At 49.4% G+C, this 141,186-nt stretch overlaps 6 protein-coding genes across 9 annotated transcripts; 4 read left to right on the top strand and 2 right to left on the bottom strand.

Moving 5' to 3' along the window:
* On the top strand, window positions 24,983-32,972 carry UXT (ubiquitously expressed prefoldin like chaperone). Its single transcript, XM_003135055.5, has 7 exons — window positions 24,983-25,090; window positions 25,271-25,377; window positions 26,327-26,408; window positions 26,546-26,613; window positions 26,887-26,994; window positions 32,600-32,663; window positions 32,877-32,972. The coding sequence occupies exons 2-7, from the start codon at window positions 25,280-25,282 to the stop codon at window positions 32,925-32,927; spliced, it is 471 nt and encodes a 156-aa protein (XP_003135103.1). The 5' UTR covers window positions 24,983-25,090; window positions 25,271-25,279; the 3' UTR covers window positions 32,928-32,972.
* ELK1 (ELK1, ETS transcription factor) lies at window positions 34,150-51,134 on the top strand. Its single transcript, XM_013990888.2, has 6 exons — window positions 34,150-34,348; window positions 42,294-42,544; window positions 46,717-47,169; window positions 48,271-48,738; window positions 49,402-49,503; window positions 49,599-51,134. Exons 2-6 carry the CDS (start codon window positions 42,335-42,337, stop codon window positions 49,695-49,697), a joined length of 1,332 nt encoding a protein of 443 aa, XP_013846342.1. The 5' UTR covers window positions 34,150-34,348; window positions 42,294-42,334; the 3' UTR covers window positions 49,698-51,134.
* On the top strand, window positions 56,235-63,360 carry CFP (complement factor properdin). Of its 2 annotated transcripts, XM_003135053.4 has the most exons (9): window positions 56,235-56,561; window positions 56,661-56,811; window positions 58,627-58,802; window positions 59,492-59,662; window positions 59,801-59,992; window positions 60,192-60,365; window positions 60,616-60,810; window positions 60,973-61,084; window positions 62,882-63,360. In XM_003135053.4, the coding sequence occupies exons 1-9, from the start codon at window positions 56,492-56,494 to the stop codon at window positions 63,030-63,032; spliced, it is 1,392 nt and encodes a 463-aa protein (XP_003135101.1). In that variant the 5' UTR covers window positions 56,235-56,491; the 3' UTR covers window positions 63,033-63,360. The 2 variants fall into 2 exon arrangements, with proteins under 2 accessions (XP_003135101.1, XP_013846341.1); XM_013990887.2 differs by lacking the exons at window positions 56,235-56,561; window positions 56,661-56,811 and adding an exon at window positions 58,093-58,439.
* SYN1 (synapsin I) lies at window positions 66,860-118,869 on the top strand. Of its 2 annotated transcripts, none has more exons than XM_005657788.1 (13): window positions 66,860-67,407; window positions 80,188-80,245; window positions 80,349-80,440; window positions 82,612-82,768; window positions 82,940-83,029; window positions 110,786-110,848; window positions 112,738-112,880; window positions 112,972-113,046; window positions 113,145-113,247; window positions 114,809-114,955; window positions 115,308-115,395; window positions 115,501-116,110; window positions 117,811-118,869. In XM_005657788.1, exons 1-13 carry the CDS (start codon window positions 67,031-67,033, stop codon window positions 117,836-117,838), a joined length of 2,031 nt encoding a protein of 676 aa, XP_005657845.1. In that variant the 5' UTR covers window positions 66,860-67,030; the 3' UTR covers window positions 117,839-118,869.
* On the bottom strand, window positions 102,825-105,863 carry TIMP1 (TIMP metallopeptidase inhibitor 1; the record flags this gene model as incomplete). Its single annotated transcript, NM_213857.1, is given in 5 exon segments — window positions 102,825-103,086; window positions 103,718-103,842; window positions 104,081-104,207; window positions 104,393-104,472; window positions 105,742-105,863. Coding segments are annotated over 5 exon segments (624 nt in total). The 3' UTR covers window positions 102,825-102,915.
* Window positions 118,864-130,912, bottom strand: ARAF (A-Raf proto-oncogene, serine/threonine kinase). Of its 2 annotated transcripts, none has more exons than XM_005657798.3 (16): window positions 129,739-130,637; window positions 129,409-129,563; window positions 129,153-129,256; window positions 127,840-127,942; window positions 127,595-127,749; window positions 127,379-127,477; window positions 125,383-125,524; window positions 125,248-125,275; window positions 125,002-125,147; window positions 124,704-124,906; window positions 121,941-122,117; window positions 121,791-121,837; window positions 121,147-121,265; window positions 120,779-120,910; window positions 119,738-119,872; window positions 118,864-119,445 (listed from the first exon to the last, which is right to left on the bottom strand). In XM_005657798.3, the coding sequence occupies exons 2-16, from the start codon at window positions 129,502-129,504 to the stop codon at window positions 119,311-119,313; spliced, it is 1,821 nt and encodes a 606-aa protein (XP_005657855.1). In that variant the 5' UTR covers window positions 129,505-129,563; window positions 129,739-130,637; the 3' UTR covers window positions 118,864-119,310.

The raw sequence follows: 141,186 nt of genomic DNA, 5'->3' as shown, positions 1-141,186 counted from the left end.
ATGGGAAAAGAATCTAAAAAGGAATGGCTATGTGTACATGTATAACTAAATCGGTTTGCTATACAGGAGAAATTAACACAACATTGTAAATCAACTATACGTCAATAAAATTATTTTAAAAGATGTTGCCTCTATCACTACTGAATCAGCTTTCTTTTTTTTTTTTTTTTTTTTTTTCTTTTAGAGCCGCACCTGTGGCATATGGAAGTTCCCAGGCTAGGGGTCAAATAGGAGCTGCAGTTGAGGCGTATGCTACAGGCACAGCAACACCAGATCCAAGCTGCATCTGCAACCTATGCCACAGCTTGCAGCAATGCTGGGTGCTTAACCCACTGAGCAAGGCTAGGGCTCCAACCCACATCCTCACAGAGACTTTGTTGGATCCTTAACCTGCTGAGCTACAATGGGCACTCCCATTTTGATTTTTAAATGCATTCTTTTCTTTAATGGTTAAAACAGATGTACAATGTACATTTGATAGGCCACAAAACAGGCTAAAATAGTTAGCATCAGTTTAAGTTGAATCATGTATAAGACAGAATGACTTTCTCATACCTCAAAATCCGAAAATTTCTTCCATCACTTGCACTCATAACATTTCTCCCTAATATGTATTATCCTAAGCTCTCAGGCTGAAGTCTTTTCTACATTGATTATACTCATAAGATTTTTCTCCAGTGCAGTCTTCCTGTGACTCCTAAGGGATGTAGAATAACACGAGGCATTTTCAGGCTAACTTTCACAGATTTCCTCCTCATTATATATTGTCTCCACCTTTTTTTTTTTTTTTTTTTTTTTTTTTGTCTTTTCTAGGGCCGCTCCCATGGCATATGGAGGTTCCCAGGCTAAGGGTCTAATCGGAGCTATAGCCACCGGCCTACACCACAACCACAGCAACTTGGGATCCGAGCCACGTCTGCGACCTACACCACAGCTCACATCAACACCGGATTCTTAACCCACTGAGCAAGGGCAGGGACCGAACCCACAACCTCATGGTTCCTAGTCGGGTTCATAAACCACTGTGCCACGACGGGAACTCCATGTCTCTGCTTTTTAAGGTAAGAGTTTGTGATGGAGGCTTTCCACAATGATTTCACTCATAGCATATGCTCTATTGTGAATTCTCTATATGCCTTAATGGATATGCTTACATGGAAGAGCTTTCCACGTAAAATGCATCCAAAGGGTTTCTCTCTAGTGTGAAGTTTTCACATGTTTCCTAAGAGAAGGGAGATCACTGAAGACTTTCCCAAAGTCATTGTATTCATAGATCTTCACCCTGGTGTGTATTCTCTGTACTAAGGTTACCCCTCTGTTGAAAATTTCAAAAGAAATATTACATTCATTGGGTTTCTCTCCAGAATAGACTCGCTCCTGCTGATGAAGAGATGAGTCTATGACTGAAGAAATTCTTCTATTCATTACCTTCATTGGAATTCTCCTCCTCTTATGTTTACAGTAGACATCACATATTTGTAATGATTTCCTGTACATGTATATGCTTCCTACCTTAAGGTGTTGTTTTTGGGGGCCGCACATGGTGTGATGACAGAATCAGCTTTTTTTTTTTTTTTTTTTTTTTTTGCTTTTTAGGGCTGCACCTGCAGCATATGGACGTTCCCAGGCTAGGGGTCCAATTGGAGCTATAGCTGCCGGCCTATGCCACAGCCATGCCAGATCCAAGCCGCATCAGCAACCTACACCACAGTTCGCGGCAATGCCAAATCTTTCACCCACTGAATGCAGTTCATTAGCCGTGGAGCCACGAAGGAAACTCCAAGGTGTTTTGTTTTTCCCTCAAGTTGAAAGGGTGACTATTCTGCAATAAGGTTCTATTGTGCTCATTATTTTCATAGGGAGATTATCTGATATTTAAGACTGGATTATTTTATAAACACTCAATATCTGGGTCAAATTAATGGAAATATGTATTATGAACTCATAGTGGCAAAACCATGTCTTGAGCTAAGTTAAAAATATCCACAGGATCATTCCTGAGACACTGGTTTCTTCTGAGTGAATTCCACTTGCCTAAACGACTTTGCCAGTTCTTAGATGGTGTATTAGTCTCCTGTTGCCTCTTCAACAAGTTACTACAAACTTTGTGTCTTAAAACAACACAAATATTATATCTCACAGTTCTGGAGATCAGAGCCTAAGTCAGATTTACTGGGTTAATGTCAAGGTGTTGGCAGAGCTGGTTCTTTCTGAAAGCTGTGAGGGAAGAATCTGTTTCCTTACTTTTTTTCAGCTTGTAGTGGTTGCCTGTATTCCTTGAGTCTGGGCCCTTTCTCCAGCTTCAAAACCTGATTCTGGAGTTCCCATCGTGGCACAGTGGAAACGAATCCGACTAGGAACCGTGAGGTTGCAGGTTCAATCCCTGGCCTTGCTTAGTGGGCTAAGGATCCGGCATTGCCATGAGCTGTTGTGTAGGTTGCAGATATAGCTCAGATCCTGCGTTGCTGTTGCTGTGGCTATGGTATAGGCCAGCAGCTGTAGCTCCAACTGGACCCTCTAGCCTGGGAACTTCCATATGCTGCAGGTGCAGCCCTAAAAAGCAAAAAAAAAAAAAAAAAAAGCCTGATTCTGTCATCACACCACCTTCTCTTCTGTAGTCAAATCTCCCTCAGCTTCCCTTGTGTAACGACACTTGTGATTACATTTAGGGCCCACCTAGATAACCCAGCATGGTCACTCCATCTCAAGACCCTTAACTTAACCACATCTGCAAAGTCTTTGCCATATAAGGAAACATTCAACTTGATCCCCTTGCCATACAGTTGGAAAATTAAATTAAATTAAAAAATTTTTTTAAAAAAAGAAACATTCACAGGCTTCAGGGATTAGAATGTCAATATTTTGGGGGGCTATTATTTAGCCTACCTCACACTTGGCTTTTCTTTTCTTTTCTTTTTTTTTTTTTGGCCATCCTGTCATATATGGAGTTCCTGGGCCAGGAATCAGATCCAAGCCACAGTTGCAGCAATGCTGGATCCTTAAGCCACTGTGCCAGGCCAGCGATTGAACCTGCGTCCTGGTGCTGCAGAGACACTGCCGATCCTGTTGCACCAGAGTAGGCTTTTCTAATTAAGGGTCTTTCCAATATTCTCTTAATGTTAAGGACAAAGTATCACCCCATGTGACCCTTAACATAACAGCTCAGGTCATTGCACGGCTGTGACCCCAAATATGTCGTGCTGAAAGGTTCAAACTCCCAATCTGAAACAAACTTGACAAATATTTAAAATGTGAAGGAGTTCCTATTGTGGCGCAGTGGAAACGAATCCGACTAGTATCCATGAGGATGCAGATTCAATCCCTGGCCTCAGTCGGTGGGTTAAGGATCCAGCGTTGCTGTGAGCTCAGACAGCTGTAGGTGTGTAGGTTGCAGACTCGGCTCAGATCCTGCTTTGCTGTGGCTGTGGCTGTGGCCGGCAGCTGTAGCTCTGATTCAACCCCTAGCCTGGGAACTTCCATATGCCACTGGTGTGGCCCTAAAAAGCAAAAAAAAAAAAAAAAAATGTGGAGAAAGAAATGCCAGAATAAAGGTCCAAAAAGGCAATACAGGAGGGTCAAGAGGTACAACCTTTCAGTCATAAAATAAATAAGTCATGAGGATGCAATGTACAAAAAACCCAGTACAACCAATACAGATTTCTTCTGAATTCAAAATGCAGACCCATAATTGGAAAAGAACACAATTATGAGCAAAGACAGACTTCGCGAACCTTGGCTGTATAAACATGTTGGCAATTACAGGGATAAGGTGTATATGTTTTAGGTAATTTACTGACAATGATTCTATGACAATTGAGACTGTTGTTGACAAAAACAAGTTATGATCAGAAATCCCCAGTGGGGAGAAATTAAGAGCCTGCATTAAAATGTTAACTTTAAAGACGATAAATAGGTCTTTCTCTGGGATTTGTATTCTGAGTTTGGATGGTTAATGTCCTAGTCACGGGAAAGAGTACATGATGTGGGATAATTGCACAACCCATCAATTATCAGAAAATAAGACCTCCCATGAAACAGCTGCCAACATTTTCACCCTCACGGGTTGTAAAGATAGGCAAGTGTGACTACAAGAGTAGGAAATGAGCACACTCAAGTTCTCATCAACCAAAAGTCTTTCCCAAAGTTCCCATTGTGGCTCAGTGGGTTGAGAACCCAACGAGTATCTGTGGTGATGTTGGTTTGATCCCTGGCTTCACTCAGGGGGTTAAGGATCTGGCATTGCCACAAGCTGCAGCGTAGGTCACAGATGAATCTCGGATCCAGTATTGCTGTGGCTGTGGCGTATATTCAACTCCTAGCCCAGGAACTTCCATATGCCACAGGTGTAGCCCTAAAAAGAAAAAAGAAAAGACTTTTAAAAGGATCCCAAACTCAAATACCCAAATACCCATACTGTGACTACATATTCTGAGCATCTCTGACCTGAAACTCATGCCCAAGCTTAGACGTATTTAAAGAACCCCAAGCCTTTTAACCAAGGAGGAAACAAAACTTCAGTGAAAAATACAGGTCTTCATTTTCATCAGGAAGTCATCAGATAATGAGCCCCACAATGGCAAGGGATCATGTTTGTCTCATGACCCAGTGTACCTCCAGTCCCCAGCCCACCTGCAGGGGCAGAATAGAAATATTTGCCTCATGAATGACTTAAGCAAAAGAATGATGCCATTTGCACATCTCATCACCATATTGCTATAGTTCTTCAGTGTCACATCTATAAGTTCCAACAGACCTCACTCCTCAGGAAAAGTCCATAGCCATGTACCTGAAGACTGCTGATCCCAGTATAATCACACAGATTCTGTATCAGTGAGACACCATCTCCTTTAATGTTCATAGAAGGATAAATGAGGTGACAGCCCTGTGGTATGGAAATCATATTCATAGGAAATTTAGATGGGTCTTCCACCCTAAGGTTCTGTGTCCACCCTCACTCCCAAGGCAACCTACCATGTCCAGTATCCTAACTCTCATAGCACCTCTAACACAGGCTTTAGCTTATGTTTCCAACACTAGGGTTCTTCCAGACTGATCTCTCTCTTTCTCCAACACTGAGCACAGTCCCAAGAACAAGAGAAGCGTAAGCAAAACACTCAACAACTGAAAAATGATTTCCCCTGTGAGAACATGAAGCTCTTTATCTCCTTGTGCGGTGTCCACCATGGCACTCAGCAGAATGTGATGCCCAGGGGAGGGCAGTCAGCGTGGGTGAGAAGTTGAATGGGGGAATTTCTGTGTAATCCCTCCCTACCCACAAGCAGCCCAGAGACCTGACATAACATGATCAGGAATCCAGGCAGTGTTTGCGGCAGTCTGTTTTAGGAAACTCCTAGCCAAGCATAGAAGAAATGTCTACTTAGTATCTACTTTTTGGAAAAGGATCCAATTCCTACTCACCTGTGACAAATTTGTCATCAATCCAGAATCCATTATTTCCGCCCCTTGTGTCTCTTTCAGGAGACAGGCAGGCTACTGAGACAGAGGAGCCAAGGAAATACAGGCTTCTCACATTTCATGGTCACCAGCCTGGATGCTTCCACATACACCAATTTTGAGCTCCTCTTCCTCCCTCTCTCTACACATTCACACACTGCTGTCATAAGAATTCAGGGCAGCCAGGTCTCACCCAGCATCAGAAAAGAGGACTCCAGGGAGTTCCTGTCATGGCTCAGTGGTAACGAATCCAACTAGGATCCATGAGGATACGGGTTCGATCCCTGGACTCGCTCAGTGGGTTAAGGATCCGGCATTGCTGTGAGCTATGGTGTATGTCACAGAGGTGGCTCAGATCCCACACTGCTGTGGCTGTAGCATAGGCCAGCAGCTGTAGCAGCTCTGATTCAACCCCTAGCCTAGCCCGGTAACTTCCATATGAAAAGAAAAGAAAAGAAAAAGAAAAAGAAAAGAGGACTCCAGGAGTTCCCTGGTGGCTCAGTGGGTTAAGGATCTGGTGGTGTTGCTGCTGTGGCGCAAGTTCCATCCCTGGTGCAAGAACATCTGCATGCCATGGGCTTTGCCAAAAGAAAAGAAAAGAGCACTCCGATCAGGGGCAGGGGGAGGGGGAACCTTGATGAAGATGGTCAAAAGGTACAAACTTCCAACTGTATGATAAATCCTAGAGAAGAAATGCACAACATTATTAATATAATTAACACCGCTGTACATACATATGAAAGTTGTTAAGAGGGTAAATCCTGAGTTATCACAAGGAAAACTTTTTTTTCTTTTTCTTTTATTTTGTATCTATAGAGATGATATTCACTAACTTGTGGTAATCAATGGCAGCTATATTTTTTTGCATCCATCTCTACAGTAATGGAAATAAAAGCAAAAGTAAACAAACAAGACTTAATTCACCCTAAAAGCACTTTTATATCAAAGGAATCCATAAACAAAAGAAAAGGACAAGCCATAGAACGGGAGAAAATACTTACAAATGATGAGACTGACAAGGGATTCATTTCCAGAATATACACACAGCTCATACTGCTCAATATCAAAAAACAAATGACACAATCAAAAAATGGGCAGGAGACCTAAATAGACATTTCTCCAAAGAAGACATACTGATGGCCAACAGGCATGTGAGAAAATGCTCAACATTGCTAATTATTACATAAATGCAAATCAAAACTACAATGAGATATTATCTCACAGAAATGCCATCACCAAAAAGTTTACAAATAACAAATGCTGGGAGGGCATGGAGAAAAGGGAACTATCCTACACTGTTGATGGGAATGTAAATTGGTGCAGCCACTATAGAAAACAGTATGGAGTTTCCTTAAAAAACCAAAAATAGAGTTGCCATATGATCCAGCGATCCCACTCCTGGGCGTATATCTGGAAAAGACAAAAACTCTAATTCAGAAAGATCCATACAGGGAATTCCCATTGTGGCTCAGTGGAAACAAACCTGACTAGTATCCATGAGGACACGGGTTCAATCCCTCACCTCGCTCAGTGGGTCAAGGATCTGGTGTTGCTGTGAGCTGTGGTGTAGATCGCCGTTGTGGCTTGGATCCCACATTGCTGTGGCTGAAGCTCTTATTCAACCCCTAGCCAGAGAACTTCCACTTGCCACACCTGCAGCCCTAAAAAAAAAAAAAAATGCAGGGAGTTCTCTGATGGGCTAGTGGTTAGGAATTTGGCATTGTCATTGCTGTGGCTCAGGTTCAATTCCTGGCCCAGGGACTTCCATATGCCATGGGCACAGCCAAAAAACAAAAACTAAAGATACCTGCACCCCAATGTTCATAGCAGCACTGTTCATGATAGTCAAGACATGAACAAAACCTAAATGTCAACAACAAATGAATGGATAAAGAAGATGTGGTACACATATACAATGGAATATTAAACAGTCATAAAAAAGAATGATATGTTATTTGCAGCAACATGGATGGACATAGAGATTATCATACTTAGTGAAGTAAGGCAGAAAGAGAAAGACAAATATCATACTATATCACTTATATATGGAATCTAAAAAATGATACAAATGAACTTTTTACAAAACAGAAAGAGATTCATACATAGCTAACAGACTTGCAGTTGCCAAGGGGGAGATGGGTGGGGGAGGAATGGAATGGGAGTTTGGGGTTAGCAGATGGATAAACAACAATTTACTGTATAGCACAGGGAACTATAATCAGTATTTTATAATAACCTGTAATAGAAAAGGATCTGGAAATATATATATATATATATATATATATATATATATATATATATATATATATATAACTGAATCACCTTGCTGTACCTGAAACTAACACAACTTTGTAAATCAACTACACTTCAATAAAAGCAAATAGGATTCTGGGACTTGCTGCCCAAGAGGAAGATACTAACAGTTCCAGCTTGAGATTACAGCTGGCCAGGTCAACTTCATTCCCCCTTGACCCAGTGGAATCTGAAGTCCTATTTCATCACCAATCATCAATCAATAGTAATGCGACCTAAATCATTACCTATTTCATGGTGGTCCAGGCTACACATGGTAAAGCCTTTTAAAATGTGAAGTGCTCTACTATAGTCACATTAAATTTTAAATGACATTTACTGAGGACTTACTCTGTACTGGAGATCGTCCTGAGACCTTTACCCGCCTGTGTCCCTTTAACTCATAATTCTGCCAAGTACATGTTATTCATCCCAGTTAGTAGCTGAGGTAATTTAAGCACAGAGATGATGATTAACCTAAGACAGCCAGGGTTATTAACACACCCGGTGGGAAAGTGGTTGAGTTAGGATTTGAATGTAGGTCTGTCTGTCTGTCTCCAAAGGTTAAACTCTTCTGATCACTACATGTCTATAAAAAGAAATAAAGTTTTGGAATTATTGGGAATGTTGTGATTCCTTAACAGACCTAGGAGATGGCCATACAATGAGTAAATTCATTGGCAGCATGACCTGGGAACGTGTTAGAAATGAAGAAGTTTGAGCCCCAACTCAGACCTTCTGAATAAATATGAGCATTATCCTGGACCAGGTCACATGGTAGAATTGGAGAAGCGTTAGGCTAGAGCTCGGCTGGGCACGGTAAAGCACTGGCAAATAAAATGATCCATTCCATTCTGATATCCTGGAGCGCCTCCTGCTGGCAAAACATTTGTGTTTCAGGCCACCACTGCCTGCAACCAGGTTCTTACCTTGACTTGCTCATTTATTAAATCCATCCAGCTCTTTATTTAGAACTTGTTGCCTTGAGGCACTGAGGATTCATCAGGGAACAATCACAAACTGCAGCACATATGGGGGACTTACATTCTACTGCTGGAATGCAGAAATTAAACGAAGAATAAATAACATATTGGGTGGCATTAAGTTCAGCTGGAAAAACAAAGCAAGCTGAGGGAGTATGAGGTGCCAAAGACATGCACACGCCAAGAGTATTTGTATGGAGAGGCAAGACTGGTTTTGAGGCAGATAAGATAAATAAATCATTATCTTTCTGAGGAGAAAGATGAATAACTATTTCATGCAGCACTAGAAATTGAGAACTAGCTTGCTCAAAAAAAAAAGTCACTAAATGATCTATCTATAAAACAGAAACAGATCATGGACATGGAGGACAGACTGATATTTGCCAAGGTATGGTGGGGGGGGGGAGTGGGATGGATTGTGAGTCTGGGGTTAGTAGACGCAAACTATAGCATTTGCAATAGATAAGCAATGAGATCCTGCTGTATAGCACAGGGAACTATATTCAATCACTTGTGATGGAACAGGATGGAGGATACTGTGAGAAAAAGAATGTATCTATATATAACTGGGTCACTGCTGTACAGCAGAAACTGACAGGACATTGTAAATCAACCATAATTTAAAAAATAAAAAAATAAAGCAAAGTCTTAGAAAGGACTAGAATGTTATGATTTTGCAAAATTTCAGGAGAGTTTTTTTGTCTTTTTGCCTTTTTAGGGCTGCACCTGTGGCATATGGATGTTCCCAGGGTAGGGGTCCAATGGGAGCTACAGCCACCGGCCTATGCCAGAGCCACAGCCACGGGGGATCCGAGCCGCATTTGCATCCTACACCACAGCTTATGGCAATGCCAGATCCTTAACCCACTGAGTGAGGCCAGGGATCGAACCCATGTCCTCGTGGAGGCTAGTTGGGTTTGTTAACCACTGAGCCATGATGGGAACTCCTAAGGAGAGATTTCTGATGTTGTTCTACTTCAACTTACCTTAACCAGGAGGTGCTAGTGTCAAATAGCTCTTGGGCCTCTTCGCCTGCAGAGGGCAAAACTTAGGTCTCCTCCCAAGATGGAAAGAGGCGGGGCAATGAGGGTTCTAAAGAGAACTCATGTCAAAAATATGTTCTACTATCATGCCTCCCATACCCATACTCCAGTCTAATCAAGAGAAAAACATTAGACACATCCAAATTGGGGGACATTCTCCAGGATACCTGGTCAATACTCCTCAAGACTGTTGAGGTCATGAAAAACATGGAGGGAGTGAGAAACTGTCATAGACTAGAGGAGATTGGGGAAACACGACAACTTAATGCAATGGAAGATGCCTGGATTGGATTCTAGAGGAGAAAAAGGACATTAATAGACATGACTGGGGAAATTTAAAAAAAAAAGTTTGGAGTTTTACTTTATAGCACCGTATCACTGTTGGTTTCTCTGTTTTGTTTTGTCTTTTTAAGGCCCCACCTGTGGGATATGGAGGTTCCCAGGCTAGGGGTCAAATTGGAGCTGCAGCTCCCGGCCTACACCACAGCCACAGCAACGCAGGATCCAAGCTGCGTCTGCAACCCACACCACAGTTCATGGCAACACCAGATCCTTAACCCACTGAGCAAGGCCAGGGATCAAACCTACGTCCTCATGGATGCTAGTCAGATTCGTTACCACTGAGCCACGAAGGGGAACTCTCGTTTCTCTGTTTTTGACAAATAAATCATAAAAATGTAAAATCTTGATAATGGGGAAAATTGGGTGAGGGGGATACAGAAATTCTTCATACTATCTTTGCAGCTATTCTATAGATCGAAATTTATACCAAATTAAAATTAAAAAAAAAACACCTTAGCTCAAAGATTGGCCAAGGTTGATTTAAGATGTAGTCATTATACTGTTTTCTCCATTTCAATGTATGTTTGAAAATATCCATAATAGGAGTTCCTGTTGCGGCTCAGAGGAAATGAATCTGACTAGCATCCATGAGGACGCAGGTTCGATCCCCCGGCTCCCTTGGTGGGTTAAGGATGTGGTGTTGCCATGAGCTGTGGTGTAGGTCACAGATGCACCTCAGATCCCAAGCTGCTGTGGCTGTGGTGTAGGCCAGCAGCTACAGCTCAGATTTGACCCCTAGCTTGGGAATCTCCACATGCTGCAGGTGTGGCCCTAAAAAGACCAAAAAAAAAGAATAAGAAAATATCCATAATACGAATATTTTTGCTAGCTTTCCAATGTTTTTAAAAACTTTTATTGGAGTAGAACTGACTTACAAATTTGCGTTAATTTCAAGTATACAACAAAGTAAATCAGTTACACATATACATATATCCATTACTTTTCAGATTCTTTTCTCATATAAGTTACCACATAGTACTAAGTAAATTTCCCTGTGCTATACAGTAGGTTCCCATTACCCATCTATTTTATATACAATAGTGTGTACATATCAACACCAAACCCATAATTTATCCCTCCCCCAACGGTTCCCCTTTAGTAAACATAAGTTTGGTCTTTGAGTCTGTTTCTATTTTCTAAATTCTATTGTATCATTTCTACTAGATTCTACATATTAGTGATCTCATATGACATCTTTTTGTGTGTGTGTTTTAGGGCTGCTCCCATGGCATATGGAGGTCCCCAGGCTAGGGGTCGAATTGGAGCTGTAGCTGCCAGCCTACCCCACAGCCACAGAAACGCAGGATCGGAGCCGAGTCTGTGACCTACACCACAGCTCACGGCAACGCCAGATCCTTAACCCACTGAGCGAGGCCAGGGATGGAACCCACCACCTCGTGGTTCCTAGTCAGATTCATTTCCACTGAGCCACAATGGGAACTCCTCTTATGACATCTTAAAGAAATAAAGAGCTCATTCAGATTCTTTGAAGTATATCATAAACAGGTAGCAAAACTAATGAAGAAAAAAAGGAGAGAAAGGGCATCCCAAAAGTAGAATGAAAAGGGAGAAACAAAGACAACAGTTACTTTAAAAGACATACGGAATATGGCAAACAATTACACATTAATTCAAAGCCTAGTTGATATGACCTGAATCTGCATATCAATCTTAGCATCACTAAAGGTGGGATGACAGACACTGACAGTCAACAGGAATATAGGGCAATAGAAAGTACACACCACCACCTGTGAAGCATGACCAAAAAAATTGATCCTAGGAGTTCCTTGGTGATCCAGTGGGTTAAGGATCTGGCTTTGTCACTGCTGTGGCTCGGGCTGCTGCTGAGGCATGGGTTTAATCCCTGGCGCAGGAACTTTTGCCTGCTGCAGGTACAGCCAAAAAAAAAAAAAAAAAAAAAAAAAAAACAAAAACAAAAACTAAACTAAGTCTAATCCAGCATCTAGATCTAGCTCATATTTACAAGAACTACTACCACAAACGGGAGAATAATTAAAAGACATTATGATGAAAAAAGTCAGCTGAATCCAGGTTGTGGAACATTGTACGAGGCACATGATCAAAATTCTCCAATTCAATTTCATTAAAAAAGTGAGAGGACTGTTATGACTTGAGACATAACAGCCAAATACAAGGTAGGAAACTTCTTCTCTACCCCTGCCTCCTTCCCCCTGAATTATTTTGAAGCAAATCCCCGACATCCTATTACTTCTTAAATATTTTATTTTATTTTATTTTATTTTATTTTAGTCTTTTTAGGGCCACACCCGCAGCATATGGAGGTTCCCAGGCCAGGGGTCGAATCAGAGCTGTAGCCGCCGGCCTATATCACAGACACAGCAACGCCAGATCTGAGTTGCATCTGCGACCTACACCACAGCTCACGGCAACACGGGATCCTTAACCCATTGAGCGAGGCCAGGGATTGAACCCTCGTCCCATGGATACTAGTCAGGTTCATTAACCACTGAGCCACGACGGGAACTCCCTCTTCTTAAATATTTTAAATGTTACTTCCCCAAATAAGAACACCTTTGAAAATAATTACTGTAATAGCATTACCCCGTCTTAAAATTGAACAATTCCAGATTAACAGCAAGTGCCCAGTGTTCAAATTTCCCCAGTTGGCTCATACGTTTTAAACATGAATTGTTTGAATCAGAATGCAAATAAGGCTCACAGAGTATCACTGGTTGATGTATTTCTTAAATTTCTTAATCTATATGTCCCCCATTCACCTCCTTTGTCCCTCCTTTATTTATTTTTTGAAACTAGTTTTGAAGAAGTTCCAAATGAATGTCTTTCGAATGAATTTCCAAATGCACTCCAGGGTGTTAATTTACATGTTCCTCTTTTCCCTGTATTTCTGGCAAATTAGTTGCTAGATCTAAAGTCATATCTTAGATATATCATGAGTTCCGTTCTGGACCACGACAATAAAGGGAATATTGCCACAAAGCAAGTCACCTGAAATTTTTGGTTTCCCAGAGCATCTAAAAGTTATGTTGGGGAGTTCCCATTGTGGCTCAGTGGTAACGAATCTGACTAGTATCCATAAGGATAAGGGTTCGATCCCTGGCCTCGCTCAGTGGGTTAAGGATCTGGTGTTTCTGTGAACTGTGGTGCAGGTCGAAGACGAGGCTCAGATCTGGCGTTGCAGTGGCTGTGGCATAGGCTGGCAGCTGCAGCTCGGATTCAACCCCTAGTCCGGGAACTTCCCTATGCTGTGGGTGTGGCCTTAAAAAGACAAAAAGAGAAAGTTATGTTGACACTATACTGTTAAGTAGTAAACATGTAACAGTATCATCTTAAAATGCACATATCTTGGAGTTCCTGTCTTGGCACAGCAGACATGAATCTGACTAGGAACCATGAGGTTGCAGGTTTGATCCCTGGCCTTGCTCAGTGGGTTAAGGATCTGGCGTTGCTGAGAGACGTGGTGTAGGTTGAAGACGTGGCTTGGATCTAGCATTGCTGTGGCTCTGGTGTAGGCTGCCGGCTACAGCTCTGATTCGACCCCTAGCCTGGGAACCTCCACATGCCGTGGGTGCAGCCCTAAAAAAGACAAAATAAATAAATAAATAATTAATTAAAATGCACATATCTTAATTTTAAAAGACTTGACTGCTAAAAATGCTAATCATCCGAGCCTTCAGCAAGTCACAGTCATAACACTGATGATCACTCGTCACAGATCACCGTGACACGTATAATAATAACGAAAAAGTGTGAAATATTGCAAGAATTACCAAAATGTGACATAGAGACACAAAGTGAGCAGATGCTGATGGAAAAAATGGTGTCAATAGGCTTGCTCAATACAGCTGCCATAGACTTTCAATTTGTAAAACAAAACAAAACAAAATCACTCTATCTACGAGACGCAAATAAAGCAAAGTGCAATGGGGAGTTCCTGTCGTGGCGCGGCGGTTAACGAATCCGACTAGGAACCATGAGGTTGCGGGTTCGGTCCCTGCGCTTGCTCAGTGGGTTAACGATCCGGCGTTGCCGTGAGCTGTGGTGTAGGTTGCAGACGCGGCTCGGATCTCGCGTTGCTGTGGCTCTGGCGTAGGCCGGAGACTACAGCTCCGATTGGACCCCTAGCCTGGGAACCTCCATATGCTTCAGGAGCGGCCCAAGAAATAGCAAAAAGACAAAAAAAAAAAAAAAAAAAAAAAAAGCAAAGTGCAATGAAGTGAAGTATGTCTATATTGACACCTGATTCGATTTTTTGACAAAATTGGCATTATCTGTTCTTTTTTATGGCTGAGTAATATTCCCTTGTATATAGGCATATCTTCCTAATCCATTCATCTGTTGATGGACATTTAGGTTGTTTCCATGTCTTGGCTATTTTAATATAAAAAATTTTAATGAAGACAAAATGCATTTCTAGCAAAATAAAGGCTAAGAGAATTCTTTGCTGGGTGGTCTGGCATACAAGATATTGTAAAAGAAGTTTCAGAATTTTATTTTTAAACTTCATTATTTTGAGGCTCTGTTGCTGTGTACACACAGGGCCCAGATTATAACTTTCCAGTGAATTGTTCATATTCGGTTGTATAATGTACTTTAATTAGACCCAGCCATCATTGAGATATTTAGGTTGTTTCTAATATTTTGCTAATATACACAATGCTGCCATGCATGTTCTGGTCATACGTCAATACATAATGGTGCTAATATGTAGGATAAATTCTTAGAAATTTCTGGGTCAGAGATTCCCTGGAATTTCTGGGTCAGAGTTAGGAATTCTGGAATTCCAGAATCCCCTGGAATTTCTGGGTCAGAGTTAGGTGTACTTTAAACTTGTAAAAAATAGCCTAGATGAAAAAGTTCTGCAGATGGACGGTGGGGATGGATGCACAACTATGTGAACATACTTAAAGATGGTTAAAATGGGAGTTTCCTTCATGGCTCAGTGGTTAATGAACCTGACTAGGATCCATGAGGATGCGTGTTTGATCCCTGGCCTCGATCAGTGGGTCAAGGATCCGGTATTTCCGTGAGCTGTGGTGTAGGTCACAGATGCGGCTCGGATCCCGTGTTGCCATGGCTGTGGCATAGGCCGTTGGCTGTAGCGCCTATTCCACCCCTAGTCTGGGAACTTCCATATGCCACAGGTGCAGCCCTAAAAAGCCAAAAAAAAAATGGTTAAAATGTTTAGTAGATGCAAACTATTGCATTTGGGGTGGATAGGCAATGAGATCCTGCTGTGATGCACAGGGAACTATATCTAGTCACTTGTGATGGAACATAATGTGAGAAAAAGAATGTGTGTGTGTGTGTGTGTGTATGACTTGGTCATTTTGCTGTGTAGTAGAAATTGACAGAACATTGTAAATCAACTATAATAAAAACATTTAACAGTTAAAATGGTAGGTTTTATCTTATGTTTATCTTACCACAATAAACAAAATAAAACATTACAATTTTTAAAAAACATGCCCATGTCTACTTCCCAAACAGCATGTAACACTATTGGCTTCCCCACATACCTGTCAATTGCATCCAACATGGTAATGAGCCTGTCAAACTCCTCTTCAAGAAAGGACTCATTGCCCAGCTTCAAGACGTGTGGTTACTTGAGAAGTCTCCAGGTGTTGGCTCTCCTGGGGTTCACCTCACCTTTAGCACCAAGGTCCCACTCTCTCCAGCCAATGACTGAGCAATGGGGTGGTTCGAAGTGCGAGGTGGGTCTCTACTAACAGGCCATCTTTGCTCTGGAGCTCCTCATTGGGCTAGCTGTGACTTTATCAGGCTGGCAGCATGGTCTGCCAGATCCCAATCCTGCCCAATCCTACGTCCCCCACGTTTTCTTTCATGGGTGTTACTGCCCCATAAATCTTCACTTGTGGAGTTCCCGCCATGGCTCAGCAGTAACGAACCCAACTAGCATCCCTGAGGATGCAGGTTCGATCCCTGGCCTTGCGCAGTGGGTTGGGGATCCGGCATTGTCAGGAGCTGTAGCGTAGGTCGAAGATGAGGCTTGGATCCCGAGTTGCTGTGGCTGTGGTAAAGGCTGGGAGCTGAAGCTCCAATTGGACCTTTATCCTGGGAGCTTCCATATGCCACGGGTGAGGCCCTTAAAACGCAAAACAAACGAACAAACTCCAAAAACACTTCACTTCTAACTCTCTCTCGGTATCTGCTGCCCTGAGAACTTTAGCTGTGACACCAACAGCATAGAGCTGACCCTTGAAGAATGCAGGGATGTGGGGTGTTGATTCCCCATAAGAATCCATGTATGACTTTTGACTCCCTCAAAACTTAGCTACTATTGACCAGAAGCCTTTGTGATCATGCAAATAGTCGATTAACATATTCTGTATGTTATATGCATTATATACTGTAGCCTTACAAGAAAGGAAGCGAAAAAGAAAGTGTTATTAATAAAATCACAAGGAAAATGCATTTACAGTACAGTACTGAATTTATTGATATAAGTTTAAGGCATCTGTTTATAAGCTGAATCATCTGTTAGTATGATACAAATATTGTCTTACGTGATACAAAACACTGTAGATATTATCCATATTACTGACACGAGACATCAAAAACGAAAAGACAACATGAAAAAAGAAATTCATATTTAGTTATAAGGATTCATGCTTCGTTCAGGAAGAAGCAGCATTATGATCGCTTCATGGTAGCCTAGTGTAATCCATAAGATTGTTTCGCAGTAGTCTACACCATATACTAATAAATGAATCATTATAAAATTTTTACCACACATGGGAGCTCCCGTGATGGCACATCGGAAATGAATCCTACTAGGATTCATGAGGCGGCAGGTTCCATCTCTGGCCTCGCTCAGTGGGTTAAGGATCTGGCGTTGCTATGAGCTGTGGTGGAGGTCGAAGATGAGGCTCAGATCCAGCATTGCTGTGGCTGTGGTGTAGACTGGCAGCTGTAGCTCCGATTGGACCCCTAGCCTGGGAACCGCCATGCGCCGCAGAGGCAGCCCTAAAAAAAAAAAAAAAAAAAAAAAAAAAAAAAAGTAAAATCTTTACCACATACATATTAAAGTTATATTCATAATACAGTATTGGAAGTGTTGTTGCTTTTCAAAAAACCACTCACCTGGTGATGGTAAGTGATGCTGATGGGCTGATGCTCAGTTTCTCCAACTATGGAGAGGCGGGGCAGACTGTAGCGTAATGTTCTTTGAAAGCAGTTATAAAACAGTAAGAAAACGAACACCATGAATTTGTATCAATATCGCTCCTTATTCCTATGTAATGATAGACTAGTAGTTATATCTATATGCCACATTCGTGACATACTTTTTTCTTAACATTTTCAAGGTGTCTAGGCTACGTATTTCGTCTGCCAGTTTTTTCAAAGTATCTCTCATCTCCAAAATTTCTTCTAATATATGTATTGGGCCCATGAAGTTCAAACCCCTGTTGTTCAAGGGTCAACTGTATTACAAACTTTTCTGGTCTGTTCTAGCCTGATAGATGAAAAACAGAATTTTGTATCTTTATTTTGCATTATGCATCCTGTTATGATGCAGGATGAACACATTTTCATGTATGTAAAAGTGATTTGTATACCTATAAATTGCCTCTGTCTAGTTTCTTTCAAATTATTGGCCTTTTGGAGTTCCGTCATGGCTCAGAGGTTAACAAACCCGACTAGCATCCATGAGGTTGTGGGTTTAATCCCTGGCCTCGCTCAGTGGGTTAGGGATCCAGCATTGCTGTGAGCTGTGGTGTAGGCTGGTGGCTACAGCCCCGATCAGACCCCTAGCCCAGTAACTCCTATATGCTGCGGGTGCAGCCCTAAAAAGAAAAAAGACAAAAGACAATAAATAAATAAACAAACAAATAAATACATACCTACATTACTGGCCTTTTTATTGATTTGTAAGAGCTTTATATATTAAGCAAACTAGCCATTGATTGTGTCTGCTGCCAATTTTTCTTTGCAATTTGTCTTTTGGCTTTAAGCCTTTTTATGTTAATGATGCATACATTAATTTTATGTACACAACATATCAATATATTCTCTCGTGACTTGAGAATTTTATGTCATGATTAGAAAGGACTTCACAGTGGAGTTCCCTGGTGGCCTAGTGATTAGAACTTGGCACTTCCAACATTGGGGCCCAGGTTCGATCCCTGGTCTGGGAACTAAGATGCCACATCAAGACATGCTGCAGCCCTCCTTCCCCCCAAAAAAGACTTCATTCTAAAAGAATAGTAAAAAAAGATTCTTCCATTTTTTTCTTCTAGCACAGTCCTAGTTTTATTAAATTTTACATTTAAATTTTTAATCCATCTGGAATTCATTTTAGTGTAGGAAGTGAAGGAGAGTTCTAATTTTATAGCTTCCTGCTGAGTGCCATGAAATATTTCCTTCCGGAGTTCCAGTCGTGGCTCAGCAGAAACGAATCTGACTAGCACCCATAAGTACGCAGGTTCAATCCCTGGCCTTGCTCAGTGGGTTAAGGATCCCAAGTTGCTGTGGCTGTGGTTTAGGCTGGCAGCTGCAGCTCCAATTCACCCCCTCGCCTGGGAACCTACATATGCCATGGATATGGCCCTAAAAAAGACACACACACAGAAAAAAATTTTAAATAAAGAAAATTGGAGTTCCCATCATGGCGCAGCAAAAAAAAAATCCGACTGGGAACCATGAGGTTGCAGGTTCGATCCCTGGCCTCGCTCAGTGGCTTAAGGATCTGGCTTTGCCGTGAGCTGCGGTGTAGGTTGCAGACGCAACTCCGATCTGGCATTGCTGTGGCTCTGGCATAGGCCGGCGGCTACAGCTCCGATTCCACCCCTAGCTGGGAACCTCTATGTGCCGCAGGTGCGGCCCTCAAAAGACAAAAAAGACAAAAAAAAAAAAAAGAAAAGAAAAAAGAAATATGTCCTTCTCCTGGTTAACTGGTATGCTTTTCCCTCATGGACCATACACATCACATAATTGATGAAAGAAATTTTCACATATTGAGGTGCGGGGAAGTCATTCTGGCTTACCCATGAGTTAACTTGAATTTTGCGCTAACTAAAACAGCCTCTGGGTGGCCTATGGAACATACATTGTACATCTGCTTTAAGTATTAAAGACAAGGGCACAGTGACCGGAGGTAAACAATGTCCACATTGAAGATAAAGATTACATGTCTCCCTTCCTGAGACACCTGTCCTGGTGCTCTTTCAATGATAAAATTCACTTTCCAGATGCCAAGGCCATACTGACTCGCTGGGTACCATGCTGATCTGCTGTATTTTTTTTTTAACCTTGAAGGACTGTACCTCTGATTGGTTTACTTGTGTGATGCTCTTTGCTCTGACAAGATATAAAAACTGGGCTGAACACCCTGCTTCTCAAAGCAGCTCCTCAGAACTACCGGAGATTGTCTCCTGGGCTATAGTCCGCAGGTTGGCCCAAATAAAACTTTTTCCATTCCTATGAGAGACTGATTATTTTCGTCGACATAAGGGACTCGATTTCCCCTTTCCTATGGCTGTAGGAAGAGCAGAGGAAAATGCACAGCGGAACACGGATGCGGCTTTCATACCTCCATCGCAATCTTCTCTGATATTAATCTTTCACTTGCTTTATATTTTCTGTGGTCCAACCTTACTTGTCTCCTTAATGGGATGTCTTTTCTTTTTTTTTTTTTTTTTTATGGGATGTCTTTTCTATCAGGTTCCAAATATCCAGTGGAAAATAAAGCAGGCAGTGAATGAACGAATGAGCTATAACTCCTCTGGCCCTCAGTCATGTCTTGTACTTCTTGGGTAAAGGCAAAAGCAGAAGTCAGAGTTGGGGGAGGTTAGGGGGTTGAATGGAAGGAAGAGGAAACAGAAGTGGAGATACGAGAGCCTCCTGTTTCAGAAACCTGAAAACGCCCACCCATAAGCTAGGTAAGCGGTCTCAGCGGAAGCCAGGGCAGCTCATGTGCTTATAGCCCCAACCAATATACTGGTGACTGACATACTTGTGTAGGGCTGGGGTTAGCAAACATTTTCTATAAAGGGCCATATGGTCTCTTTGGCAGCTACTCGATTCTGTCATCGTAGTGATGACAAATGGAAATTATAATGGAGGGAGTTCCCGTCGTGCCTCAGTGGTTAACGAACCCGACTAGGAACCATGGGGTTGCGGGTTCGATCCCTGGCCTTGCTCAATGGGTTAAGGATCTGGCGTTGCCGTGAGCTGTGGTGTAGGTCGCAGACTCAGCTCGGATCTGGCGTGGCTGGGGCTGTGGTGTAGGCTGGCGGCTACAGCTCTGATTGGACCCCTAGCCTGTGGAACCTCCATATGCCGCGGGTGCGGCCCCAGAAAAGACAAAAGTCAAAAAAAATTATAATGGAGTCATCATAGTTCAGGCATACAAAAATGGAGTCGGGCAGTTATTGAGAATCTGGTCTCAGACACCTCCTTGCACCACTGAGAACGTGAATTTCCTCTGAACGGTATCAAACTCAAGGACACCAGCAGCCCTTTCCAAAACAATACCTGATACCTGCTGCTAGTTGCAACCTTGGGGTTTCAAAGTCCTCCCTTGGCAACTATTTTGAACCTCAACCAATGCTTGCTTAACAAGCACCCTTTGGAGTTCCTGTTGTGGCTCAGCGGAAACAAACCTGACTAGTATCCATGAGGATGCAGGTTCAATCCCTAGCCTCACTCAGTGGGTTAAGGATCCAGCATTGCTGTGAGCTGTGGTGCAGGTCGCAGATGCGACTCAGATCCCATGATGTTGTGGCTGTGGTGTAGGCTGGCAGCTGCAGCTCCAACTCGACCCCTAGCCTGGGAACTTCCATATGCTGCAGGGGTGGCCATAAAAAATGCAAAAAGAAGAAGAAGAAGAAGAAGAAAAAAAAAACACCTTTACTTCTTGGCAGCTCTAATCTTAATTCTTGGCAATTTATGTAACTATGTGGTGGGTTTTGTTTTGGGGGTTGTTGGTTTTTTTTGTTTGTTTTTTTGCTTTCATAAAAGCTCCCTCATTTTGTAGTCCTGCAGAACACAATTCGAGTGCTTCTTGCAACTGTGTCTCCCAGACTACTCTTAACAAACCCCAAATAAATGTCTCGTTATTTCAACCAGGCCTCCGTTCTTAGAATTCTCAGTTAACACAGTCTGCGAGCAGCCACAGACAGGAAAGCATCGACAGAAATAATCAATAAACAATCTACAATAGGAATAGGAAGAGAAAAGAGTAAAACTGAGCCAAACTGAGGACTCTTGCTGGAAGACAGCCTCCTAGATAACCGAGGAACTGCTCCAGAGAAGCAGGGTTTTCAGCCCAGTTTTCTATCTCATCAGAACAAAGACCATCAAACAAATCAGGGATATATTCCTTCAAGGTTTAACAGATCAGCATGCACACAGCAAGTCAGCATGGCCTCGATGCCTGGAAATCAGGTCTTATCATCGAAAGAGTACCAGATTGGCAACCCAGGAAGCGAGGCATTTAATCTTTATCTTTAACATGGACAGTCTTTATTTCATCAATGCGCCCTTTAATGACTAAAGCGGATCTGGGAGTTCCTGCTGTGGCTCAGCAAGTTAAGAACCTGACTAGTACCCATAAAGATGTGGGTTCAATCCTTGGTCTCGCTCAGTGGGTTAAGTCACAGATGCAGCTTGGATCCTGTGTTGCTATGGCCGTGGAGGAGGCCGGCAGCTGCAGCTGTGATTTGACCCCTAGCCTGGGAATTTCCACATGCCACAGGCACAGCCCTAAAAAGAAAAGAAAAGAAATTAAAGTGTATGTAAGATCTATGTTTAACAAGCCACAAACAGGCTGTTTTAGTCAGCATAAAACTCCAGTAAACTCATGGATAAGCCAAAATGGCTTCCCCATACCTCAATATATGAACATTTCTTTCATTAAAGTAAATGAGTGAGGGAGTTCCCGTCGTGGCTCAGTGGTTAACGAATCCGACTAGGAACCATGAGGTTGCGGGTTTGATCCCTGGGCCTTGCTCAGTGGGTTAAGGATCCAGCGTTGCCCTGAGCTGTGGTGTGGGTCGCAGACGCGGTTTGGATCCTGCATTGCTGTGGCTCTAGCGTAGCCCGGTGGCTACAGCTCCGATTCGACCCCTAGCCTGGGAACCTCCATATGCTGCAGGAGCAGCCCAAGAAATGGCAAAAAGACAAAAAATAATAATAATAATAATAAAGTAAATGAATGAGTGTGGCTATGTTTAAAACTTTATTATGGGACAGTGAAATTTGAATTTCATATAATTTCCACATGTCACAAAATAGTCTTTTTACTTTTTTCAAACCTTTAAAAATATAAATAGGGAGTTCTGTTGTGGCTCAGTGGTTAACAAATCCGACCAGGAACCATGAGGTTGCGGGTTCGATCCCTGGCCTTGCTCAGTGGGTTGGGGATCCAGTGTTGCCGTGAGCTGGGGTGTAGGTTGCAGACGTAACTCGGATCCAGCATTGCTGTGGCTCTGGTGTAGGCCGGTGGCTACAGCTCCGATTTGACCCCTAGCCTGGGAACCTCCACATGCCGTGGGATCGGTCCTAGAAATGGCAAAAGCTTGCAGGCAATAGGGAAACAACAAGGGCCAGCAAACTGGGGGCCACAGTGTGCTGACCCCAATGTAACACTTGGATGAGGAAGTTTGTTATTGGGAGTAAGTGTACAATTGTCACTTGACACTTGCTTTACAATGCAGTGACCTCCCTTAGATCAATAAACTACAGTTCCAGAAATTTTTTCACAAGAACATAATCATGATTGCACCCAAAATTTTGAAAGCAAAGACTGCTCTCTTATCCTGGATAATGAAAGAAAAGAAAAAAAAAAAAAAAAAGAACACGCCCAAACATTCAGAAACAGAGGAGTGGCTCAAAAAATCTGAGGCCATCTATGGAGTTCCCTGATGGCTCAGCAGGTTAAGGATCTGGCACTGTCACTACTGTGGCACAGGTTCGATCCCTGGCCTGGGAACTTCTGCCTACCACAGACGCAGTCAAAAAAACGAACAAAAAAAAAAATCTGAGGCCATCCAAAAGATGGCATGCTATGCAGCCATGTCAACAATTATTGTTTGGTATGAAAGGAGAGAAAGCAAATGTGGTCAAATATTAACATTTTTGGTGAATCTAAGTGAGGGGTGTAGGGGTTTCAGTGCCCACTTTTCTGTAGGTTTGAAATGTAAAAATAAAGTCAGAAACATGTTCAAAAAGAAAAAAATGGTTTTGTGAAACGTAAGTTAATAGACTTGAATGAACCCATCTCCACCTTATCAGAACTCCCTGCTAATAAATATTAACACCCCCTTTCTTACAGGAAAATGGTATATATTAACTCCATGATATTTGTCTACTACCTAGTGTCTGTTTCAATCATACTAAATGTAATTGCAACCATATGTAACATAATAAGGTTTACCAAAAAAAATTTTTTTAACTCACAATGTTTCCTTTATAAACATCTTGTTCTAAGGACAAAGAAAAGCTTGACTTGCTCAGGTTTTGAACATTTGGAACAAAACTTGCTTCTAGACAGTAAATCCACAAATTATCTGGGAAGAGTTCCCTGATTTGGAGGGGGCACTCTAGGCCGTGCAGGTGGGAATGACATTTGGGGGATTCAGCACCTGGGTTCTCCTTCAGGCTCAGGCCTGGACTTACCGGGTTAGATGCTATTATTCGAACATCTAACATGGGAAATAAATCTATCCAGTAATTTGAGCATGTAAAAATTAATAAAAGCCTACACATTTAAATAAAAACACACGAACTATTTCTAACTACAAGATTACCTATCTCAGGGAAGTCCCCTCGTGGCACAGCGGAAACGAATTGGACTAGGAACCATGAGATTGCAGGTTTGATCCCTGGCCTCACTCAGTGGGTTAAGGATCAGGCATTGCTCTGAGCTGTGGTGTAGGTTGCATTCGCGGCTCCGACCTGGCATTGCTGTGGCTCTGGAGTGGGCCGGCAGCAACAGCTCTAATTGGACCCCTAGGCTGGGAACCTCTATATGCTGCGGATGCGGCCCTAAAAAAGGAAAAAAACCCCAAATATTACCTATCTCTGGCGGAGGGCTTCGACCCTCCATTTGACGTCACTATTAAATGATGTGCTTAGACGTAATGCGTTGTCAATCTTTGCTTGAACCCTAGGATTCAAGCCACAGAATTGCGGGCCACAGAGCTGGAGTCGTCAAAGGTGTACTTTAGAAAAATTTGTGTCCGTTTAAAAACTTTTTTTTCTTTCTTTCTTTTTTTTTTTTTTGGGCCGCACCTGCAGCATATGGAAGTTCCCAGGCTAGGGGTCCAATCTAAGCTGCAGCTGTCGGCCTACACCACAGCCACAGCAATGCCAGATCCAAGCCGCGTCTGCGACCTACACCATAGCCAGAGCAATGCGGGATCCTTAACCCACCGAGCGAGGCCAGCAATCAACCCGCATCCTCATGGATACCAGTCGGGTTCCTAACGCGCTGAGCCACAAGAAGAACTCCTAAAAACTTTTTTTAATGTTCACACTCATTCCCATTACTGGGAGCCAAACGCAAACTTCCCGTGTGAAAGTCCAAATCGAGGGGGATACAGGGATGTATTTTCCTTTTCACAGACCAGATCCGCAATCGATTCTTGCCGGTCTGCTTCCAAAGCTCTGACTTAAATACTAAACGCTTTACTCGGTCTCTCTCTACCTCCACCTGTGCGTCCCGCTTCCTCCAGAAACCGCCAAATCCCATTAAACCCTACCCCTACCAACCACGTACGGTCCCCATAGGCTCCTCGTGCCGTCCGGGTTCCCACGCTCTGCAGCCTTCAGTAATCTCTTCGGATTCTGTAAAGCCCCGCCCTTCTCCTCTCCCCAGTGTAGTCTTCCGCTCGCGACTGCCCCACCCCACCTGGTTGTTTGGTTGGCCAGCGCCCTCGTCGGACGTCATTTACCCGCGCCACCCGGAAGCCGCGGTTCTTACCAGCCGCTCCTTTTGCCGGCGGCTCTCAGGTAACAGCCGCGTTTGGGTGTCCCTGGGTGACGGAGACCCTGAATTGGGAGGGGGAGAAAGCTCACCCCCCCCCAGCACGAGCCGGACGATCCTACTCCCACCGTTGAGAGGGTGCAATTGTACTGTGCTGGAGGCCAAACTGAGTGGTCAACGTGCTCTTCCCCCTCCCCATTCCTCAGGAGCCCATCATGGCGACGCCCCCTAAACGGCGGGCAGTGGAAGCCACGGCGGAGAAAGTGCTGCGCTACGAGGCTTTCATCTCTGACGTGCTGCAGCGGGACCTGCAGTGAGTGACAGAACAGGGGGGCGGGGTGCTTGCCGCGGTCCACGTGGTGAGCGGGGCGTTCGAAGTAAGGGCCTAGCCTTCTGATTGGTGGGCCAGGCATTCGGAGCCCGGCCCCGCGCGCCTTTCGAGCGGGAAGGAGGGGCGATGTCCGGGGTGCGACGGGGGTGGAGACCGGGCGGTCTTAGCGGAGAGTGTGCTGGCGCATGCGCGGCCTCTGAAGGCGCTTAAGGATTGAGAGCGAGAGTTCTGAAGCCAGAGTTTCCAGGTTGGAATCCTGGCTTGGCCATTTCGCTTTCCATGTGAATACGTTGTACCTCGCTTTGACTTTCTGTGCCTCAGTTTCCTCATCTGTGAAATGGGGAAATAAACAGAACCTTCGTCATGCAATGGTTTTGAGTTTTCAATGTGTTCAGTTCTAAAGGATTTAACTTGGATACTAGAGGGTCAGTGAGTATGAAAAATTACTGGTATTATTAATCTGAGCAGGAAGTACAGTGTTCAGGTCTAGGATTATGAGCATCCTAAAAGGGATGGAGGATATTTCTAGAGTAAGAATGGGAGAGTGTGATTGGAGGAAGGCATTTGGGAGTGTAATAATAATACTAATAAATAATAGCTAACACATTTATAAAGCTTCCTGTTTGGCAGACACTGTTCTAAATGCTTTATAGTAAACATTCATTTAATCTTCCTAATGACTCTATGAGGTAATATTTGTCATCCCTGTTTTATTAGACAGGGAAATTGAGACCCAAAGAGGTTACTCACTTGCCAAAGTCACCCAGCTAGTAAAAAGGAAAGCCTGCATTCAAACCAAAGCAGTCTGACCCAGAGTCCTAAACTGCTTCTTTAGGGCATGGTGACAGGAGAGTGTCAGAGAGTCATGATATGAGGTATTTCAAGAGGGACAGGCCTCCTCTTGGTCACCATTTTACTCTTGTCCCATCAGAAAGGTGCTGGACCATCGTGACAAGGTATATGAACAGCTGGCCAAATACCTTCAGCTGAGAAATGTCATTGAGCGACTCCAGGTAAAGATGCCAGGGTTAGGTATACCTTCTTTATGTGGGCAAAGGAGGGGGAAGAGAGGAGAGACCCCAGACCAAAACTCGTCACCTGACCTAAAAGTTGACCACTGACCCCTACCTCTTTTTCCCTGGCCCCACAGGAGACTAATCACTCGGAGTTATATATGCAGGTGGATTTGGGCTGTAACTTCTTCGTTGACACAGTGGTGTGAGTGTCTACCCACCCCCTCTGAGCCCACAGGGTTCAGTTTCCCCTTTCCTTCATTCAGCAAATATTTTTTGAGTATTTGCTACAGACCAGACACTAGGTGCTGGAGATGTGACAGTGAATAATATAGGAGAAAATCCCTGCCCTCCTAGAGCTTCAAATTTGGGGAAGGTGGGGGGATGGGAATTTTTTTTTTTAGATCTTAAATAAACCATGTGGTATGCTGAACAGCGATAAGGACTTCCCCCCTTCCTCTAACTACTGTTTCCTCAGCCCAGACACTTCACGGATCTACGTGGCCCTTGGATATGGTTTCTTCCTGGAGTTGACACTGGCAGAAGCTCTCAAGTTCATTGATCGTAAGAGCAATCTCCTCACTGAGTAAGTCCATTGCATGAGGATAGTGTCTAAAAGCACCACCATTTGCCAGGCTCTTCTGCCCCCTTTCCCCATGGCTGCCTGGGATGATACTTAGGGACCCATCTCCCCTCCCCCTCAGGGCTAGGGCTGAGGACAGTGGGGGATGCAAAGCTTAGCCCCAAGCATAGCACACAATAAGCACTCAATACATGGTCTCTGTATTGTTCACTCCCACAAAAAGTCACTGGGTGTCTGCTGTAGGCCAGGCTCTGTGCTTGGTGGTGGGGAGGCAGCAGTGAACAAGACAGAAGGGTTCCTTGAAAGCTTATAGTCTGGAAGGACTATAACTGTTGCACAACAGCACAGTTTCGACCAGATCCTGGAGGTCTCAGCCCATAGATCAGTAACAATAAAACAGGTCACCTCTGACTTCACCTCCTGCTAATTTTCCTGCTTGTTCACTGTGCTCTCACCACACTAACCTTCACAGGCGTCCTTAAACACCCTCAGAATGACCCCACCTCAGGGCGATTGCAGTGGCTGTTCTCTGCCTACAGCGCTCTTTCCCCAGCTACCCACATGGCTTCCTCATTCAATTTAAGTCTTGCTTAAATGTCACTTCCTCTACTAGGCTTTCTGTAACCCTACTTTAAAATCGCAACCCCTTGGCACTCCCGATTCCCCTCCCTTGTTCTTTTTCTTTTTCTCCCCGAGCACTCATGACCTCTTAATGTTTGCCATGTAATTTACTTTTTTATAAGGTCCATTGCCTCCTCCCATTAGGTTATAAGCTTTGCAAAGGGAGAGATTTTCGCTATACCCCCTATCACTAGAATAAACATGGCATATAGTAGGCACTCTATGTTTGTTGAATGAATTTAAAAGCGAATGTTGGAAATAGACTGCAGTGGGGACTGAAGCAGAACTCTGTTGGCGGTGATGGGGAGGTAACGTGGGGGTCAAGGATGGGCTCCGGTTGAGTTGCGGGTTCTGTGCGAGGAAGGGGAGTGTGGATGAGAGGTTTGAAAGGTGGCTAGGGAAGGCCTCCCAGAGAAACTGACATGTGAGTGAACAAGCCATAGGGCTATCTGGGGAAGAGCATTCCTGGCCAGGTGACCAGTGTGCCTGCCATCCTTGGCAGAGGAACTGCCAAGACTGGTGAGCATTCACTCGCTCAGAGTGAGAGGCTGCTGAGCAATATGCTTAGACTGATAACATCTCACAGGTGTGAATACTACTGCTCTAAAAGTCCTTCCCAGTTACATTTCTCTCTATTCCTACATTCATTTCTTCCAGAGTTGCCTCCCTTAGGTTTCAGTGAGTCTTCTTTTTTCAAACCCCTTCAGGGTTTCAGTGTTCATAGACTTAAGTGAGCCTCAGACCTGCTGAGACATCGAAATCTTAGTGATAAGATGAGTTGGTGAATCATTTGGTCGAGGGCCCTGCCTTCATGGGCCAGTGCAATTAAGAACTGGTGCCCATTTAGACCAAGTCCATCATGGCCTGTGGAAGATTCGAAGCCAGGGATCGAACCCATGCCACAGCAGCAGCCTGAGCCACAGAAGTGACAATGCCAGGTCCTTAACTCGCTGTGCCACAGGGGAACTCCTCAAGTCCTTTTTTTTTTTTTTAATTGCTTTTTTCTTCTTTTCTTTTTATGGCCACACGTGAGGCATATGGAAGTTCCCAGGCTACGGGTCAAATCAGAGCTGCAGCTGCTGGCCTGCGCCACAGCCACAGCAATGCTGGATCCAAGTTGCACCTGCAACCTACGCTGCAGCTTGTGGCAAAGCTGGATCCTTAACCCACGGAGCAAGGCCAGGGATCGAACCTGCATCCTCATGAAGACTCCATCAAGTTCTTAACCCACTCAGCCACAGTGGGAACTCCCTCAGGTCCATTTTTATAACAAAGCTTTCCTTGTTATGTCACAGGATTCCTGAGCCTTTCGAATAGATTTTAATTCTATGCTACTTGATGTCTTTCCCCTGAATGAGGTATTTGTCATTGCCTGCCCCCTTGTCCGGTCTTTTTAATTTGTTGACCTGATCTGTTAGTGTGATGAGAAATGTGAACCTCTTACTACTTTATCATAATTAGTAGGACTCCCTAGAAATTGAATCTCTCTAGGAGATAAAGATTTGGGTCTGTAGTTTGCTCTCTTCTTTAAAATAACTTGGTTATTTGGGGACACACTTTAAACCACCTTTCTTTCAGATTACTTTATGTAATGCAAACAGCCTCTCAGTTCTTCTTGTTCTTAGCGTATTTGTGTGTCTGGGGAATGGGAGGATCGGGTCTCTGTGTGTATTCTTTCTGATTACACAGAAAGGAGTACACATCCACACCCATAAACAGATACGACTATATGACTGTTAACACTGCCTTGCATATTAAATCAGTAGCAATAAATTAAACCTATCCCTTTTGTGTGATGAATGGCATTTGGTGAACTTTACATGTTTCTCTCTTTTTAAAGTGTTGAACCCGTAGCCTTTCATAGACTGAGCTTGTACCAATAACTTAATTTTGTTCTCTTTTAATGTTCAAATGATCCCTTAAAAGCTGATCACATTCATTCCTCTGTTCTTGGAGCATTATCCAGATATTTTTGAAAGCATCCTCGGGGTTTGCTTCGTGGCTCAGTGGAAACGAATCTGACTATTACCCATGAGGTTGCAGGTTCGATCCCTGGCCTCGCTCAGTGGGTTAAGGATCTGGTGTTGCCGTAAGCTGTGGTGTAGGTCACAGATGCGGCTCAGATCTGGCATTGCTATGGTTGTGGTGTAGGCTGGCAGCTACAACTCCGATTCAACCCCTAGCCCGGGAACCTCCATATGCCACATGTGTGGCCCTAAAAAGGCCAAAAAAAAAAAAAAAAAAAAGAAAAGAAAAAAAAAGAAAGCATCCTTGCTGTCTGGCAACAACAGCCTGCTCCATTTATTTTCTTCTGAGGACTTCAGGTTCCTGTGAGTGAAGTGGTCATTCACTTATTCATTCAACATACATTGGGTCCCTACTATATGCCACATATTGTTCTGGTTCCTGAGGATACATGCTAGGAACAAAGCACACCAAATCTCTCCCCTTACACAGCTTACATTCTAGTCAGGGGAGACAGACCATAAACAAATCAGTAAAGGCAGTAGTATGTCACAGGTTGATGGTGCTGCAGAGAACAGCACAGATTGGAGATTGGACACATTGCCTGATGGGACAGTGCAGTTTTTTGTGGGTTTTTTTGCCTTTTTTTTTTTTTTAGGGCCACACCCGAGGTATATGGAAGTTCCAAGGCTGGGGTCAAATCAAAACTATAGCTGCCGGCCTATGCCACAGCGACAGCCACGCCAGATCCGAGCCAAGTCTGCAACCTACACCACAGCTCACAGCAATGCCGGATCCTTAACCCACTGAGCGAGGCCAGGGATTGAACCTGCATCCCCATGGATCCTAGTTGGGTTCGTCAACTGCTGAGCCACAAAGGGAACTCCCAGTTGCAGTTTTAAACAGAATGCCTGATTGGATATGGGATGTGAGGAAAAAAAAAAGCGGAGTCTAGGTTTGGAGCTGAGCAGCTAGGAGAATGGAATTGCCGTTTTCTGAGATGGAGAAGACAGTGAAAGAGCGGAATTGGAGGGCAAGATCAGGAGTTCAGTCTAGGACCTAGTAAGTGTAAGATGCTTATTAAACAATGAAGTAGATTTTCTGAAGATGTAATTAAAACTCCCAAGGCTGGAGTTCGGGGGAGAGGGCTGGACTGAAAATATAAATTTGGGGAGTTCCCTGGCGGCCTGGTATTTAAGGACCTGGTGTTGTCACCACTGTGGCTCGGGTTGCCACTGTGGCACAGGTTCTATCCCTGGCCGGGGAACCTCTGCATGCCCCCACCCCAGCCAAAGAAGAAAATACAAATTTGGGAGATAGTGGAGTTCCTGCTGTGGTGCAGCAGGATCGGCCACATCTCTGCAGCACCAGGCTGCAGGTTCGATACCCAGCCCGGCACAGCGGGTTAAAGGATCCAGTGTTGCTGCAGCTGCAGCATAGATAGCAGCTGTGGCTTGGATCTGATGCCTAACCCAGAACTCCATATGCTGCGGGGGAGCCAAAATAGAAAAACTGGGGGGAGATAGTGATACATAAATGAGTTTACACTCTTTTTTTTTTTTCCAATTTAACATCCTATGTCGTTGCCTTCTACTTTTCTTAACAGTATTTAGTTTCCCCAAAACTGACTCTTACGTTGACAGGATAACTCGGCACAATAGAATCCACCTTCCTTATCAGGATATCAAGACCGTGCATGATCTAGCCCTTGCCTACCTCTTGGATCTTGTGCCACTTTCCTTCCACCATTCACTTACTTTCTAACACTGGCCTCCTGATTGCTCCTCTAGAAGCTCTTTCCGGCCTCTCGGACTTCTTGTGAAAGACTGTCCTGTTTAACTCTTACTCATTCTTCAGAAAGGCCTTCTTTTATCCTTTGCATCACTTAGGCTTCTTTTGGGTGAGCCTGGTCGCAGTTGGCTTAGATGTCAGGAGGTAGGAATGGGCTGGTTGGCGTAGCTCAACAGCCCAGAGCCAGAGTGGTCCCGCTTTCCAGTTGCTTTAAGCCTTGGTGTCTTCCTTGAGTCCTCTCTCTCTTGCATCCAACATCCTCCTTTGGTAAATCCTATTGACTCTACCTTCAAAGAAGTATCCCAGCTCCAATCATTTCTCATCCCCTCAACCGCTGCCACTGCGGTCCGAGTCTGCATCTCTCACCTGGACGATTCCGACAGCCTCTGCAGTGGCCTTCCTCTTCCACACCAGCTGTCCTTATCCCCAGTCGGTTCTCCACACAGCAGCCAGATGGATCCTCTGAAACCCTAGTCATTTGACCTCCCTTCTCTGATCACAATACTCCCCTTGCTCCCATCCCACTTAGAGTCAAAGCCAGAGTCCTCACCATGGCCTGGTAGATTTTACACGAACTATCTCCCCCACTTACCTCCGTGACCTCGCCTCCTCTACCTCCCCACTTCACTTTTTCTTCTCCAGCCACACTGGCCTCTTCGCTGGGCCTCAGACATGCCAGGTACGCGCCCACCTCAGAGCCTTTGCACTCTCCACCCCTTGTGCCTGGAACACACATCCTCCATATGTCCACATGACTCGCTTCTTTGTTTTAAGTCTCTACTCAAACGCTTCTCAGTGAGGCCATCCCTAAGCACCCTAATTCGAATTCCAGCCCCCACTCCTGTACTCCCATATCCTCTCTCATTTAATTTTTTTTTCATTATAATTTTAACCATCTGACATACTCCATATTTTACTCCATCATCTGTCCCCCTTAATGAGAATCTGAGCTCCAAGAGGCCGAGATTTTCGTTTGCTATGTCTGCTGCTATCTCCCCAGTACCTAAAACAACCTGGCATAGAGTAGGCATTCAGTAAAGGTCTTGGAATCAGTGTAGTGCAGATGGCGGCCAGGCATGTCTGCCTAGGAGCAGGCCAGGTAGTAGGGGTCCCACCACCTGCCGTGTGGAAGTCATCCAGGACTTAGGCGGTTCTTGAAGCGGTGAGGGCACATCATCCTCACGGATCCTAAGTGGGGCCCACCTCGCCCTTTCTCGTTTCTTTTCTCCAGGCTCAGCGACAGCCTCACCAAGGACTCCATGAATATCAAGGCCCATATCCACATGTTGCTAGAGGTGAGAGCAGCTCACCCCACTCCCAGACTCTATCTCCAAATATTTAGGGTGGTGTCCTGAGGAAGGGAGAGAGCCAGAGATGGGAAGGGCCATCTTTCCCTCCAAATGAGTCAGACAGGAACCAGGCTGGCTCTGAGGGAAGGGAGTTCCAAGCAAGCCTGAGGTGGGGCCTGGACCCAGTCTCCGTTCAATCTCTTCTGTTCTCTTTTTCAGGGGCTTAGAGAACTACAAGGTCTGCAGAATTTCCCCGAGCCTCGCCACTGACTTCTTCCTACCTCCCTTGACATTAAAGAGCCTGAATGTCTTTGAGTCACGTGGCCCTTCTTTCCCCCATTAACTTCTGCTGTTGGCTAAAGTGCCGTTTCTAAAGCACAATGTTACTGGGAGGCGCAGAGATCCAGTCTGTGTAGAATCTTTAAAGCACCACTGAAGTGCCGCCTCCAGCCTGTTTCCTGGCAGAATGTGCCACCTGACTTTCCGCTCTGCCCTCTCTACCATCGCCTTGGCAACCTGGGCCCCCACCTGACCCTTCTTTCTATTTCCTTTCCTGTGCACTACTGCTTGAATTAACCATAGAGAACGGGCCGATTCAGGGTGGCGGTTTGTTCCCTAAGGCAATCAACCTTTCACTCCTGGCCCTAAAGTTTACCCTTCTCCCACACTCCAATCGTTCCTCAGGTAACTTAAATTACACCCACGCCCGTCTAGGCCCAACCTTGGCCTTGTCCCAGCTTCTAAATAGTTACAGCTCCAGCAATGGGCGCAGGGCCGATCTCGCCCGCCCTCCCTGGTCCGGTCCTCATTCTAGGCTGAATCCAGCTTCCGCCAATCGATACAGAGCCAGGTTCCACCCCTTTATTACTGGCTGCAGCTCGACCCTGCCCTTGTAGGCATTTCGTTTCCACCACTCAACACTCCTTCGCACGTCTGGCAGCTGTCCTGCCCTCCTTCCTCTGCTTCGTTCTAAATTCGTCTTTTCTAGCCAATCGCCACAGAGTTAGCCTGCCCGCCTCCGCAGATCCCTGGTCAGACCTCCTCCCAGCGGGGCTGCTAGCCTGTGTACTTCTATACAAGTCCTGCTTCCGCTGGGCTGCGTGGAGTTCGGCACCGCCCATTGGTGTTTTGGCAGCTGTCTAGGCGTCCATCGCCCGCCAATCAGCAGGAAGCAGAGCCTAACCACTTCTATCCTCGGAGGCTGGCCGTCTTCCATCAATCTCATATAGGCCAATCACTGCGAGGCAGGCACCCCCGGAACCTTGTCAATCGCCCACGGCCTAGCAGTCTCTCCTGAGCCAATCAGCGGTGAGCGTCGGCGGGGCCGAGCACGCCCCCTCGGAACCCAGGAGGCCGGCTGCGTTCCGTCAGTTCCCCTAGGGCCAATCCCAGCAAGGCCCTATGGGGCAGGGTCCGCCTCCCCAACCCTGGAAGCCGCGCGGTCGATCCGTGGCGCTTTGACCAATCAGCGAGCGGCTGAAAGCTCAGCTCCTCCTTTACGGGCCCACGTGAGCGGTGGGGAAACGCAGGGGCGGCTTCTAGGTGCTGCCGCCGCCGCCGCTGCCGCCGCCGCCGCCGCCGCCACCGCCGCCGCCACCGCCGCCTCGGATCCCGGGCCTGGGGGGCGGTGGGGCCGCGCATGGAGCCCCCGCCCCCCGGAGCTGCCAACACCACCGCAGCGCTACGCACAGGTGAGCCCGGGGCCTGGAGGGTTGAGGGCCCGGTCCCTGACCCCACGTATCCTTCCCGCCCCCGCGCCGGGGGATGTGGCTTGGCCCATGGCCTTCTGGTGTTCGGCTCCTCACTGCCACCGCCACGGCTGGTGGACCTGCCTGTGGCATCGTCCCGTCCCTTCGCCCCTTGTAGTGGATCTGACCGTGGCCTAATCCCCCCTTCCTGTTTTAAAATGGATCGGTCTTAGTGCTTGTATTTCTCCCCACCCCCCCTTACAGTAGACTCGTCCGTGGTCTTGCCCCCCAACCCCGGCTTGGAGGGTGCCGTTCTCTGGCAGCGTCTAACTCTTTGACAGTAGGTCCGTCTGAGTGTTTGTATTTCTCAGGTCCTCAAGTTTCAGCGGCCCCCGTCTGTGGCCTTGTTTTTCCCATCCCTACTCTTCCTTGTGAGTCACTCCGTGGCGTTGTACCCCCCCCCTTAACAGGGAGTTAACCTGTGAATTTGTATTCCTGCCTCCAGTCCCCCAGTGCATCAATCCATGGCTTTAACACACACACACACACACACACACACACACACCATTTTTACAGTGGATCAGTCTACATGCTTGTATTCATGTCCCCCTGCATATCAGCCCATCACCCTATCCTCCCTTTTTTGTAGACTGTCACTCCAGTGCCTGGGCTTCTCCCTTGCTTTGAATAGTGGGTTAGTTTAGACCTTTATATCTCCCCATTTCAGTAGCCCAGTCCCTGGCCTTGTCCCCTTCTCCTTATAATCAGTCTGTGTGATGGTTTTTCTCTCTTCCATTATCGTGCAGGAATCAGTGTGTTTCTCTGCTCTCCTTGCCCCTAGTAAATAAGATGAGCCTTTACACACACACATACACACACACACACACCCACCCACCCACCCCTTTGCAGTGGATCTGTTTATTGGACTTCCTGCCACCCATGTGCTTGCCTTTACACCCGTTGGGTACACCCTCGTGTGAGTCCAGTGCTATGCAGTCCCTCCAGGAGGGTTGGCCCTTGGGGTGGGTCAGTCTGTGGCCTTCCCTGCCACTCTCCCTCCTTCTTAGTAGTGGATCAGCCTGTGTGCTTGTTGAACCGAGGTCTTTTTTTACTCTAGAACACACCCCCCTCTTACACACTGTTAACCATTAAAACATCCCGCCTCACTCCAGGAAATGAATACATTAGCAGTAGCGATAATGCCTATAGACGCTACTGGTTATTGACCTCCTACTGGGTACCAGGCTGAATGCTTAATGTTAGCTCATTTCATCCACCCCCTGAGATAGGGACCGAGGAACGTTTGGCACAGGGAGGTTTAATTCCTTACTCAAAGGTGATGCCATAGGTACCAGGTTAGGTTGCCCCTCAGAGCATTTTTGAGACTTTCCTCTCACTCTTCATCCTACCCCCGCCCCCCCCCCAAGGCCTCTCTCCTTAAAAGCTAAATCACTCCCATCTCCAAGCCTTTTGTTTTTGCTGTGCCCTTGGCTTGCCGAGCTGTCTCCACCCCACACCTTGTCTCAAAACCCATCCACCCCCAATCCTAGCAGCTACACGACCTTAAATGGTTTAACCACGGTCTGTCCTCACTTGTTCCCTCATTTGTAAAATGGGGGACTCGGAGCTAGAACCCCCTCCAGCATAGAGCATGCCTGCCAGTAAGCTCTCTGGCCTTACCTCCTACCCACCCACACAGCCCCCCCCCATTCCGTTCCAGTCACACTGACCTCCTCACTCATCCTCACACATGCCAGGTGAGATCCAGCCTTTGCGTTGGCTATTTTTTTTCTGCCAGGAACACTCTATCCCCGTCTCTGCGTGGTTCTTTTCAGGGCTTTGTTCAAATGTCAGCCCGTCCCTGACTGTCTGAACCTGCACATCGAGCAGAACCCAGGCCCCGTCTCTGCCAGACACGCTGTAGAGTTTCCCACTTTATCACATTTATTGTCTTTGCCCATTAAAATGGGAGTCTCCCTGAGGGAGTGTTTTTTTATCTGCAGATTTACCCCCAAGTCTCCAGCACCCAGAAATATGCCTACTATGTAGCAGGTACTCACTAAGATGTTATGGCACACATGCACGAGGAAAAGAATATCATTTCAGACAAATCCGGGTGGGGGGAGGGAGCAGATGAAGATGAAAAGGGCATAAGGGACCTAGTTAAGTTCATTCGGCCAACACTGACTGAGCATGTACTGAGTACCAGGGACCCTTCTAGGCGCCGGGGATATGGGAGGGAACAGACTAGGCAGAAATTCGTGCCTTTGGGGAGCAGACGTTTGCTCAGAGTGGGGGCGACAGACTATATAAATAAAGAAGTCAGATTAGATAGTCTGTTAGACAAGGGAAGTAGGGAAAGTCAGAGTGGCGTCTCGCGATGATCGAAATCTTAGGCACAGGGCAGGCCTCACTTCGAAGGTGACTCTTGAATTAAGGCTCCAAGGAGTTGAGGAAGGGAGCCTTAATGTCTAGGGGAAGAGTGTACTGGGTGGAAGGAACAGCCAGTGCAAAGGCCCTGAGGTAGGATTGTGCCTGGCGAGTTCAAGGGCCATGAAGGAGGCCAGTGTGGCTGGAGCAGAGTGGAGGGAGAGAGGGGAGCCAAGGTCAGAAAGATGTGGGGGCGGGGGGGGGCATCAGATGGTGAGGCCAGGCTGACACCCAAGGTTGAGGGGCGGAGTTGGCGGAGAGAGAAGGGTGTCACAACCCGCAAGGGTAACACTCGTTGAGGGTCTCCCGTGGCCCAGAGGTACCTTTCCTAAGACCTCTACGTACAGTCCCCAGCCATTGAGCCCTCCCCAGAGCCTTTGAGAGGAGGTGTATCTTGATGTTTTTCATTGAGAGTGCCACAGCCCCCGTGTTACAGATACAGAAACAGACCTAGAGAGGTTGAGTCACTTGCTTGAGGTCACACAGCTAGAACAGCACCGAGGAGCATGAGGCCGGAGACCCCGGGTGGATCTGCAAGGGCGGACAGGTTGTTGGGCACACGCGGGGATCACACCGAGGAAGAGGTCGTTCTTCCTGGGAGATACCGGCAATTGCCGGTGTGTGTAATAAGGGGCAGGAAGCGGGCAGGGCACCCCTGGCAGGGAGAACAGCACCGCCACGTCCTCCCGAGATGGGAACCAGGTGAGCTCAGGGTGCCCGTGAGGTAGCAGGCCAAGCTTGGGCCCCCCCTCAGAGCCATCGTGCTGGCCGTTCCCTCTGCTCGCCGCGCCCTTCTCGCGGATGTCAGCCTGGCTTGCCACCTCGCCTCCTCCAGGTCTCCAGCTCAAATGTCACTTCCTCAGGGAAGCCCTCCCCGCTCACCCTCTGGGATCTCGCCCTTCTGTGTTCCTCGATGGAGAGCTGGCGGAGTAAGGTGCCTAGGGCCAAACCGCCTGGGTTTGACCCACCCCGGCCTCTGCTAACTTCCCGCTGTGCACCCTCGAGCACGTTTCTTCACTTCTCTGTGCCTCCATTGGCCTCCTCTGGGAAACGGAAGGGTAATAATAATGCCCGCCCCGCAGTGTTGGTTTGGGGATTGAGTGCATTAAGTGACAGCCGTGGTCTGCAGGACACAGTAAGGGCCGGATGACTGGTCCCTATTTGTTTAACTGGTAGGATTATGCATAGCATGCACGTAGGTGAGTCACAGGCCTCGGAGACGGACCACCTCCAAAAGTGACCTCCCCATCTCCTTTCAACACCTGCTTTCCCGCAGCCCCCCCGCCCCCCCCGCCCTGCCATCCTATCGGTCTTCAGATTTTCTCCAGAACTCGGCCACTTCTCCCCAGCTCTGCTGCTACCACCACCATCTCTGATGGGGACTCTTGAGCCCCTCCGGACGGTCTTCCTCACGGCAGCCAGAGGGACCCTATTAGAATCCAAGTCGCAGCCTGTCATCACCTCTGTATTCACAGCCCTCTACTGACTCCCTTCTCCCTCCGAGTCAAAGCCAAAAGCCCTTTCAGGGTCCGAAAAAGCCTCAACTCAGGCTGCCTTCCCCCCCCCCCGCCACCCTCCCACCCACCGCCCCCCGTTGCCCCCTCAAGTCTCCCTCATCTCCTACCACTTTCCCCTCGTGGCCTTCCCTCCAGCCATGCCCCGGCCTCGGGGCCTTTCACCCTGCCTGTCCCCTCTGCCTGGGTGGCTACTCCCTGGGGTCGTCCCCCACCCGACCCCGTCACCTCCCTTAGGTCTTTGGTCAGATAGCACCTCCTCAGGGACGACCCTTTCAAAAATAACAACCCCTTCCCTGCTTCATTTTTTGCCCCCAGCACCCTTGTCACCGTCGGACACGTTCTAGTTTATCGTGTTTCTTGTCTGTTTCCCCCCCCCACCCCCAGAGCATAAATTCCGCCAGAGCAGGGATCTTAGTTTTCTTCACTGCCGTAACCCCAGCACCTGGCCCGCAGCAGGCACCCCATAAACGCGGGCTCAACGAACGAAATAAAGAGCAGGAGACACGTGTGACAAGAGCTCTTATTAGGGGGTCAACACACACGGGCGATGTGACAATAAAACCCAAAAACCCCCATCTGCCCCCAGAGGCTTGAAGCCAGCCAGCCATCTGATTTCACCTTGACGGGGTAGCTGCTGTTGCAGCTGAAAGCGGAGCTGGTAGAATTGCCTGTCGTCGCCACCAGGAGTCACACTGGCCTCCGTGTGCCTCTGACACACACAGGCCTTCCACAGAAACCCAGCAAGGGTCTCTGACAACACACTCTAATCCGGACCCTCCGAGTGGCCTCGTGACTTAAAAGAATGGCCTAAAAATTGCATCTGCTGAAGGCACTTTCAAAACAGCTCTGGCCTTGAGAGGATCAGACCGTATCTCAGGGCAGCTTGAGGAATCAAGCTGTCAATCAAATAACAGAGGGAGGGTCTTTGAAACTTTGCAAACTTCGGAAGGTCTCATTCTCACTTAACCCAGCCACCCCAGCCAGGGGAACGACCCGTCAACGGAGAAAGCTCATTCCGTAAGGCGCAGGCAGCCGTGTCCATTTCGAGTTTGCACTCGGCAAGGAGTGTAGATACAGAGCAGGGTTGGGGGGCAGGGGGAGGTCCTTCCTCTCCACGGGACCTGCCGAGGGCCCAGTCCCTGTGAGGGGCAGTTGAGTCTCGCGGTTGAGGAGCTTCGCCACCTGGACCTTGACTGGCTGGGTCCGAATCCTGGCTCTGCCATTTGGAGCTGTGTGGTCCGTGTCATTTAGACCTTTTGTGCCTCAGCATCCTCCTCTGTAAGTTAGAGATAATAAGACTACCTGTTGCCCAGAGCCGTGATGAGGGGAGGCATGAATCGATAGCTACAAAAACAGCAGGGCAGGTCGGCATGCCCTTATCTAAAACCCTTGGGGCCAGACGTGTTTCACAATGTTGCATTTTTCCGATTTTCCCGAGAGGTAACAAGGTAGATAGACACCATGTTACATAATGGGCTCTGTCATCAGCCACGGTTGAGATTTCTGCAGCATGAGGGATGAACAGCCGCAGCCGCAGCCGGTGGGGATCGATAAAGACCAGGCAGGGCTTAATTTTGTTTCAGATCAGGTTTGCGAGCAGTGGCTAAGAAATTACGGGAGTTCCCATGGTGGCGCAGTGGGTTAAGCATCCGACTGCAGCGGCTCAGATTTGCTGCCGAGCTATGGGTGTGATCCCCGGCCCGGCGCAGTGGGTTAAAGGATCCAGAGTTGCCACGGCTGCGGTTCAGATTCAGTCCCTGGTCCAGGAACTTCTGTATGCCATGGGTGCGGCCGTAAAATTAAAAAAAAAAAAAGAAAGAAATCATGAACAGATGAGAAACTAATATTTTATAAGAGCTCATCATACCTCAGGCATAATATAATCAGTACCATAACCCTCTGAACTAGCTGGTATTATTCTCTCCCTATTTTACGGATGAGAAAGTTGAGGTACAAAGAGGTTGAAGAATATGCCCAAGGTCACACGTCTAGTAAGTAGCAGAAGCAGAATTCCAGCCCTGGGCATCTAGCTCTAGAGCCTGGGTGATTGACCAGTGGGAGGCCATACTGCCTCTGATTGGTAACACTGCCTGGCACGTATTTAGTGTTCAATAAATGTTAATCATTGCTGGAGTTCCTCTCGTGGCCCAGTGGTTAACAAACCCTACTAGGATCCATGAGGATGAGCGTTTGATCCCTGGCCTCGCTCAGTGGGTTAAGGATCTGGTGTTGCCGTGAGCTGTGGTGTAGGTCACAGACGCAGCTCGGATCCCGTATAGCTGTGGCTCTGGTGTAGGCCGGCAGCTGTAGCTCCGGTTCAACCCCTAGCCTGGGAACTTCCATATGCCGCGGGTATGGCCTTAAAAAGACACAGACACAAAATCATTGCTGTCCCCCAGAAGGAGAACACAGCGAGTTCCCTGGTGGTCTAGTGGTAAGGGGCTTGGTGCTTTCACCGCTGCAGCCTCGGTTCAGTCTCATTTCCCAGGTCTGGGAAGTGAGAGCTCACATGAAGTGACTGCATGCCATAGCAAAAAGAAAAAAGAGAGAGAGAGGCAGACAGACAGAAGAGAGCAGACATTCAGATTCAGAGATTTTCACAAAGGCAGGTCCCCTTGGGGCTGAGACTTGAGCAGTAAGGCAGACTTCCAGGAAGAGGAAGGGGAACCCAGCATGGAGTGAACAACCTTACCAAGGAGCCGGCAGAAGGAACCGCCTGGAAAACTTGATATTTAATGTGGTAGAAGATGCACATGAAAATGTTCAGGTGACGGGCATTATACCAGTTTTCAATTCAGGCTGTAACAAATCATGGCAGACTTTTAACTGCTTAAACCAACACATCATGCTCTTGGGGTTCCGGAGGTCAGATAGCCAGCACAGGTCTCACCAGGCTGAAATCCAGGTGTCGGCCGGGCTGCATTCCTTTCTAGAAGCTCCAGGGGATGATCCGTTTCCTGCTTATGTAGGTGGCTGACAGAATTCAATTCCCTGAGGTTGTATGATTTGTATAAAATAAATAAGCAGAGTTCCCACTGTAGCTCAATGGGTTAAGGACCTGATGTAGTATCCTCGACGATGTGGGTTCAATCCCTGGCCTCGTTCAGTGGGTTAAGGATCCACCGTTGCCATGAGCTGTGGTGTAGGTTGCAGATAGGGCTCAGATCCCACATTGCTGTGGCTGTGGTGTAGGCTGGCAGCTGCAGCTCCAGTTTAATCCCTAGCCCAGGAACTTCCATGTGCCATGGGTGCAGCCCTAGAAAGAAAAAAAAATTACTAAAGAAAATGATAATAAGGAAGTTCCCATTGTGGTGCAGCAGAAACAAATCCGACTAGGAACAGTCAGGTTGTGGGATCGATCCCTGGCCCCGCTCAGCAGGTTAAGGATCCGGCCTTGCTGTGGCTGTGGTGTAGGCCGGCAGCAACAGCTCCGATTAGACCCTAGCCTGGGAACCTCCATGTGCCGCGGTTGCGGCCCTTAACAAAGGACAAAAAGACAATAAAAATAAAATAAAACAACAAGAATATATTATACCGAAAAAAAAAAAAGGGTTCATGTGATTAGATTGCACTCAGCCAGATAGCCTCCCTAGGTTAAGGTCCATAACCTGAAATTCAGCTACAAAGATCCTTTTGCCGTGTCATAGAACATACAGCCACATACAGGTTCCAGAAATGAGGATGTGGGCATCTTTGGGTGGTGGGCGTTATTCTGCCTCTCGCAGTCTGCCCCCCGCCCCAACCCCGGCCCCCAGAGGTTCACCTTTGTCCCCTATGCAGAACACATCCCCCACAGCCTCGTCCCATTACAGGGCTCATCCAAAACCAGGCCGAGGAGCTTTAGTCTGAGGGCCTTCGGGGAATGATGCCGGGGCTGGGGGACAGAGGTGGAGGCAAGAGAAGACTCCTCCTCCTGCTGCTGATTCCCCCCCCCCGCCCCCGCCACCTCCTTCCTGTGCCCTCACCCTCTCAGCTCTCCACTGCCGCCGTCTGCCTTCCAGGTACCCCTGGGATGGCGTGAGCGCCCGCCCCCGCCCCCGCGATGGACCCTTCTGTGACGCTGTGGCAGTTTCTGCTGCAGCTGCTGAGAGAGCAAGGCAACGGCCACATCATCTCCTGGACCTCACGGGATGGCGGTGAGTTCAAGCTGGTGGATGCCGAGGAGGTGGCCCGGCTGTGGGGGCTGCGCAAGAATAAGACCAACATGAATTATGACAAGCTCAGCCGGGCCTTGCGGTACTACTATGACAAGGTAAGGTGTCTGAGACCAGGGCTGGGAACCACCCCACCCCCAACATTTATATATTTCGTCGTCTTGTCTTAAGTGATAATAGCTCTAACTTTGAAAACAGTGTTAAAATGTACCATTTAGGAGTTCTCATCGTGGCTCGGCGGAAACGAATCTGACTAGCATCCCTGAGGACACAGGTTCAAACCCTGGCCTCTCTCAGTGGGTTAAGGATCCGGCATTGTGGTGAGCTGTGGTGTAGGTGGCAGATGCGGCTCAGATCTGGCATGGCTGTGGCTGTGGTGTAGGCTGGCAGCTACAGCTCCCATTCGACCCCTAGCCTGGGAACCTCCATGTGCCTCGGGTGCGGCCCTAAAAAAAAAAAATGTACCATTTCTTACCCCATCCTCCAGTATTCTCAGACCCATGTTGGGACCCCAACCACTTATCTCAGTTATTTTACTTTCGCTTTGGCTAAAAGCTTCATAGCTGCATCAATATTGATCCCTACTCCCTCCACTCTCCGAGATCCCCAAAGTGCTGATGTCCCACCAGGCCCCATACAACATTCCTTTTTCTTTTTTTTTTTCCTTAGGGTCGCACCCGCGGCATATGGAGGTTCCCAGCCTAGGGGTCGAATCAGACCTGTAGCTGCCGGCCTACACCACAGCCACAGCCATGCCAGATCTGAGCCGCATCTGCCACCTACACCACAGCTCACCGCAATGCCGGATCCTTAACCCCCTGAGCGAGGCCAGGGTTTGAACCTGCATCCTCATGGTTACTAGTCAGATTCGATTCCACTGCGCCACAACGGGAGCTCCAGCATTTCCTTTTCTTGCCTTACTCCTCTAGCCAGTACTTGAAAACACCATTACTCATGATTCTTCCTCAACCTGGACCAGTCCTGGGCTCCCGCAGTTATTTCATAATCTGTTTTCATCCCCAAATAAGAATTCTAGAATATCTTTCTCAGAAGCAAAGCCTCCATGTCAGTTTCATACTAACCTTTCCTTACCTCGTCCTCCAAGACTCTCAACATTTTTTACCAAATCTTTTCATCTCTCTTTTTTCCTTTGGCCACACCCACAGCATATGGAAGTTCCTGGGCCAGGGATCTAATCCAAGTTGCAGCTTGAATCTCCACCACAGCTGCGGCAGTGCCTGATCCACAGTGGGAACTCTTCTCTTCATCTCTTAACTCCATTAGCTACAGCCTCCAAAATAGCATGTGTAACGTCTGAGCTGCGTCTGCGACCTACACCGCAGCTCATGGCAACACCAGATCCTTAACCCACCGAGTTCGGCTGGGGATCGAACCTGCGTCTGCACAGATACTAGCTGGGTTCGTTACCGCTGAACCACAACAAGAACTCCTAAAACTATAAATTCTCCTTATCCTCTCAGGCTTCCAAACCAGTGCTAGATATCCCTCCTGCCTATTTATTTATTTATTTTGTCTTTTTAGGGCCACAGCCGCAGCACATGGAGGTGCCCAGGCTAGGGGTCGAACCGGAGCTGTCGCCGCCGGCCTACACCACAGCCACAGCAACGTGGGATCCGAGTCGCATCTTCGACCTACACCACAGCTCATGGCAACGCTGGATCCTTCACCCACTGCGCAAGGCCAGCGATCGAACCCGCAACCTCATGGTTCCTAGTCGGATTCGTTAACCACTGAGCCACGACGGGATCTCCCCTCCCGCCTGTTTATTTCAGTTATTTCATTTTCTTATTTCTTTACCCGAAACTTCCAAAAGCCATTTTTCTTCTTCCAATTCTATTGAGATACAGTTGCCACACAGCACTGGTGCAAGGTTAAGGTGATGGCAGAATGATTTGACTCACAGACATCAAGAAATGGTTACCCCAGTAAGTTTGGTGAGCATCCATCGTCTTCATATAGATGCGAAAGGAAAGAAAAAGGAAAAAACTCTTTCCTGGTGCTGAGAACTCTCAGGATTTATTCTTTTAACAACTTTCACGTGTAACATACAGCAGCGTTAATTGTATTTATTGTGTTGGACGTTACCTGTCTAGCACTTCCTTATCTTATCATGGGTGTCCCTTTTGCCTTGGCTCGGGTCCTCTTACTCTCACCCCGTGCTGAAACGTCCCCAACAGTGTTAACGAACGTCTCTTTTCAGTCCTTTTCTGAGAAACATACAGCCACCCCATGGCACACATGACCAACACTAAGACGTGCCCAGGGGGAGCTCCTGCGGTAGCGCAACAGGATCGGCAGTGTCTCTGCAGCCCCAGGACGCAGGTTCAGTCCCCCAGCCCGGCACAGTGGCTTAAGGATCCGTCATTGCCGTGGCGTAGCTCACACCTTCTGCTCAGATCTGATCCCTGGCCTGGGAACTCCATATGCCACGGGGTGGCCAAAAAAGAACATGGAAACCACATCCCCAGGGTGCCCTAGTGCCCCCCCACCCCCGACGCCTCTTATCCTCCAGAACAGCCCTGGACCTGTACCGCACAGCCTGAATCACGTGTAGCATTTCTTCCGTTTTTATATTTTAATCCTTTAGCTCAAACCTCCTAAACAGTACTAGTAACAAGGCTGCCTCACTCTGTGCTCTGAGACCACCAGAATGTCCCTGAGACCCTCCAGACATATCCTCAAGTACCCTAAACATGCCATGTGACCCACCTAAGCCAGCCTTAAGATTCCCCGATATTAGGGAGTTCCCATCGTGGCGCAGCGGAAACAAATCCCACTAGGAACCATGAGGTTGCAGGTTCGGTCCCTGGCCTTGCTCCGTGGGTTAAGGATCCAGCGTTGCCATGGGCTGTGATGTAGGTCACAGATGCAGCTCGGATCCCATGTTACTGTGGCTGTGGTGTAGGCCAGCAGCTGTAGCTCTGATTCGACCCCTATCCTGGAAACCTCCAATATTTTATTTCATTTTGCTTTTTAGGGCCTCACTCGCAGGATATGGAAGTTCCCAGGCTGTGGCCTACACCACAGCCACAGCTCATGGCAACACCAGATCCCCAACCCACTGAGCAAGGCCAGGGATAGAACCCGAATCATGGATGCTGGTCGGCTTTGTTTCTGCTGCACCACAACAGGAACTCCCTCTACCAGTATTTTAAATGCTCACTAGTTGCTATTAAGTTACTTTATTTTCCAATTGCCTCAGCCCAAACCTCCACAACCATAGCAAGACTGAGGCTCTTCATCCTGTCTTCCCTGGTGACCTTGCCCTGTTCCACGTCTGCCTCAGGAGCTTTAAATAATCCTCTAATAACTCTTTTATTAACAATTCATCGGAGTTCCCGTCATGGTGCAGTGGTTAACGAATCCAACTGGGAACCATGAGGTTGCGGGTTCGATCCCTGGCCTCGCTCAGTGGGTTACGGATCCAGCGTTGCCGTGAGCTGTGGTGTGAGTCGCAGATGCGGCTCGGATCCCACGTTGCTGTGGCTGTGGCGTAGGCCAGTGGCTATGGCTCCGATTCAACCCCTAGGCTGGGAACCTCCATATGCCACAGGAGCAACTCAAGAAAAGGCAAAAAGACAAAAAAAAAAAAAATTCCTCATCACATTCGTCTACATTCAGTCTCTTCCAACCTTTACATCAGTGGCTTTGCTTCCCTGTCTTGCTGCATTTGCTAGACTCCAAAACCATGTCCTGACAGCACCCCCTCCCCATGGCCTGGCCTTAGCCCGCGGACACCCCTGGTCCCTGGAACCAGGAGGAGAGCCTGCTCCTGGTCCTCCATCCCTAGGTGGGCCCCAGTGTGGAGAGGAGCCAGTGGGTGTGGCTGTATGTATCTGGGGTGGAGGCATGGGGGGGGTGGGGGGATCAGACAGAGATGAAGAGAGTGTGGCAGAGAGAGACTTGGAGGGGGACGGATGGGAAGGAGACGTGGAGGGGGAGAAGCTGGGGGAGAACGCAGAGAGGGGGATCAGGTGGGGGAAGAGAGGTAGAAACTGGAGGAGAAAGGAGCCCTCAGATTGAGAGATGGGCGAGACGTGAAAGGAGCTGGGATGGTGGGGAGGGGGTGCGAGGGGGACCCATGGGGCAGCAGACACTGAGGCAGGACAGTTACATGAAAAAGGACAGGAGTTATATGTGAAATGCACAAGGCAAGAAAGACCCTGGAGACACGCCTTCACCCTCTCACCAGCCACACCCTCCCTGGCCCTTTCTTCTAAGACCCTCTGTCCTGTCTCCCCCTTCCCAGAACATCATCCGCAAAGTGAGCGGCCAGAAGTTTGTCTACAAGTTTGTGTCCTACCCCGAGGTCGCAGGGTGCTCCGCGGAGGACTGCCCAGCCCAGCCCGAGGTGGCTGTCACCTCCGCGGTGGCAAGTGCAGGCCCCGCCGCTGTCCACGCCGTTCCCGGGGACACTGCCTCCGGAAAGCCAGGCACACCCAAGGGTGCCGGAATGGCAGGCCCGGGCGGCTTGGCACGCAGCAGCCGGAACGACTACATGCGCTCAGGCCTCTACTCCACCTTCACCATCCAGTCCCTACAGCCGCAGCCACAGCCGCCAGCCTCTCACCCGCGGCCTTCCACCGTGCTCCCCAACGCCACCCCAGCGGGAGCAGCAGTGCCCCCCTCAGGGAGTAGGAGCACCAGTCCAAGCCCCTTGGAGGCCTGTCTGGAGGCTGAGGAGGCCAGCCTGCCTCTGCAGGTAAGGGCTGACACGTGGAAATTCAGTAAGAGGAGGGATGTACACTTCCCAAATGAGGCCGGGGCAGGGGGGTGGGGGTTGGGAGAAGAAGGGACATAAACGTCCTATTAAAGGAGATATGGGAGTTAGTTCCTGTCGTGGCTCAGCGGTTAACAAACCCGACTAGCATCCACGAGGACATGGGTTCGATCCCTGGCCTCGTTCAGTGGGTTAAGGATCTGGCATTGCCGTGAGCTGTGGTGTAGGTCGCCGATACAGCTCAGATCCCCCGTTGCTGTGGCTGTGGTGTAGGCCGGCAGCTACAACTCCAATTCAACCCCTGGACTGGGAACCTCCATATGCCGCCGGTGCAGCCCTGAAAGACCAAAAAAAAAAAAAAACCAAGAGATGTGGTAGAAGGAAAAGGCTCCTTGGAGAAAGGGATGGGGAGGAAAGCTATGCAGATCCTGGGAAGGAAGGAAGAAGTTAAGTGTGCTTACAGGTAGCGGTACACCCAGCATGTAATAGGTGCCCTGAGTATTTGCTTAATGCACTGATTCTCACACTTTGAGCATGCATCAGAAAGCACCTGAAGGGCTTTTGAAACCCCAGATTGCTGGGGGGGGCACCCCCAGAGTTTCTGATTATGCGGGTCTGAGGAGGGGCCTGAGAGTGTGCATTTTTAACTAGTTTTCCAGATGGGGCATTTGCCACTGGTCCATAAAACAAAACAAAACTTTTTTTTGGCCACACCTGTGGTCTGCGGAAGTTCCCAGGGCCAGGGATCAAACCTGAGCCACAGCAGTGACACTAGGTCCTTAACCGCTAAGCCACCAGGGAACTCCCCATAAAGCAGATTTTTGAGAACCACTGCTTTCCTGAATGGAGGTGGTATCCCCTGGGGTCCCGCCCCTAAACGCAGCTCTGTCACCGTCAAGTGTCTTACCCCAGGTCTCTTACCCCCAGATAGGACGACCTACTCCAGAAGCCCCACTTCCTTGGCAAAGTCCCCCATCCTGTTGGAAGACTTGGCCCCACAACCAAGTCCTGCTTTCCAAGGGAAATAGTTGACATCCCAACAGTAATCCTTACACACCCCTTCTGCACTTGTTGCTCTCCCAGGTCATCCTGACCCCGCCTGAGGCCCCAAACCTTAAATCCGAAGAGCCAAATATGGAGCCTGGGTTGGGCCGGCCACTGCCCCCGGAAGTGAAAGTGGAAGAGCCCAAGGAAGAGTTAGAAGCTGCAGCCAGTGGGGAGGCAGGATTTGTGCTGGAAGCCGTCAAGGCCGAGCCCTTTGAGCCCAAGGCAGAGCCAGAAATCCCGCCCGCAGAGGGCGTGCCAGCCCGGCTGCCTGCGGTCCTTATGGAAACCGCAGCGCAGGTGGGCGGCCTTGCGGCTTCCACCACTTCCAGCACAGAGATCGCCCAGCCTCAGAAGGGCCGGAAGCCCCGGGACCTGGAGCTTCCACTCAGCCCGAGCCTGCTGGGTGGGCCGGGATCCGAACGGACTCCAGGATCGGGAACCGGCTCCGGGCTGCAGGCGCCAGGCCCGGCGCTGACGCCGTCCCTGCTACCTACGCACACATTGGTGAGAACCTGTGGAGGGGCGGGGCTGGCACCTGGGGCGAATGGGGTTGGCGTGGGGCGGGGGAGGGAGGGGCTAGGCTGACTGCGACGGCCAATGCGGTTACCTCTGAGTGAACGGGAGGGTGGAGCCTCGAGTGGGATTGGCTACGGGGAGGGACGGGGCTTGATTGATGCAAGCGAGTCTGCAATGCTGAGGGATCCGGTGCCGGAATGAGGTGTGGGGAGTTTTGTGGGCAGGGACCGAGAACCCGCCCCAGAGGCTTTCTGCAGAAACTGGTTCTGGGTCTTTCTGAGTTGGGGCATGGCTTGAGGAACCTGAGTGGGGCTTTTTGGTCTGGGATTTGCCTAGCGGGTTTCCTGGGAAGTAGACATCCAGGCGGGCCATAGAGTTGGAGATTAACCCTGGGCTAGTGGGATGGTGAAGTGTAAAAGCGGCATGTGGATGATCTTGCCCCGTGCGGCTGGGGGTGGGCCCTCAGCCCGTACGAGGGAGTTGTCTGTGTAAAGTTGGAGAGCTGTCACAGGCTTGGCCTTAGTACTTGGGGTCTGGGCCTGTGCGCTTTCGAGGAGTGACATCGGAAGTATGAGTGGGAAATCTGATGGGGCTGGAACCAAGTACCTTTCGTTTTCTCTCACTTGCCCTCTGACCACCCCTTCCCCGCAGACCCCGGTGCTGCTGACGCCCAGCTCGCTGCCCCCCAGCATTCACTTCTGGAGCACCCTGAGTCCCATTGCACCCCGTAGCCCGGCCAAGCTCTCCTTCCAGGTAGGATCGGCTACCCCACCCCCACTCCCGATCGGAAAGGGTGAGAGGCCCTAGCACTGCCCCCACCCGTGACCTCTCCCTGTTTCTGTCCCCAGTTTCCGTCCAGTGGCAGCGCCCAGGTGCACATCCCTTCCATCAGCGTGGATGGCCTCTCAACCCCCGTGGTGCTCTCCCCAGGGCCCCAGAAGCCATGACTGTCACCACCCCCACCCCCACCCCCACCCCACCCCCTTTCTGGGGTCACTCCATCCATGCTCTGAACTTCTCTCCAGCCAGCCGTCTCAAGGAGAAGCAGTTCAGCTGACAGACTCGTGCTCTAGTCGTGGTTGGGTGGGGGATTCTTAGGAAAAAGGATCTCTCAATAACCCATCCACCAAAAAAAAACAAAACAAAACAAAACAAAACAAAAAAAACACAAAAAAAACACACATAGAAAAAAAAAAAAAAAAAACAACAGAAAAAAAACATTCAACTTCTCTCTTCTTGGTCAGTCCCCCAGTGGCCGCCCTCACACGTCACCTACTGCAGTGGTAGGGGCGGTTTATTTATTTATTTTTTGAAGGCCACTGGGAGGAGCCTGGCCCAACTCTTTTCGGGCTGGGGGTGGGAGGGGGGGTGGTGAGGGCATCTCCTCCATCTCCACATTTATTTTTTTTCCCCCCCAAGATGAGACAATCGGGGTCTGGCTTGAGAAGGACCTTTCTTTATTTATTTCTCAGCCTGCCCCCTGGGGAGCGGAGGGGAGCCCCGTCTCCGTTTGGAGGTGTGGGTAGAAGTGCTCGCTTGTGGTAGTTTATTATTCCCGGCCCGACCCCAGGGTCCAGGAAGAGAGCGTGCCGTGTAACGGTCTGGGAGTCTTGGCCAAGCAAGGCTCACACCCTTGGAAATGGGACTTTCCACCTCCCCAGCCTTTCTCAGACAGCTGGTCCTCTTCCAAACACCTTTTTCAGCCAGGGTGGGATGCTGTTTTCGTTCTACTCCCCCCTGAGAAGCCATTCCTGTGTCTGCCAAACTCCTGGGGTCCGGCCTGTTACCTCCCAATGGAGGGTTGTTTTTTTCGGGGGGAGCGGTCCCCGTCTGGGGGGCCCCCCCAGCCAGTACTCCAGGTCTCCCTGTCCCCCACCCCCTGCCATTTTGATAGTATAATCTATTTTTAAACAGGGCTTTTCAATAGGGGAGAAGGAGGCAACGCTTCCTATTATCTGAGATGGGGTGGGTGGGAAGGAAGGGATTTGGGGGCGGGGGAGGGGGAATCTTCCCTCCGCCCCCAAGTGTTTATTTTTGATACCAAACGTGTATTTTCAGCTCCCTCCCTCCCAGCCCCCCAATTTCCTGCGGGCGGGTACAAAGGACCCTTTAAGCGTCCCTGGAGTTGGGAGGGAGGACCGAGGAACATAAAGCCTGTCCTATCAGAATTCCAGGCTGGAGAAGGGTGAGTTCCAAGGACTCCTGGGTTCACCTCCTGTCAGCACCGGCCCAGCCCGGGGCCTGGGGACCTGGGGTGATTTGGGGGACGGTGCTACACCTGTCTCCGCTGTTTGTTTTACTTCCCCAAAAAATGGATCTTTTTTTTTTCTAAGTGTCCCAGAGAATGGGGAATTGTTCCTGTAAATATATATTTTTAAAGGTGACGCCGGAGGCTGCTGGCATTTTTTTCCCCCCCTCGAAGCTGTCGGGGGGGATCCAGGTGCAAAGGCATGACTTTGCGTGTAAAGCAGTGAGGGTGTGAGGCTGATCGTGCGAGAGAGAGCGAGCGTGTGCACAGGGTGGTATGTGTCAGAAACAGCAGTAGAGGCTGCAGAGTGGTCACCAAGGTGATGCCACGCATTGAGAGAGTGCAAGATGTAACCACGAACCTGACACCGCGCCTGTGTGAGAAACTGTGGCCGAGCGGCAGAAAACCACCGTAAGACCGAATAATCGAGGAAGGGACCGTAGCAGAAACCTGGCGGGGTGTGTCGCTGAGAAGGAAGTGGGGACTGCGCGTCAGCCACTGTTTTGACAGGCCGATGGTGAGCAAGGCAGGCTGAGTAACCCAAACAACGTGCGAGAGCCCGTATGGGCACGAAAGTGTGGTGGAGATTGTCGGGGACCGTGCGTAGGTGAGAAACTTCCCAGGAAGCAAGCAGGTGACTCAGTGTTTGGGAGCTGGGTTGTGTGTGCCACCGTTCCCTCGAGGCTGTTGGATCAACTGAAGGAATACGGCAGCGGATGTGTGAGAGGTTGATTGTGTGACAGAAAGTGGCTGCGAGGCCAGATGGGTGCCTGAGACTTGAGATACCAGAATGCATGGTCACGTTTATGGAAACCGTTCATGCCCAGTTAGCAAAGCCTGTATGAGAAACAGAAAAGATGGTTGCAACTAGGGGAGGGAGAGGTGGTAATATTGTGTGGGTGTGGGTGTACATACCTGAGCCTAGTGGCAAATTGATTTGCAGGCACAACTCCAGTCTTAGCCCATAGGTTCAGGGATCATGAACGTGTTTGATCGGATGGTGTGACCGTGCGAGACCTCACCTCACTGGGAGTACGAGTCAGTGAGTACAGAGAAGATAGCCTAGGGAGTTCCCTGGTGGTCTAAGTAATGAGGACTCAGCACTTTGACTGCTGCGCCCTGGGTTCCATCCCTGGTCTGGGAACTGAGAGCCCACATGAAGCCACCATACACTATGCCTCCCCCTGCCCTGCCCCGAAATATCATAGAACTGGACACCAAAAAGGTCAGTCTTACTGTATGATGATTAAAGAAGTTAAACTAAAAACAAGTGCGGAGTGAGAGAAAATCAGCTACCGAGCAGCGTGTGCAAATGTGTGGGTCTGCAAACCATTTTACGAGAGACCGAAACCAGAAACTACATGCTGGTGAAAAACTGAGAAAACGAAACTGAGTGGATGAGACACGGAGAAATCGTGCGAGGAAGCTGGTGAGGCTGCAGTTGTGTTTGTGAGTACATGATACACTGCCTGCATCCAGCAAATGATGGCGAAGCCACTAAGATGGGCCGTGAGAGGCTGAGTGTGTGGGAGCCTAGTAGCGACTGTGAATTAGTGACCACATGAGTATCGTGAGACTTTATTAGAGTGTATGTGTAAAGCAAGGACCAAGCATATTGGAAGCTGCTTGGGAAGAAATAAGAGGCAAGGGGACTAAGCATCTAAGAAAGACACTGGTTGTGTATGTGTGCGACACGCTTAGCATACTCAGGGACTCGGGGTGTGTGAAACAGGATTGAGTGTGAAGAGGTGGGAGAGAGTCATTTCTGTGTGTGTGAGCAGCTTCTAGAGAGACTAGCAGTGGCTATAAATCACTGATCCTTGGTGTATATGAGAAAAGGATGGCCTGAGGAGCTCCCGTCGTGGCTCAGTGGTTAACGAATCCGACTAGTACCCATGAGGACTTGGGTTCGATTCCTGGCCCCGCTCAGGGCATTAAGGATCCAGCGTTGCCGTGAGCTTGCGGTGCAGGTCGCAGACGCAGCTCAGATCTGGCGTTGCTGTGGCTCGGATTCAGCTCAGATCTGGCTGTGGCATAGGTTGGCAGCTTTAGCTCCAATTCGACCCCTAGCCTTGGAACTTCCAGATACTGCAGGTGCAGCCCTAAGTAAAAGACAAAAGAAGGGAAAAGAAAGAAGGAGAGAGAGAGAAAGAAAAAAAGAGAAAGAAAAAGGAAGAAAAGAAAGAAGACTGAGTCTTGAAATAGTGTGGGAGAGCCTGCGGATGGAATATGCCAGGCCTAGGGGAAAGCCCTCTTCCATCTGTCCTCTTCCTCCTTGGGCCCCTGGGCTGGCTTCTCTCTCCCAGTTCTCCAAAACTCGAAATGCTGGAGTTCCCCTGGGGCTTTGCCGGGGCTTCCCTTCCTGCTTCCCATGAGCCCGGCCCTCTCCAGGGGGCCTGGTCCAGTCCAGGCCCTTGAGCCCCTGCTTCTCTCACGGTGATGCTCCCATTTTTTTTTTACCTCCAATCCCCATGCCTCCTCTTAGCCCTTTAGCAGAATCTCTAAAGCTCTGTGTATCACATTTATTTACTCCTTCCACAGATATTTATTGAGCACATACTGTTGGCTGGTACCCGTCCAGGCCCCGCAGACACAGCGGTTAATAAACCCAGACACAAATCCCTGCCTCTGTGGAGCTGGTATGTTAGCGAGCACAATAGACAAGAAACACATACATCGTATCAGGTAGTGTTGCAATAATGACCTGAGATAAGACTCTCGGTCTTTGTTTTCATAAGAAATCTGCAGTCATTTTATGGCCCAAAGGTGTGGGGGAGGATGAAAGTGGCGCCAATCTTCTCCCCTCCCCACCCCAAGAATCCAGAGCGTATGTATACAGTCGAGGAAGTATTGATCATAACATTATTACTAGGGCAACAGGGGATTAGATAAGGCAGTCAACCAGAATTACAGGTTTCCTGGCGCGTTTGTTTTCATAGGTTAACAGCACCGATCTCTGAAGTCTCAGAATCTTTAACAGGACCCCTTTGTTCAAAGCACACTTGCAAAGACAGGCTTCTGTTATCAGGAAACCGTACGTCTGTAGTCGACACACCTTATCACCCATAAAACACGACCAATATTCTTGAGAAAGTTCCATTTTAACACCTGACCAAATCAAATCCGTCTACCTGGTTTTCGTTTGCAGAATGGTGTTCCACCGTGGAAGCAGGGGATGTGAGACATTGCCTTCCGAACTTTCTTAGACTCCTTTTTGGTCATTAAAAAGGTTCCCGGAGTTCCCGTTGTGGCACAGCAGAAACGAATCCAACTAGGGTCCGTGAGGACGCAGGTTCCATCCCTGGCCTCGCTCAGTGGGTTAAGGATCTGGCATAGCCATGAGCTGTGGTGTAGGTTGCAGACGCAGCTCAGATCCTCCGTTGCTGAGGCTGTGGCGTAGCCTGGCAGCCGGAGCTTCAATTCAACCCTTAAACTGGGAACTTCCATATGCTGCAGTTGCAGCCCTAAAAAGCCAATAAAGGGGGGGTGGGTTTCCTGTTTTTAAAGCAGGCTCTGGAGTTTCACTCATTGGGGCTTTTTTTTTAAAGGGGGGTTCAAGGGAACCCCCCTTTTAAAAAAGGTAGAACTCGCTTTTACTTCGTAGAAAATGGGCTGCTTTGGAATTGTTAACGGTAAAATAAGGATTATGAAGAATAGTTTCTTGGAGTTCCCTTGTGGTGCAGCAGGTTAAGGATCCAACATTGCCAGTACAGTGATTTGAGTCACTGCTGTGGCACAGGTTTAATCCCTGGCTCCACGCGCCCTGAGTGTGGCCAGACAAAAACAAAAACAAAACGAAACAAAAAAAAAAACAGTTTTTCTACATGAGACCCACGAAGAAATGGGTCAGGGACTAGAATGATGGCCCTTAAAGTGTGGTCCCCAACCAGCAGCATCAGTGTTACCTAGGCGTTTATTAGAAATTCACATTCATGAGGCCTTCCTGTTGTGGCTTAGTGGTTAACGAACCCAACTCGTATCAACGAGGATGCGGGTTCAATCCCTGGCCTTGCTCAGTGGGTTAAGGATCCGGCATTGCCATGAACTGTGGTCTAGGTCGCAGACGCGGCTCAGATCCCACGTTGCTGTGGCTCTGGTGTAGGCCAGTGGCTACAGCTCCAATTGGACCCCTAGCCTGGGAACCTCTGTATGCTGTGGGTGCAGCTCTAAAAAAAAAAAAAAAATCTCATCCTTGAGCCCTACCCCAGACCTACAGAATCAGAAACTGGGGTAGGGCCCAGCAATCTGGATTGAACAAACCTTCCAGATGATTCTGATACACACTAAGATTTGAGAGCCGCTGGGCTAGAGAGTGGTGGGTGCCCTACAAAGAGGGTAGCTGGGGAAGGCTTCAAAGAGGGAGGTGACACTTGAATGTCTGCTTCTTTTAGAGCATAAACCTCTTGAGGGCCAGGATTTGGGGCTGTCTTGTCTGCTCTGGCCAAGGCCCGGAACGGCACCTGGCAGCCAGTAGCTGCTCGATACATGTTGAATCAGGGTATTTGACAAACAGCACCTGCCATATGCCAGGCACTAGGCTAAAGACGTTTTAACTGGCAATCTTCACAACATGCTCTTATGATGTAGGGTGTGCGGGGCGGGGGGTGGGGGTGGGGTAGTACCTACCTAAGTTACTTGGTGGACACAGCCAAGCCGGTTCCCTGCCGATCACCCCTTCCTCGAGCCCTGAAGGCATCCCCAGCTGGCCTCTGGGGAAGTGGACATGCCCAGTTCAGTCCTTCTGAATTCTCCTCCCCGCATTCTTAACCACTTCCCCTTCTCACTTCCCTTGTGCTGACCTCCCGTCCACATGCTGACCACAAAGAACCTCACTTTTAGGAAAGATGAGGGTGGCGGTGGTGCAGGCAGGATGGGCGATGAAGCAATTACCTCGATGCCCGCTGTGCCCCCACGAGGAGGGATGCGCTGAGCCCCCCACGCTCATCTCACCCTCGTTTGACACCCCCCCCCCGGCCGTGAGGTTGGCCATGTCCTCGTCATTGTCGTGGTAGAGATGGCGCATTTTACAGGTGGAGAGAGACAGAGATTCAAAGAGGTTCCAGTGACTTGCTCAAGGCCACACAGCCAGGAAGTTCAGCCTGGCTTCCATCTTCCAGGCTCCATTTCCCCTCAGTAAGAATTTGTCCAGGGAGCCGCCCTACTGAGCGCCCAAGGGTGGCTGGGCGGGGCTTGGGGTGCTGGGGATACAGCGGCGACAAACAAAACAGCCCAGAGCGAGGCAGGAGGGAGAGAGGGGAGAGGAGAGAAGGAAGCTCAGGGGCGGAGGTGGCGAGGGAGAGATCGGAGCTGAAAAGACCTGCGCGCCACCCCCCCCACAACCCCACCCACCCACCCCACCCCGCCCCCGCGCGCAACCCCTGCTGCCCTTCGCCCTCCCAGTTCCTCCTGGCCCTGGTTCCTCTTTTCCACTGACTCCAGGAGCAGGTCAGCCCACATAAAGCCAGGGCTCCTCTCCGGGGTACAGCGCTCAACATGCCCACCCAAAGGCAGGCCCCTCAGCTACTGCTGCTGCCGCTGCTGCTGCTCACCTTACCAGCCACAGGTGAGTGGGCGGCCCCTCCCCACCCGGGCCGGCCCCGCCCCCCTAGGGGTGCCCAGGGGCCCACGACGTCCCTGACCGTGCTCCCCCACCCTCTTGCAGGCTCAGACCCTGTACTCTGCTTCACCCAGTATGAGGAATCTTCGGGCAAGTGCAAGGGCCTCCTTGGGGGGGGTGTCAGCTTGGAAGATTGCTGTCTCAATGCTGACTACGCCTTCCAGGAGACCAGCAGCAAGTTCTGTATGCCGTGCAGGTTAGGGGGAGCCTGGGGTGTGAGGGCAGGCAGGAAGGACCCGGCTCTTTGAGATTGCCAAGGGTGGCTCCGAGGCCCCGATCAATCGTGGCCATATAGCTCCGGGTGTCTCAGCCTCAGCTCTGTGGACACCTGGGACCAGAGAATTCTTCTTCGTTGTGAGAGGCTGACTTGCGTGTTGCAGGATGTGCAGTCACATCCCTGGCCTCCCACTCGATGGCATTTGCAGCTTGCAACAACCAAAATGTCTCTTGGACATTACCAAACATCCCCTAGCCGCTTAGAATCACCCCCGGTTGAAAACTGCCATGGCTTGCATGTATGGAGCACTTCCTGCATACTGGAAGGGTTGCGGGCAGGGTGCAGCTCAGGGATTTCTGAAGGTAGCTCAAGTCCTCTAATGGTGATGCCAGCTCCTATTGAGTGCCTACTGTATACAGACACATTGTGGGAGGGGGGGCGTTTGGGAAATTTCAAGGGCAGCTCCAGACCCCTGATTATGATGCCACATTCATGGAGCACTTCTGGAATACCAGATACATTGCATAGCGGGAGGATGTTCCTTTTTTTTTTATACCTTTTTTTTTTTTTTTTTTTTTTTTTTTTGTCTTTTTGCTATTTCTTTGGGCCGCTCCCGCGGCATATGGAGGTTCCCAGGCTAGGGGTCGAATTGGAGCTGTAGCCCCTGGCCTACGCCAGAGCCACAGCAACACAGGATCCGAGCCGTGTCTGCAACCTACACCACAGCTCACGGCAACGCCAGATCCTTAACCCACTGAGCAAGGGCAGGGACCGAACCCGCAAACTCATAGTTCCTAGTCGGATTCGTTAACCACTGCGCCACGATGGGAACACCTTTTATTATACCTTTTTAAATCAGGAGTTGATTTGCAGTGTCGTGCCAATTTCGGCTGTACAGCATAGTGACCCAGTCATACATACATATACATTCTTTTTCTCAGATTATTTTCCATCATGTTCCATGCCAAGAGATTGGATACAGTTCCCTGTGCTATAAGCCTGAGGATTTCTGAGTGTGGTGCTATAGAGTCTCCTAATCTTGATGTCACCTTACATGTACTGAGCCCTTTCTGTATGCTAGACCAGACGTATTTTCTAACTGCTTACTGTATATCCCAGAATGAGGAGCTTGGGGATTTCTGAAGGCAGCTCTGGGCCCCTCGTCCTCAACAGGTCACATCTGTTTAGCGTTGCGCCGTGCAGGGGGCGTGGGGATAGATCTGGGCATTTCTTTTCTTCTTTTCTTTTTTTTTTTTTTTTGGTGGCCCTCCGCGGTGGCTCAATGTGGGATCTCAGTTCCCAGACCAGGGACTGAACCTGGGGCCGCAGCGGTGAAAGTGCCTTGTCTTAACCCCTAGATCTCCCACCCCCACCCCAGCAAACTCCCAGATCTGGGGTGTTTCCGATGGGGTCTCTGAGCTCATTGGGATGATGCCTCCCGTTTATTAAGTACTTTGCCTGCTACCATGCATTGTCGTGGCCTGGTGGGTTTCTGTCAGCAGTTCTGGGCCCCTAGTCCTTACATCTGTTGACTGTGTGCCTGCCACTGTCCTTGGGGGACTTCAAAGGGTAAACTCCAGGTTCCCGATCATGAAGGGAAATGATATGTAAGTATTCCCTGTGTGCCTACTTCTTCCCGTGCAATCCCCCAACATCCCTAAAAGATGGATACTCTCATGGTTCCATTCCACATGCCTTCATCCTGCATCCCACCTGTGCCTGCCCACACTCTATGGTCCCCTACCCCATCCTCGCCAGAGCCCACCAGGATGGGACGTGTGTTCTTCTCTGCAGGCCCCCACAATGGTCACCATGGTCCGCATGGGCCCCCTGCTCAGTGACCTGCACCGAAGGCTCCCAGCTGCGGCACCGGCGCTGTGTAGGCTGGGGCGGGCAGTGCCCTGAGAATGTGGAGCTGGGGACCCTCCAGTGGCAGCTGCAGGCCTGTGAGAACCAGCCATGCTGTCCTGGTGAGGAGGCTCTGCCAGGCGGGCGGGCCCTGGGAACAATCACAGCACAGAAGCCCTGAGGGTGGGTGTGCCCGATGCTTGTAAGGCACCAAGGAAGAGGCCACTGTGGCTGAAAGGAGAGTGGCAGGATGGGAGGTCAGAGGGGGACTGAGCCTTGTGGTCCACAGTGAGGATGTTGGCTTTTTTTTTTTTTTTTTTTTGTCTCTTTAGGACCGCACTCGTGGCATATGGAAGTTCCCAGGCTAGGGGTAGAATCAGAGCTGCAGCTGCCAGCCACAGCCACAGCCACAGCCACGCCGGATCCTGAACTCACTGAGCGAGGCCAGGGATCAAAGCTACCTCACAGATACTAGTTGGGTTCATTACCGCTGAGCCACGCTGGGAACTCCAGGATGTTTGGCTTTTATTCTGAGTGATGGAGTGATGTAGTGATGGCAGAGAAATGTGATCCGACTTGGGTTGTGGCAGGCCCCTCTTGCTGTTAGGAAGACAGACTGCACGTGTTGAGGAGTGAGGCCGGGGAACCAGTGTGAAAGCTACTGCAATCGTCCAGATGAGCAATGATGGATGGTGGGCCACGTGTGGCAGAAGATGTGGGGACAGGGTTAGCTGATATGGGACACACGAGGAAGCCCGGACCCTTGAATGGCACCACCACCTCCATCTTGTCGCCCTCTTCCCTCCCACAGAGATGGGCGGCTGGTCCAGTTGGGGGCCCTGGGCACCTTGCTCTGCCACCTGCTCCAGAGGGACCCGGACTCGTCGTCGGGCATGTGATCGCCCCACCCCCAAGTGTGGGGGCCACTGCCCAGGAGAGGCACAGGAATCAGAGGACTGTGACACCCAACAGGTCTGCCCCAGTGAGTGAGGGCAACCACAGAGCAATGATTCGGGCATGCGGGGTGGGTCCAGGAGTTACAGCAGGGAACTTCCAGGGTGGGAGGACTTCAGCATGCGTGACCACACTTGGCATCTCCCCATCCCCCACCCCATCACAGCACACGGGGCCTGGGCTGCTTGGGGTCCCTGGGGCCCCTGCCAAAGCACCTGCAAAGGTGGACCCAGCGAACCTGTGGAGAGACGAAAACGCACGTGCACAGCACCTGAGCCTTCCACGAAGCCTCCCGGGAATCCCTGCTCAGGGTCAGCCAATGACCAGCGGATGTGCAGCGGCTTGCCACCCTGCCCAGGTACTTGGGGATGAGGCCTCTGACCCTCTGCTCTTGACTGAAGCACAGATGCTCTACCATTTCAGGGGACAGAGATCTGAGACCATGTGACCATGTGACCATGGAGCTCTTTGTCTAGGGGAAATCTGCCTCAGGGGTCTAGGGGCTGAGGGGGGCAACGGAGGTGGCCTTTCCCCTCACTTCCATCCTCCACCAACAGTGGCTGGGGGCTGGGGGCCATGGGGCGCTGTGAGTCCCTGCCCTGTGACCTGCGGCCTGGGCCAGACCCGAGAACAACGGTCGTGTGATCACCCTGTGCCCCAGCACGGGGGCCCCTTCTGTGTCGGCGAAGCCTTTCGGACCCACATCTGCAACACGGCTGTGCCCTGCCCTGGTCAGCACCCCAAGATGCCTCATTTCCATGCCTAAGCCCTGCCCCCCATCTCTGCTGCCCAGTTCCTGCTATTAATACCTCATTCCTGCGTCTAATTTCTCCATTCCTGGCCCCAATGCCTTGGTTCCATCTCTGATCCCCCTTTCCCACGTCTGGTCATTCCCACTCCCACCCCAGCCCCCATTCCTTCCTCCAAGCCCTCTCGCTGGCTCCCTTCTTTGGTATGAGCCCAGCTGCCTCATCTCTGCAGTGGATGGAGAGTGGGGGCTCTGGGGAGAGTGGAGCAACTGCGTCCGCCGGGGCATAAAGCACATCAGCTGCCAGGAGATCCCAGGCCAGCAGACCCGCTCGAGGATCTGCAAAGGCCGCAAGTTTGACGGACGGCGATGTCTTGGGGAACAACAGGACATCCGGCACTGCTACAGCATCCAGCGCTGCCCCCTCAGTGAGTGGCCCCAGAGACTATGCTGTGGGGGTGGGGCAGCCCATGCCGGGGATACAGGCTTTCTGATTCTCTGCCTCGGACCCCGCGCATCCCTGCCGCCTCTCTGTCACCATCCCACTGAGACTTCCAATTCTGACTCGGGAACCCCTCCCCTCATTGCAGAGGAAGCCTCCTGGTCCGAGTGGAGTACCTGGGGGCTGTGCATACCTCCTTGTGGCCCCAGCCCTGTCCGCACCCGCCAGCGCCTCTGCCAGCCCAAGCTCCCCAATTTCCCGTGAGTGAGGGGGGCTGCATGCCTCGGAGGGGGTCATGATATGGATATGTCAGCATTCAGGGTTGGAGAGTCAGCTACCCCTAACCAGGGCTTCCACCACTGGATGCAAGGTGCCTGCCTCGCCAAGGGCCATCTCCTCGCTGCAGGAAGAGGGGAGAAACTAAAAAAGCTGAGGAAGTGGAGGTTGAAGGGAGAATCAGTAGGCTCCAGGCCCTTCACTCATTCACTCAGCCATTCTCCCATTCACTCCATTCTTCCTGTGTCCATTTGTTCTGCTACCTCAGTTACTCAAGCTTGGATTTGCTCTTTCAGTCCCTCAGTCATTCATGTCTCCATTCACCTTCTCATTCTCTCAGTCACCCATGCCCCGAGGCACTCTAAGGCCTTTTGGGCAACAGTTGCAGAGAAGCAGAACCCAGATCCCGTGTATTCCCCCAAGGGATCCAGGTACACAGGGCCCCGAGAAAAGGCCTCCGAGGAATGGTTGGTGTGTGGAAAAGGCACCGCCATCTCAATCTGGATCCAGGAAGCTGATTGGACCTCCCTGGCAAGAAGGAGTAGGGAAAGGCTTTCCTATCGCCAGGACTGTGTGAGCATAGTAGTAGATACAGGTGATCAGCTGCTTGAAGTGTTTCCAGGTGGCCAGGGTGGCCCAGGCATTGGAGAAGATTAAAACACTCACTCCTCCCTTCTTTATCATCAGGCCACTAGATTAAATGGCCTCTTCCCAACTTGCAGAAGGCCTGCCATCTGGCCTCTGGGAGTGGGGCTTTGGGTGGGTCTGGAAGATGAGTTAGAGGTGTTGAATGGAGGCACAAAGGACTCAACAGAGGAAGGGAGTGAATGGAGAAAGGACTGATTGAGAGACTCAGGATGGGAGTGAGTGGAGGGCTTGTTGATTCAGGGGAGAAATAACCCAGCCAAAGACCATTCTGGACATGGGACGTAGTCTGAACAAAGTGGAAGCGAGAGCTAGAGATTGACTTGGGGGCAGGGATTTGGGCCCAACAACAAATGCCTTGAATGCCAGGGCAAGGCATTTGAGTTTTTTCCCGTGGGCATGCGGAAAGATGTAAAAAGGTTTCAGAGATAAGACAGCTCACATCAACAAATAACAATTCCCAGCATTTACTGAATACTTACTCTGTATCAGACAGGACTCTGAGCACTTTACCTGAACCGACTCATTTATCCTCAGCCCAGTGAGGTTATTATTCCCATTTTTCAGATGAGGGAACCTGGGGCATGATGAGGGAGATAAAGAAATTGCCCCATATCTTACAGCTAAAAAATAGTGTTGAGGGAGTTCCCGACATGGCTCAGTGGTTAACGAATCCGACTAGGAACCATGAGGTTGCGGGTTCGGTCCCTGGCCTTGCTCAGTGGGTTAAGGATCTGGCGTTGCCGTGAGCTGTGGTGTAGGTTGCAGATGCGACTCGGCTCCTGTGTTGCTGTGGCTCTGGTGTCGGCTGGCAGCTACAGCTCTGATTAGATCCCTAGCCTGGGAAGCTCCATATGCCGCAGGAGCCGCCCTGGAAAAGGCAAAAAAAAAAAAAAATTGTGTTGAGGGAGTTCCCTGGTGGCCTAGTGGTTAAGGATCCAGTGTTGTCACTGCTGTGGCTCATGTGGCTACAGTGTCGAGAGATCAATACCTGGCTGGGGGAACTTCCGTATGACGTGGGCTCAGCCAAAAAAAAAAAAAGTGTTGGGCACATAGTAGGCGCTCAGTAAGAGTTTGTTGAATGCATTCTTGCCTTTCCTGAGCTTCTCTTCTCCATTCCCCCTCTAACGCACCAGGCCCACCATTACCCCGGTCGAAGGTCAGGGTGAGAAGAATGTGACCTTCTGGGGGAAACCTTTGGTAAAGTGCGATGTGCTGCAGGGGCAGCACATGATGGTGGAGGAGAAACGGCCATGTCTACACGCACCTCCCTGCAATGAACCCTGAGGATGAGAAGCTCTAACACCTCTCTCTTCCACTCTGACTCCCTGACCTCTCAGACTTAAATAAACCAGCCTCTACCCCAAGAGTGGGGCCGTAGCATCTTCTCGGCCAAAGAGCACCGCGCGGGCAAAGCTGCAGCGGCCTGTGGTGGAAAACAGTATTTTTCTACTATGGCCACAGTGTGGCAAGAGTGAAGGCGAGTATCTGTCCCTGCCATAGCCCTGACGTCTGCCCGCAAACCCGCAGTGCCCTGAAGCACCCAGCACGTACCTCTGCAGAGCGCCGAATTACGAATTACAGGCTTCCTGATTGGCTCCCCGCCCTGGCAGGCACTTTCTGATTGGCCGGCCTGCTTGTTTTCCTTCTCCCCGCCTTCTAAAGCTCCCTCCCCTGGCAGATTCCGCGTCAATCCCGCAAAGAACCGCGGCAGAGGGGTGGCTGGGGTTGGCCCCCCACCGAGCGAACACCTGCACCCACCCACTCCCAACAGCCCAGCTCCAACACCGCAATTAGCGGCGACAAATAGCTCCGGGAGGCGGGGGGCGGGCTGAGGAAGTGCCTACGAGGTGCTCTGAGCCGGGACAGGGGCAAAGAGAAGCCAGAGTCAGCATCTGCCAGAGGAGCCCCAAAGACAAACCCAGACACATCCCTTTAGAGTTTGTTCATTCATTCAACACTTATTGGCATCTACTGTATACTAGAGCTAAGTCTGGGCATCAGGTGGAGGAGGATTGGTAGGAGAGGACATCTGAGCGAGGGAACAGACTAGAATGGGTGATCCTTTCATTTGAACATTGATTCAACACTTACCAACGCCTACTGTATACTAACAATAGCGCCGGACATCATGGGGGAATGGGAAGAAGAGGCAGAATGGTAGGTGTCTTCACAGTGAAGGGAACAAACCCAGGCTTTGTGCCTGGTGGTATTTTAAGACTTTCCATAGCGTGGATTCGTTTAATCTATAAGGGACACATGAGGTCAATATTATTATCCCCGCATAACCAAGGAGGAAACAGGCACAGAAAGGTAGTGGGCTGAACATTTATGAAACACCATGTCAGGAGCAGAGCTTAGGACTTTGTGCTGTGAGTGAAGGGAGGACACCTCTGTGTGGGAGGAGACTTCCGATGGGAGATGTGTGACACCCAGAGTCTGTCAGGGTGCTCATTTCCTTGGGTCAATTCTCCCTTGTGTAAAATGGGTCAGTCGATGGGTTGGGATGAAGGTGAAATTGATGAATATTTGGTTGTCTTGGGAGGCATGAGCCAAAGTGAGGGGTTCTGGTTGCCTCTACAGGGTATGAGGAAGGCATATGTTTACAAGAAAGTGGACATTTGGCTGTATGTGTGCATTGTATGTGTGATATGCAGCTCTGTGGGTCTGTGCAAGAATTAAGAATGTATTGAGTATATATGGAGTGTGTGTGGAGTTAAAACCATGTGCACCATAACAATCTGTGAGGGATGTGTGTGTGTGTGTGTGTGTGTGTGTGTGTGTGCACATTAAGGTGGCACGGATATGTGTGTGTGAGTTATAAACCCATTATAAACATGGGTACAGTACTGATTACAACGATATGTCAAGGGTGTATGTTTCAGAGTCTTTGCTCATCAATGCACAACAAAGAAAAACATTCTTGGAGCCCCTGCTGTATGTTCATTCCTGCTGGAAATGAAGACAGTGCAGAGGAGCCTTACTTCTACCTCAAGGAGTTGAGACATCCCTGGGGGTGGGGGGTGAAGGGAAATCTTCATTCTTCTGTAATGAAAGAGAGAAGGAAGGGACCTTCCTGGCAGATGTCACAGCACTCCCCCAACCCCACCCATTTTAGAGTTGGGTCAGGTGGTCATATTTACAGATGAGGAAGCCAAGTTTCAGAAGCATTAAGTCACTTTCCCAAGAGTATAGTGGAAACCCAGTTTGAACCCAGGCACTCTGACTCCAGACCTCACGGCATGACCTTGTTTAAACAGGCCAAAGATTTAATGAAGAATGTACAAATGACTAAGTAGATGATTCATTCGAAAATCCTGCAGGCAGAAGGGACTCCAAATCTGCCTACTTCTTGCCATAGCTTCTTCCACCTCCCTTGGTCCATCATCATCACTCACTATGGCCCACAAGGCCCTACTCCATCTGGTCCCTGCTAACTTCTCTGACCCCCAACTCCAGCCACAATCTCCCTCACTTGCTCTGTTCCCACCATACTGACACCTCTTTCTGGCATATTCTTTAAAAAATGCATGTATCACAACGTGAACATGACCCTTTGGAAGTGAACTGGAGTTCGTGGATTCTTTCGTCTATAGAGTGGAAATCATATTACCCACACCATAGTATTGTTGTGAGGGTTGGGTACAATGTGTCGATAAATGATTTTGAAATGTAATTGTGTTATCATTGTAGTCAGGATTTTTTTTAACTTGTTAGATCACCAGATGATTGTAAAAAGATGTAAGTGGAAAAGCCAGAGGGAGGAGATGCACAGGGCAAGGTATGGGAATGAAAATGGACCTTTCATGCCCTCTCCCCAAATCTCCATGAGTTCCTCTATCTGGAAGCTCCATCAGGATCTTATAGGCACTTCCACAGCCCACCTCTGCCCAGACTATAAGAATCATTTGTTCATGTGGCAAACATTATTTGGCACCTACTTGTTGCATACCCTAGGATGGGTCTGCCTCTGCCTACGGAAAGTTCTCTGGTGCAGGGGAAGATAGCCATGGGCGTTGCCAATACCAGGTGGTTATCATAGCTTTTGATTGTGTCTAGGGCAAAGGGATGGGGGCGTACAGACCAAATGTGTGTGTGTAGAAGGCTGGGGCAAGGAGATGAACACACATCAGAACTAGAGCTTCAGGATATGTGTCTGTGTGGAGATTTAGGTTTATCCATGATCATCTGTGGGTGTGTTTTGTCTGGGTGAGCATGCTCATGTGAGTTTCCCTGGGTCTCCATGTGTCTGTGTCGTGCCTAATGTGCATGTGTAGGCGTATGCGCGTGAGTGTAGGCAGGCATGCCCATGAATGTTACCCTAGGCTTCTGTGTGTCTGCACAGATACCTAGATCGCTGTGTTCTCATACATGCCTCCGTGTGTTTCCTTACTTTTGTGTGTGTCTATATGTACATCCGCATATGTGTCATTCCCTGTGTGCCTCCAGGCCCCTCCACCCAGGGCAAGAGTGTGCACCTGCCCAAGTGTCCACCTCCGCCTGTCTGATGCTGTCTACGTTACCCCCTCACCCATCACTCTCACTCTACCTACCTGAGCTTGTGTGGACGTGGGAAACTGATCTCCTCGCAGAGTACTGCGTGTGACCCCCAGGCCTTGCCGTGAGGGAGTTATTTCTCTACTTTTGAGTTTCCGAGTGTGCCTCCATCCGTCCCCACCCCCCAAATACCTCCTGTGGTGAATATCAACACTGGAAACCGAGTATCTGCGGAGGGTCCTCCGTGTGGGTGCGAATGAATGTGAAGACCAGGATGAGGCGGGGTGGGGGGACTTGCCTGAAGCCCCGCCACCGCGACCCTCCCGACAAGCACTCACCCCGCCCCCACTCCCCAAATTGCGCATCCCCAAACGGAGGCGGGGGAGGGGAGGCGGGAATGCGGCGAGGCGCGTGCGCACTGTCGTCTTCAGCACCGCGGACAGCGCCTTCGCCCCCGCCTGCCGGCGCGCGCCACCGCCTCCCCAGCACTGAAGGCGCGCTGACGTCACTCGCCGCTCCTCCTCAAACTCCCCTTCCCGGTCTCCTTGGTCGCGTCCGCGCTGCCGCCGGCCCAGCCGGACTGCACCACACGGGGCGCGAGATAGGGGGGCACGGGCGCGACCATCCGCGCTGCGGCGGCGGCGACTGAGCGCTGCCTCAGTCTGCAGCGGGCAGCGGAAGAGTCGCGTCGCTCCTCAGAGCGCAGCTGGGCTCCTGGGCCCCGCGCGGTCCGCCCCCGCGGCTCCTGACCAGACTGCTCCTAGGACCCCCTGCCCCGCGCCGCAGCCATGAACTACCTGCGGCGCCGCCTGTCGGACAGCAACTTCATGGCCAATCTGCCAAATGGGTACATGACAGACCTGCAGCGCCCGCAGCCGCCCCCGCCGCCGCCTGCTGCCCCCAGCCCCGGAGCCACGCCCGGTCCTGGGACCGCCACTGCCGAGAGGGCCTCCTCATCCGCCCCCGTAGCCTCTCCGGCTGCCCCTAGCCCTGGGTCCTCGGGGGGCGGTGGCTTCTTCTCCTCGCTGTCCAATGCGGTCAAGCAGACCACGGCGGCCGCGGCCGCCACCTTCAGCGAGCAGGTGGGCGGCGGCTCTGGGGGCGCAGGCCGTGGGGGCGCCGCCGCCAGGGTGTTGCTGGTAATCGACGAGCCCCACACCGACTGGTAAGCCATTGCTGCAGACGTCTCCCCGCGGTTCTGGGTCCCCAGATAGTTCCATAATGAGCAATTATCCAGCGCCGCCTGTGTGCCCTGTGCCTGGCCCCCTCACCCAAACCCTTTTCCTTTAAATTATCGCGCGGAGCGCTTCCTGTGTCCTGCCCTTGCTGCGTCTGCTCCCCCCACCCCCAGGCAGGCCTTCTGGATCCGTACACGGAGCAGTTATCGGGCACCTGCTGTGTGCCTCCTTCCCCAAAGCTTTGACTTCAGTATATCCTGTGACATTCAAGAGCCTGATGTGCCTTGCACCCCCCAACCCGTGCCCCAAAGGCCTTGTCCTCTAGTGGATCTTGTGAGCATTTATCAAGTACCAGCTGTGTTCTTCAGTGGGGAGCCCTTCCTCAAGGCCTTTGACTTACATGTATTCTGTGAACATTAGTTGAGAGTTTGATATGTGTCTTGTCCCCCTCAGTCCTTGCCTTCTCTGATCTCGTGAGCCAGTATCCAGAGGGTGCTATATGCCCCACCTCAGCCCTCACCTCAGAAACCTTTAAAACTGTTCACTGGACATTGATTGAGTGCCTGCTGTGTATCCCACCCCAGCTTCTCTCCAAGAGTGTTGCTTTTAATGGATCCTGTGAGCCTTTATTGAATGCCGTCTGTGTACCCCAGTTCAGTCCCCCTCTCCATGGGCCTATTTCTCCAAAGTATCTAGGAGGAATTTAAGTGCCTGGTGTATGCCCTATCCCCAAGCCCCCTTCTCAAACATATTTTCCTCAAATCAGTTCTATGAGCATTTTTGATCCTTCTGTGTGTGACTCATCTTCAGACTCCCTGCTCCAAATCCTTTTCCTACAGTGGTTCTAGAAAGCATTTATTTGAGTGCCTATCCCCTATTCTCAAGCTACTTCTTCAAAGACCTTTCCTTTGGGGGACCCACCTAGTATTTATCAACTGCCTAGTCTGAAGGTGTGAGCCTTCTCTAAAGGCTCTTTCCTCCAGGGTATTCAGCAAGCATTTATTGAGTGCCTGCTGCTTACCCCAGACCCTCTCCCCAGTACCTTTTCCTCCAGTGGCTTCAGTCTGTATGTATTGAGCACCTTCTGCATGACCCAACGTTAGACTCTCTCCATAGAGGCCTTTGCTTCCAAATGATACAGTGATCAGGTATCTGCACTTGCTGTGTGCATCATTGCCACCTTTTTTCCAAAGACCTTTTTTAAAAAAATCACTCCTGGAGCATTCGTGGTGCACCTGCTGTGTGCCCGATTCTGTGCCTTCTCCATAACAGCCTTTCCTCACAAGGATGGAGTGTCAGGCTTACATAAGTCAAGTTACCGTATCCCTTTCCCCCAAAGAATTTTCCTCCAGTGGATCCAGTGATTATATGCCCACCTCTAACCTCCCTTCCCCAAAAGACCTTTTCTTTTACTGGGTCCAGTGAGCATTTAGTCATTGTCTTCCAGTTGCTCAGTTCTCATCACCTTCCCCCAAAGGCCTTTTCCTCTGGTGGCTCCTGTGAGTTTTATTTATGGAGTGCCTTCTGTGTGCTCTATACTCACATCTCCTCCCCAAAGTGCCTTTCTCCCAGTGAGCATGTATGCAGTACCTGTTGTGTGTAGGGAGTAGGTTCCCCTTCTTTACTCCTAGGATGAACCTGTGTCTATTATAAAACCTCTCCCCAGGGTCCTTTCCTTCGATAAATCTAGAACCCAATTTAGAAGGGTTACCCCTTTCCCACTCCCTCCAGTATCACTAGGATTCCCTCTCCAAATCTTAAATCCAGACCCCAAAGGGCCATTCTTCTATTTAAGCCAATAAACACACATTGAGCACCTGCTGTATGAAAGCCATTCTCATCTTCCTCTTTTCAAGCCTGGAAGTTCCTGCCCCTGTCTCAAGAACTGTCTCTCCAGGGGTCTCCTTCAGATTAAATTTATTGAGCACCAGCTCTTTGCTGGTTAATCACCCCTCCCTCCAGGACCCCTTACCCAACAGGCTTTTTCTCTACTCAAAGCCATTTATCCATTCTACAGATCGCATACTTTCCATGTATAAGAGTGTGGGAGGCATTTATTAAGCACCACTATATGCTAGGAAGAACCCCCCTTCCGTTCCCTTTTTTAAATTTTTTACAAAAGTGTTTAATTTTTAAATGTTTTATATTTTAAATTTCGGGGGGATAGTTGACTTACAATATTGAGTTAGCTTCAGGTGTACACAGTGCCCTTTCCTACTAATCCCAGCCATCCGCTGGATTCTCCATACTTTCTCCTCCACTCAGCCCCAACTATCTTTTAATGAGCACTTGTTGTCTCCTATGAAGAACTCCATATTCCAAAGCCTCTTCTCCCCCTCCTGTAGCCCTAATTCTCCCTTCAACGATTTCCATCCTGCCTATTCACACTACACAATCCTAAGAGCGCATAATGCATACCTGCTGTGTTCTGGCCAGGTTCCCTCCCCCACGTAGCAGCCGTCTTCCCAACTGCCCTTTCTCCCCAATGAATCCAAAAAGCATTCATCACCTTCTCGCTTCTGTTCCAACAACCACATTCCCATCCCCATGGTAGGCTCCTTCACTCTCTTCTCCCTCCATCCATCAAGCATGAACACATGTTATAATTCCTTCACCAACACCCACTCACACAGATGCCATCTTCCTGGCTCAGTTTGCTCTGTTGAACACAACAACCCTTAATAGGGCCCCTGCTGTGTATTGGTAGCCACCGCCCTTTAGACATCCCTTCTCCACTCCGACCCTCTAGGCGGGTCCTTTGCTGCCTTTGCCTTCCTTCCATCAAGCATTTATTAATTACCTACTGAATACTGACAAGACCTTTCCCCTTTCCATAACCACAACTCCAGTGTTTTCCACTTTTTCTTGTAATTTGTCTGGCAAGCATTTATTAAGCACCTGCTAAATTCTTCCCTTCCGAGTCTACATCCCCAAAGCCCTCCATCATCCCAGCAGCTGCTCCAGTCTTTTCTTCCAATCTAGCAGATATTTATGTAGTGCCTACTGTAGGTGGGGTGGGGTGGACAAAGGGAGAGAGCCTGTGTGCACCAGATTCAGTGCGGGGAACAGAGACCTCTGCATCAGCCATTTGCAGACATTCAGAACCACGTAAGCTTTAGGGATTTCGGCCTGGAATAAAGGAGTTGTGCAAATTCTGTAATGGATTGTACACCTAAGTACAATCTGACGCCTTTCAAACCAAACCTCACGACTCTCATTCCTTCCTGAGTCTTGGGTGTCCTGTGTGGTTTAAAGCTGCAAACGCAGAGTTGAAACCCATCTTCTCTTTTTGCAGATAATTTAGTCCAGCTAAATTGTAATAATTTAGTCAAGCTGTGGGTCACCTATTGGCTTGTAACCAACATTTCACTTTCTTCTTGAAATGAAAATAGAAATATGATAAATGATAATAATGATACATGGAAATAGAAAATAGCATATATTGTGCATGGGTAAGTAGAATTATTATTTGGCAAAACTTACTCCAATAATGTAATCAATAATGTGTACCATATATTATATGACGTACATTCTCTATACATTTGTTATATAGTGGGTTTATAGTATATAATGCATACATAGGTATATGTTTTTCTTCATGAAATGGAATAAAATAGAACATATCAGACTCTATTATACATACTAAATGTGATTTACTGAAACTTTCATACATATATATATATATATATTCTAGACTTACCAATACATATGTAATATGCAATATGTTATATAAGACATCCCATATTTTCTGTATAACATTATATGCGTCTTATATAATATATTATAAATATATGTATATATATATATGGTGGGTTATTATGTAAAGATGTCTATAGCGGGTTATATGTTCCTTATTGTGGCTTCTTTTCTTAGATTTATGTGGAAGCAGACCTTGAGACTCTGAGATTTGTGTGCAAATTTATCGAGAAGAGCTCTTGGGAATAACACCTGTTGCAGAGGAGGAGTGGAGGAAGCAGGATTTGGCAGAGGGAAAGGTTGAGCTGCAATGCAGCCACAACAGATGCCTCAGCCAATCATCTGGGGAGCTCTGGGGCTGGGCTGACCCTTCAGAATTGTCCCAACTGAGATGGGGGGGGCCAGGCTTTTGTGTTCCTGCATCTGTCAGTCATCAGCCTCAGGGGGAGGCATAATTTTGCAAAAGGCGAATCCCTGCTGAAGAGGGTAGTTTCCAGTGAGGGACAGCACTGTGAGCCTTCAGCAGAAGATAGTCCCAGAAGCTGGGGGACAGATGCCACATGGAGGAGGGGTGTGAAGATCTGGGCGGAACACACAGTCTGTCTCCTGGACTGCTCAGATTCACTTGCTTTTTATTTTTTCCTCCTTTAATATAGAATTTATTTTTGAGAGCAGTTTCAGGATTCACTTGCCTTTTTTTTTTTTTTTTTTTCTTTTTTGGCCACCCTGCAGCATATGGAGTTCCCGGGCCAGGGATCAGATCTGAGTCATAGTTGCCACCTACACCACAGCTGTGGCAACTATGGATCCTTTAACCCACCATGCCAGACGGGGGTGGGGGTCAAACCTACTTCCTGGCACTGTAGAGACACCAGCTATCCTATTGCGCCACAGTGGGAACTCCTCACTTCTCTGAACTGCTTTTTAGAAGTAAGTTCACCCCATCTGGAAATAGCAGCATTTCCAGGATTCCACTGGTCCTATCTTCTGGGGGAAACTTGAAAGGGCACGGTTAGTCGGACAAACGGCAACCTTCATTGCCACAGTTGACAAACGTGGCATAAATAAATGACACGTCGTTTCCTTCCTCTACGAAACATCCTGGATTCCCTCAGCTAGCACCTGTCTCAGTCTCAGTGGCTTACCTGGTGAGTGATCCATTCCCTCAGCCTTGGGGGATCCCTGAGCTCTTGGTCCCCAGGCTCTCCTAAGGCTGTGGCTGCTGGACTTGTCCATTTGCCATCAAGGTTGAGTAAGGAGTGCCCAAGCAGATCACCTGGGAGCCAAACTATTCCTCCCCACCCCTGTAGTATAGCAGCACCCCATCTCCTCCTGATGATCAGGGTCACGTGCCCCTGCCAAGATAGTGACTGCTCTTCATGTCCATTGGCATGTAAAACCTGCAGTGTCCAGGTAGCACTCAAAGGTTAGAATGTCATGGGATTCTTGCCCCGTGCCCTGGTAGCAGTGCCCCCTTGGAGAACCAGGACCTCTAACCTTGCAGAGCCCTAAGGGAACAGGAAGCACACATTCCCAAAGTGGATCCCTGGGATCCATGGTAAGCTAGGCCACTCCTACTTGCGCCTCGCAACTCCCAGACCGGTGTAGCCTACGTGTTAGGAACACAGCACAAACAGTGGCCGTGGACTTAGGTTGTACACTGTGTTTCGGAGGACGGTACCCCATCCTTGCACAGCATCACCCCCAAGCTGGGGTCTCAGCTGTGGCGACATCAAGTTGTTCCATCACTCTCTCAGACCAGCAGCTTCTGGGTGGTGTGTTATGTAATGTCATCAGTTGATTCCACGGTCACGGGCTTACTTTTGTACCTCCTTGGCTGTAAAGTGTGTCCCTCAGTTCAACGCAGTGTTATATGGGATTCCAAATACTGGTAGATCGAATATGATGTACACCATTGGAAAATGATGCTGGCCAAGGTCCTATAGCCAGGAAAGGCATATCCACATATAGCATATCCTGGTCAAGGCGTTCCCGTCGTGGCTCAGTGGTTAACGAACCCAACTAGCATCCATGAGGATGCAGTTTGATCCCCGGCCTCGCTCCGTGGATCAAGTATCTGGCATTGCTGTGAGCTGTGGTGTAGGTCGCAGATGTGGCTTCAGATCCCATGTTGCTATGGCTATGGTGTAGTTCGGAAGCTACAGCTCCTATTCAGCCCCTAGCCCGGGAACCTCCATATGCCATGGATGTGGTCCTAAAAAGACAAAAGACAAAAAAAAAAAAAGAATATCCTGGTCAAAATTAATCATTACTTGGAGTTCCTGCTGTGGCATTGTGGGTTAGGAATCTGACTGCACCAGCGAAGGTCACCACAGAGGCATGGGTTCGATCTCTGGTCCGGTAGGTTAAGGATCTGCTTTGGTGTAGTTGCAGCTGCAGCTCAGATTTCAATCCCTGGAACCTCTGGGCAGGGAACTTCCATATGCCACAGATATGACATAATCATCATCATCATCATCATCATCATCATTACTCTTTCCAGAGTGGAAGGAGCCCAGTGTAGTCAACTTGCAACAAAGTGGCTTGTTGGTCTTCCTGAGGGATGTGCTGGGTCAGGGACTCAATATTGGTCTCTGGTCCTGGCAGGTTGGACACTCAGTAATAACGGCCCCACAGGTAGCCTCTATCTCTGTTACTCTCGTCACTTCATACATGTGCCCGTCTGCCCACACGGGTGGCTGATTCTAGAAGCTGGCTGCCATCATCTGGCTGAGTCATTCTCTGTACCTGGTTGCCTAGTGCCACTTTCAGGGTGGATGCTCTCTGGTGGGTGTTAACACGCAATACAAAGATCTTCACTCCTCACTCCATTTCATCTCCATTCCCCTGGGACACATTCTCATTTCTGTGTCCCAGACCCCCTTTTTCTGATCTTCCAATATTTTTCCTTCAAGTCCTCTGACTAATCAGCCGAGCCATTTACCACTGCCCATCAGTGAACAGATACTCCAATCTTGGCTCACTTCGCTTTCCCCACCAAATAGATGACCAGGTGCAACAGCCCAAAGCTCTGCCCATCGGGGGCTTAGCCACTGTCTTTCAAGGCTACTCCAAGTAGGGGTCTAGCATCGCCACTGTCCATTCTTGGCTTCCACCCACATACTAAGCAAACCCATTTATGAAACAAGCTTATACTTTTTTTCCTTCATCTCCTGGTCGTAAGGATGCCCCTCAGTGAGCTGAGACAGGCACTGGCATGACCGTGTGGACGACACTTGCTCAGGCAGCTCGACTGGACTTGCCGATCCTGGCTATAGGCCCATCTGATTTGACTGCTTGATGGGCCAGGCAGGGCCCAGCTCATAATGGGCCCCAGGTTGTATGGTCCCTTGGTGCCCCATGGTCAAACATTGTGTCTCTCTCAGGGCCCAGTACCGCACCAGGACTTGCCTCTCCAAAGTCGTGTGATTCTCTGCTGCAGATGGCTTGGCCCTGCTCCAGAACTCCAGGGGCCTCCCACTCAGGCTTTGCATAAGCTCCACACCGCATCTTCCCCCACTGCTGACACTTCCGGCATCATAGGATCTACCGGATCAGATGCCATGAATGACAGGACCGCTTGCACCACAGCCTGGACCTGCTCAGGCTAGCAGCCTTATGTGTCGCCTGAAATATGGATCAGAGCAGTATTTCCCAGGTGTGAAATCTGCTTCCTCTAGAATCTGAAGAAGTTTCCTTTTAATCTTCATGGTGGGAGGTGTGAGATGCAACCCTTTGCCCTATTATCTGGAGGGGCTCTCCCGGCATGCCTTGGACCACCGAATCCCTAACAATTGTCCTAAAGTGGCAGGACCCTGAGTCTTAGTAGAATTTATCTCTCATCCTCTGGAGTGCATGTATCTTATCAAGGCAATGCGCTGACCATCTCCTGCTCCTCTTGCCCAATCAACATGATGTAATCAAGGAAGTTCTGTTGTGGCGCAGCAGAAGCAAATCCAACTAGGAACTGTGAGGTTGTGGGTTCTGTCCCTAGCCTCGTTCGGTGGGTGAAGGATCCAACGTTGCCATGAGCTGTGGTGTCGGTTGCAGATGCGGCTCAGATCCTGTGTCGCTGTGGCTGTGGTATAGGCTGGCTGTAGTTCTGATTTGACCCCTAGCCTGAGAACCTCCGTATTGCCGCAAGTGTGGCCCTAAAAAGCAAAAAAAAAAAAAAAAAAATGTAATTGATACAGTAGTCCAGTGTCATAGTCTCTTGGATGTCCAGATGGTCCATGTCCCCTTGGACTATGTTCTAACATGAGGGTGAGAAAGATAACATAGCCCTCTGGCAGGACAGTCAGTGTATGTTGTGGTCAGTCTCATGTGAGTATTAAATGTCTCTGATCCTCTCTTCTGATCAGGATAGAAGAGAATGCATTCACTAAATCAGCCACACTTGAGCTCTTTTAATTTGCTCCAGCAATGACAGTATGTCCAGTATAGCAGCTTCAAATCAGAGCTGTTCCTTGGTTGAATGTGCGATAATCTATATTCTCCAGGATCCATCTAGCTTCCTCAGGGCCCATATTGGTTAATTCAGTGGAGATATGAACAGACTAACACCCCTGCCTCTTTTAGATCTTTCAGAGAGGTTCTAAATTCCACCATCACCCCTAGCATAGATACACTGTTGTCTCTTTTTTTTTTTTCTTTTGCTTTTTAGGAGCACACACGCGGCATATGGAATTTCCCAGGCTAGGGGTCAAATCAGAGCTGCAGCTGCCAACCTATGCCAGAGCTACAGCAACACAGGATCCAAGCCGCATCTGTGACCCACACCACAGCTCATGGCAATGCCGGATACTTAACCCACTGACCCACTGAGCGAGGCCAGGGATCGAACCCACATCCTCATGGAGGCCAGTTGGATTCGTTACTGCTGAGCCACAACAGGAACTCCAATTCACTGCTGTCTTTGACTTACAGGGTTTGTTTGTTTGTTTAGGCTGCACCCGCATCCTGTGGAACTTTCCGGGCCAGGGATCAAACCTGCACCACAGCAGTGTCCTGAGCCACAGCAGTGACAAATGCCGGACCTCCAACCGCTAGGCCCGCAGGGAACACCTGACTTACAGTTTTGATCAGGGTAGGGGGAGTGTAGTTTCCAAGGTATCCATCTGGATTTCCTCACTGTAATAGCTCTTCTCCCCACAGGCCAAAGAACTCATGTAGGGGTTCTGCAAACCGCAGATATATATCCCTTCCAATTATGTATTTGTGAGCTAGGGAGGTGACCACTGGGTGGACCCACCATGGGCAGGACATAGGCCAGGACTTCATTTATGACCTTAACCTACCATGCTTCTCAGCATGGCTGCTGCCACTCTCCCCAGCCTATTCCTCATTGATCTGAGAAGGTGGGCATAGCCTCTGAGCCCTCCCATAGAATATAATCAACTGGTGGGTTTTCTGGACCTAAGTAGTACATCTACTCTAACACGGCTGCTTCACAGGGCCCTTTGAGCCTTTCCTCCATAATCTGCCATGGAAAGCTGGCATTTCTTGGTGTGGGCTGTTGTTTTTTCCCCAAGCTTCCCCATGTCAGCCAACCATGTCTCAGCAACATTTCCTCGAGTCCTTGCCGTGGTTTGAAGTTCTGTGTCTTGGGAGAGTGCTCCAACTCCATGTTTCCCTCCCGATACCCATTAGCCAGATTCTTCAGCTGCTGTGTCTCATTCCTTTCCTTCCTTTGCTAGCTTAGAACCTCTCCAGCCGGGTCGTGCTTTGATTTGACCCTGATCATTGATCTGGTTGCCAGGAGGGGAAGGGAGGTTGATTCTGAAAGGGGTAAGAGTTGCTTTTCATTCCGCTTTTTTTTTTTTTTTTTTTTTTTTTTTTTTGGCTGCCCTGTGGCATATGGAGGTCCTGAGCCAGGGATCAGATCTGAGCTGCAGTTGTGACCTATGCTGCAGCTGCGGCAATGCCAGATCCTTAATCCACGGTGCCGGGCCGTGGATCAAACCTGCATCCGGGCACTGCAGGGATGCCACCGATCCCATTGTGCCACAGTGGGAACTCCAGAAAGGCGTCAGAGTTGTTTTATAAGGTTCATGCGTCATTCATGGCCTCTGTATTCTCTTAAAGCAGAGGGAAGTTCTGTATTCTAACAAGTGGGCTACTCCTACAGGCCCAGCGGGTTCAGGGGCATCCAAATTCAACGTGGCACATGCCTCTTCCCAAATATCCCCATCCCAAGTCTCAGGGCCCCCACCCCTGTCCTATTAGGGCTCTGAGCATGGCATAGATGTACTGGGCCTGAGGAGTCAACCTTCCCTGAAGTTCCACCACACTTACAATTAAGTCCTAAGCCTGATCTTCTCCTCTGTCTCCCCTCTGGTCGCAGGAGATTGGGATTTCCTTAAGTGAAGCCAAGGACATCCTCTGCCTTTTACATTTTACTTCGACTGGCAATTGTTCACCCTGAGCATGTCATATCTTTCTTCAGCTCATCAGTGGCATTTAGCGAATAGTCCCCCAAGACGGGTTACCACTTCCCTTGGACCCTCCAGTACCTGGGGTATTTCACCAGCTGGTGCATTCCCTTCCACCCGTATCAGATCACAAGTCCACTATCAGTAAAAGTCACTGCTGCTTCAAAACCCTGTGGGCCTGCCTTGTAATCCTCCCACCCAGGAGACTCAACTCCACACTGCATCTTTTCCCACTGCAGCCATCTCCAGTATCATAGGATTGGTTAGATCCTATAGTTCAAGTGGCATCCTTCTTGCACCACAGCCCTGACCTGCGCTTTTTGTTGCTCCAGCATGTCGGGGGCTATCTGTGCTCCACCCCCCACAGATGATGGCTCCTTATTGCCTGCTGGCTGCTGGGTGGCCCAGCTCCAGAAAGGCAGTAGAGTCCTCTCTGTGGTTTGACTTCTCCGGCCCTCCGTTTTCGGTTGCTTCTCTGAAAACAGATTCTGAGGCCGAGATGTGCATGCACAGGCTAATTGGGAAGTGCCTCGGGGATCAAGGCCTGTAAGGAGGGCAGAGTTGAGCCAAGGGAGACATTGGTTCACAGGGCAGTTGCATCCAAGGATCCTAGGGGGAGCTCTGAGGCTAGGATGGCCCTTCAGAGGCAGCCTCTCTAGAGGCCAAGCAACTGGCCTTTTGTACTCACTCCTAGACCAGATATAAGCCAGGGGCTGCCCGAGGTAGGTCTAAACTCGGCCGAGGAAGTGCCCTGGGACAGAAGACAGTTCTCAATGGGACACAGCTGTGACCTGCCAACACTGCTATGCAGGGTGCACTGGCCCTAAAGAGGAGAGCTGAGCAGAGCATCATAGTAACCACTACAATTATGGTCCCAAAAGTTGGAAAAAATATAGTGATACAGTCTACACTCATCATCCTTTTCTAAATGAAAAATGCGCAGATCTAAGAGATTCTCTTCCAATGCCTGTGAAGCAACCCTGTCAGTGATGGAGTGGCGGTAGGGAGAGGGAGAGAGAGGAGAAAAGGGCTGTGCTTGGGGTCTTTAGGGCATGTCAGTGAAATCACCAGGGCCCGGTTGTACAGTGTGTATATCAGAGACCCCGATGTTGTGGAATGGCTCCCTCCGCCTAGCCCCCTTCTTTGAGAGCCTGATTGGGGATGAGCTGCTGTCTATGGAGAAGCCTGTCCAGTAGGAATCCTGGGCCTGGGGGAGGAGCCTAGCTGTGGATGGGCCCAGGGACAGTGACACAGCAGTTCCATGATGTCTCTCTTGCTGTCTCTACCCCTCTTCCCTCCTGTATCTGCCCCCCTTCCTCAGCTGCATTCCTCCGCACCCCCATCATTGCTGGCCCCGGCTTTTATAGAATCCCAGCCATCCGGCACCCTCAATCTGCTCCTCCTTTTTTTTTCTTTTCTTTTTTCTTTTTCTTTCTTTCTTTCTTTCTTTTTCTTCTTAGGGCCACATCTGCCACATATGGAGGTTCCCAGGCTAGGGGTCCAATTGGAGCTACAGCCACTGGCCTACGCCACAGCCACATCAATGCCAGATCCTTAACCCACAGAGCAAGGCCAGGAATAGAACCCACATCCTCATGGATGCCAGTCGGGTTCACTAACCACTGAGCCACGAAGGAAACACCCTTCCTCTCCTTTTCCTTTTTATTATTTTTCTTTTTTTATTAAAGTATCATCGATTTACAGGGGTGTGTCAATTTCTGCTGTACAGCATAGTAACCCAGTCATGCATATATACATATATATGCATTCTTCTTCTCATACTATCTTCCATCATCAACAACAACAATAAACCCAATTGAAAAATCCTCCTCCTTTTCTAATGGAGCTGCCCACTCATGGGTGTTGTGTCCTTCTCAGAATCCACCATGTCCTCCTTGGGATAGGGCTAGAGAGCTGAGAGATGCTTCAGGGCACAGAAACAGTCATGGGCGCTGAGACATACCTAGACACACCCCATAGATGTGTATCCCCTAAGGCTCTTTGCTGTTTACAAACCTCCATGTATTTTTTTTTTTTTTTGGTCATTGTTTTTTAGGGCCGCACCTGCGGCATGTGGAGATTCCCAGGCTAGGGGTCAAATCGGAGCTGCAACTGCCGGCCTACACCACAGCCACAGCAACGCGGGATCCAAGCCGTGTCTGCAGCCTACACCACAGCTCACAGCACACGGATCCTTAACCCACTGAACAAGGCCAGGGATCGAACCCAAAACCTCATGGTTCCTGGTTGGATTCATTAACCACTGAGCCACAATGGGAACTCCCCTCCATGCAGTTTTGAAGGATGTTGCAGTTTACAAAGCACTCATTTCACAAAGCTTTTCCGAAACATTTACAACAGCAACGCAAGAGGCAGACCATACTTTAAGAAATGCCTGCTCCCTGTGTTTTGAGGGCTTATTTTATAGTTTGCAATGACAGGTACACACCTCCACAAGAATGACAAAAGGCATCGTTGTTCACAAAGAACTGTTGGGATTTTCAAGGTATTGCAACAAGTATAAATCACTTTCTGGTTTTTCTAGTGGCACCGAAGGGGCCAAGGGAGCAAAGGACTGGCCTGGCTTTGGTCTTCCTGAGATTTGAGCATTGACAGATGTGCTCTGCTTTTCTTCTCTAGGGCGAAATACTTCAAAGGGAAAAAGATCCATGGAGAAATTGACATTAAAGTAGAACAGGTTAGTTGGGGTGGGTGGACCTGGGAGTCCGCTGTCCAGACTGCAAACTGAGTGGTCATTTTTGTGCCATGTGAGTGAATCCCTGATTTTTTTTCCTTCGCAGGCTGAATTCTCTGATCTCAACCTCGTGGCTCATGCCAATGGTGGATTCTCCGTGGACATGGAAGTTCTTCGGAATGGGGTGAAGGTCATGCGGTGAGTATAACAAGGTTTCCTTGGTGTTATGGGAGAGCCATAAATGCTCCCTTAGTGCTGAGGAAGGATCCACACCTACCGTCCTATCCTTTGGGAACAAAAACTTAGGCACATAAAAATAGCCAAGATATGGAAACAACCTAAGTATCTATCAATGGATGAAGAAGTCACACACAGGGAGTTCCCACTGTGGCTCAGCAGAAACAAAGCTGACTAGTATCCATGAGGATGCAGCTTTGATCCCTGGCCCCGCTCAGTGGTTTAAGGATCTGGCCCTTCCCTGAGCTGTGGTGTAGGCTACAGACGTGGCTTGGACCTCATGTTGCTGTGGCTGTGGCATAGGCTGGCAGCTACAGCTCCAATTTGACCCCTAGCCTGGGAACATCCGTATGCTGCAAGTGTGGCCCTAAAAAGCAAAAAAAAAAAAAAAAAACTTACTCACACACACACACACACACACACACACACAATGTTTTTCAGCCATGACAAAGAAGGAAATCCTGCCTTTTGTGACAACATGGATAGATCTTGAGGATATTATGCTAAGTGAGATAAATCATACAGAGAAATATTATATGATATCACTGATATGTGAAATCTAAAAGAGCCACACTAATAGAAACAGAGAGTAGAAATTTGATAGCCAGAGGCTGGGGGAGGTGGGGGGCGGAAGAGTAGGAGGATGTTGTTTAAGAGGACAAACTTGGGAGTTCTAGTCGTGGCTCAGTGGTTAACAAACCTAACCAGTATCCATGAGGCTGTGGGTTCAATCCCTGGCCTTGCTCAGTGGGTCAAGGATCCTGCGTTGCTGTGGCTGTGGTGTCGGCTAGCGGCTACAGCTCTGAATCGACCCCTAGCCTGGGAACCTCCATATGCTGCAAATGCGGCCCTAAAAAGACAAAAAAAAAAAAGGTACAAACTTCCAACTGGTAGATAAATAAGTCTTGAAGATCTAATCTGCAGTATGGTGAATATAGACAACAATATTGTATCATAATCAGCAAACCTGCTGAAAGACTGGATCTTAATTATTTCTACCATGAAAAAAGAATTGATAATCATGTGCCATGATAGAGGTGCTAACTAATGCTACAATGGCAATCATATAATAATATTATGATGTATGAAATCAACATGTTATACACCTTAAAACTTACATAATATTATGTCAATTATATTCCATTTTTGGCCACACTCATGGCCTGTGTGAGGTCCTGGGCCAGGGATTGAACCCACGCCACAGTAGCTACCTGAGCCACAGCAGAGACACTGCTGGATCCTTGACCCACTGTGCAATCAGGGAACTCCACAATTTTTATTTAAAAAAAAAAAAGAACTTAGGCATAGAATGTAAGGAGATAGCCTCTTTTCTGCAGAAGAGCCAAGGATCCCAGTAGACCACAAGCCAACTTTTCAGTTATTAATTCAACAAACAGTTCTTAAGCATCTACTGCATACCAGGATATATTCAATATGTTCAACTAGTATTTATCGAGCACCTATTGTGTGCCAGGAGTTTTCTACATGCTGAGGACCTGGCAGCGAACAAAACAGACCACCCCCCGCCAAAACATCCCTCTGCTCTCATGAAGCTTACAGTCTACTTGAGATAGACACAGTAAACACATAAAGAACATGTAAAAGTGCCAAGGAAAAAAAAAGTGCCAAAGGGATGTAGGGATGGTTGGATGGTGAAGGGTCTGCAGGCTGCTTAGGGTGGACCAGTTGTGTGAGAGGCATTTGAGGAAAGACCTGAAGGAGGTGGAGGAGTGATGCATGCAGATATCGTGGTTGAGGGGGGGATCTTTAGGTAGAGGAAATAGCCCTCTCCATAGAGGTCCCGAGACTGGAATTTATTCTGGGCAGCATCCTTTGTGGACAGAAGTAGTCTGAGAAAGCGTGACCAGGGAGCTATCAGAGCTGCGTGGGCAAGCTGCAAGCTGACCCTGGCGAGGAGAAGAGCAGGCAGGACAGGCTTGAGGGGGTCAACGGATGAAGAAGGGATAGAACGGGTGGATGTGGTGGAGGGAAGGGCTTGTGCATGTGGCTGAGGTGAGAAACCACTGTGCAGATTCTAGGAGCTGCGGAGATTTGGAGACTTGATCTTTATGGTAAAGGTGGTGAGGAGCTCTAAGGGGGGACCCTGAGCCCTTCTACCCTTGCCACCCCAGGTCTCTGAAGCCAGACTTCGTGCTGATCCGCCAGCATGCCTTCAGCATGGCGCGGAATGGAGATTACCGCAGTTTGGTCATCGGGCTGCAGTATGCCGGAATCCCCAGCGTTAACTCTTTGCATTCTGTCTACAACTTCTGTGACAAGCCCTGGGTGGTAAGTGACAGGAAGGGTGCTACTGGCAGAGGAGGCAGCTCACGAATGCCAGTGGGAGCTTGACATCACTGGGATTTGGGGGAACAGAGGAAGTTTGGAAGCCTGGAGTCCCAGCTTGGAGACTCCTTCCAGGCGAAGGATTTACTGACCTGTCTCTCCTGGCTCTCATAGTTTGCCCAGATGGTTCGGCTGCACAAGAAACTGGGGACAGAGGAATTCCCACTAATCGATCAGACCTTCTACCCAAATCACAAAGAGATGGTGAGTCTTGGGGAAGTGGAGGGGGCAGGAGGGGAAATGCCATGCCGACTGCAATAGTATTGCCAGTGGATGGGTTACCAGTGTGTGCTGTTATCAGAGCACATGCATGGGGAGGGTGACCTCGCTTCGTGATAGGCTTTATTAATACTCTGAATTTACTTATGTAGTTACAAATGTGATTTAAATCATTGATCCTATTATAGTATCTATTCTCGCCAGTATTAAAAAACTGACTTCTAGGCGTTTCCATTGTGGCTCAGCAGGTTATGAACCTGACTCATATCCACTCAGTGGGTAGAGGATGCGGTGTTGTCAGGAGCTGTGGCATAGGCTGCAGACACAGGTCGGACCTGGCATTGCTGTGGCTGTGGCGTAGGCCGGCAGCTGCAGCTCCAATTAGACCCCTAGCCTGGGAACTTCTCTATGCCGCAGGTACAGCCTTAAGAAGCAAATAATAAATGAATCAAGTCCTCGTTGTTAACATTATCAAACTTCCCTCCTGATAGAAATGTTAACAGTGTTTCAAATTAGGCCTGCCATGGAGTTCCTGCTGTGGCACAGTGGGTTAAGGATCCTGCATTGCTGCAGCTGTGGTGGCCCCCCAAAAAAATTAGGATTGCCAATAAAAATTATCAACAGTAAAGTTTCAAATTAAATTGTATACAAATAGACAATTGGGCTACTATTACCACCCGATATAAATTATAAATTAAAACCAGTACTACAAATTATTATTATTGATGTAAATCATGGGTACCAATGTTATGAATTAAATTATAGTTCCTAATAGAAGTTAAATAATCATTACTAGTGTCATTGAAGATTATTGCTATTATTACAAATTATTATCAATATTATAAATTATGCTTTAATACAAATAAGTTTCTTTTTGAATTACATTATACTTAATAATAGAAATTATATTATCATTACTAATATCATCAAATGGTATAACTAAGATTACAATCTATTACCAGTGTTACACATTAAGATTATCAGGGAGTTCCCGTTGTGGTACAGCGGAAATGAATCCGACTAGTATCCATGAAGACGCGAGTTCAATCCCTGGCCTCACTCAGTGGGTTAAGGATCCAGTGTACCAGTGTAGCCCTGAGCTGTGGTTTAGGTCGAAGACATGGCTCAGATCCTGAGTGGCTGTGGCTGTGGTGTAGGCCGGCAACTATAGCTCTGATTAGACCCCTAGCCTGGGAACTTCCATGTGCCATGGGTACGGCCCTAAAAAAAAAGATTATCAGTGTAAGTGATTAGTACCTCTGTTGTGAATTAAGTTATAATTACTAAAAGAAATTAAACTATTGATATAAACATTGTAAAAAACTGTTACAAATTATTGCCAATGTTATAAATTAAGATTACTAATATAGGAGTTCCCGTCGTGGTGCAGTGGTTAACGAATCCGACTAGGAACCATGAGGTTGCGGGTTCAGTCCCTGCCCTTGCTCAGTGGGTTGACGATCTGGTGTTGCCGTGAGCTGTGGTGTAGGTTGCAGACGCGGCTCGGATCCCACGTTGCTGTGGCTGTGGTGTAGTCCGGTGGCTACAGCTCCGATTGGACCCCTAGCCTGGGAACCTCCATGTGCCGCTGGAGCGGCCCAAGAAATAGCAAAAAAAAGACAAAAAGAAAAGATTACTAATATAAATTATGGGTACCTATGTTTTGAGCTATCTTACAGTTACTAATAGAAACCATTAGTAATATGGTTAACATTCCAATTGATATTATAAATAATTATTAATATCAAAGTTATGATTTTTTTTTTTTTTTGCTGCACTTAGAGCATGCAGAAGCTCCCTGGGTCAGGGATCAAACCTGAGCCATGGCTGTAACCAAAGCCACAGTGATGACGATGTCAGATCCTTAACCCACTGAGCCGCGAGGAAACTCCAAAGTTATGATTATTGACATAGGTTAATAATGGTTATGAATCAAATTTTAGTCACAAATAGAATACCACAGTTATGAATTAAATTTTAGTCACAAATAGAAATTGAATCACTGCCATAAAATTTTATAACTAATTTTACAAGTTTTTTACAATGTTAATAAATTATGCTTACTCCTATAAATAATAATCTCCAGTTTTATGAATTAAAGTACAATTAAATAGCAAATTGACCCAGCTTTACCAACTTAAACTTTCCTATTAATGTTAAAAATGCTTACTAGTATTGCAAATTATGGTCACTGATGTAAGTCAACAGTGTCATGAATTAAAGTTTACTTATAGATGAAGATTAGGTATTAGTTCTTAGGAAAACAAGTTTATTCATCATTATTATTATTATTTCATATTCATTGAGAGACAGTGTAGTTGACTATGGTTAAGAACATGGACTCTGCAGTCAGAATTTCTGTGTTCTAATTCTAGCTTCACTACTGCTTAGCTTCCAAGCATAAGAAACCTTAGTTAAATGCTCTTTGCCTCACTTTTCCCATCTGTAAAATGTGGGTAATAATAGTTTCTGCCTCATAGAGTTAGTGTGAGAATTAAACTATTTAATGAATATAAAGTGGTTAGAACAGTGCATCTGGCATATATTGACTGCTAAGTGTTGATGAAGTTCCCTTCCATTTTTAATTCATTGAGTGTTTTTATCATAAAAAGATGTTGGACTTTGTCAAATGCTTTTTCTGTGTTATTGATATGATCATGTGGCTTTTGTCCTTTATTCTATGATATGGTATATTATATTAATCGATGGCCACACTTGTGTTCCTGGGACAAATTCCATTTGGTCTCACATATAATCCTTTTCATATGCTGTGAGATTCAGTTTGTTAGTATTTTGTGGAGAATTATATTATCTATAATCATAAGGGATATTGGTCTATAGTTTTCTTATGATGTCTTCATCTTTTTTTGGCATCAGGGTAATAGTAGCCTCATAGAATGGATTGGACAGTGTTCCCTCTTATTCTGTTTTTGAGAATAGTTAATGAAAGATTGGTGTTAATTTTATTTTAAAGATTTGGTGGAATTCACTGGTGAAGACATCTGGTCCTGGGGATTTCTTTGTAGGAAGGTTTTTTAAATTGCTTACTCAATCTCTTCACTTATTATAGGTCTATTCATATTTTCTATTTCTTCTTGTGACAGTTTTGGGAGCTTGTATCTTTCTAGGAATTTGTCCATTTCAGTTAGGTTTTCTAATTTGTTGGCATAGAATTGTTCATAGTACTCTTTTTTTTTTCTTTTTAGGGCTACACCTGTGGCATATGGAAATTCCCAGGCTAGAGGTCAAATAGGAGCTGCTGCTGCCAGCCTACACCTCAACCATAGCAATGTGGGATCCGAGTCACATCTGTGACCTATACCACACAGCTCACAGAAATGTCAGATCCTTAACCCACTGAGTGGGCAAGGGATCAGACCTGCATCCTCATGGATACCAGTTGGGTTCATTTCTGCTGAGCCACAATAGGAACTCCCATAGTACTCTCTTATAATCCTTTTTATTTCTATAAGATTAGTGGTTATCTATTCTTTTGTATCTTGTTTTAGTAATTAGTTTTCTCCTTTTTAAAATTTTAGTCTAAAGGTTTTGTGAGTTTTGTTGATCTTTTCAAAGAACCAACTTTTGGTTTCATTGATTTTCCTCTATTGTTTTGTTTATTTTCAACTTCATTTATTTCCACTCTGATCTTTATTACTTTTTTCCTTCTACTTGCTCTGGTATTTATTTATTTTGGGTTTTTTTTTTTTGGTTTTTTGCCTAACTTCTTAAGAAGATTAGATTATTGATTTGATATCTTTCTTTTTAGATATAGAAATTTATGACCGAATTTCCCTTTAAGCGGTTTTGATATGTTGTGTCTTCATTTTCATTCATCTCAAAGTATCTTCTAATTTCACTGGCGATTTCTTCTTTGGCCCATTGGCTATTTAGGAATGTGTTGTTTACTTTCCACATATCTGTAAATTTCCCAAATTTCTCTCTGTTATTGGTTTCTAATTTCATTCAGTTGTAGTCAGAGAACATACTTTGTATGTTTCAGTCCTTTTACATTTATTGAGATTTAATTTTGTGTCTTAACATATAGTCTGTCCTAGAGAATGTTCTGTGTACACTTAAGAAGAATATGTATTCTGCTATTGCAGGAAGAAGTGTTCTATAGATGTCTGTTAGGTCTTCTTGGTTTATAGTGTTGTTCAGGTCTTTTCTTTCCTTGTTTATCCTCTGTATAGTTGTTTTATTCTTTTTTTTTTTTTGTCTTTTTGTCTTATTTATAGGGCCGCATGAACAGCATATGGAGGTTCCTAGGCTAGGGGTCCAATCAGAGCCACCGGCCTACACCAGAGCCACAGCAACACAGGATCCGAGCCACGTCTGTGACCTACACTACAGCTCATGGCAATGCTGAATCCTTACCCCACTGAGAGAGGCCAGGGATTGAACCCACGTCCCCATGGATGTCATTTGGGTTCGTTAACTGCTGAGCCACGACAGGAACTCCTGTTTTATCCATTTTTAAGTGAGATTTTGAAATCTCCAATTGTTGTTGTTGAATTGTCTGTTTCTCCCCTTTAGTTCTGCCTGGTTTTTTGTTTCTGTATATTTGGGGTTTTGTTGTTAGGTGCATATATGTTTATTGTTACTATATCTTATTGACAGGTTAAGCCTTTTATCAGTATAAAATGTCCCATTTTATCTCTAGTAACAATTTTTGTCTTAAAGTCTATTTTATCTGATGTTTGTGTAACCATTCCAGCTCTCTTTTGGTTACTGTTTGCATGGTAAATGTTTTTCCATTCATTTACTTTCCACTTATTTGTGTCTTTGAATCTAAAATGTGTCCCGGGTGGGCAGATGTAATTGGGTCAAGTTTTTCTATTCTGCTTATCTCAGTCTTTTAATTGGAGTGTTTAATTAATTTACATTTAATGTAATTCCCGATAGGGTAGAATTTGTATTTGTAATTTTGCTATTTGTTTCTTATATCTCTTATGTCTTTTTTGTTCCTGTATTCCTCCATTAATGCATACTTTTGTGTTAAATAAATAATTTCTAGTGCACCATTTTAGTTCTCTTGATGTTTCTTTTCCATGTTTTTTTAAAAAATTATTTTCTTAGTAGCTTCTCTGAGGATTACAAGTAACAGTTTAATTTATATCACTCTCATTTGAGTTAATGCCAATTTAATTTCAATAGTATTTTTAAAACTTTGCCTCTTTATACTTTTATTCCTTCACCTCCTTTGTGGTATTATTGTCATACAAATTACATCTTTATATATCATGTGGCCATGAATATAGATATAATCATTACCTGATGCAGTTGTCTTTTAAATAGGGGAGGAGGAAAAAAGCATTATAAATGAAAAAATGCATTCATACTATCTTTTATATTTATCTGTATAGTTACTTTTACAGGTGTTCTTTTTTCCTCATGTGGATTTGAGTTACTGTTCAGTGTCATTTCATTTTAGCCTGAAGGACTCTCTTAGTATTTCTTGTAGGAGAAGTGTGCTGTTGACAGATTATCTCAGTTTATGTTTATCTGTGAATGTCTTAACGTTGCCTTCATTTTTTGGCTACACCCATAGCATGCTGAAGTTCTTGGGCCAGGGATCAAACCCATACCACCACTGTAACCAGAGCCATATCAGTGACGACACCAGATCCTTAACCCACTGAGCCAGCAGGGAACCCCTCATTTTTGAAATGTAGTTTTAAAGAATGTGAAATTCTTATTCCATAAGAATGGACAGTCTTTTCTTTCAGTGCTTTGACTATGTTGTCTCATTGCTTCCAAGGCTTATAATGATAAATCAGCTGTTAATCTGAGAATTCTTTGTATAAGTCACTTCCCTCTTACTACTTTCAAGACTCTGTCTTTGACTTTTATACGTCTGCTTACGATGTGTCTAGATATAGATCTCTATGGGTTTATCCTACTTTTTTACAAAATTTGGGAGATTATCAGCCATTATTCCTTCAAATATTCCTTATTGCATCTTCCTCTTTCCTCTCTCCTATTGGGACTCCCAGTATGTGTGTATTGACATGCTTAACAGTGTTTCACAGGCCTCTGAGGCTCAGTTCATTTTGTTTATTTTTTTCTTTCTGTTCCTCAGATTAGATAATCTCAGTTGACCTATATTCAAATTCACAGATTCTTTTCTGTGCTAGCCCAATCTACCACTGAGCCCCTCTAGCAAGTGTTTCATTTCAGTTATTGTGTTTTTCAATTCCAGAATTTTTACATTTACTTACATTCTTATCAACAGTGCAGGAGGGTTCCCTTTTCTCCACACCCCCCCCAGCATTTGTTATTCATGGACTTATTCATGATGGCCATTCTGACTGGCGTGAGGTAGTATCTCATGGTAGTTTTGATTTGCATTTCTCTAATAATAAGCGATGTTGAGCATTTTTTCATGTGCTCATTGACCATCTGTATATTTTCCTTGGAGAAATGTCTATTCAGGTCTTTTGCCCATTTTTTTTTCCATTGGGTTGTTGTCTTTTTTGCTGTTGAGTTGTATAAGTTGTTTGTATATTTTAGAGATTAAGCCCTTGTTGGTTGCATCATTTGAAACTATTTTCTCCCATTCTGTAAGTTGTCTTTTTTTGTTTTTGTTTTTGTTTTTGTTTGTTTGTTTGTTTTACGGTTTCCTTTGCTGTGCAAAAGCTTGTCAGTTTGATTAGGACCCATTGGTTTATTTTTGCTTTTATTTCTGTTGCCTTGGGAGACTGACCTGAGAAAATATTTGTAAGGTTGGTGTCACAGGATGTTTCGCCTGTGTTCTCTTCTAGGAGTTTGATGGTGTCTTGTCTTATGTTTAAGTCTTTCAACCATTTTGAGTTTATTTTTGTGCATGGTGTGAGGGTGTGTTCTAGTTTCATTCATTTACATACATGTGAAATTTTAAATATTTATATGTATGAAATTATATATAATGTGTTCATACTGATACTTTTCATTCTAATCTACCACAACATATAGTTCCTTTTAGCCTTCCCCCATTCTATATTATATTTCTCTTCCCTAACATTGAGACTACCTAGCCTTCGACATTATCAATATATTTACTCATTTGCTCAATCTTACACTACAGGATTTCTAAAATACCGAAAGTATTTTTAGAATTTCAACAGCCTTACCACTGTGAAAAACAAACCTAGTAAGGTATAGCTTAAGATGTGTTTGCCCTTTTTATGTCTTTAGATGAAGATATACAGTCAAAGTACTGTATTCAAATGTTACACGGTTTAGCTCATTTTGTCATTCAACATGGTGATGTTACTCATTTTATTTCAAATATAGTTTGTTTCCCTTTGTATTAAATTTTAGGCTTTTCTGAATCTATACTGATTTAATTTTATATATTTCAATGCAATATATTAGCATGATGCCAAAAGTCAAAATATTAAAAGGCACACACAGATAAAATTTTAAACCTACAGGAAATGGGTAGGTTTTCTAGGGAAACACAGTTTACCAAAATTGGCCCCATTTGAGCTTAACAGAACAATTTTCATAAAAGAAATAAAGTTATTGAGGAACTACCCCATAAAAAAGGTCAGGGCCAGATGGTTTCACAGGGGAATTCTACCAAAATGATAGAGACCAGTTAATCCCATACTACATAAATTGTTCCAAAGAATAGAAAATGAAGAGAAACTTCCATATCATTTTTTCTAAGGCAATTATAACATTGATAACAGAAAAAAGAAAAGCAAAGACCATTTTCAATCATATCAATGCAAAAATCCTAAATAAAATATTAGCAAACAAATCCAAAACTACATTAAGAAAATAATATAGCATAACCAAATAAGTAGATTTTCTTCTGGAGTTCCTGCTTTGGCTCAGTGGGTTAAGGACTTAACGTTGTCTCTATGAGGATGTGAGTTCAATCCCTGGCCTCACTTAGTAGGTTAAAGAGCTGGTGTTGCCATAAGCTGTGGCATAGGTCACAGATGCAGCTCACATCAGGTGTCGTTGAGGCTGTCGTACAGGCCAAAGCTGCAGCTCCCATTTGACCCCTGGCCAGGGAACTTCCATGTACTGCAAGTGCGGCCAATAAAAAAAAAAATTTCCTTCTGAGAATGCAAGGAAGGATTGTTATAAGTGATGTATAAATATAATACAAGATATTAATAGATCTGAGGAGAAAGTCATATGATCATTTTTGTAGATATTTTAAAAGCCTTTAACAAAATTCAGCCCTAATCTAAATGGGTCATTTTGATAAAATCATTCAAAAATAGAAATCATCTGATGCCTTCTTAACATGATCAAACTTGTACACCCCAGTCCTAAAGTGATCATCAAATTAATGGGACAACATGAGTTCCCCTGTGGCACAGTGGGTTAAGGATCTGATGTTGTCACTGCAGTGCCTTGGGTCATGGCCGTAGTGCGGGTTCAGTCCCTGGCCCAGGCACTTCCACACGCCACAGACATGCCCTGCCCCCCGCCAAAAAATGTCATGGGACAACATTGAAAGCATTTCCACTAAGGTCAGAAACAGGGCAAAGTGCCCACTGTCCCCACTCCTTTTCAACATTGTATTTAGAGTTATTAGACCAAAGAAGTTAGACCAAGCAGAACAATTATAGATGTAAGAATGGGTAAAGAGCTTGTAAAAATTATCTCTATTTATAGATGATATGACAGTTGACCTGGAAACCCCCCCAGAGAACCAGTAGCAAAGCTAATTCAAACAATAACGTAATTTAGTATTATAGCAGGATATAAAATCGGCATACAGAAATCAGTAGTTTTCATACCCACAAATAACCAGATAGAAGAAAAAATCCCATTTAAGGTACCAACCAAAAAGATAAAATACTTCAGGATAAATTTAACAAGGAGCGTGCAAACTTATATGAGGAAAAGTTTAAAGCACTCTTGAAAGAGTCAAAAGTTGACTTAAACAAATGGAAAGACATTCCTTATTTGTGGAGAGGATGAAGTAATATCATAAAGATGTCAGTTCCCCTTCTCACGTCTCTATTTTTAGTGTATAAATGTAATGTGTTGGGAGTTCCCTGGTGGTGCAGTGGGTTAAGGATGTGGTGTGTCACTGCCGTGGCTTGGGTTGCTGCTGTGGCACGGGTTCGATCCTTGGCCCAGGAATTTCTGCATGCTGTGCACACGGCCAAAAAAGAAAAAAAAATGTAATGTGATCCCCAAAAATATATCCATAAGCTGTTCCCTGGAGCTGGACAAGTTGGTAGCAAAGTTTATATGGAAAAGTAAACGTGCAAGAATAGCCAGGAAAACCCTAAAAAGAAGAGCTGTGATGGGGGGACTAGCCCTACCAGCCTACATGGAGGTTGATGCCTTTGCCAGCAAACATTTTATGAAGCTTTTCTAATTTGAGCAATGTGATGCTGACACATGAATAGACAAACTAATGGACTAAAGGGAAAAAAATCAAAAGTCTAGATAGAGATCTATGTACAAATGGAAAGTTAGTAGATGATAAGTAGCAAGCTCTGTTTTTGACGTTTGTATTTTTCATCCATCTGAAATTGATTTTCTTTTTAGCACTCGTAGAAACATCTTATGACATGTGTTCTTTTTTAAAATTAAGGTATAGTTGAGTTACAATGTTGTGCCAGTTTCTGCTGTACCTCAAAGTAATCCAGTCATACATGTACATACATTCTTTTTCTCATATTATCTTCCATCATGTTCTATCCCAAGATACTGAATAGAGTTCCCGGTGCTGTACAGTAGGACCTCATTGCTTATCCATTCCAAATGGAATAGTTTGCATCCACTAACCCCAAACTCCCAGTCCATCCTGTTCCTCCCCGCCTCCCTCTTGGCAACCACACATCTGTTCTCTATGTCTGTGAGTCTGTTTCTGTTCTGTAGGTAGGTTCATTTGTGCTGTATTTTAGATTCCACATATCAATGATACCATATGGTATTTGTCTTTCTCTTTCTGACTTCTTTTAGTATGAGAATCTCTAGCTGCATCCATGTTGCTACAAATGGCATCATGTCCTTTTTATGACTGAGTAGTATTCCATTGTACATATTACATGTGTTCTTTAACACTTCCCTCCATGTATTACGGAATGGCCATCATCACATCCATCCACTTACATAACACTGTTTTCAACATTGCAATCAAGTAGCGCTCTTGCAAAAGTCTTTATTCCATATGTTCTTTGAAACTTTCATATACCATGGGAGATACGTAGGGATCCAGCTTCATCTTTTTCATTAGAAGCAACTCTTTTTTCCCCACTGATCTGAAATGCCACCTCTGTCCTATCCTAAAACCCCATGTATAGGGAGGGCAGGTTCAGGACTCTCTGTTCGAATCCATTGGTCACTTTCTCTATGCCTGTTTCAATGTGGTACTGTCTTAATAACTGTATTTGCTCATTATTTCCAGATATCTAGTAGGGCAGATACACCTCCTGGCTGTTCTGTAGCTGTGCAGAGGTTATTTTTGTCAGGGACAGAAAGAACAGGACTTCAGGGGCCAGGAAGAAGACAGAGTTAATGGTGGATAATGGTGGCAGGCGGTGGCAGAAGCATTAGACTCTCCGCAGGTCAGCTGGCCTCCCCTATTTCCTCTTTTGTCTCCAACCCCACTGTGCAACATGGAAAGGCAAAAGCTAGGCCTGGATTTGTGGGAGCAGTTCTGCCCCACCCCGTACATTGAAGCTGGGATGGCAAACACGTATCAGTACTCTGGCCACACCACCCCATCCACTCCTGTCCAGATTGCAGACCACCAGGAATCCTCAGGGATGCTCAGCTCAGTGTCTCTAGTCACCAATGGAGTTCCTGTGTGGTTCAGTGGATTAAGGAGCCAGCGCTGTCACTGCAGTGGCTTGGGTCGCTGCTGTGGCACACGTTTGATCCCTGGCCTGGGAACTTTTGCATGCCATGAGCACAGCCAAAAAAATTTTTTAAATAAAAAATAAGTAGTCACCAGTCAGGGGTGGGGCACATGAGAGGACCTTGTTAAGCATAGTTTGGCTTCTCTTCACCCTGCCTTCCCTAGCCTGGTGATCTACTTACATCCACTTGGTCATGTAGAGCTAGTGGGCAGGGTGCTGTGGGAATAGGGACTTCCTTCCCTTGCTACCAGCAGTCCAGGTGATTTATGGCTCAGCCAGTATTTGCAGAGGGTTCGCAATATGGCAGGTGGATCCAACTCCAAGGCCCCTCTGGTCCAGTCCCTTCCCTGGGCCCAGGATTCATGGTCCTGTGCTGTGAAGAAAGGATGTTTTGAGAGTTCCTGTTATAGCTCAGTGGTTAATGAACCCGACTAGTATCCATAAGGTTGCAGATTCGATCCCTGGCCTCACTCAGCGGGTTAAGGATCTGGCGTTGCTGTGAGCTGTGGTGTAGGTCACAGACGTAGCTCGGATCCCGCATTGCTGTGGCTGTGGTGTAGGCTGGCAGCTGTAGCTCCGATTAGACCCCTAGTGTGGGAACCTCCATATGCCATGGGTGCAGCCGTAAAAAGACAAAAAAGAAAAAGAAAAGAAAGAAAGAGGGGGTGTTTCTGGATGAGATTCAACAGGGCCAGGGATGCAGGGATTGTGCGAAAGGGAAAGAGCAGGAGTCAGGGAGCAATTGAAGGAAGGAGCAAGGGAGGTATGTTAATAGGGTGGGGAGGGTTGCTTTTTCTCCCCCAGTTTTTTCTTTTTTCTTTTTGGCCCCCCTGTGGCATACAGAGTCCCCAGGCCAGGGATCAGATCAGAGCTGCAGTTGCGACCTACACTGCAGCTGCAGTAATGCCAGATCCTTTAACCCACTGTGCCAGGCTGGAGTTCAAACCTGCGTCCTGGCACTGCAGAGACACCAGAGATCTTGTTGCACCACAGTGGAAACTCCTTGCTTTCTTTTTTTTTTTTTTTTTTTTTTTTGTCTTTTTGCTATTTCTTTGGGCCGCTCCCACGGCATATGGAGATTCCCAGGCTAGGGTCCGGCCTACTCCAGAGCCACAGCAACTCGGGATCCGAGCCGCATCTGCAACCTACACCACAGCTCACGGCAACGCTGGATTGTTAACCCACTGAGCAAGGGCAGGGACCGAACCCGCAACCTCATGGTTCCTAGTCGGATTCGTTAACCACTGCGCCACGACGGGAACTCCTGCTTTCTTTTTTTTTAACTTATTCTTTTTTATTGAGGTAGAGTTGGTTTCCAATAGCATATTAGTTCTAGGCATACAACATAGTGATTCATGATTTTTCTAGATTATACTCCATTTATAGTTCTTATAAAATATTGGCTACATGCCCTGTGCTATACAATATATCCTTGTAGCTTATGGGAGGTTTCTTTTGAGGGGCCAATTTCTTTCTTTTTTTTTTTTTTTTTTAATCTTTTTAGGTCCACACCCGCGGCATATGGAGGTTCCCAGGCTAGGGGTTGAATCGGAGCCGTAGCCACCAACCTATGCCACAGCCACAGCAATGTAGGATCCGAGCCGCGTCTGCCACCTACACCACAGCTCACGGCAATGCTGGATCCTTGACCCACTGAGCGGGGCCAGGGATCGAACCCACATCCTCATGGTTACTAGTCAGGTTCATGAACCATGAGCCACAACGGGAGCTCCGAGGGGCCAATTTCATTGAGGCAGAACAAGTTCAGAAAAGGGAACATATCATAAGTGTGCCACTCACTGAATTTTCACAAAGTGGACACGTTCCTGTCACCAACACCAAGATCAAGAGATAGAACATGAACCAGATAGATTCCCCAGCACAGTTAGAAGTTGGTGGTCCTGGGAGGCTTGAGGGGATGGGGGAGTTGATAGCCTTCGATTGGTTTGTGAGGTTGAAGAAGGTGGAGCATCCCCAGCTCACCATGGCTGAGCAGAAGTCTGGGTCCAAGGCCAGAGGCTATTATACAAGAGGATTCAATAGCAGATTTAAGGTGCATAGAGATGACAGCCAAGTGCATGGCTTCACGTTCTTCTTGCCAGTGCCCAGGCAGACCAGAGTTCCTCCATGGTCACCGTACAAGGTTGGGATTCAGGTTTGCGGCTTCACGGGGGTGGCAGGCAGGTACCTGGCAGAACCCTACTACTCCACATGCTTCTTTCTCTTCATAGCTTCTGCTCCTGGAAGAGAAGGACCACAGGGGCTAAGGATGGGCAAGGGTTGGTGGGGTAGGGACTGTGAAAGGGAACAGTGGACAGCAAGTAAAGGAGGGGTAGGGAACCGAGAAGCAAGAAGAGAGGGAGGAGAGGGTGCTGGAGTGGGGAAGGGGGTAGAACATGGAGAAGGAACAGGGGCAGGGGATCAGGAGCTGGGGTAAGGAAGTAGGAAGTGGCAAATAGAAGCAGGGAGCAGCTAAAACAGGGAAGACCTGGAGCTGTGGCTGCAGGCCTCCCTGAGGGGTGCACTCAAGGCCCGTTGGCATCCTTACCTGTGGATATTCAGGATGCCTCCCTGATATGCTCCTTCCCTGAGCCCCTTCCAAGGCTCCACAACCCAGTGCCGGTTCCCTTCCCTCCAAGAGCCTAGAGCCTATGCCATGCCCTAAGGGTCAGTAAAGTGTGACCAGATGTCCCTTTGCTGGGACAGACTGTGATCCCCAAGTGGACGGTCCTAAAGATTCAGGACACTATGGAATGGGGATGGGATTTTCTGCAGTGGGCTGAAATTGGGAGTACAGTGTCCTGGGGTTGGGAGAACTTGGTGGAAGAATGCCCCAGGGAAGGGACAGAGAAGCCCAAGGATGAGGCGTCCATGCAGGGAAGGGACAGGCTGGCCAACTCATGATGAGGAATTCTCCTTGTGGATGTCACCACAGCTGTTCTTGGTGGGTGTGGAGATATATAACCATGTTGCTCTTTATATTTGAGCTCTTTCATGATGTGGAGTTTGAGGACCCCTTTCAGATGCTGATTATGAAGAAAAGGGAGAGGGACATGGGTCTGAGGAGCATTTGTGGGGCAAGGAGCTGGGGCCTTAGTATCGCATCAGTAATTTTTAGGTTTCAAAAATCCAACGGAGTTCCCTTTGTGACTCAGCAGAAATGAACCCGACTAGTATCCATGAGGATGTGGGTTCGATCCCTGGCCTCACTCAGTGGGTTAAGGGTCCAGCGTAGCTGTGAGCTGCAGTGTAGGTTGCAGATGCGGCTCGGATTTCATGTTGCTGTGGCTGTGGCGTAGACTGGTAGCTGTAGCTCTGATTCGACCCTTAGCCCAGGAATTTCCATATGCCATACCTACGCCCCTAAAAAACAAAAACCAAAAACCCGACCTATTCCCTCAGCCAGAGCAAGACCAGGGACTTGTGTTTTGGTGAGAAGACAGGTATGGGGAAGAGGTGAGCAGGGTGTCCTGGTGATGTGAGCTCATAGTGCCTCATGGTCTTAATGAGGATGAGTCCCGGGAATCATGCCCTAATCATTTCCTTTGGTGGGTGCTCTACAGTATGAATGGGGTTGGTCCTCAGATTTCACCACTACTGGCATAGAAGGTGTCCAAGACTGGAGAGTGAGATATAGGTGTCAGTCACTGCTGATAAAAAGGAAGGACTGGTCTTACAGAAATCTACCTCTTCTTCAGTTACTGGGGAATGTGGAAAGATGTTTCAACATATGGGGTCATATATTGAGAGCTGTTCCAGTAGGAAGATTTTCCAACTAGAGATATCTAAGAATGGGGAAATGGGTCTGGGCAGTGGTGGGGGGTAGGGGGCAGTCGTCAATCAGTAAGGGCTGTATGGATGAATGGGGTTTTATAAATGGAAAATTTTTAAATGGGCTTATCAGTGAGGTAGATACTGGAATTCCCTTGTGGTACATTGGGTTAAGGATTCTGCTTTGTCATTGCTTTGGCTTAAGTTCGATCCCTAGCCGGGAAACTTGCACATGAGGTTGGTGGGGCCGAAAACAAAGTCAGTAAGGTAGATCTCGATGATGGATATTTTTGAATGGGAAGATTTGACAATGGGAACATTTTAATAGGCATAGGAATGGAGAGATATGCCAGTCGGATGCATGAATGGAAAGATTTGTCAATAGAAGTTGTCAATGAGAATTATGTCATTGAAAGGTATTTATGAATAAAGAGATTTGTCAGCTGAGATCATAGGAGATAGGCCAATGGATTGGGTAATTATGAAGGGAACTGTTAGTTACTGGGGTCCATCAGTGGGTGATAGATTACTCCTGGGTATTTGTGAATGGGGAGATTTGGCAGTCGGGGTCATCAATGGAGATATGTTAATGGGTTATTTATGAATAAGGAGGTAGAGCAACAGAGGTGTTTGTGAGTAGGGTATTTGTGAAATAGGGAATTTGTACAGTGAAGAGGCAGGACTTTTCGAAGGAAAGATTTACCACAGGCTTAGAGATTTGTCACCTGTAGTCTTGGCATCAGTAGAGATTTATAAATGTGATTTGTCCACAGCGAGGACTTCATAGAGGGGAATGTTATCACTGGGGCGGGGGGGAGGTTAGGGATTGTCCTCAGAAGTCTTTGAAAATGTTGGTATTTGGGGGACCTCCTGTCATGGCTCAGAGGTTAATGAATCTGACTAGTATCCATGAGGACGCAGGTTCGATCCCTGGCCTTGCTCAGTGGGTTAAGGATCTGGCACTGCTGTGAGCTGTGGTATAGGTTGCAGATGCAGCCCAGATCTTGTGTTGCTGTGGCTGTGGTGTAGGCTGGTAGCTACAGCTCCGATTCACCTCCTAGCCTGGGAACCTCCACATGCCACGGGTGCAGCCCTAAAAAAGCAAAAAGAAAAAAGTTGGTATTTTTAAGTGGAGTAATTTGCGCAGTGGGAAGCAGTGTACAAGTATCACAATAATGAGAAAAAAATAACATACGAGGGTAGTAAATATTTGTAACATCTCCAGGGGAGCTTATCAGGATCACAAATTAAACTAAGGTTTCTGGGGCGCATTTATTCATTACCACTGACATTATACATTATTTCCAATACTGTAAATTATCCCTCCTGACATTATACATGATTTTCAATATTGCAAATAATTACTCATGATAAGAATGATCACTACTAACGTTATATATTAAATTACATTTATCATACTACTACTAATTAATATTTATAAGTGCTGTGTGCCAAGCACTGTTCCAGGCAATTTACATGTAAAGTCACATCATCCCTATGAATTAGGCATTCTTTTTGTGCCAACTTTACAAATGTGGAAACTGAGTCATAAAAAGGTAATGTGGGAGTTCCCTTGTGGCACAATGGGTTAAGGATCTGGCATTGTCACTGCAGCAGCTCTGGTCACTGACGTGGCATGGGTTTGATCCCTGGCTTGGGAACTTGCACAGGCTGTAGATGCAACCAAAAATAATTTTTTTTTTTTTTTTGTATTTTCTAGGGCCGCACCCATGGCATATGGAGGTTCCCAGGCTAGGGGCCAAATCGGAGCTATAGCTGCTGGCCTACACCACAGCCACAGCAACGCGGGATCTGAGCGCATCTTCGACCTACACCACAGCTCATGGCAACGCCAGATCCTTAACCCAGTGATCAAGGCCAGGGATTGAACCTGCAACCTCATGGTTCCTAGTCGGATTCGTTAACCAAGCCACGACAGGAACTCCAAAAAAAGTTTGTTTTAAAGAGGTAATAAGATTTCCCCAAGGACTCAGAGCTGGTACATGGAAGGGGCGGGTTTAAATGCAGATGATCTAGAGTTCCAGTCCTGGCTCAGCGGAAACGAATCTGACCGGCATCCATGAGAACCCAGGTTCAATCCCTGGCCTCACTCGGTGGGTTGAGGATCCGTCATTACCGTGAGCTGTGGTGTAGGTTGCAGATGCGGCTCGGATCCTGTGTTGCTGTGGCTGTGGTGTAGGCTGGCAACTACAGCTCCAATTCAACCCCTAGCCTGGGAGCCTCCATATGCCGTGGATGCGGCCCTAAAAAGACAAAAAAAAAAAAAAAAAATTGCAAATGATCTGACTCTAGTGTTTATGCTCTTAACCACTATACTACACTGCCGGTCTAGAAATTAAAATCACTGTTAGTAATGTTACCCAGGAAGTTGTTACGAGAGCTTCATATATTTTAGCCGCCCCCCCCCCAACCCAGTGGGCGAATACATCCATTCATCATCCTCCAACCCTAGCACAGACCTCAGGAGGATTCTGCGTAGAGACTGCGAGGCCCTTCTTTTGGGAGAAGTCCTGAGGCTCGGGTGAGGGAACAGCCAGCTTCCAGGCTACCCGTGGGGCTGGACCCCACGCGTCACACCTTACAGGGCTGCCACCCCCGTGTGCTTCTGCTCAGCCATCAGAGTCTCTTGCAAGCAGAGGTTCACACACAGACACACGGAATGCTAGTGGGGGGGGGGGAGTAACTTATTTCCCTCACTTTAGTGAAGTTTCTAGAAGAGCGATGGGGGATGTAGTGAGCCCAGGACTACAGATATCCAACCAGAAAGCCCTGCTGGGGACTGGGAGAGGTGGCCTTGGATGCTGTTCTAGACTCTGTGGAAAGGGCTGCAGTAGGGCCGGCTGGTCAGCCCCACGACGCTTTTTGGTCCTGATCCACGTGGGCAGGTCGGCAGGAGAGCGGCCCCCCCCACACTAGGCTCCATCCTTCTTCTGCCACTTTCTACTTCACCTTTTCCCCAGGGATTAAATAGCCAAGCACTCAGGGAATAGGCCCTGGGTTCAGGGGCCAGGGTAAGAATGTGGGAAGCTGGCACTAGCGTTTGGTGAACTGTCAAGAGCTGCCAAACTCCTGCTGGCAGCTGAGCCAATACCAACAGGGCCACCGGGGCCTAAGTCCTTGCCTTATACGTGGACCCTTCAGCATAGGCTGCCATTTGCCCCTTTTGGTGGACAGGGTTCAGATCCTCCCAGGGCATAACATAAGCAAGGTGTAGACGTTGACATAGAAATTGTTACTGGATGTATCTGTGTAGGGTTGCTCAAACTCTCAAAATTCACCCATCCAGAGTTCCCATTGTGGCTCAGTGGGTTATGAACCCAGCTAGTGTCCCTGAGGATGCAAGTTTGATCTCTGGCCTCGCTCAGTGGGTTAAGGATCCGGCGTCGCTGTGAACTGTGGTGTAGATTGCAGATATGGCTCGGATCCCATGTGGCTGTGGCTGTGGTGCAGGCCGGCGGCTACAGCTCCAAGTCAACCCCTAGCCTGGGAACCTCCACATGCCATGGGTGCGGCCCTAAAAGGAAAAAAAAAAAATCCACGCATTCCTGGAACATACCATGGGCCCTGGGGGAACCTCCCAGTAGTGCAAAAGGACAGGCCCACAGAGGATTCAGGGGGCCACGCTCGATATCCCAAAACACCCTGGAGGAGACCTTGTTGGTAGCACCAGTGGGTAGCCCGAAGGGAATTTGAGAGGTCTTTTCCTTCAAAAAAGAAGGTGTATGTAAAGCCGATGCAGGTCGACAGGACACTTGAGTGTTCCACTGAATGTTTGTGCCAATTTGAAAGTCCAGTGCCCAGGGCCTCACTTGAGTCAGGATGTTTGGATGGTAGGCGGCAGGTACCAGCTGTAGAAGCAGGAAGGTCTGAGGAAGAGAGTGTTTGAAGGGTCTCCCACTCAGTTTTTATGGGGGAAGAAGAACCGGGAAGGGAAGGCTCCCATCTAGAGGCCTCAGTTTTTTGGTTTTGTTTTGGGTATTTTTTGTTTGTTTGTTTTTTTAGGGCCACACCTGCTGCCTATGGAGGTTCCCAGGTTATGGGTCCAATTGGAGCTACAGCTGCTGGCCTACACCACGGCCACAGCCACACAGGATCCCAGCCACGTCTGCGAGCTACACCACAGCTCACGGCAATGCCAGATCCTTAACCCACTGAGCGAGGCCAGGGATCGAACCCGTATCCTCATGGATGCTAGTTGGGTTCATTAACTGCTGAGCCACAACAGGAACTCCTAGAGGCCTCCGTTTTGCTGAGGGGACAGCTGTGTAGGGGAAGGCGCGTGTGTTGGGGGGCGCAGTGGGGAAAGGTGGGGTGAGGCACCTGGTTGGTCCTGATTTGGAGCCTGCTCCTCTTCACTGCTGTCGACATGTCCTTCAAAGCTGGTCGGAGGAGTGAAGGGAGAGGTCGGGGAGCAGGGAGAAGGGCAGAGTTTGGGGATTTGCAGATCACACCTTCTTCCCCATCCCTCCTTTTTCCCCCAAACACCTGCTTCCAAGGAATCTCCCGCAGGCCATGGGTGGAGGACCAGGGCTACCCTTTACTTCCAGAGTCCCTGGCTGGGTTATGTTGTGAGGGGGCCTCTCGGCCTCCTGGGGAGTCTCCCCCTTTCACTCAAGTCAGACCCACGGTGCAGAACCAAGAATGGGGACATTAACACCCCCAGGTTTGGATGGGGTAAAACGTCCTAGCTGGATGACATTGGGACAGTGCCTGAGGCAAGGAGGAAAGCTGTGTACCAATTGATAGGGCATATGTCAATGATCTTTTCAACTGGAGGGATTTATGAATGAGGTATTGGCCAATGAGGTAGTGATTTGGCAGCAGTGGGATAATTTCTGAACTGGAGAGCCCACGGTGCAGACAGGAGCTGCAGAGTAATCTACTCAAATGTTTAAAAGTATCGAGTAGAGAGATGATCCGACGAGTCGCGGCTAATAAGGCAGGCTGAATGGTCATTACTGATGGTGCAGACACCAGCGCTAATGCCAATGGAGAGACTTATTCCCAGTGCCTCAAACTTTATGTAAAATATAAAAAAGCATCTGACACCCCCCCCCACCTCCCCCCAGCCTTGGTCCCGGGGGGTTCCCCCCTCCTCCCCGGGGTCCTCAGTGACATGAGTTTGTTCGCAGATACGATGCAGGGACACTGCCTGCTGGGTGGTAGTTCTTTATTTCATCATCTTGGAGAAAGACAGGTGGGAGCGGGAAGAGAGGTGAACACTGTGCAGGTTTCGGCTTCTGCTGGGCGCAGGATTCAGGCCACCCGGGGCCGCAAGGACTGCCAGGTGCACATTCCTGGCTCCCGGGGCATGCAGGCAAGGTGGCGGCTCTGGAAGCCCTTGTCAGAGCCTGTGAGGAGCTGGTCTGTCCACAAGCAGTGAGTGTCACTCTGCAGTTTGCAGGGGATGGATGTGCAGGGAAACACCTGGAGGAGGGGAGGGGAGGCGCATCTCTGAGGGCTTCTCCTGCCCTGCCTCCCCTCCAGAGAAGACCTTTCCTCTCCCCAACTTTCAACATGGAGCTGCTGGGAGACTTAGTGTCACCCCAGGTGACTCAAGAACAGTCCCTCCCATCGAGGGGAACAGCCAATTGGGCTTGGCGAGATTGACAGTAATCCAGGGAAAGGATCAGTTTTCTGGAATGGTGGCGCGGGGGGGGGGGTGGTGGAATACGGGCAGACAGTCAGGTGGGTCTCCCTCCAGGCAGGCAGAAGAAGGAGCCGTGGGGCTCAAAGCCAGCCTCTGGGGTCAGGGCCAGCTGTCTTGGAACAGTCAGAGCAGCAGAACAGTCACAAGGGGGAGTTAGAGGGACGGGAAGCAGCCAGGAGGTCCAGGGAACAGCGAATCCCCAGGTATCAGACACAGGGCAAAGGAACAAGCAGAATGTCCAAAGGGAACAGTCTCAGATTTGGGGGAACAGCAAGAGATCAGGGACATCCCTAGGGTTTCGGGAGCAGCCTTAGGGACAAGGAATAGAGAGAGCAAGAAACAAGCCACGGTTTGGGGGAAGAGCCCAAGGACCGCCCTCCAGGTGGTGGGTAGGGTCCTGGCACTCACTGTGCATTCCTCACAGCCAGCAGCATAGATCTCGGTGAAGCCCTGGCGCTGAGCTGAGCTCAGACTGTTCCAGGGAGCCACAAAACTGCAGGTGGTGATGTGCAGGTGCCCGTTCCACAGTTGTCCTGGGTGGGAGTGAGGGTGGGGGAGAATATCAACAGGCGGCTTCTGATTGGCTGAGCCAGGGGCAGGGTGGCTTCCGATTGGTGTTCCCAGGAGTACAGACCCCCCCCCCCGGTGGGCAAAGCCCCAGCCTTCTGATAGGCTGAGATTGGGGCGGTTCCCATTTCAATTGGGACCCTTCCCTCAGAGCCTCGCCTCCCTTGCGGTTGCCAGGCAAAGGGCGAGAGGGCGGTGCCTCACCAGCTATGAGAAACTCCTGGCTGCGGTTCTGGGACCTGTGGAAGTATCCGCAGACGCTCTCCATGGCGGGGGTGTAGATGAACCGGATGTCAGGGGCATCCCCCAAGGCATTGAACCCTTTGAACATCTGTCAGTGGATGAGGGGAAGAGTCTTTTACTGACATAACCCTCCTGCTCCACACTCTTCTCTGAAGCCTTAGAGCATCCTGAGATCACGGCTAACTGCCTCACCAAACCGGTGGCCAGAGGCTTTTATTCTGATGGGGAGGGAGATGCTGGGAACTACTGGGGAAAGGGTAGGAGAAATAATACCTTGGTCATCTTGATCTCATAACGCTTGTACGAGGCGGTCTGGTTGAACTCTGGGGCTCCCACAAACTTGGCCCTGATGACTGCAGGAGAGAAGGGGCAGAAATGAGTCAAGTGTGTTCCTGTCGTGGCTCAGGGGAAACAAATCTGACCAGCATCCATGAGGACACAGGTTTGATCCCTGGCCTCGCTCAGTGGGTTAAGGATCCAGCGTTGCTGTGGCTGTGGCGTAGGCCAGTGGCTACAGCTCCAATTCGACCCCTAGGCTGGGAACCTCCATATGCCGCGGGTGTGGACCTAAAAAGACAAAAAAAAAAGAGAGAGAGAGAGAGAGAGAAATGAGTCAAATGCGCTGTGTGAGCCAAGAAAATAAAATAATCACAATAATGCTAGCAAAGCACATACTTAAATAGGGATTGCTGGATGCCAGACAGCACACATTTACACATGGTTTACACATTTGTAAATGGCTCCGTCTGTATATTGAATGCCTACACTTCACCAGGCACTGCTTCAAGCCCTTTTCATATATTCATCATGTGTTCATTCAACAAACATTTTGGAGCCCTTGCTCTGTGCCAGGCACTATTCTGGGTGTTAGGGACACAACAGTGAACAAAACACAGACGATCTCTTCCCTCGTGGAGCTCACATTCTAGCCAGGAGGGAACAGACTAAACACAAGCAAAATAATTAAGTGTGTGGAAGGTTAGGAGATATTCCGTGAGATGGGGAACTTCAGAGCTGAATGAGGAGGATTAGGGGTACTAAGGATCAGAGGCTCAAGCTTTGGGGGGTTTTTTTGTTTGTTCATTTGTTTTGTTTTGCTTTTTAGGGCCACACCTGCGGCATATGGAGGTTCCCAGGCTAGGGGTCTAATCAGGGCTGTAGCTGCCCGCCTACACCACAACCACAGCCACTCGGGATCCGAGCTGCGTCTGCGACCTACACCACAGCTCACGGCAACGCCAGATCCTTAACCCACTGAGCAAGGCCAGGGATCGAACCCGCACCCTCATGGTTCCTAGTCGGATTCGTTTCCACTGCGCCATGACGGGAACTCCAGGGGCTCACGTTTTGAACAGGGTGGTCAGAGAAGGCCACCCTGAGAAGGTGACATTTAAAGCAGCCACCCACGTGGAGACTGGCGAGGACGACGGGCCAGTACAAAGGCCCTGAGGTGGGGACAGGGCCTGGAGTCATCAAGAAAGCGTGCGGATGCCGGAGCGGCTAAAGCAAGAGTCAGCGTGGGGCAGAGTGGATTTGTTCTGGAGGCAGGCACCACAGTGAACGCCCCTGGGGACTGAGGGAAACCGGAGCACAGGGTGTGTGGGCAGGATGGGAACACTCACCCAGGTCGGAGCTGCAGAAGGCCGTCTGTGGGTGGGGTGGGACGCAGGTACAGGCTCGGCTGGGGGCAGTCAGCCACAGCAGCAGCAGGATGCCAGAGGCCAGGGGTGCAAAGGGGGCCATGATCTGTTCTGCGGGGGTGGGGAGGAGGGTTCAGAGGGCCCCCAGCCCAGCCAATCCACAGACCTGGGCAGGCCTTGCACCCCATCCTACCCCTGCCCCGCAACACGGGGTTGAAGAGTTTGGGAACTTTAAGGGCCTTTTGGATTTGAGCGCCCAGGGGAGTTTAGGGGGCCAGGGTCGGGGGGGTGGTAGAGTTTAGGGGTTGTGGAATTTGAGGGGATCAAGGGGAACTGGGTGAGTGGGGAGTTCTGGGATTGTAGTGTTTGCAGGAAAAGGAGGGCTGGGGGAGTTGGAGGATTTAAGGATATTGAAGACATTGGAAGGTTGAGGAGCTGGGATGAGGAATTTGGAGTTTGGGGGAAAGTGGGGCGTCTGGGGGTTGCGCATACTGAGAGGTTGAGGAGGCAGGGAAGTTGGGGAGTTTGGAGGGGAAGGGGGGTTTAGGGAGTGGAGCCTGAGGGATTAGGGAGCAGAGGAAGCATTGAGGTTTAGGAAGTTGAAGATTTAGGAGCCTTGGCAAGTTTAGGGAGCTTCAGGGGTTTGGGTGGGGGGACCAGAAAGGAATTTAAGGGAGTTGGCAGCATGGGAGGCATCTGTGACATTAGGGGCTCCTGGGTTTGCGGGAGCTGGGGATGGATGTCAGGGCTTCAAAGGAGTTTCGAGTGTCAGGACTGGGGGAGCAGTTCCAGACACCCCCACCCCAGCCACCCTCTTCCCCTGGACCAGCCCAGGGTCCCGGTACCCGCTGGCCAGCCTGAGCAGCCGAGAATCTGGCAGGAAAGCTCCAGCCCGGTTCCAGGCCTCGCGGGCCGCCTCAGCCCCTGCTTACCTCTGGTGTAGCTTCTCTGGACGCTGAGTCTGTGGCGATGGCGGCAGGGCCTGAGCAGCGGAGGATAAATGTCCACGGCGAGGGGCGGGGTGGCAGCGGGAAGGGAAACCACAGGCCTCCAGGCTTCCTGGATGCATTACTCATCCGCCCACCATCCGTGAGGCCAAGGGGCGGGCCGGGGCTGCCGAAAAGGAGATGCGCCCTCCCTCTCTCCCCCCCCCACCAAGCCTCACCCTGACCACCCCTCCCCCATCTCCACGTCAGGCACCGGCCCGATTCCACTCCGTGCAATGCCCGAAAGTCTCCCAAGTCTCTCTGATCGATCGCCCCCATCCCCCAAACTCCCTGTGACTGAAGCCTGAATTAGTGCATTCCTTCAATAAACGTTTCTTGGGCGGGGGAAGGCAGAAAGCAAATTAAGTAGAAGCAGTGGAGGGAGATGGGGCAGGTGAATGGTGGAGAGATACAAAGTGGGGAAACTGAGGCACAGAGAGGTTACATGATTTCTCCAAAGCCACTCAGGGGCAGGACTGGGATTTAAGCTCAGGTGGCCTGGAGCCAGAGCCCGGGCCCTACCCCTTCTCACAGAATACACAGGCAAATAGCACTTATATAGCACCAAGTGTGGCCCGGGCTCTCAGCATCATTTATCTCACTTAGAGCTCACTCTAAGCCTCTGAGATGGGTACCGGTATTATTCCCATTTTAGAGATGAGACGTAAATGAAATGAACCTTCACGGGATGACCGGGCACAGCTGGAATTGGAAGCCAGGGTAACTGGCACCAGGATCTTAACCCAGGCGTGGCAGAGTCCTGGCAAGCGGGAAAAGTCGCCGGTGAATTAATGAGCATTGGGGTGGGGGGGAGTCGAATGGTGGTGAAAGAGGCTAGTGAGTCAGTAGAAAACTCATCCCCTCCCATCCTGCCCTACCCCTTCCCCACCAACCCTCCCACGCCCCTGGTGGGGGGCGGGGTGAAGCAATCCCTGCCCACCAGCTTCCAGATGCTGCCTGAATCTTCCCTGGGGTCCTGGGAAAGGGCTCTGAGGGCGGATCAACATCCTTAGTTAGTTCGGGGAAGACAAACCAATAATAATGATGATGGTAGGGATGCTAACAGCCACTTACGGAGCACTGACTGCCTACTGCACCCTGAAGCCTGCGTGTGATTCTCTCATCCAGTCTCCATCCCCCCCCCCCGCCCCAGCTGATTAAACTTGATGAACTCAGGGAGGTTAGCCCCAGTCGACACCAACGCAAGATCACCGCTGCAGGAACTACCGCCCGCACTGCGGAGTGCTTACTGCGCATCAAGCACCGCTCTAAAATCTTCATACTTTATCTGTTGGTCAATGCCGAAGACTTCCTCGGTAATTAATATTGGCTCACCTAGGGATGTTAAACCCATAATAATAACAGTGCCCACCACTTTTTGAGGAGGGAGGCTTCCTGTGTGCCAGATGCTGTGCTAAGCATCTTTCCCAAAATGCCCAGTGTGTTCCTCACGCCGTCTGGGAGTGCGTTCATGTTGTCATCACACAAGATGAGCAAACCAAGACACACAAAGGGGTCGAGTGACCTGCCCAGGAATGACAGGGAAGAGATGACTCTGTTGTGGGGCGGGGGGGGGGGGCAGATAAGAGGGAAGGGAAGTCAACCAAGAATTTGGAGAAGCTGGTTGTGAAAGTGGGGAGTGAGAGTGAATGAGACGGGGGCTGAGTAAGTCAGTGGTGGGGCAAAGGGAGAAGTGAGGGCAGGGAAAGTCCTGCCGCGGCCCCCCACTGAACCCTGTTTCTGACGCCAGCTCTGTAACTGAAACCCGAGTCAGCACGGTTTTGCGGCCTGTCTACACGTGAGGGGTGGGGGGTGGGGAGTCTGGGTTATCCTGCAGGTTTGGAAACTGGTGGGGTTTCGTGGAGGGGTATCTAGCTGTATGGCCATCTGGGAAGCTGGATGCGTGGGGGGGCATGTGGGGTCCAGCTGGGTGTGCAGCGGGGGCGTTACCAGGCAATTCCCCCTCTCCACAGCGAGTGCTTGGACCTGAGGGTGCCCTTTGTACAGATCAGGAAACTGAGGCGCCGAGAGGGTTCAGTGGCCCTCCTGGGGTCGCACAAGGCCTTAGGAAGAGGAGAGGCCAAGATTCAAACCTGGGGCTCACCACGGGATCCCAGTGTTCAGAGCTCCCTGGACGCACACATGTGCGGACACACAAATACACATACACACAGTGTGGTGTTCAGGCTCACGTCCAGAGGAAACCAAGAGGGTTGCTGAAAAGGGCCCGAAAACCTCACGGTGTGTACCTGTGCGCTTGGGCACAGCTCCCCGCCGTCTCCGCCTCTGTGCGTGCCTTTAGGTGATGTGTGCCTCTCTGTGTGTCCGGTGTGTGTGCTTGCGTGTGTACTCGAGGGTTCTGGGCAGCCCAGTGTGTTTTGTGTTGCTTCTGGAGTCGTGCCTGCCTCTGTACGGCGCGTCTGGGCATGCATGTAATTGAGGGATGTGCTGTCACCTCTGTAAGCTGCGTGCGCGCCTGCTTTACGTCACTTGCAGCGTCTGCCTTGTTCTCGCTGGAACGCTACCTGGAGGCTCCCAGGAACAACTTGGCGCCCGTCAGCACCCCATCCTGACGCCAGTCATTTGTGAAAGGAGGGAAGTCGGAGGGTGGGGGGGGAGCAGAGGGAGGGTGAGACCTGAAGGTCAGTCGGTCACTGGGTCACCCTGACCCCACGGGTTTCCTGTGCCTGTCGGGAACCAGGAACCGCTGCCGCCTCAGCAGCCCCTCCCGGAACGCCATCCTCTACCCGGTCGCCCGTGGGCACAGCGGAGGGAGGGCATGACCTTGCACATGCATCCCCTCCATGGTGGGGCTGGGGTCGGCCGACTGGGTCCCCTCTACCCCGCCAAGGAGACTTGTATCCCCATGCCTGAATGGGTGTGAGTGTGTGTGCACACACACACCCTGGGGTGTTGTCCATATACTTAGGAGGTTGTGGGTGTCTCTGGTTGTGTGCATGCCTCTCCATTGGTATAGACAGCAAGACACGTCATGTGTGTTTGTGTGTGTGTGTGTGTGTGTGTGTGCGCGCACGCGTGTGCCCTTGTGCACCCAGGGGTGTGATGTGAGTCTCTGTGTCATGAGTCTCGGTGGTTGTGTGAATGCCTAGAAGTGTGTGTGCCTCTGTATGCGGCGTGGGTCCTTCTGTTTGTCGTGCCCATGCCCAGGAGGGTTGCATGTGTATCTGTGAATCTTGAATATGTGCCCACTTCTGTTGTGTGTGCCTGTGAGAGTTGTGCGTGTCTCTGCATTCTGTGGCTGTGCCTCTGAGGGTTGTTCGTGTGGCATGGGTAAACCCTTCACGTTGTGGGTCCCTCTGTTTTGTGGATTTGGGTGAGAGGAAGGCTCTGTGTATGCCTGTGCCCCAAAATGTTGATTGTGTGGCTGTGAGTGCTGAGTGTGTGCTGCGGGGCTGGCTGACTGTGTGGGTCTCTGCGCAGCCAGAGAGCAAGGCGCACTCTGGAGCCTGTGTTGGTGGTGGGTCTTTCTTAATTTTTTTAAAAAAGTATAGTTGATTTAGAATGTTGTGCCAGTTTCTGCTGTACATTTAGAACGGTGGTGGGTCTTTTCATCGCTTGGGTCTCAGCGGGCGTGGGAACCTCTGGTGTGGCTGTACAGATCTGAGTTCTGAGGGTTTGTGTGTCTGGCTGAGGGGTCCAGTTGCTACATGCTCACCACCACACCCCCACGCACACATTTGCACACACTCACTTCTTTATCATCCATTCACTGTAAAAACAAACTTTCCCTTTTCCGGAAAAGTCCCCCACCCTTACCCCCTGCCTCTGCCCAGGAAAGCAGAGGCGGGAAGTCTGGAACTTGGGGGTGGTGGAGGGAGGGACAGGCAGGCAGGGCTCTGGGTTCGATCCTGGGCTCAGAGGTGCTGTGGGAACCCCAGCTGCTGACTCCTTATCTCTGACCCACCTTTTCTGGGAAAGTGGCTCCTGCTGGATGAGCTCCCCCCCAAGCACCACCCACACTCCGGGCGGTTGGCCCTGCCCCCCCCCCTTGACCAGGCTCTGCCTTTCCACCCTACCAGCTCAGCAGCACAACGTACCCTGTGGTTGTGAAGATGGGGCATGCGCACTCTGGGATGGGCAAGGTAAGACCCCCCGTGGGGTGTGTATGTGTGTCTTCGTAAATGATGCATGCCCCTGGCATTGTGCGGATGTAAGTCCAGGCAGACCTTGTCTTACTGCACTTCGCTTTATTGTGTTTCACAGGCACTGCATTTTTTACACATTGAAGGTTTGTGGAAACCCTGTGTTGGCAGGTGATGGTTAGCATCTTTTAGCAATAAAGCATTTCAATTAAGGTGTATACATTATTTTCTTTTAGACATTTAGATGTATCACACACTTATAGAATACAGTATAAACATAACTTTTATGTGTACTGGGAAAGCAAAAAATTCATGTGACTTGCCTTATTGTGACCTCCACTTATTGTGGTGATCTGGGATGGAACCCACAATATCTTGGAGAAGGTACACCTGTAGAGATGCATTGTGCATTCAGCACACACACAGTAATTCTATATGATTGTATGTCCTGGGGTGTCTTTATCTATGATTTTTTCCTCATGTTCTTAGATTTTGTTGGCCCAATTTTCTATCATGCATTCAGCCAGTTTTGTATGTCTTGTTATTTTGTGAGTGTATCCAGCATTGTGTCTATATATAGGCAGGCCTCTGTATTAAACACACATGCATCATTTTTTTTTCCGCTTCTCAGGGCCGCACATGTGGCATATGGAAGTTCCCAGGCTAGGGGTCGAAGTGGAGCTGCAGCTGCCAGCCCACACCACAGCCACAGCCACACCAAATGTGAGCTGAGTCTGCGACCTACACTACAGCTCACAGCAATGTGAGATCCTTAACCCACTGAGTAAGGCCAGGGATCAAACCCCCATCCTCATGGATACAAGTCACGTTCCTTACCACTTAGCCACAATGGGAACTCCACACACTACATCGTCTTTTATGTTCAAGAGTCTTAGGGTCCTGCATACTGTCCATCCATCTGATTTTTTTTTTTTTTTGTCTTTTTGCCTTTCCTGGGGCTGCTCCTGCGGCATATGGAGGTTCCCAGGCTAGGGATCTAATCAGAGCTGTAGCCGCCGGCCTACACCAGAGCCACAGCAACGCTGGATCCAAGCTGCATCTGCACCCTATACCACAGCTCATGGCAACGCTGGATCTTTAACCCACAGAGCAAGGGCAGGGATCGAACCTGCAACCTCATGGTTCCTAGTCGGATTCGTTAATCACTGAGCGATGACGGGAACTCCCATCCATCTGATTTTGTCTCTGTGTCAATAAAAAGCAGACTTGAGGGAGTTCCCCTTGTGGCTCAGGGGCTACAAACCCAACTCGTATCCATGAGGATATGGGTTTGATCCCTGGCCTTGCTTGGTGGGTTAAGGATCCGGCGTTGCCGTGAGCTGTGGTGTAGATCACAGATGTGGCTCGGATCCCGCATGGCTGTGGCTGTGGTGTAGGCCAGCAGCTGTAGCTCCGATTGGACCCCTAGCCTGAGAACCTCCATATGCCGCTGGTGCGGCCCTAAAAAGCAAAAAAAGAAAAAAAGAAAAAGAAAGCTTGAAATTTGTATGTTTGCATGTGTCCATGATTCTGTACGTTTATATATTGTGTGTCCAACTGATTTTGTGTCTGGGTGCTGATACGCGTATATGCACACAATTTCCCCACAGCTTTATTGAGATAGAATTCACATGCCATACAACTTGCCCATTTAAACAATTCTAGATAACAATTTTTAGTGTATTCAAAGAATCATACACACCCGATTTGGTGTCTGTGTGTACGTGTGAAAACCAGGAGACCCACAATTAACACATGCTTGAGTGCCTTGGGGTGGCCACCAGATTTTTATGCTCTCAGCTCGCCTGTGTCATGTGCCCCAGGGCGACCCTGCTACCCATTGCTGCTCCATCCTGACCACGCCCTGCCCCCTGCCCCGCCCCGCACAGGTCAAGGTGGACAACCAGCACGACTTCCAGGACATCGCAAGTGTCGTGGCTCTGACCAAGACATATGCCACTGCCGAGCCCTTCATTGATGCCAAATACGATGTGCGTGTCCAGAAGATTGGGCAGAACTACAAGGCCTACATGTAAGTGGAGAGACCAGGGTCTGCGTAGGGGACCCCTGCCCGGCCTTGTGTGGCCCAGGCCCCCCTGAGCCTGTCTCCCCTTGTTCTCCAGGAGGACGTCGGTGTCAGGAAACTGGAAGACCAACACCGGCTCCGCGATGCTTGAGCAGATTGCCATGTCTGACAGGTGGGCGGCCTGAACTGGGGCAGGGGGGGAGGAGGAGAGTGGAAGCGTGGCCGCCTGCATCAGGCACTGACAGGCTTCCTTGCCTCGTGTCTTGGCAGGTACAAGCTGTGGGTGGACACGTGCTCGGAGATCTTTGGGGGACTGGACATCTGTGCAGTGGAAGCGTTGCATGGCAAGGACGGGAGGGATCACATCATCGAGGTGGGAGCCCCCGGAATTGGTGGGGGCACAGAGGGGGGAGCAGGTGCAGGGCAGCAACACTCTGTCAACTGTGAAGCACGCCAGGGCCAAAAAGCCCTGCGTGAATGGCAAGATGTTTAGCAAAGTGCCTGGTGAACTAGGACACTCTTGGCAAATGGCAAAAGACTGAGTACTCTCAGCTGCTCTGTGAGTTGGGACATCCTTAGTGAAGAACAAAACACTTGTTAAACTGTAATGTCCTCTAGAAACTGAGACTTCTTGGTAAATGACCAAGCGCTTAGTAATCCTTAAAGTGTTCTGTGAACTGACAGGTCCTGGGCCAACAGCAAAGTACTTTGTAAACTATGAAGAATTTTACAAGAGTTCCTGTTATGGCGCAGCAGAAATGAATCCAACTAGGGACTATGAGGTGGCGGATTCGATCGCTGGCCTCGCTCAGTGGGTTAAGAATCTGGCGTTGCCATGAGCTGTGGTGTAGGTCACAGACATGGCTCGGATCTTGCATTGCTGTGGCTGTGGCGTAGGCCGGCAGCTGTAGCTCTGATTCGACCCCTAGCCTGGCAACTTCCAAAGAATCTTACAAAGAGTAGTGGTTGACATGAAAGCATTCTGGAAACAAGTATTTTAGGAAGGTACAGCTTGGTGAATAGCAAAGAGCTTTATAATTTTTTTTTAAAAAAAAGAGCTCTGTAAACTGGGAAGTCCTTGTTGTTGAAACAAGGCACTTTCAAAATTCTAAAGCTCTTTCTAAGGAGCAGCACCCCATGTAAAACCGTAAAGCAATTTGTAAACTGTAAGATACCTTGAAATCTGGAGTGCTTGGTAAGTCGTGGTGCTTGCACATGGCAGAGCATCTTGTAACCATGGTGCCCTTTGCCAGGCACTTTCTAAAGTAAAACACGCTGTATATGCAGCCGTCCTTTGGAGAGGGCCAGGAGCTTTGTAAACTGTAAAGTACCACATAAATTACAAAGTTCTTTGTAAAGGACAAAGCACCTAGCAAACTATGAAGCACCGACTGGCAAACTTGTTCCGTCAAGGGGCAGACAGTTCGTATTTTCGGCTTTGTAGGCCACTGCAGTCTCTGTTGTGGCTCCTCAATTCTACAGAAGCAGCCACAGACAATAAAAAAAAAAAAAAAAAAAAAAGTACGGGTGGCTATGTTCCCATGAAACTTGGTGTATGGAAGCTTTGAAATTTCAGTGTCATATCATTTTCACATGTCATGAAATCCTTTGATTTTTTTTTTCCCCAACCATTAGCAAATGTAATAGCCATCCCTGGCTCAGGCTGCAGGGGCGGGGGTGGGAGGAACTGACAGAAACAGGTGCCGGGCAGGATCTGGGCAGGGGTCGGGGGGCGCTCATTTGCCCACCCCTGCTGGTCCCATCCAAAACTGTACAAGATGAGCCCTCCTCACACTGCATAATCGCCGCCTCTCGAACTGAAGCTGGTTTTCTGGGCAGCCGCCAGTCGTGCCTTTTCCCAACTTAAAGCACTTTGTCGGTCACCCTCACATGCACTTCCTGCTTCTCTCCTCACTGGATCCCTTCTCCCCCAGGTGGTGGGCTCCTCCATGCCGCTCATCGGGGACCACCAGGATGAGGACAAGCAGCTCATCGTGGAGCTCGTGGTCAACAAGATGGCCCAGGCCCTGCCCCGGCAGCGGCAGCGGGATGCCTCCCCCGGCCGGGGCTCCCACAGCCAGGTCAGGCCCCTGGCTCTGGCCCTCGGGGGCTAGTGGCGGGCAGGCCAGCCCTTGGTCATGCTGATAATCAGCAGGCTGAGGGGATCACCAGCCCTGACACCCCGGGGTCATGGCAATTACTATTTAAACACTTGATACGGAGCTGCTACCCTGACTTCCCTGAGTGCCTCCTGACCCCTCCCCTGGGAAAGAGTCCCCCACCCAAAAACCTGCCAGCCCCTCAGCTCAGCGGCCCCACCGCCGCAAATGTGGCAACACCCAGCACACAGGGAACCCGTGTCATTCTGATTGGCTGATGCTGCGCCGGCTGGTAACTATTTTTAACCTTTCCTGCTCCACTCCTCTGCCGCAGACGCCGTCCCCAGGGGCCCTGCCCTTGGGCCGCCAGACCTCCCAGCAGCCCGCGGGGCCCCCGGCTCAGCAACGACCCCCACCGCAGGGTAAGTGGGGGCCGGCCACCAGCCCCCCCGCCCGCCCCGATCGTCCCGGCATCCCCCCACCTCTCACTTGCTCGCTCTCACATGTGCCCTCTCTCTGTCCCTCAGGTGGCCCTCCACAGCCGGGCCCAGGCCCCCAACGCCAGGGACCCCCATTGCAGCAGCGCCCGACCCCGCAGGGCCAGCAGCACCTTTCGGGCCTTGGACCCCCAGCCGGCAGCCCCCTGCCCCAGCGCCTGCCAAGTCCCACATCAGCGCCCCAGCAGCCTGCATCCCAGGCCACCCAGCTGACCCAGGGTCAAGGCCGCCAATCCCGGCCAGTGGCGGGAGGACCTGGGGCACCTCCAGCAGCTCGCCCACCTGCCTCCCCATCTCCCCAGCGCCAGGCGGGCCCACCACAGGCTACTCGGCAGACATCTGTCTCTGGTCAGGCTCCGCCAAAGGCCTCGGGGGCTCCACCGGGTGGTCAGCAGCGCCAGGGCCCACCCCAGAAACCCCCAGGCCCCGCCGGCCCCACACGCCAGGCCAGCCAGGCGGGTCCCATGCCCCGCACTGGGCCACCCACCACGCAGCAGCCGCGACCCAGTGGCCCAGGCCCTGCTGGACGTCCCACCAAGCCACAGCTGGCACAGAAACCTAGCCAGGACGTGCCACCGCCTGCTGCTGCTGCCGCTGCTGCTGCTGCTGCTGCCGGGGGACCCCCACACCCCCAGCTCAAGTAAGGGGACCCCACAGCAGCCTTTGCCTCACTGCTCACAAAACGGGCTTCTGCACCACCAGGAGGGCAGCCCCAGCGCCCAGGCTGCTCAGCGCCAGGTCCCGTAACAGGGGTCCGGAGAGCTCGCTCTCCAGTTCCAGTCGGGGCCAGACCCCTCCCAGCTCAAGGAGGCGCCTGCCCTCCATCGCAGAGATCCGGCGCCAGACTCCCAGAGAAGTCCCCCAACACACACACACACACACACACACACACACACACACTTTCAGTTCAGACGTCAGACTCCCAGAGAAGTCCCCCAACACACACACACACACACACACTTTCAGTTCAGACGTCAGACTCCCAGAGAAGTCCCCCAACACACACACACACACACACACACTTTCAGTTCAGACGTCAGACTCCCAGAGAAGTCCCCCAACACACACACACACACACACACACACTTTCAGTTCAGACGTCAGACTCCCAGAGAAGTCCCCCAACACACACACACACACACACACACACTTTCAGTTCAGACGTCAGACTCCCAGAGAAGTCCCCAAACACACACACACACACACACACACACACACACACACACACTTTCAGTTCAGACGTCAGACTCCCAGAGAAGTCCCCCAACACACACACACACACACACACACACACACACTTTCAGTTCAGACGTCAGACTCCCAGAGAAGTCCCCCAACACACACACACACACACACACACACACACACACACACACACACACACACACACTTTCAGTTCAGACTCCAAATCCCCCCAGCCAGATTCCCAGAGAAGCTCCCCAACACACACACACACACTCTTTCAGTTCAGACTCCAAATCCCCCCAGCCAGACTCCCAGAGAAGCCCCCCAACACACACACTCTTTCAGTTCAGACTCTGCCCAGGAGGCCCTGGGAAAATGCCCCCAGCCCCTCGCGGCCCCCCTCAGATGCCTTGCTGACCTTCCTCCAGTACTCCCCTGCCCCCCGAATCCTCCTCCTGCCCTACCTGAATCCCCCCATCTGCACCCCCACACTCCTCGCGCCCCCTCCCCAACATGGTCCTCCTATGTTACTCTGCCTCCTCCCGTCCAGGCTCCCTTCTCATCCGCCCCTAAATGCTCTCGGTCCATCTCAGTTTCTCCCCACATCACACCGAGCATCCTCTCTGCCGCTTCTGGCCCATTCCAGACCGCCTTCCTTAGCTCAGAAGGTCCTCCCTGCCCCCCTCCCGACCGCACCCCCTTACACTTGTCCCCTTCCAGCCTGTTCTGGGTCCAAGCCCCACCCCGCCCGCTTTCTGGACACCTCGGCCTTAGCCTGGACACCTCCCTGCTCATCATGTCACCTTTCTATCAAACTCCTCGCAGTCTAGCCTAGAATCTCAAGAGAAGATTCAGCCCAGGATGCTTCCCATCAATCCCGGGCTTCTTCACCTCGGACTCAGGTCCGCCCAGCCTGGCCCAGGCCTCCCTCACTCCTCCTGAGAGTCCGGCAGGGTCCAGGCCCTTGCTGGTGGGGGGGTGGGGGGCGTCACAGGCACAGCCCCAGGACCAGAGGGGCAGGGCTGGGGCCGGGCCTGGGGTAACGTTGTGTTTCTCTCCCCTTCCTCCCTTCCTCTTCACCCCCTTCCTCCCACGCCTCCACCTTGTTTCTCTCTAGCAAATCCCAGTCTCTGACCAATGCCTTCAACCTTCCAGAGCCAGCCCCGCCCAGGCCCAGCCTTAGCCAGGACGAGGTGAAAGCTGAGACCATCCGCAGCCTGAGGAAGTCTTTCGCCAGCCTCTTCTCCGACTGACACCCCACCCCGAGAGCCCCCACTTCCCTGGGCAGCCCCCGTCTGGGCCCTGAATCCATTTCTCACTTTTGGAGTCTCACCCCTTGAGAAGCCCGCTCCTGGATCGCCCAGACCCCTCTTCTCACTCCTCAGAAAGCCCGAGTCCCTGGGGAAACCTCGCTCCTGGTCCTAAGTCCACTTCTCACATTCGGAATGCCCATGTCCTTTCAAAAGCCCCCTCCCGCTCACCCCAAGCCCTACTTCTCAGTTTGAGAACCTCAGCATTCCTGAAGACATCCACTCCCGGTCCCCCCCGAGTGCGTTTTCCTTCCTGGAAGCACCCAAACTCCAGGCAACCCCTCCTGGAGCCCTGAAATTCCTGGAAAACCCCACTCCTGGTCACAGATGTCTCCAGCACACCTTGTTCCCCATCAGAATTTCCCCAATCCTTAAAATCCTTAAGAAACCCCTCCCTCTGAGACCCCCTCTGTGACCTCCCACTGCGGGAGATCCAGCTCTTCAAATGCCCCCCGCCCAGCCCCACAAGGATTTCCCTTGGACACCAACCCCCAACCCCCGGCCACCCTACTCAACACACTGGGAGCTCCTCCCACTGCTAGGACCCCTCGGTGCCCCAGGGACCCTAGCCCCACTTTCCTGCCTCTGACAGCTGTCTTTAAATATGCAAATCCCACCCAACCTCCCAGAATCCTTTGCACACAGCGGGCCAGTGGTCCCCCACTTGCCCACCTTTGCCGTGGTGTCTGTGTCTGTGACTGACGTGGCCTCCTCTCGTGCCGTGCTTGGCATATGTGGTCCTCGTTCATCGTGCCGCCTGTGGTGATGCGTGCAGTGGCGCTGTTTGTGTGGTCCGCACCTACCCCCAACCTCCACTCCTTGCCTGGACTCACCCTCACCCCTCAGCGGCTCTGAACCCCACGAGAAGAGTCGGGAAACAAAATAAACAAGCAAAGGCCCAGCAGAATTCTGTGCTTCTTGGTGAAGAAACAGGGGAGTCCTTGAATGGTGAGGGAGAGACAGAGGGGACCCCCCCAAATCCACACGGGGTGCTGGGGACCCCAAAATCCAGTGGAAGGCACATCAGGCACAAATTCCAGAGAGGCTCGGAGTGGAATCCCTGCCACAAATCCCAGCCATTGGAGATGGAGGAGCCCCTGAATTTATAAGTATCCCCAAAGCCAAGAACAAACCCAATTATGGAGGAGGCAGGGGTCCCAGTCTTTGGGGGGTCCCCCAATTCCAGAGGAACTGGAAAAGTACATGGGGACCCCCTCATCTCCCAGGGCGGGGATGGGGGATCCTGAGGCAGTATCAGGGCAGAGACAGAACATTGATTGGTTGGTGGGCAGGGCTCCTTGGCGTGGCAGGCTGAGATTGGCTCCCTGGTGGCTGGGGGTGGGGCCTAAGGCACAAGGCGGGCTGCGCTGAGTAGGCAGGCAGGCAACTCATCAGCCTGGGTTCGGTGCAAGGAGGGTTCCGAGGCACTCCGCTCAATCTTGGGGAGTGACCGCTGCAGCAGCTCAATCGTGGCCAGGATCTGGGGGCAGGGGTGGGTCAGGAGGGGTGTCCAGAGCCTCATGGCCACTCCGGCAACCCCAGGCCCCAGCCTAACGGGGAAACCCCCCCCCCCACCCACACACACACAACCTGTACACCTTGGAGCCCTGGAGAGAGAGAGAGACACACACACACACACACACACACACACACACACACACACACACACACACCTTGGAGCCCTGAAGACACACAGTTCACATTCACACCTCAAGAGCCTTCCTCCTCAGAAGCTTCCTCCCCAGGTAGTCCAGCCCTCCTCCTTGGCCCACCTGGGGGAAGAGGGGTCGCTCCTCCCGCTGGAACTTGAGGCAGTCAGACAGCAGGCGCCGCATGGCCTTGGGGCAGTTGCTGGAGATTTTGCTGAGGTCCGGGGACAGATAGCCACGGCCCACCATGAAGATAATCTGGCGGGGAAGGGCCAGAGTGAAGTGACCCGGGGATCGAGGCTGAGAAGGCCAGGAAAATCTGGGTCTTGAGGGACTTGGGGGGCTCCTTTTTGGAGAACTGGGGCATTCTGGGTATGGGAGCCCGGAGGATGGTGGGTATCTTGTGGAGCTAAGGATTCTGGGTCTCTGAGGACTCGGAGGGATTCTCTGCTGACAGAACCGAGGGATTTAAGCTTGGGGGAAGTCGGGGATTTAAGTGTCCAGGGCCCAGAGGATTAAGGGCTCCACAGGTTTCGAGGGTGCTCAGGGGCCTGGAAAGCATGGAGTCTGGGGGAAACACGAAGTTCTGGGCTTGGAAGGACCAAAAGGACTCTAGCCCTCAGGAGCTTGTCTTTCCCTGGAGGACTATGGCTCCACGTGGCCTGGCGGACTTCAGGTGCACAGGACCCAAAGACTATTGGTACCTGGAGCCTAGAGGACCCTGGGTTTCTGACCCAGGGTCTGAGTGATTCCAGGGCTTGAACCTGGAGAACCCTGAGTCTGGGGCCTAAAGCACTTTGGCTTCCAGGACCCCCGCCTGCCAGATACCCATGGCCTGAATGGTTGTGGGTATCTGAGGATTTTAGAAGCACAAAGGGATTGTTTCTGGAAGAAATGGGAGTCTGGCCTTTGGGGATGTTTGGGAATTTTGAGCACCCAGGCCAGACCACTGTGCATCTGGACTCTGGGAGCTGGGGGGGCCCAGGGCAATTCTGGGTATGGGAGACCCAGAGGATTCTGGGAATGAGAATTCCCAGAAAACATGAGAAAACATGAGAAGCCCAGAAAACATGGGGTCTCCTGATCTGTGCGGAGGAGATGCGAGGTTTGGAGGCTGAGGGGATGCCCCGGCGTGGGCGATGGCAGGTGAGGTGCGGGGCTCACCTGGTCACGGCTGCCAATGTGGCTGTAAGGCAGCGAGCCGGTCATGAGCTCGTAGAGCACCACCCCATAGGCATAGACGTCAGACTGGAAGCTGTAGGGGTTCGGGTCCTGCATCCGGATCACCTCAGCCGCCTTCAAGAGGCCAGACCAGGCAGGAGGAACAGGAGGTCAGCAAAAGATTGGCCCGGAGGCCCAGATCCCACTCGCCACACTGGGTGTAACGCAGAGCCACACACCCTGGGGCGAAACGTGAGCTGTCCAGACACACCCACACTTGGCCCAGGTATCCCTGTCCCCACTTGGCCTCCCACATCCTCGCCAGCCACCCATGTCCCCACGTGCCCCTACTCTAGCCAGGCCCAACTCACCATCCACAGCACGGAGCCCGAGGGCTGCTCCAAGGGCTGGGCCCCGCTCCACCGCGTCTTCACTGTGGCCAGGCCGAAGTCCCCGATCTTCACCGTGAGGCCCTCGTGTAGGAAGATGTCCGCCGGGGTCAAGGATCACCACTGCGACTCGCCCCGACTGATGCCTCCGCACCAGTCACGCCGCTCCCCTGACCAGAAGCCCCCCAGTGTCACACAGACTAGCCACGACCTGGACTTGGGTGGGGAGCTCCAATTAATGTCCCCTACGCTTGCCCCCTCACCCCCCACCCCCCGCATCACTTCCTGACCAGGAAGCTCCTCTAATGGCACCGACACCCACCACGCCTGCAACACGGATCAGGAACTCCCCATAATGCCCTCCACAACGGCCACCCCGCAGGCCCTGACCAGGGTCCCCAGAGGACAGCACTGGAACTGGCCACCACTCTGACTCCTGTGACCCAGAGACCCCCCCCCCCATTAGAGGCCCCTCGCCAGCTCCAGCTCTGGCACCTGGCAAAGGGAAATGCCACCTGAGTGCCCCTTCTGTTCTCCCCCAGAAAGCCTCCCCATAAGAGCCACCCCTCCAAGCCCTCCTGTTTGATGCCCCCCACCCCAGCCCTTACACAGGGGCAGCTGGATACTGTTAGACTTGAGATCTCGGTGAATGATGTTCTTGGCATGGAGGTAGCTATGGGGGGTAGAAGCAGAGGGCGGATTGTCTGGAGGCCACCTCATCTCCCCACTCCAGCAACCCCCCGACCCCTCCCTAGTGCCCGGGCCAGGCCGCTCACTCCATGCCCTGGGCAGTCTGCCGGGCCACATCGATGAGCTGGACCATGTCGAAGCGTGTGTCGGCCACGTGCAGGTGGTGGTACAGACTGGAGCCCTCGCACCACTGTGTGATGATGGCAAAGCCGGGCCGGGTCATGAAGCCCATGAACAGCAAGATGTTGACGTGCCGCGTCTTCCTGCAGGCAGGGCGGGCGGCATCAGGGCAGGGAAGGCAAACGGCAACTTCCCGAGCATCGAGCATCGGGAAGGGCGCTGTCCACTGCTCCTTCTGTCGTCATTCCCACCCTGTCTTTTGGGAGGCACAGGGCCAGACTGTGGCCAGATTCAAGGCACTTGTGAGTGACGTTTGCTGGGCTATGATTCCAACCTGGGGGCTCATGCCCGGAGCTTCCTCATCCAAGTCTCCCAACAAAAGCAGGAGGGAGGGATTACCGCCCCCACCCTGACCCCCTACTGACCAGGAGCGAGTTCATCACAACACCTGCCACCCCTCTGACCCTGACCATGACCTGAGCCTGTGACCATGTGATGAGGCAAGATGAGGAAGTGGACTAGCAACCTCCTCCAGTGATGTATCAACATAATATTGATATGTGCTGGGTAAAAATATCAGTGGGAGTGCCTGATGAGGTGCAACGGGATTGGCGGCAGCGCTGCAACACGAGGACGCAGGTTTGATCCCTGGCCTGACACAGTGAGTTAAGGATCTGGCGTGGCCAAAGCTGTGGTATAGGTTGCAACAGTGGCTTGGATCTGATCCCTGCCCTGGGAACTCCATATGCCGCAGGGCAGCCGAAAAAAAAAAAAAATCAGGGACGTGTGATCATATCCTGTTAATCATGAGAGGCTTAGAGATAAAAGAGCTTGAGGTTTGGGCTCAGATTAGATCCCATGTTCCAATCCTGGCTTCCCCAGGTACTCACTGTGCAATCTCAGGGAGGACAAGTAACCTCTCTGTGCCTTGTTTTCCCCAGCTAAGACTCTGTGATAATTATATGAGCTACCCGACAGGGGTATTGGGAGGAGAATGTTGAATAAATAACCTGTACGGTCCTTAGAACAGCAGAACACAAGCGAGCACCCTGACAATGCCACTGTCCTTGCTGCTATCGCTACTGGGTAGCTGGGACTACCTCACAGAAACCCTGTCCTGTGTGAACAGAGCCACCCTCATTTAGAAGAAAACCTTCACTCTTCATAGAAGCATTAACTACAGTTACATTGGTGACATAAACACAAGGAACATCAAGGATGCTGCTCGATTTGCTCACATCAGAGTGGATAACCATGCTCTTTACAGCAGTCAGGTTATGGTTTCCTTTTTGTTTTTTGTTTTTGTTTTTTTTTTTTTTTTGTCCTTTGTCTTTTTTTTTTAGGGCTGCACCCGCAGCATATGGAGGTTCCCAGGCTAGGGGTCGAATCCGAGCTGTAGCCGCTGGCCTGTGCCAGAGCCACAGCAACGCAGGATCCGAGCCGTGTCTGCAACCTACACCACAGCACACGGCAACACTGGATCCTTAACTGAGCAAGGCCAAGGATCGAACCCGCAACCTCATGGTTCCTAGTTGGATTCGTTTCCCCTGCCAAGACAGGAACGCCTCGATTTTTTTTTCTTTCCTTTTTTGGCCACCCCACAGCATATGGAGTTCCTGGGCTGGGGATCAGCTCCCATCCGCAGTTGTGACCTACGCAGCACCTGCAGCAACGGTGGATCCTTTAACCCACTGTGCTGGGCCGCGGATCGAACCTGTGTCCTGGAGCTGCAGAGACGCTGCTAATCCTGTTGTGCCACAGTGGGAACGCCTCAATATATTTTTTTTGGCTGCACCTATGGCACACAGAAGTTCCGGGGCCAGGGATCTAACCTGTGCCATGGCAGCAACATTGCCAGATCCTTAACCCACTGAGCCACTGGGGAGCTCCTCGATATTAACGCAGGGCAAATTCCCAGCCTGCTCAAATCACTGCCATCTCACAGAGGGGAGCAGAGACTGAAAGTTTTCTTACTGTGGCCTCCACTGTGAGGCTGAGTATGAAAACAGCCCAAGGAAGTATGATGATAACATCCACTCTGTAACATAAATGTGCCCACTTGTCCAGGGAAAGCCGACACCAGCAACCCCAGGGCGGGTGGTAACTAGGGTGGCCAAACGGGAGCACCAGGGTTTCTCAGCACGAATGAACTAATACAGTATTAATGATGCATTAAGTGGAGCAATGACATTCATTTACTGGCCCAGGAGTCCATTATGGTTCTGATTATGCCTCTAATACTGGCCTTTGAGGTACGGTACTGCTGGAATTAATAACAAGGACGCAACGCAATAACCATACTCATGAGGCAGGACAAGCCCAGGAGAGGGAAGGATGCCAGCCGGCCTGGTGATGTGGTTTAACTCGCATTATGCTGTTACTGTAAGGACACGCAATGACGTTACTGATGGCCTGTGGCCATACCCATTTCACAGCGGGCAAACGGAAAAGACCCACACTTTGGAGGCAGAGCCGCTGATGAATATCAGTCATTACCTCCGCACGGACAAGAAGATCGTGAGAGGTCCTCTAAGCATACCTGCTTCCCCGAGGGGAAAGGGACTTCCCTGATAGAGAAACGGCTTACAGCTGTGGTTAGGACACAACACAGACCTGGTGGTGGAGGGGGGTGTCTGCCGGAAGGGCCCCCAGCTCGGCCCTTCCCCAGAGGGGCACCGAGGCCGTGCCCGCCGCCCTCGCCCCCCAGCCGCACACGCGGGCCATCTCACCTGAGCACTTGCATCTCGTTCTTGAAGGCCTGGGCCTGCTCGGCTGTGGGCTGGGCCACCTTGAGCACCTTCACGGCCACATCGCCATGCCACCGCCCGCGAAACACGGTGCCAAACGAGCCCGTCCCGATCCTCTTCAGCAGCTGCACCTCACTGGGGGGCACCTCCCAGTAATAGCCCGAGTCCCGGTACCCCAGATTCTTCTGTGGGCCACATGGGTGGCATCTCAGGGGCCCGCCCACGCCCCTTGTCACCTCGGCCAGCGGTGCCCCCACCAAAGGTGCCCCCTGGGGCTTACCACTTTCTTCTTGTCGTCGGCCAAGGACTTCCGCTCCCGCTGCTCAGATGGCGACTTGGAATGTGGGGACTTCCTCCCCGAGGACACGCTGGCTGGGCTGGGGCTCCCCCGGGGGGCTCCGTCGCCACCACCTCTATTACCAGCAGCTGCGGGTGTGGAGAGGCGGTGAGTGGCCCCGGGCGGGACGGGGGTCGAGGGGGGGGGCTCAGTAGGGGTGTGGGTGGCAGGGAGCGGGGGGGCGCTCACCATCAGTGTTGAAACTCTGGGCAGTGAGCTGGAAGAAGAGGGCCGGGAGTCAGAGAGAGGACGTGGAGGACCACGGGGGCGGCCCTCCCCTCTGCCCGGTGCTCCCCCCCGGTGACCGCCCGCCTCGACACCAACCTGGACCAGGCCGGAGTCCATGGGGGCGGTGGTGCTGACCATGTGGACGTTGGGGGTGGACGTGGAGCGGATGCGCTGCAGGGGGGCATTGGCCGGGGCAGGGAAGGGGAAGTGCTCAGGGTCGCGGTGCTGGGTGCAGGAGCTGGCAGGGGAAAGGCTGTGAAATCACTGTCGAGGGAATGAGAGAACCAGCAGAGCAGCCCCCCACCCCGTCCTGAGTGTGTGTTTAGCTCACACGGCGTCAGTGTCCGCTGTGATTATACTACTATTCGTCTGTTCAAGAAGCGCTGACTGCGTGCCTGCCCCGTGCCAGACACCACTCTAGGTAGTGGAAGGAAAGCTATGGGCCCAACAAATAAAGGTTCTTGCCCTCATGGGGCTGACTGCAGCAGGGAGAGGGAGACATGAAAAATAAAGAATATTTAGGAGTTCCGTCGTGGCTCAGCAGAAACCAATCCGACGTCTCTCCATAAGGACGCGGGTTCGATCCCTGGCCGCCTCGCTCAGGGGGTCGAGGATCCGGCATTGCCGTGAGCTGTGGTGCAGGTTGCAGATGCGGCTCGGATCCCGCGTGGCTGTGGCTGTGGCAGAGGCTGGCGGCTACAGCGCCGATTCGACCCCCAGCCTGGGAACTTCCATATGCTACGGGGGTGGCCCTAAAAAGCAAAAAAAAAAAAAAAAAAATTTAACATGATCAATCATGACAGGTGCAATAAAGCAAAAAATAAAGCAACATATGGAGACAGAAAGTGTCACTGGTTGTGTCAGGAAAGGCTTCTCTGAGCAGGTGACATTTGAGCAAAGACTTAAAGGAGGGACAGCCGGCCGCACAGAGAGTGGGGGCAGAGCAATATATATCATATAACTGCCTGTACTATTCAAATTTGTGTGCACCATACAATGTACAGTATGTTCTCTATATTAAAACGGCAATGCTTCTATATAATAATGTTCTAGCTGATACACCCATTCAAGTATGTTATACATGATATATATCATACATAGTTTCAAAATATTTAATGCTCCCTCCCTATCCTGAAATGCAATTAGAGATAATTAATTCATATAGGCCCCCAAATTAAAAATCCCTAACTTTACAATTTTACAGATTACATAAAGTTTGGTGTTTGACATCATATAAAAACATTACAAATATGACACACAATACAATGGCATAAAGACATCATACAGATGCTATAAAATATATAGGCATATAAAATGCGTATTATATAAGCTTAGGATATATTAAGGCAATAATATGCTTTGATATTGAAATACTAGAGTATAATACTTAACACAAAGGAGAAGTGAAAAGGAATTTATGGTAAAATAACATGTATTTCAAAATGGAAGGGCCTGAGCATGTTTATACTGGAGGAATTAATGAAGTGGTTAGTATACACATATTTAACAATAAGAACTTATTATCTTGTACCAGATCTTCTTGTAAGCACTGGACATGTCTTTTTTTTTGTCTTTTTTGCCATTTCTTGGGCAGCTCCCGCAGCATATGGAGGTTCCCAGGCTAGGGGTCCAATTGGAGCTGTAGCCGCCGGCCTACACCACAGCCACAGCAACGCGGGATCCAAGCTGCGTCTGCGACCTACACCCTGGCTCACGGCAATGCTGGATCCTTAACCCATGGAGCAAGGCCAGGGAACGAACCCGCCACCTCATGGTTCCTAGTCGGATTCATTAACCACTGTGCCACGACGGGAACTCCGTAAGCACTGGACATGTCTTAACTCATTTACTCCTCACCAGACCCCCGTGTGATCAAAGTGTCACTTTCCCCTCTTTACAGATGAGAAAACTAAGGCCCAGAAAGATTAGGTGACTTGCCCAAGGTCCCACAGCTCCATGCCCTCAACCCCACTTGTAGGTGCTCAATAAATGTTCATCAAGTAAACAAATGAATAAAGTATGGCTTGTGGTCCACAGGGGCCTCCAGATCTTTTTCTCCTGACAATAGCCCTTTGGCTAAGGCATCCCCTACCTGGGACCCTGAGGGGTTAGCGGCTCATTCAGGGGGCGGTTCGAGGGAGTCTCATGCTGTCTGGAGCCTCCGGACAAATCCTGGACACTGTGGTAGAACCTTGAGGGCATTGAGGGTGTAAAGCGAGGGAAGATGGGTCAGCTGGCTGTACGAGCCTTGGGGCTGGGCCTCTGTCCTCCCCACCCCACCTGCCCACCCACCCCAGGCCAGGCTCACTGTCGGCGATTGGTACTCATGTCGACACAAACTGTGGGGACCTTGGAGGAACAATGCTGGTGGAACTTGTATCCACAGGTTTGGCAGCGGAAGCCATGGAACAGAAACTTAAGGCAGAAGTCACAAAAGGCCAGGCTGAAGAATGTCTTCCGTACCTGCCGCCACAGAGCAGAGACGGTTGATGCCTGGTCAGGGACCCTCCCGCCACGTGCACGGTCTGCCCCCGCTCTCTACCCTGCACTCACAAAATTGTGCATGGTCAGGGGGACATCTTCGAGGACCTCCACAATGAGCTCCTCGCCGTCCAGGGGGGCAATGGCCGTGTCCCAGGCGGTGACTGTCTTTCGCCTGCAGAAGGCATGGAAGGGAGTGAGCGGGACGGTGGACAGGGGCCATGGGGGAGAATGGAACCCCCAAAAGTCCCTCCAAGCCCACCATCCATGGAGTAACAGGTGACATGTGTCATGCTCACCAGGGCAGCTCTAGGAATCAGTACTATGCTTTCCCCCATTCTGCACATGAGGAAATAGGCTCAGGGGGACGAAGTGACTCGTCCAAAGCCACAAGGGATTGGGAGGGGCAGGACAGCAGGAAGAGTCCTTGCTCTTCTCTTAACCACACAATGAGGAGCAAATGAGACAGTGAAGAAACAACTAAATCTCCGACGTGCTGAGCCAGCAGCTGGTGAGGCACTGAAATACCAAATATAAAGCAAAGCAAAGTGGGAGTTCCTGCTGTGGTGCGACGGGATCAGTGGTGTCTCTGATGCACCGGGATGCAGGTTTGATCCCTGGCCCGGCACTGTGGGCTAAAGATCCGGCGTTGTGGCAACTGTGGCGTAGGTCGCAAAGGCAGCTCAGATCTGATCCCTGGCCCGGGAACTCCATATGCCTCAGGGCAGCCAAAAAAGAAAAAATAAATTACTTAATTTTTTTTTTTAAAAAGCAGAGTTCCTGTTGTGGCTCAGTGGTAACAAACCCGACGAGTAATCCACGAGGACGCGGGTTCGATCCCTGGCCTTGCGCAGTGGGTTAAGGATCCAGCAGTGCCGTGAGCAGTGGTGTAGGTGACAGACACAGCTCGGATGCGGCACTCCTGTGGCTGTAGTGTAGGCCGGCAGCTGTAGCTCCGATTGGACCTCTAGCCTGGGAACCTCCATATGCCACAGGTGCGGCCCTAAAAAGCAACAAACAAACAAACCCAAAGTTAAGGAGCCCTAAAGCAGAGGAATAAATGGAGGGCGAGCAAGGCCCACACCGCAGATGGAAAATGAGGAAACGGAGGAAGGAGAGAGCGGACAACCTGTTGAAATAACAAAAAAACAAAACAGACGGCGTCCAGGAGGAGAGGATGACTTGAGTCCCAAGAAGAAAATGAGCTGCTGACCTTATGGGCCCGCGAGCCGATGAAGGGATGAGGCAAAGGCTAGTTGGAGTCACTGAATGAAGGGAAGAAGGCTACGGGAGACGATGCCACAGCAGCGTGGAGGAGTCAGATGACTCCGGGATGGGATGGACAGCTGGGCCCCCAGTGGGGGTTGGGGGGGTGCCACGCTTACCCCTTGATGAGCCGGTAGACCACGCAGCAATCCTGATTGAGACCTCGCACCTTGAGGGCCTTGTCCAGAGAGTCGTAGACACTCATGCCATCCCGGACAGTCACCTGCGTGTGCGCACAGATGTGAGGAGTCGGTGCCCCACGGGGTCCCCAGCCCTCGGCAAAGGCGTGCTCCCAGCCCCTGTCACCTTTCTGATCCACGATGTCCAACCGGGTCCCTGCCCACCCCTGGCCAGCTTTGCTCCCGTCAGACTCACCACCGTGCGCTGCTTGTTGGGCAGGTACACTTTGACGGTGCCCACTGCCCGGGACGGCTCGGCCCCGTTGGCAGGGGGGCCCCGTGGTGGCTCCATGGAGCCTAGGACTTTGTCAAGACGGGCTCAGGTGGGGCTGGGCAGGTGCCATGGGGCTCCTGGAAGACAGAGGCGGAATGCAGTGGTCCGGGAACAATTGTTAGGAAGCAAAGTGGCAGAGGACAAAAAAACATTCAGTCCCCAGGCTCCACGTCTCCCCCTGTAGCCTAATACCCACACAGCTCAAGGGATCCAGTTCTTCCTCGGCCCAGCCCCTCCTGTTGTTTGTCTCACCCTTAAGTGCCAAGGTCTCCATTTCACTGCATAGGGCGGGGTGGGGTGGGGGTTAGGACATAAAGAGAGGCAGCACACACTGTCCTGGAGGCCACAGGAGCACACGAAGTCTCTGGGCTGGGGACTAACGGGGAAGTCAGCATGCACTGCACTGGGGCGTGTCAGGTACATAATGGACATGAACAGGCTGTCCTGGCTTTCTCATGGAGGAGGGGTTACCAGATACTGTGGGGTGGGAGGAGTCACAGACAGGGTGCCCTGAGTTTGGGGGAAAGGGGCATTGCACCAAACAATGTTCTTAAGGGCGCCGGGGGCACCCCAAAGCCCTTGGGGTGTAATGATGGTAGACTCACGGACCCTGTGTTAGGTGGCAAATGGCAGTCAGCAGACTGTGATGGGGGGTTCACAGAGGCTCCGCAGACACAATGCTGAAGGGAGATGTGTTAGGGAATCACCAGGGACCGTAAAGGGGAGAAGAGCGGATAATGGGGGAAAGGAGGGACATGGAGCATCACCAGACCTGGTCGAGATGAGAGGTACAAGGGGGTAAAGTGGGGGTGGGGTGGAGGGCGCTCCAAACTCTCCCTGACAACGAAGGAAGGGCTCACAGACATACCACTGCTGCTACTGGAAGGAGGCTGGGAGTGGTTAAAGAGGAGTAAGGGGTGGGAGATCCTCAAACATTCTCCTAGTGGGTCGGACATTGATCCAGAATAAGAAAAGAGAGGAGTGAGCCCCGTCTTCATGCACTCCCCATTGCTGGTAAGAAAGTCTTCCCCTAACCTTAGAGAGATTAAGAAGGACTCCAAGCAAGACACACCACAACCCCAGCCCCATATACGGCCTGGCCCTGCCCACTGAGAGCCTTTCAGCTCTGCGCAGGCGCGCTGCTACACGCGACGGGCGAAACCATCCCCCGCAGCCTTGCACCCCTATTCCAGTCTACCCCCCCTCCCCGTGCTGTCGACGATGGTCTCGCCCCGGGTCAAACCACTCCTCCGGTTCCGGGCAGGGGGCGCCAAGGCCCGGGCGCAGCCATCCCGGAGCTGAGCTTTCGGTCCCGGCTCCTTACTCGTGCCCGGCGGTCGCTCCAGAAACCGAACCCTGCCGGGCCCGCCCTCACCTGTCACGCCGCTACAGCCGCCGCCGCCTCCATCTTGGGCCTCTCTTCTTGTTTCCTCACAGAGTCCGCCTCCACCGCCCCTCGGACTTTGGCCATTGGCTCCGCTGGACTCGGCCCTCCATTCTTATTGGATCAGGGTCACGCCTGTCAAGGCAGGACCCGCGGAATGTGGGTCGTGTTCCGGATTAGGAGGGGCTGCCTGAAACGTCAGGGTCTAGGGCAAATTCGCACGTCCGGGCTCGCGCAGGCGCAGTTGGGAAGAGACCTGCGTGCCATGGGCTTTAACCCCAATCGTGCCATGATGGAATAAAGCAGAGCTATTTTTGTGGGGAGGGGAGGGTCACTAGGGGCTAACTTTAGGAGTTTCCGAATCTGAACGGGGAATCCTCAAGGGCCCTTTTTCACTCCAGTGACCCTGTGCCCAACTACTCATTTGGGACTTTCCTGTGTCTCAGTTTTACCGTCTTTGAAATGGGTTGGAATCAGAAAAAAAAATCTCTGCAGCGTTTTCCGGTTCTAGGAGACTGTAATCATAACCTTTGATAAGAGTGGGTCTCTGGTGTGGCCAGGGCAGGGGGGTCTGGCCCTAGGAGTGAAGGCCTGCTTGCTGTTTGGGGAGGCTTCCTTTAGGAATGGAGTTGATAAGGATTTTCAAAGACTAATCAGGGATGGTCAGGTGAAGAGGGGAGGGAAGTGCGAACCTGAGATGAGGCATAACTGCAGGGAAGCGTGTGTACGGTAAACACAAAGTCTTTTTTTAAAGTTTACTTTTCCCTGGTGTCACAAGTGAAAGAGACTCGCCATCCTCCTTTTTCTTATTTTCTTTAGAAAACTCGTAAAATTTTTCTCTGTCCCTTGGAGAGGTCTGCGACTCTTTAAAAAAGCTAAATAGGCTTTCTGCCAGTTTTACAGTTCAGGAATGCTGTTCTTAAGGTCCTGGGAGCCAGGTCTTTGAAATGCAAAGGTAAACAGCGATTGGGCCTTATCTCCACCTGCGTAGGAATTTGACCTGGGCGGCTGGCTCCAAGTCATCACCTGCTTGTCAAAGAGATATGCGTTTTATTTTTCCTTTGCCTAAAGGCAGATGGCTACCCCAATTACCAGGTGAATTTGAGAGGAACTGTGTGTAGCGAGTGGTGCTGTCAAGTTCTGAAGACAAGTTATCATCTATCTTTAAGACCATGTAGGTCATGGGTTGTATCTGCCTGACTCTATGAAAGGAGGAGATTTCTTTCTCGGAAATCTCTTTAGTGAATTGCTTGTGATGCCCCTCACGGTCTGATTTAATGCTTATTCGATAATAAACCTATTCCGCTCTTCGCTACCTTTGTGGAGAGGATTTGCTGGGTTGGCATGCGATTTATTTGTAATGATTTCCCCAACAGTATGAACCGCCTGTTGTGTTTGAAGTGCATACCTTCTCCCATTAGGAGCCTCGGCATTCCTCTGCAACGCAATGGGAAAAGATCAAAGAAAGGGCATTAGGTGAGGGGGCCTCAACACACTTCAACTTGTATTTATTGAGGGTGTTCTCTGTCTATAAAGAGAAAGACAAAAGTACAGCTCAATGGGCTGTCATATTAACCTCCATTTCCCATGGCCCCTTGTCGGATCCTCACCATTCGATGGCTGAAATGTTAAAAACTGACAGGACCACCTATTGATGAGAATGTGGAGCAACGTAAATCTTCACCTGTTGCTCTTGGGAGTATAGAATGGTACATTCACATTGGAAACAGTTTGGCAGCTTCATAGAAAATAAAACATAGGCGTCCCCATTGTGGCTCAGCGGTAACGAACCCAACGAGGATCCATGAGAATGCGGGTTCCATCCCTGGCCTTGCTCAGTGGGTTAAGGATCTGGCATTGCCGTGAGCTGTGGTGTAGGTCACAGACACAGCTCAAATCTGGCTTTGCTGTGGCTGTGGTAGCTGCAGCTTTAATTTGACCCCTAGCCTGGGAACTTCCATATGCCTCACCTGCAGCCTGAAAAACAATAATAAAAAAAGTAAAACACAGACATACCATGGAATCCAGCAATCTCACTCCTAGGGATATACTCCCCCCAAATGCAAACATATGTCCAATGGTGTGCTGGTAAATGTTTACCAATTAGCTCTCCAATTTGTAGCTGTAGCGTTTGCCAGCTGTGGTGCAAATACTCCTATCATGGCTTATTTCAAACCGTGCATGACTATGATGTCACTAAATCAAAGTTAAGAAGAGATTTGCAAAATTGGCTCTGGTGAGCCAGGCACAGCATGCTGCTGCAGTACATGCATTCAAAAACTTGTACTCAAATGTTCATAAGAGCTTTATTCATAATAGCAAAAAAACCTGGAAACATCCCAGAAATCCACTAACCTAAGAATTGAACAAGAAACACAACAATGGGGTCGAGGAATACCACTTAGCAAATGACAGGGACAAACTACCTCACAATTTTTTTTGTATTTTGCCTTTTCTAGGGCCGCTTCCCACGGCATATGGAGGTTCCCAGGCTAGGGGTCCAATCGGAGCTGTAGCCGCCGGCCTACGCCAGAGCCGTGTCTGCAACCTACACCACAGCTCACGGCAACGCCAGATCCTTAACCCACTGAGCGAGGCCATGGATCGAACCCGCAACCTCATGGTTCCTAGTCGGATTTGTTAACCACTGTGCCATGACGGGAACTCCAACATCACAAATCTTATGAGCTCCTAGACATGAGGTGGGGTGAAAGAGGCCAGACACGGAAGAGAGAGACTGTATCATTCCATTTGTATGACATTCTAAGCCAGGAAAAATAATCTGCAGTGAAGGAAATCAAATGAGTTGTTGTCTTGGGGAGAATGATTGGGAACAGCACCAAGGAACTTTTGGAGTTGATGGGGCTGTTCAGTGTGCATTTGCCAAAATTTATTGAAACTCTCTATTGAAATATGCATATTTTATTGTATGTGAAATATACCTTGATTTAGAAATGCATGACAAAAAAATGGCTTCAAACACAATCCTAAACTTTTGATTTCTTATAAATTATTATTTTTTTTCTTTTTAGGGCCACACCTTCCGCATATAGGTGTTCCCAGGCTAGGGGCTGAATTGGAGCTGCAGTTGCCAGCCTACGCCACAGCCACAGCCACAGTGATTTGGGACCTGAGCCGCCTCTGTGACCTGTGCTGCAGCTCATGGCGCCAGATCCTTAACCCACTGAGCGAGGCCAGGGATCAACCCCACATCCTCGTGGTATTAGTTGGGTTCTTAACCCACTGAACCACAACGGGAACTCCAGATTTTTTATAAATTCTTATTGGCCTTGAAAAGCACAAACAAACAAACAACAACAACAAAAACACCTCAGAGTGAGAGGCTTGTAAAGAAATGGGGTACTACAAGAAAAAAAATTTTTTTGTCTTTTGTAGGGCCACACCCAGGGTATATGGAGGTTCCCAGGCTAGGGGCAGAATCAGAACTGTAGCCGTTGGCCTACACCAGAGCCACAGCAACATCAGATCTGAGCCCTGTCTGCGACCTACACCACAGCTCACAGCAACACCGGATCCTTAACCCACTGTTCGAGGCCAGGGATCAAACCAGCGTCCTGATGGATGCTAGTCAGATTTGTTTCTGCTGAGCCAGGAGGGGAACTCCAATTTTTTTTTTAATTTAAAAAAAAGGGAATAATTCCACGGGTGAGGGGAGTGTATTTTAAATTTCAATTCATTTAAATATTATTTAATTTGCTTAAAAACTTTAATTTCGAGGCAGTATTTGAAGACAGATTTCTGGCCCCGCTGCACAGCATTGACAAAAAGATGAACAAAATCCCAAGGCAAGCTTACTGCACAGGTGCTGTGTGGGAAGAGGGATGGAGGGTGGAGAGTGGGTGAGACTCGCTCAAGAGCGCTCCTTTCTCTCCAAGGACTCACAAACTCACTCCAAACACATCCCAACTAACAGGACACCAGCCCTCACAGGTACCTGACAAGCTATGAAGGCCATTAAAGTGATTTGGATTTTTTTAGCATCATCATCATCACATTAAAATCATCAGAAGCACCATGTGTTAAAGCAAAAATGCGAACCTAAACTAGCTGATTGTGGTTTTCGGACATCACCCTCGAAATTTTCCACCTAGAAATTTTAAAAGATTTCGAACTGGCTGTTGGTTTTTGTTACTGTTTATTTTTTATTATTTTTAAAATTAAAGTATCATTGATTTACAAAATCAACCTTTGTAATTTCGTCTCTTTTTTTTTTTTTTTTTTTGGCCTTTTCTAGGGCTGCTCCCGAGGAATATGGAGGTTCCCAGGCTAGGGGTCGAATCAGAGCTGTAGCTGCCGGCCTACACCACAGCCACACCAACGTGGGATCCGAGCCGCATCTGCAACCTACACCACAGCTCACGGCAACGCCGGATCCTTCACCCACTGAGCAAGGTCGGGGATCGAACCCACAACCTCAGGGTTCCTAGTCAGATTCGTTAACCACTGCACCAAGACAGGAACTCCAGGAACTCCTTACTTTAAGTACTGAGAAAGAAAGGGTCTAGAAACAATCAAATCTGAAGTGTTCACCGACTTCTGTTGTAAGGGTACCCATTTTACAGCTGAGCAAATTGAGTTTCAGGCTGCCTTTACTGAACAGAAGAGAGAGAGCTCCAGGAATTCAAGTTTGGTCAAACAAACAAATAAAACCTGTTGAATAAAGATGCAAGCCGGGGGGCACTGACTTAAGTAATCTTGGATGTACCCCTGCAGTCTTACGTGACTGAGGCTCCCCTCTGACACCTGCCACTCCCACTTCCCAAGGCCAGTGCCTTCTCTTGCCCCTGTGGCCGCCTGGAGAATGCCACCTCTGAGACCCCATGGCACCACCTCCCTCAGCAGCCCATTGAGGGAGAGACAACTGCATATAAGCTTTAGCTGGGCACCCCAAGGTCCTAATTGAGCACCCTCCACTATTTGCTCCTTTAGGCCGCCACAGTCATCTGCAAGGAGCCACTCTGAGTGCCAAGCCTCCGTGAGATCAGCCAATGGCAATGTAGTAGAGGGCGGGCTTTGGGATGCCGCCGGCATTGATAGGCTCTACCTCACCGCGCGCGTTTACGAGTGAAAAGAGAGCGGACAACCAGATTCCAGGAGCCACTGGCAGACCAATAGCCACGCAAAGGAGGTGGGCTTTGGGCCGTCCCAGCCAATGGGAGGTGGCGCGGGCCTGAGGCTTGCTACCAACCAGCAATTTAATGTTAATGCTACTTTTTCTTTTCTGTTTTTGGTTGTTGTTTTTTTTTTCTTTTTTTTTTTAATGGCTGCACCCGTAGCAAGTGGAAGTTCCTGGGCCAGGGGTTGAATCCGAGCCCCGCTGCGACCTAGGTATCCTTTAACCCACTGTGGCCTGGCTGGCTATTGAACCAGCACAGTAGTAATGCAACTGTAATTGTTCCATCTAAAGCAGAGTATGGACGTTTCCACTTCTGAATATTCCTTAAATAGATTTTTAATATACAACCTCGGGATCAGAAGCATAGGAAATTTACAAGTGAAGCGAAGCACTGCTTGTAACATTAATATTCCTAGGAATTCCCGTCGTGGCTCAGTGGTTAACGAATCCAACTAGGAACCATGAAGTTGTGGGTTCGATCCCCGGCCTTGCTCAGTGGGTGAAGGATCCGGCGTTGCCCTGAGCTGTGGTGTAGGTTGCAGACGCGGCTCGGAACCCGCGTCGCTATGGCTCTGGCGTAGGCGGGCGGCTAAGGCTCCGATTGGACCCCTCGCCTGGGAACCTCCATATGCCCCGGGAGCAGCCCAAGAAATGGCAAAAAATAATAATAATAATAAATTAAAAATAAATAAAAAATTAAAAAAGGATACAATGAACTTCTTTGCAGAACAGATGCTGACTCACAGACTCTGAAAAACTTAGGGTTACTAAAGGGGACAGGTTGGAGGGGAGGGGTGGGCTGGGGGGTTTGGAGCAGAAATGCTATAAAATTGGGTTATGATGATCATTGTACAACTCTAAATATAAAATTTATTGAGTTAAAAAACAAAGCAACAATATGAAAATATTTAATAGTCAAGCAAAGGGATCTGTATAAACCTACAAACTGATCAGTGGAGCCATCTTTGAGATGCCATAAGCAGTGACATACACCTCTGGCTCTGTCCCGTAGCTCCCTTGGTAGGCAGTGCAACTCCATATGATCAGCAATTTTTTATAAATTTCTAATTAATTAATTAAACTAACCAAAAGCAGTTTCCCCAAAGGAAGTGATTCTGACATATCTGCTTTTTTTAAAAAAATCAGAAATTTATTTGGTAAAACTCTCTCAGGGTTAGCATATATCTTCCAAGCATGTGTCTACTGACCCACAGGCCCATCCAAGGTGAAAAAAAAAAGTTTTAATATCTACTGGTTTACTTCACACATATTCAATAAATTTTTATTCAATGTGTAAAACCGTTGTAAATGAGATTGCAGGTAAATATACCTGAAATAAATTTTCATTATTTCTGGATCAATGACACACGTGTGGTCTTTGCTATGTCATTCTTGATATAATATATGTATTATATTGAGTCCTTTGTATATATAAAAATTTCTCACTGTTTTTGTGCCACCCCTATACATGTTGTGTACCATCATGTGGTATGAGAAAATCAACTCTGAAGTTCTCCAGAATGCCTTAGGAATTCATCATTTGTCTAGTTAAAGTGCGTGCATATCCCCACGTCCTGCTATGTCACTATGTGACCTTGGACGAAATGTTTCCTTTCTCCATGTCTCAGTATCCTTATCTTTAAATTTTTTTTTTTTTTGTCTTTTTAGGGCCGAACCCACAGCATATGGAGGTTTCCAGGCTAGGGATTGAATTGGAGCTGCAGCTGCTGGCCTACACCACAGCCACAGCAATGCCAGGTCCGAGCTGTGTCTGCGACCTACACCACCACTCATGGCAAAGCTGGATCCTTCACCCACTGAGCGAGGCCAGGGATCGAACCCAAGTCCTCAAGGATGCTAGTCAGATTCGTTTCCACTGAGCTGTGATGGGAACTCCCTTTAATATATATATACATTTTTTTTTTTTGTCTTTTTGCCATTTTCTTGGGCCGCTCCCGCAGCACATGAAGGTTCCCAGGCTAGGGGTCCAATCGGAACTGTAGCCGCCGGAAAATGCCAGAGCCACAGCAACATGGGATCCAAGCCACGTCTGTGACCTACACCACAGCTCATGGCAACGCCAGATTTAACCCACTGAGCAAGGCCGGGGATCGAACCCGCAACCTCATGGTTCACAGTCGGATTCATTAGCCACTGCGCCACGACGGGAACTCCCCTTTAATATATTTTTTAAAGTATTTCCGTCATAGGGTTGTTGTGAGATGCTGTGAACTAATCTATATCAAACTTTACACCATTCCTGATACCTAGTGGCTATGCAGTAATTGTTAACTATTCCTATTATCATTATATTAACCACTGATTTGCTTTTTTTCTTTTCTTTTCTTTTCTTTTTTTGTCTTTTTTGTCTTTGTAGGGCCGCACCCTCAGCGTATGGAGGTTCCCAGGCGAGGGGTCTCGTCGGAGCTGTAGCCACCCGCCTACACCACAGCCACAGCCGCACCAGATCTGAGCCGCGACTGCAACCTACACCACAGCTCAGGGCAACGCCGGATCCTTAACCCACTGAGCAAGGCCGGGGATCGAACCCACAACCTCATGGTTCTTAGTTGGATTTGTTTCTGCTGCGCCAGGACGGGAACTCCACTGATATTATTAAAGTATCAAAGCAAAGATCTATGTCTCTTGGCAGAACTTGATGTATGATTCAAGTTCAAGGACCCTGACAGGATTTCAAGAGATTAAACATCCCAAAGAATCCAATCTGAAGGTTAGTTTATTTCAGAAGGTTCGGTGCCAGCACTGACAGATCTTTTAGCAATTCTGGTGGCCTGCAGGTGCCCAGCTCGGCCAGGGCTATGGCTTTGAGAAGCGCTGATGCTTTCTTTCTCTTCCCTTTCCTTTTCTCAGACACCCTAGAAAGTTCCCTGGTTCCAGGAGTTTATCAAAATGGGTATCAGATTTCATGAAATGCTTTTCTGCATCTATTTAGATGATCGTGTGTTTTTCTTTATTTCTCTCTCTCTTTTTTTTCTTTTTACAGCCCTACCTGTGGCATATGGAAGTTCCCAGGCTAGGGGCTGAATCAGAGATGCAGCTGCCAGCCTGCACCACAGTCACAGCAATGCCGGATCATTAACCCACTAAGAGGCCAGGGATCAAACCCACATCCTCACAGACACGATGTCGGGTCCTTAACCCACTGAGCAACAGTGAGAACTCCTCTTTTAACCTATTTCTGTTTTCATATTTAAATTGTTTCTTGGAGTTCCCCTTTTGGCGCAGTGGTTAGCGAATCCGACTAGGAACCGTGAGGTTGCGGGTTCGACCCCTGGCCTTGCTCAGTGGGTTAAGGATCCACGTTGGCATGAGCTGTGGTGTAGGTCACAGACGCGGCTCGGATCCTGCGTTGCTGTGGCTCTGGCGTAGGCCGGTGGCTACAGCTCCGACTAGACCCCTAGCCTAGGAGCCTCCACATGCCCTGAGAGAGGCCCTAGAAAAGACAATAAAATAAAATAAAATAAAAAATAAAAAATAAACAAATAGTGTTTCTTTAGGGCAGTACCTGATGTATATGGAGGTTCTCAGGCTAGGGGTTGAATCGCAGCTACAGCTACACCACAGGCACAACAACACCAGATCTGAGCTCCATCTGTGACCTACACCACAGCTCACGGCAAGGCTGGATCCTTAACCCACTGAGTGAGGCCAGGGATCGAACTTACATCCTCATGGTTACTAGTTGGGTTCACTACAGCTGAGCCACAACGGGAACTCCCCAATTATCTTTTAAAGAGCTTTAAATATACAAAATCTAGTATATTTACCTGTGTAGTTACCACTTCCAGGGCTCTTCATTCCTTTGTGTAGGTTCTTTTTTTTTTTTTTTCTTTTTGCTATTTCTTGGGCCGCTCCCGTGGCATATGGAGGTTCCCAGGCTAGGGGTCGAAGCGGAGCTGTAGCCGCCAGCCTACGCCAGAGCCACAGCAACGCAGGATCTGAGCCGCGTCTGCAACCTACACCACAGCTCACGGCAACGCCAGATAGTTAACCCACTGAGCAAGAGCAGGGACCGAACCTGCAACCTCATGGTTCCTAGTCAGATTCGTTAACCACTGCGCCATGACGGGAACTCCGTTTGTGTAGGTTCTGATTTCTGTCTGGTACCATTTGCCTTCTGCCTGAAGGACATTCTGTAACATTTCTCATACTGCAGGCCTGCTAGTGATTAATTCTCTCAGCTCCTCTATATCTGAAAGCGCTTTTATTTCTCTCTCTCTTTTTGTCTTTTTTTTTTAGGGCCATACCCATGGCACATGGAGGTTCCCAGGCTAGGGGTTGAATCGGAGCTACAGCTGCCAGGCCACACCACAGCCACAGCAACGCAGGATCCAAACCATGTCTGCGACCTACACCACAGCTCACGGCAATGCCAGATCCTTAACCCTTAAGCCACCAAGCAAGACCAGGGATCGAACTCGCATCCTCATAGATGCTAGTCGGGTTAGTTAACTGCTGAGCCACGACAGGAACTCATCTTTTTTTTTTCTCTCTTTTTTGGCTGCACCCACAGCCTGCAGAAGTTCCCAGGCCAAGGATTGAACTCATACCACAGCAGCAACCCGAGATGCTGCAGTGACAGTGCTGGATCCTTAACCCGCTGAGCCACAAGAGAACTCCTCTCCTATTTTTAAAGTTAAGTTTTTTTTAAAAAACGTTTAATCTTGAAGTAATTGTAGATTGTACACATGCTGTTGTAGAAAATAATACAGAGACATCCATGTATCCTTTTCCAAATTTCTCCCAGTGGGAACATCTTGCAAAACTATAGTATATGCTCATGACCAGGACATTTTCTCAATGTAAGGAGTCTATTAAACTTCATCTCATTCTTTGGTCCAAATCACAGGGCTCGCCTTGTTTAAGTCCCGTATCTCAGGGGTTACTGTCCTTCATTGCCCAATGTCAAGTGTCTTAAGAAGCCATTGTTTCATTTATACTGCCTGGGATTTTTTTGGTTCTTTCAGATGGGATGTTACTTCATCTTGGCTGGAAGCAGAAGCGTCATTTCCAGTGTCATTTCCTTAATGACTTCACACAATCCCCCAAACCAAGACCTTGCGTGCTTTTTTCAAAATAATGATACAATTCTGGCCAAAGTCTCTTTAAAACCTGCTGTTTCCCTGAAACTTTGCCGGTTTTTTTTTTTTTTTTCACA

This window comes from Sus scrofa, chromosome X, assembly GCF_000003025.6.
Source record: "Sus scrofa isolate TJ Tabasco breed Duroc chromosome X, Sscrofa11.1, whole genome shotgun sequence".
In the NCBI taxonomy this organism is placed as follows: Eukaryota; Metazoa; Chordata; class Mammalia; order Artiodactyla; family Suidae; genus Sus; species Sus scrofa.
The sequence above is the reverse complement of the archived record's forward strand: the minus strand, read 5'-3'. Positions and strand labels throughout refer to the sequence as shown.

What these genes read in the sequence shown, in the direction of transcription:
- UXT (XM_003135055.5), top strand. Translation starts at nt 25,280, where the DNA reads ATGGCGACGCCCCCTAAACGGCGGGCAGTGGAAGCCACGGCGGAGAAA. An exon ending in GTGCTGCAGCGGGACCTGCA is followed by an intron (nt 25,378 to 26,326) that starts GTGAGTGACAGA and finishes TTGTCCCATCAG; the next exon opens with AAAGGTGCTGGACCATCGTG. An exon ending in TTCTTCGTTGACACAGTGGT is followed by an intron (nt 26,614 to 26,886) that starts GTGAGTGTCTAC and finishes CTGTTTCCTCAG; the next exon opens with CCCAGACACTTCACGGATCT.
- ELK1 (XM_013990888.2), top strand. Translation starts at nt 42,335, where the DNA reads ATGGACCCTTCTGTGACGCTGTGGCAGTTTCTGCTGCAGCTGCTGAGA. An exon ending in TGCGGTACTACTATGACAAG is followed by an intron (nt 42,545 to 46,716) that starts GTAAGGTGTCTG and finishes CCCCCTTCCCAG; the next exon opens with AACATCATCCGCAAAGTGAG. An exon ending in CGGCCAAGCTCTCCTTCCAG is followed by an intron (nt 49,504 to 49,598) that starts GTAGGATCGGCT and finishes TTCTGTCCCCAG; the next exon opens with TTTCCGTCCAGTGGCAGCGC.
- CFP (XM_003135053.4), top strand. Translation starts at nt 56,492, where the DNA reads ATGCCCACCCAAAGGCAGGCCCCTCAGCTACTGCTGCTGCCGCTGCTG. An exon ending in GAACCAGCCATGCTGTCCTG is followed by an intron (nt 58,803 to 59,491) that starts GTGAGGAGGCTC and finishes TCCCTCCCACAG; the next exon opens with AGATGGGCGGCTGGTCCAGT. An exon ending in CCCAAGCTCCCCAATTTCCC is followed by an intron (nt 61,085 to 62,881) that starts GTGAGTGAGGGG and finishes CTAACGCACCAG; the next exon opens with GCCCACCATTACCCCGGTCG.
- SYN1 (XM_005657788.1), top strand. Translation starts at nt 67,031, where the DNA reads ATGAACTACCTGCGGCGCCGCCTGTCGGACAGCAACTTCATGGCCAAT. An exon ending in TTGACATTAAAGTAGAACAG is followed by an intron (nt 80,246 to 80,348) that starts GTTAGTTGGGGT and finishes TTTCCTTCGCAG; the next exon opens with GCTGAATTCTCTGATCTCAA. An exon ending in AATGGGGTGAAGGTCATGCG is followed by an intron (nt 80,441 to 82,611) that starts GTGAGTATAACA and finishes TTGCCACCCCAG; the next exon opens with GTCTCTGAAGCCAGACTTCG.
- ARAF (XM_005657798.3), bottom strand. Translation starts at nt 129,504, where the DNA reads ATGGAGCCACCACGGGGCCCCCCTGCCAACGGGGCCGAGCCGTCCCGG. An exon ending in GTCTACCGGCTCATCAAGGG is followed by an intron (nt 127,943 to 129,152) that starts GTAAGCGTGGCA and finishes TGCCTTCTGCAG; the next exon opens with GCGAAAGACAGTCACCGCCT. An exon ending in CGGGCTCCGTGCTGTGGATG is followed by an intron (nt 120,911 to 121,146) that starts GTGAGTTGGGCC and finishes GGCCTCTTGAAG; the next exon opens with GCGGCTGAGGTGATCCGGAT.